This window comes from Acomys minous (assembly GCF_964271855.1).
Source record: "Acomys minous genome assembly, chromosome: 16".
NCBI lineage: Eukaryota > Metazoa > Chordata > Mammalia > Rodentia > Muridae > Acomys > Acomys minous.
The window spans coordinates 7,524,178-7,668,356 of NC_140498.1; the positions used below are offsets into that span (position 1 = coordinate 7,524,178).

Sequence of the window (144,179 nt, forward strand, 5' to 3'; positions counted from 1 at the left end):
ACACACACACACACACACCACATACACATATACACATGAAGCATATTAGGAACCTGAAAGGATTAAAAATTTTAAATTGTTTTATAAAGTCCGGTTAATATCTATCTGTCTATTCATTTCTGCTTTATGGACAGGGTTTCTCAGTGTAGCCTTGGCTGTTCTGGACTTATTTTGTAGACCAGGCAGGCCTCAAACTCACAAAGCTCCACCTGCCTCTGCCTCCTAAGTTCTGGGATTAAAGACATGTACCACCATGTCCAGCCAGTTAACTTTTACTTAGTCAGAAAAAAAAATGTTACTGTTGTGATTCTTGTAGACTAGAAGATTGTTAGTTATAGCTTATTTGCATAAAAGAAAGAGCTGCATTAAATTCAGGGTTTTGATGAGACTTCTTGTGAAAAGCACAAGGCTAATGTTAGCATTGAGGCCCTACTCACACCATCAGTAATGGTGGGCTCTTCAGGCACAATGCTCAAGAAATAAGTATCAGACAATTTATAGTCACCATCCTTGTGAGGTATGAAAGGCCTTTACTGAATGGAATCTAAAACACTAGCAAATTTATTTTTTAAGTTAAAACAACACAGAAAGAGAAATGCCCTCCATAAAATATATTTAAAGACATGTTTCATACCCTTAAACTTTTTGTCATAGAAAAATATTTTTATATAACATAGAAAGATATAACATGGTGTAATGGTATAGTTTGATAACTTCATTTGAAATGGGAGCCTGCCACATAAAGCAAGATTTATTAATTGGGTATTTTCATCCATAACTTCCTTAGTGCTTTTCTTATGGTGAACTCACATTTCATACATTAAGTAGCTTCTGGCTTGAGTCTTTGGGGTGAGCAAAGCTGCAGAATAGGGAGAGCTCTTGAGAGAAACCCTCCATCATAAGACGTTGTCGAGAACCAGCGTGAGACAGAAGTCCCTTCTCCACTAAGGGAGCAGTCAAGGAGTTCTTTGAGGTGGGCAACGTTTGGGAGGCTCAAGACATTCATATCCCTGCAGTGGGTAAAAGCTACTCTTTTGGTGACTCAGTCATGGAAAGGCTTTTTTTAGAAGCCTAGAAAGGGTGTTTGTAAACTATTAATGATTGTCAGACAGGACCAGAGAATTGGAGCTTCAGAGAATCTCCTTTCTGTAGCACACACCAAAAATATTTCTACTTCAGCAAATAGAAAACAAATTGCGCCAAACGAAAAGCCACCACCCCGTGTGGCCTTTTCAGCTCTTTGTCCACTAATATGGGAAGAAAGTTGTAAACTAAACAGCACACTTGGATTGTCTGAGCCACAGTGCTGTCTGTCACAACACTCTGCTCACACGAGTGTCTAGAGTTGCTGTGCACAGAGACTTAAAGTAGAATGGTAGTCACCAGGGGCGAACAGCAGTGAGAGTGGGAAGTTAATGTTTAATGAGTGAGGAGTTTCCGTTCAGACTAGAAATGAATGGAAACAATGGTTCTAAGACAATGTTGTTAATGTAGTTAGCACACTTATTCATACATTAAGAGGTTAGAATGGTGAATTATATATAATTGTAATATAAATTATTTAATATATACAATTAATATATTATATAATCATATATTATAATATAATTAATACATATAAATTACATATACTATTATATATTACATTAAATATGTTATATAATATAAATAATATGTAATATTTTAATATATAAAATATATTTTTAATGAATATATACTCATTAAAATGTTTAAGGAGTCCAAAAGATGAAAGGGAGTTGAGAAAATGCCCCCAGAATTAGAGCGAATTCCCACAAATTCAGGCTGATCCACTTTCTGCTCAGAAAGCAGCCTTTCCTGTTGTCCCCAGCACCTGCCAGAGAACCCTAGACTCAGCAGGTACCTGAGTGGCTGAGCACAGGCATGAAGCAGAACCCCATTCCTAAATGGTTGCGAATGGTGAGTTCTCTGAAGAAAGGCCTGAGAGGGTGGCTCCTCCCTGCCCGTCATATCTGCAAAAGTGGGAAGGGCAGGAGAGGTAGAAGACTTGGAGCATGGGAATGCCAAAGGGAAGCAGCCCGCCTGTCTGCAGCAGAGCAGAGAGGAGAGAGTGGTTAACTCAGGAACGAGGTGGGGGCGGGGCAGTCTGTAAATTAAGGGCGAAATGGATGGATCAGGAAAGCCTCCGTTTAGAAGCTGTTGTTAAGTGCCCTCGCTGAGTCTTTCTTACAGGGCTGTTTCAGAAACAGGGAAAGAAAGGTAGGCCCCCCCCCCCCCCGAACTCAGGGCTGGAGTAATGTTAAGATGTCCAACAAGGGAAGAGACACACAGCCCCACAACCCAAAGGCTATGTGTGATGTATTCTCCTACAATGACAGCGTGATTGTTTGGGAGAAGAAGGAAGGATTTAGTGGCTATGTGGCACAGATGTCTTGGTGGCCTTGGAGGTGAAAGTGTAGGTTTGTTGCCTCTCTTGAGACACGTTCTTCTTCTGTAGCCAAGGCTGGCTTTGAACTTGTGATTGTTCTGCACTAGCCCCCCCCCAAGTTCCAAGATTACAGGTGCTCATCAATATCCATGAATAACAGCAAACTTTGGCCATAGTTCCCAGTGCCTATGAGGACAAAGGTGATGAACTAAAAATGATGTTCATTTTCTAAAAATAGAATAAAAGTAGTCACTGCTGACAGCTCCACTCAAAAATATCCCCAGGAACTGGAGAGATGGCTCAGCTGCTGAAAGCACTGTCTGCTCTTGTGGAGGACCCTGTTTTGATTCCCAGCATCCAAGTGGCAGTTGACAATTATATGTATCTCTAGTTTCAGAAGATCCAATGCCCATTTATGACTTCCTTGTTCTGCACATGATGCACATATATGCTTGTAAGCGAAACACCCACATGTGTAAGACTTGTTGCAAGTCTGGGCTACAGAATGAATCTCTCTCTCTCTCTCTCTCTCTCTCTCTCTCTCTCTCTCTCTCTCTCTCTCTCTCCCTGTCACTTCTATCCCCAGAGAGGTGAAATCAAAATATGATTCTCAGAGAAGCAGCGCTATCTAAGTGAATGAAGGCACAGAGGGCCACGTAAGCCAAGGGTCTAGGTACACTGCTCACGATCATTCTCATCTCTAGACTCAGTAGCACATGCGCATGGGAAGCCATAGCCCTGATGAAGATGATGGGTTAACAGGGACACACAGACCTGAAAAGCAGTTTCAGCTTCCTAGCAAACAGTCCAGAAGCAGCAGGGTGGACAAGGGCTCCACAGTAAGACTGACAAGAATCAGGTGGAGAAAATGGGGACAGAGGCAAGTCATTAAAAGGAACTTCCTAGATACAGTGGGCATGACTAGAGAGGTACCGGACTGCTAAGACACCAAGGCGTAAATACTGAAAACACGGTGAAGGAAACCAACAGTGGGCACTGTGCCTGGGGGGGGGGGGGGGGGAAAGGGGCGGGCGGGAGATTTGCAACTTCAGTCAGGGTGGGGGGAAACCTAGAGGAGGCTTGTGGAAGAGACACACCTCCAATTCTCTGTGCACTCAGTGCATGTAGCTAGGGCTAATCAACGGTCATCCTCTTGATACTGAACTTTTAATCAATGATCTTATCAAGTCACAGGGGCCAAAGGCTCTGAAAGAGACCAGGATTTATGGGTAGGCACAGACGGGCCAGCTCAGCTCTTGGTGAACCCTGTACAGTTGAGGCAAAGGCCACTTGGTATTCCTGTCTTTCACATTAATAGGTGGAAGAAGAAGGCTTCTTCCACAGGGAAATGTCCAGCCAACACAGATGAAGGTGCGGCAGGAAGGGATTTTTTTTTTCTTGTGACAACTTACCCTGGAATGGAAATATATTCTGAGGGAAGTAAGGAATCCCAGAAAGGGCAAGATAAAGGTTGAATAATTTGAATGGGAAATGAAGTTTGATAGTGAAGGAAAGTCGTTACCAGAAGGGGGAAATGGTAATTAGGGGTCTCATTGAAAAGAAACGAGAAATACAGAACACACGCACAAACTTTGACATAACAGTTTTGACACACGTTAATGCAAGAGAAATAGTACGAAATCAAGCTAGAAAGTTGGCTTCTAGTTGTAAGAGCTTCTGTAAATCATTTGTGGGCAGGAGTGGTTCTGTGGGGAAGGGAAGAGAGCTGCGGCGGATCGCATAATTTATTTTAAATCTATAATGAAAGGAAAACACATTCAAGCCTTAGCAGAGTGTGCTGGTGCTGTCTTGTTCTATAGGAGGGAAGGTCTAGCATCACTATTATAAAACATTCTGTTAGTAACAGCACAACTGATGCAGGAGTTAGGGCCAGATCCTGCAGTCAGGGATAAGAATGAGGTTTGCGTCTAGGGGCGTCAGTTGATGTCCTTGATAAAGGACCTTTGTCTCTGTTGAAAAATTACAGTGAAACCACTAGAAAGCCACTGTGCATCCTACTGTTCTCTGCCTGCTTAGCTGTTAGAGGCTTGAAATAAAGAACTTGGAGCTTCAGTGCTTTCTGGGAAAAGAGGTGGGAGAGAGATACCACCACCAGCCCAGCATCAAAGACTCTTTCAGAGGGGAAACGCCAAGTGGTTGGCTGGATCCCTCCTACTGGTGGTGAAAGGTGACCTGAGACACTGGAAGCCCCCTTCTAGTGAGGTGCCCTTCTCCTCCTGAGATGTGACTCACACTCTGACGATGTCTCATCCTCTCCTTCCGGGACATTTTCTCATAGTGCACATTTTCTCACAGGCAACAGACGTGGTATGAAGAAGTTTATTTGTATAGGTGTGGGAGAGCAAGAAAGGGGGAGAGGCACCCCAAGAGGAGAGAGAGAATGAGAGACACAGAGAGAACACGAGGGGAAGAGACAGATAGACAGAGAGACAGACAGGGCAAGAGGGAGGAAGAGACAGACAAACAGAACAAGGAAGGGAGAGGGAGAAGGGGAGGAGAGAGAGAGAGAGAGAGAGAGAGAGAGAGAGAGAGAGAGAGAGAGAGAGGGAGAGAGAGTTTGCTCTTTTTATATCCTGGGCAGGTGCACACCAAGTGGCAGGCAGGTGACATCATAGGTTGCTAGGCAAATTAGGGGCAGGTATGCTAACAGAATGTACTTGGGTGACAGAGGCATCTGCACCTTCCTAGGTGTTGACATTGGGCATACTCATTGCTTCCTGAGAACTGAAGCTGACAGCAGCTGCTCAAGGTAGACTATGAGGCATTCCACAGGAACCTGCAACAGAATAGGACCATCACTGGGTGTGTCCATTTGGAAAGGTCAGTAGAGTCAGGGACCAAAGATCAGTCACACCAGCAACATATGGTTGAGGAATGCGACAGAGATGCAAGCATGGAAGTAGGAGGTATGAGGCAGAAGGACCCATTGGGTCATTCCCAACAAAGACAAGATTCCAGGGGTGATGAACTCCCTTTTATATAAAGTGACATTAAGAGATACCTGGAGGGCATGGACCAGAGTTTGTCAGCATGTTGGGTAGCAGAAGCCGGCGTCAAATGAGAATTATAGTCTACTCATTTTCCATCGATGCGAGCTAACCAAGGGCTGGATCTTACCACACTTGATTCTCAAAGGCACCCAGACTGCCATGGCCAGACATGAGGGAAGGAAAAAGACTCAACAGAATATGTTCCACTCTGACTGTCATTTTTTATTTGACAGTAAATCTAGAGGAGAGTCACTTGTTGAGGATATAGCTATTAAAAGAATACCACCAAGATGGAAAACAAACTGAAAGAATTTGGGTTGTAGCCTAATGTTGCCTAATATCTCACAATGGGTCCGTATATTAGAAGCAGTTTCTACTTTTAGTTTTATTTCCTCCCAGCACAGCTAAACTCCACTGTGTTATCACTACATTCAGGATGTTGCAATGTCTCATAATGCCCACAGACCCATTTTTTTTTGGTCAAATCTTAAAGGGAAGGCCTGCCATCTTATAACTCCATTATCCAATAAACAAACCCTTTAATGTCCCTATTCATGTTCTCCATCCACATGGCTGACACCAAATACAGATGTGTCTGCACGTCAATAATGATGTTTCAAGGGCCAGGGATGCTACAGTAACACTGATGTTTCCCAAAGGGGCTTGAGGCTCAGGATGGTAAAGTCCTTTTCTTCTTTGATGCTGCAGAATTTGAGTGATTTTTTACAGAGAGGTTTACATGGGACCTAGTATTCAGTCACACTTACCCTATGTCATGGACACTTTCCCTTGGTTCTACAATAAGAAGACACAACATTCTGGGTGTCTATGCTTTGAGGTACTAGGACTTTCTCTGCCCATCTTACAACCATTTAGCAGCCTGAGACATTGGTAGCAGTATCACATCATCTGAATTGAGTCATGAAGAAGAAATAGAGGTGTTTATTTATCTCTAGAACTCTGTCTTGTCATTAGACAAGAAATACTACCATGCCATCATGAACCCAAATCGAAAAACTGCAGTATTTGAACTCGAGAGTGCCTGTGTCGTTGGGTCATTTTTCTCCCACCTGAGGTTTGCTGATTCTAGTTCATGGAAATGTGATTATCCATTTGGGAGGAGCTGCCCCAGAAACTGTAATTGGAAAAGTCGAATTCTAGACTCTTCTAGTGCTTCCCTTGGGAAAAGACAGCAAATGTGGATCTCCTCACTACAAGGTCCAACAGAAATGCTGGAATAGTGGTTGATAGAATGTTACCCAAGCATCACTACAAACTGCAGCACTTGGGCCTGCTTCAGAGAGGTGCACTGGCCTCATTTTAAGCTGGAAGCTCAGCATGGTTGGCATCTTAGTTGACGCCATTCTTTGTTGTGGAGGTTCATCTGGGTAGTACAGGATATTTAGTACCGTTTAAGACATCTACCCTTGAGTTATCAGTAGCTCTTCCCTCTGGGAGACAACAAAAATGGCCTCTAGACATTACTATGGGATGGTAAATAATCTTTTAAGGACTGGACTCTTTTTTTTAAATTTATTCACTTTACATAAGGACTGGACTCTTAAATCTTAATATCCTCATTTGTAAAGCAAGGCTAGTAAAAGTGGAACATTGTTATTTACAGTGAAATATGTTACTTAAATTTTAAAAGATTGTTACAAGCATGAGCGCCAGTTTTTCGACATACAGACAGACAGACAGACACACACACACACGCACGCAGATGCACACGCGTGCATGTGCGTGTACACACACACACACACACACACACACACACACACACACACAGTGCTTCCAGAGGCTAATGGAAGGCATTGGGTCACTTGGACTGGACTTGCAGGTGGCTGTGATCCTCCAGTGTGAGTGCTAGGAAGAGAGCTCAGTCCTCTGGAGGAGCAGTCATTGCTCTCGACTGCTGACAGTGGGTGTCTGCTGTGTGACTAAGAGCACATTAGTATTTTCCAGACCCATTAGTGGGTGACAGCTTTCATATGGCTCAATATGACTCATCTGGGATAATAGACAAGGATGTTAGGAGAGACTCTGCCCACTTACAGCAGTAAAACTGGGAGTTGGATATTTACAGGTGCATCTGTGCTTAAATCCTCTATTTGGATACAAGATGGATATTTGAGCCACAATATCATTAAAGTTATTTTAAGGTTGAAGAGCCTATGAAAGAAAGAAAGAAAGAAAGAAAGAAAGAAAGAAAGAAAGAAAAAGAAAATGAGGGTGACATTAATTCTATTTTCTAGACACTTACTAATGCCCAGATGTTAAAATAAAATAGCTGGGCCTCGGGTCCTGAGTGATACTCTCATATGCCATACCCATGATCCAGAAACAAGAAGCTCAGCCTAGAGCTGCTGTCCTGAACAAGGGTTCAGCCCAAAGAAAGGCGCAGGGGTGGTGGGCGTGGCTCTATGGGAGACAGCTTGGAGGAAGGAGGGTCCACTTGTTCCACCTGAGATCAAAGCCAATTGTTTGGTGTAGCTGAAGGGACAGCATAAAGGGGAGGCAGATTCCAGTCACAGCAGGCGGGAGCTCTCCACTCAAGGCAGAAACATTTAGTCCCCTGGTCTCTCGGTGAAACTGAGAGAAGCCCAGTCTTGTTGCACATTTCCTAGATTCAACCCTCTAGACGCCTTTAGGGAATCTTATATGTTTGAAAGTTTGCCTGGAGGACTCTTTTCACTCTTTCCCTAAACAGTGTGGACAAAAGCACTCACAGGCAAGAGATCCTTCGCACTCAGTTCTGTTCTTTTATTGTTTCTTTCCATGGGAAAAGAAAGTTACGGAGTGCAGCTGTTAGATATAATTCTGTTTTTTGTGCAAGCCACTTTTGCATAATGGCAGGCGGAGAGAGGGGGTTACAAGAGGCAGGAGTACAAACAAACAGATTAAAAGATGCGCAGGGCTTGAAATGCATCTCTGGTGGCTGCTGGTGACGGCTCACTCACGTAGACTGAAAACAGACTGTGGCGCTGAGCACTGAGCGCACAGAAGTGTAGGAGACAAGGTGGAAAAAGCAACCTGAGTTTAGGGCTTGATTCCCATAAATGAGATATCAACAAATCAACCTGAAGATGGCAAAATATATAGACACTTAAAATGATGTGTTCACTTCATTTTAACCCCATATTAGTCTTCTCAAGAGACTTGTACATCCCTGATGGAACACCCATGACAAACTACAGCCATCCAGCACAGTGTAAAACAAACTTTAGTTTCTCTCGATTGACAGCAGAGAAAAGGCAGGACATTCTTTTAGTATAGTAGAGAATATTAAATTTCAGTAGATAAAGAAAATATTGATGGAATAGCAAATATGTTCTTCTTGGTCTTCAACCGGTGATAAAATGTCACTGACAGAGTAATTATGAATGTTTTATGTAATCAACGCATATGTGCTCCTCACTAAACCAATTTAATTCCCATTACTGGTAATCTCGTTAATACCCACTCAGAGAGCAAGGAGTACTCTTAATAAACTATTGATTCATTTGAGCCGTTTAGACAGCAGATGGGAGGTGGGAGCAGAGGAGAAGCCACCATCCCATCCACAGGCATTGCTTCTTAGAATATTTTCCAAACACTAGTGAGCATTAGGTTATAATTCATATGAGAAGGAGATAGAGTGAGAGTGGGGTGGATAAAGTGACTGGACGATAGACCTCAGTCTGTGAAAATTGGGGGAGCTGGGAAGGATTTGTTAACTGAAGTCAGGCATGAGATAACAACAGAGAAAGGGAGATTTTGTGTCTAAAAACAAGGAAAATGGAATTCATATTTAGAAATTCTAGTTGAAGTGAGTTTAAAAAAAAAAAAGTCCAGTCAACCACCAATAAGTACTACTCTGGTACACTCTTGGTTGTTACATTTGTCCATCACTCAACAGAATTCCGTCATCTCTCTGGAACTCAAATGGCCACCCATCGGCCAGGATTCCCTGTCTCAGCACGCTTTGATCAGCCAAGAGGCAAGATGGGCTACCCAGAGAGCCTGTGTCCCCATCTCTGAGACGTCCTTGAATACAGCTATGTGGCAAGGCTGAGTGCCATAGGCCAGCCTGGACCTCAGACTGCGGTGAAAAGCCTGCTTGGCCCTTTCCGGGTCATTCCGGGGCTTCTTCTAAAGTTCCAGGTGTCTTATGCCTTCCTGTGGGGGTAGTAGCAGGGGTGGTGGCGGGGGTGAGGGTGGTGAGGCTGGGAATGGGGATGAGGCTGGGGGTAGGGGTGGGGTTGGTCATAAAATAGAGAAAAAGCAACAGAGAGGAGTTTGTCCAGGCTCAACCATGCAGCTTTAAGATTATTCATTCAACGTCCCTGAGACTCAGTTTCCCTTATCTCTAACAGAGAAAATGGCGGTCCCCATGAACGCACAACAGGCTTGCAGCAGTTGTGTAAGGATCACAACTACAAGCGAAAGCTGCCCTGTGCATACCCAGAGTGTCATTACCTGGGAAGTGACTTGTGAGAAAAGTGGCACAGGAGAAAGATAGAAAAATCAAAGGCCGGGTACCAATTCTATCAAGTTTCTGTACTTAACAAAAGAGAGGGTTACCATGGGGATTTTCTTAGAACAGTTTAGTATTGGTGCTTATCCTTTATAAACGAGTGCTCAGAACATAAACAAGCTGAAGATGTGAGTTGCTTGGATACACGAAATCTCCTTTCCTGCGATGCGCATGTTTGGTGCTGGTTATTATCCATCGGAGACAGGAGAAAAAAAAATACTGCAACGTATACGTAACACACAAATATTAAACTGTCTTTTCTCTAGCGACTGGTACAAAAATATATTATATTTTTATATTTTTTCTTTTTAAATTACATCTGCTATCCATCCCAGCCAAAGTCGCGGCCAGTCATCTGGTAAAACTTGCGGTTGAAGGGCCTGTAAAAATCACGCAGCTGCCGAAGCACCTCACGCGCAATGGCGGGGTGCGCGCGCCCCTTGGTCTTGCCCAGGCAGTGCGGCTTGCCACTGCCCTCCGCCTTCTTGAGGCACGGGAAGCCCTTGGTCTGATTGAAGTAGAAGTGCTTGTCAGTGATGATGCGCTTGAGGCCCAGGAAATCCTGCACGCGGCGCAGCTCGCCGGCTGGGTCGCTGACCAGGCGCTCCCCACTCACAAAGAGCATCTGGCTGAGCGGGAAATGGCGCAGCCAGGGCTCCAGGTGCTTGGCATACAGGCCAATCTGGATGGCGCTCCAGGACGTGTCTATGAGGCCCGTGCTGCGGTTGCGGAACGTCAGGCTCTCGAAGCTCGGAATATCCGGCCGCTTGGACAACGTTTGAGTGTAGTCCGAGATGGCCCTGGTCACGGGGTCACGCACCACCACGATGAGCTTGGTGTCCTTGGACATGGCTGAGATGCGTGCGGGTGCCTCCCTGGTCACAAAGTAGCTGGGCGTCTTCTCCATGGTGATCTGTCCCTCCAGGGATCTGGGCATCAGGTCCCTGCAGGAAGCAAGAAGACATGTTAGAATCTAGAGAGTGGGCCGGGTCCTCTTCTGGACTCCAATAGCTGAAGAAGCACCCCATCTGGGTTCAGACTTCCCCTGTGGGTTGTAGTTCCAGCTGCCTGACTTCCTGAATGTTAGATGAAGGTAACTGCTCTACATTCCTTGAGCATGGGCCTCAGAACAATCTTATTGCCTCTGTCATGTAGTTTTTGTGTCAACTAATTAATATACCTCAAGCGCTCAGAAACATTCCCAACATAGAACAAAGGCTCTGTTACTATTACCCATCTACAATACGGGACATCAGTGTGTTCTAAAGGTGAATTACATTGTCACAAACACAATTATTGTGCCATCAAATAGCATTAAAATACCCACTGCCATCCTGTCTGTGTCTGTCCCAAGTCCTAGAGTGGCTTTGCCTTCCATACAAAAGCTAATAATTTCTCTCAAAAAGGATTTCCTCATTAACAAATGAATCCTTTATAAGGATTTGTTTTACTTTGTAATTATGAGTCTCAGTGTGGGTTTGCACACTTGAGTGCAGGTGCTTCTGGTGACCAGAAGAGGACACTGTTTCTCCTGGAGCTAGAGTACAAGACAGCGGTGAGCCTCCTGAGCTGGAAGCTGAACTCTGGTCCTTTGAAAGAGCAGCTAGTGCTCTGAACCACTTAGTCATCTCCTCAGCTCCTCCTTTTAAGCATAATATCAAAATGTACAGTTGTCCTCCCCTATCAATGATTTATTTCTACTTAGTTCCAGATACCTAATTCCAATGACAGTTCAAAACCATTGCAGAGAAATTTGAGGAATAAACAATCCATAACTTTTAAATTGCATGCCATTCCAAGTAGCATCTTAACCACCCCCAAACACACACACACACACACACACACACACACACACACACACACACACACAATACCCCTCTGTCTGTCCAGGACACCCATCATTTCTTTGTCCAGTACATCCATGTTGTATACACTTCTTGTCCATTAGTCATTTAGTGGCTAACTTGGCCATCAAATTAGCCATCACATTATCAAAGTCCCTGTGTAATGGAGGCCCCAAGGGGAAAGGGCAGTGATAGGCACCAAGGCATGGAACATAGGATCACACATTAATACTGCAGCTGTAGGCAAAGGTACAGGGCATGTAGAGAAGGTAGCATATGGGTCTGGAATTAGCCTGGATTTCGGACCCCCCTACTGGGGCTCTTGGGTGGGTGGGTGAGGACAACAAGTCCTCATGAGTACAGAGGAAATGAATTTTATATAACACAAAATACTTATCTGCACAACTCTTGTATGTAATGGTTAGACAAGACCCGATTGTCACGTTCTGAATGCCTTAGTTTCTTTTCTATTCCTCTGGAGTTTGATGGGAGTCACCCCCATCCAGGCTGATCATGTATGTGCTGGGGGCAGAAACAAACAGTTGTGTAATCTCCAAGTGCTTTCCTCTTTCCTGACGGACGCAGCTGGGCTCTAACATTCTGCCTTGTCTTGTGCTGATTTGGGGCAATTGTAATTCTTCCAGACCCCATCCAGTGCATACTCACAGCCTTACGCCCACTCTCCGCCAGTTTGTGCGTTCCGTCTTTCTTTATTCCCTCTTGGTTAGACCCCCTGTTTCTAATCCACTGACTTGCATTTTCATTTTTTTTTAAAATGCCCCCACCCTCTTTAAGCAGTGCATTGTGGGTTCCTTCCAATGGGTTTAGTTGCATGCGTTTTTACTCCCAATCTGTCTTTTCAAGTCATAAAGGCACTTTATTTTCAAGAGCCACTCTTCAAGTGGGGACCTGATCATCCATGGCTGTATTTATTTTTAATTTTAACAGTTGTTTTACTTCCATAATTTTGTAGTATCTATTTTGCATCTGTACGAAAAGGATCCACTTTGTGTTGGGTGCTTCTTTTACTCCCTCCCATTTACAGTTTGCTAAGTATATATTTAGTGGGAAGTGTCAAATGTAAAAGATGAAAACCTGTCACGTAAATCTCAGGCACCTCATATCTCCTCCAATAACGCATGACAATGGCCAATTTCATTTATGAGTCCCCGCCTCTACCCTGTCCCCATCTATTCCCTAACCACGCCAACTGGATTGCTTTAAAGCCAATTGGCAGACATCCTCTCAATTACTTTGCAAGTATTTGTGTCCCCAAGTGGCTTATTTCTGGCACACACTCCTCAGCCTTTGTGGTGGCTAGTGCTAACAATGCCTCAGCATATATGGCGGTGGAGCTTTCCCCCTACTTTGGCACTTCAGATGTTTTCATCAAGTGACTTGACTCTTCTTTGAGGGAAGAATGCTAGCTGTACGTTTGACTTACGGTGCTTGACTCTTATTTTTAAATTTAAAAGAATTTTGCAATTTATTTTTATAAAATGCATATCACATTGTCTCTTAAGTATACTTTAGGATCTGGATGGAGGGGAGGGAGCACAGCTCAGAACGAGTGCAACTTAACTGAGATGCCCACTGTCCTTCCTCACCTGTGCATGCCAGGCTCTCTGAGGAGTCAGCTAGACCAAGCTACTTCCGGAACGTAAGATGCTCTTGTACAAGATAAGCTGAGAAGCCTGGCCAGAGATGCTTGGAATTTCCCAGTAAAAGAAATTTGATCAAACTCATGGAAAAAGTGTTGAGCTTTAAGCAAACACTGAGCCCTCTGAAGAGGTAAGGGGCACGTGCTGACTTGGAAACACGGAAGTGGATTTCTGCCTCCTTGTCTGTGACCTCTGAGTTATAACTACTTTAAATCACATTTCGCCCTGAATCTGAAGAGAGTAGACTGCTCTGAGGAGTTTCTGGCTGGCCTGTCTCTGGGAGCAAAATGATCTCTAGGAAACTTTCTCAGATTTCTACAGATTGTGCTTGGCCAAAACAAATGCTATTAAGCCTCAGAAAAAGAATCCATATTCTAGAAAGCCTATGCCAAATGGGTGCTTGAAAAGAGACAGCCCAAACCAGACTTTCCAAGGAAGTCACCCTCGTCCCCTCCTGTCACTCGTAGGAAGAGGAAATCTGATTGGGTAGAGTGGGAGTGGAGAACTGCCACACGATGGACAGCAATCCAAGATCAAGTGTGCCGGAGGCTGATTGCGCAGCGTGTATGTAATTAATATTCCTGAGCCCAAGGATCCGGAGACAGTAAACTGTATGCTAAGCACGGGGTTCAGCAAGTTTTTTTAAGCACCCAAGAAGGAACAAAGGATGGATCTAGATAGATTATGTCATTCATCTTAAAGAGAAGGAAGTGATGGAGCTAAGTACTCAAAAGGGCTATGGTTTTATTTTCATCTTGCTAGACCATCGGGAATCTGGCCTGTGAAGGACCTGCCAGTGTGACTCTGCTGGGAAGACACACCTACTGTGGTGTTGGGCCTCATGGAATGGAACGTGTAGGAATCAGCAGGACCCCTGGGATTAGGTAGCCAGTGCTTCACCACTGTCTGCATACAGACATCTCTGTTACTAGGAGAATCATCTGGAAAGAGCGGCCCAGGCCACTCAGCAGTGACATTCAGTCTGTATCTAATAGGAACAAAAGAACCTGTGTGCTCAGTCATTCTTGTCAATTTGGGCCCTTATTCCTGGATTCCCACCATCCTCACACTGTCTTCTTGATTCCCCGCCTTACCTGTGTAACTGCTACCAGCCATTCTCTGGAAGTAGTTTCAAATAAATGAATGGATGGATGGATGAGTAAATGAATGAATGGGTGGATGGATGAATGGATAAATATTTCTTTTCTACTTTTTGTTTTGTTTTGGTTTTTTGAGACAAGGTTTCTCTGTGTAGCCTTGGCTGTCTTAGACTCACTTTGTAAACCAGGCTGTCCTCAAACTCACAGCAGTCTGCCTGCCTCTGCCTCCCGAGTGCTGGGATTAAAGGCATGTGCTACAACACCCAGCTCCCTGCTTGTTTTTAATAAATTGTATTTAATTGCTCTTGATTGATCACCTCTTGCTATCCAGAAAAATCAACTCCATATTTCTTATAGATATAAGAGGGTGGAAATTTACAAGAATAACTGAATGATTCTGAATGAGAAAAAGTATTTAGAATGTATTGAAAAATTAAATTAATAAAATGACTAGTTGGAGTAAATGAAAAGTAAATACATTCCTGAAACAATGCCATCAAGTGAGTGAAGAGGCAAAGCCCAGAGTGAGAGAAAATGTTTACAAAATGTCAAAAGCCATGGCTGCAATATATAAAGAACTCCTACAAGTCAATAAGTTAAATAAATAAACAATTGATAAACAGAATGAAAGGGAAATGAGTCAAAAACCTTGACCAACCATGTCATACAAAACAGTATTCAAATGTTCAACTAATTCTTGAGAAGTCCTTAGGAGTAATTGCTCATCAAGGAACCGAGAATTAAAAACCCTGTGTCAATACCATTGCATGACTCATCCACTCATACAAATGGGAAACACGCGTTTGAGGTTTCCCAGTGTGGGCGAGGACGCGCAGCTCCTGGCACCTCGCTGATGGACAGCAAGCTGACACAGTGACTCCAAAGCTGGTTGGCACCATTTACAAGAGCTGAACACAGGTCCCCAGCAGCTAGTGCTATTGCACAGCTGTTCGTCTGCGTTCAGACGACCAAATGATCATCAAAAACCAGTATGTACACCCAACACAGAACAAGCAGAATGGAGATGAAGTCACCTCCGCCAGTCACACCTGCCGGTCAGTGAGTCTCACAAGCAGTGCTAATAACACACCCAGCCCTGGCATCGCGTCTGCTGTAGGACTGCTGTGGTGGGGTAGTTTGAATCAGATGCATCCCACCCCTCCCTCGCCCCAGAGTCTCTGGCATTTAGATTCTTGGTCCTCAAATAGTTGGTGTCCTGGTTGGGGGTGGGGGCAGCTTAGGAGATGTGACCTTGGTGGAGAAGTATGTCTCTGGAGTGGGTTTCGATTTCAAGTTTGCTCCCTCTGCGTCCTCATGGTTTGAGATGTGAGCTCTCTCTGCTGTTCCTGCCGCCGTCCGTGCAGCTCTGCCTCCTCTCTGTGACGGCGATGGGCTCCTATCTATCCCCATGGATCTCTCAGCACAAAACAAACCCTTTCTATAAATTGCCTTAATCGTGGTGTTTTATCGCAGCAACAGAAAAGTAGCTGATACAACGTCCTCCATGAGAAGCTGATGATCAGAGCTTGGAGATGGCTCAGTTGGTAAAGTGCCGTACATAAAAGCACGATGCCCTGAGTACAGGTCCCCAGAAAATACATTAACCGATAGACACAGCACTGGGTGTTGGTAATCTTGGCTCTGGGGAGGCAGAGACATGAGGATCCTCGGGGCTCAGTGGCCAGTGAACTCCAAGTTTGGCCAATCAGTGAGAGCCCCTGTCATGAGGTGGAGACGCAAGCTGGAGAAGACAGATGAGACCTGGCACCAACCTCTGGGCTCTACATGTATGTGTGTGCTCCCCTATGGCTGCATTTGTGCTTACACACACACACACACACACACACACACACACACACACACACACCACAAAACAAAAAAGAAGTCAAATAAACAAGAAACTCCTGTGTCCGAGTAGATGTCAAAACGGTTGTTGCCCACAGGGGAATCAGTGTGGGGAAGGAAGAACAAAAGCTTTTAAAGCGATGGAGTGCACCTGTCTGCTCACCCCTCTCACAGTCTATCCACTTCGTGAAAATCTGCGGCGGGGCCATACGCTCCAGTTTGTGTGGTTTTATGTAGTTAAGTTATAGTTGAATAAATATTTTATAAATGCTTATAAAATATAAATGGCCAGTTTCCCATAAGGCTCCAAGAAAAGCGTGTGCTTTGTAAAGCCCAAACAAAACAAAACTCGCTTTGGCCAAACCGGGCCCATCTCTGACTTGTAGAAATGTAGACGACAGAGGGGAAGGAGTGGGGTTCACCTATGTAGAATGTGGGTATCCGTGAGCACCGGCCTCTCCTCCCACATAAAGAAAGAACAGGAGCTGTGTAAACTCTGCCCTACACGTGGCTGCTTATTCCCACAACGGGAGCACAGCAGTGGCCATCGCCATAGAGAAGATGCTCACGTGTGCGGCCTGCAGGGGGGTATTCCCTGAAGACAGTTTTGCGAGCGGTAATTGCAAAATGTTCTGGAAATAACCTCATTCTCATTTTATCTTTGCAGGTCTGCAAGAGAGGTTAAAATGGGCCTGTGTTCTTTTCATGATATTGTAATGAATTAATACTAATATATTATATATTATATATACTAACATAATAAAAAGGTATGCCGATAATTAATATCAATTAGATGGTAATAGGTGGTCCTTTCTGTGCTTGGCACTTGTTCATCCCTGTTAAATCAGATAAGAAGGCAGCAATGAAACGGGCATCGAAAAGGAATCCACAAACAAGGACTTAAAACAACAGCTTGGCCCACCACTGGAGAAATCACTGAGGGAGCGATCCAGAGCACCATGGAAGACTCAGAAAGGCCTGGCTTCTGGGCTGAAAATGGATGAGACGAAGGACTTGTCTGCCCACACGAATGGGATGGTCATGTACCTCTAGACCAGAGGGTCTCAGTCTGTGGGTTGAGAATAACCTGCATGTGGCGGAGGGGGTCAACTAACCTTTCCACAAGGGTCACCTAAGACCATCAGGAAACAGATATTTAAATTACGATCCATAAGAGGAGCAAAATTACAGTTATGAAGTAGCAACAAAAATAATTGTACGGCTAGGGCGTCAGCACAGCATGATGAACTATATTAAAGGGTCGCAGCAGTTAGAAGGCTGAGAGGCTTTCAAGATGAGGGCACAGTCGGTGACATGGAAGAGATCAGGTTAGAACAGGACATAAAGTGATGGCGGCCGTAGAAAGATCTTCCAGGGTCAACCACGCTTGAGGAACTTAGTGTCGACAGCGGGAAGAACAGAGGAGGGCAAGATTAAGAGCCGTGTTTAAAGCATGGGGGCATGAGGATGCTGTAGGTGATTTACATGGGGGTGACACGGATGTTTCCAAAGAGGATTACAAAGCTTTAAAGGAAGAAAACGACGGAGACTTTACAAACTAGCAAGTTGGTGTGTGTGTGTTTGGGGGGTGTGGGGGGGGGCGGGTAGTGGTGGTAATCCTTTTCCCACCATAAATAGAAACCCATGTTTTCTGTTAGCGAAGTTTGAATTACTTGTAAAAAAAAAAGTGGTTATTTCTTCCCAAGAACCCAGAGGGAGACACAGTATTGGTGCTGTTCTGAAATATGGCTACTTCACAGCTTCATAGGAAACTCAGAGCTGAAGAAAAAAAAAATATATATATATATTTCAGACACTTTCTGCTATTAACAAACTGTGACTTTAGGGCAAATCACTGTAGTCCTTTGGGCCACCATTCCTTCATCACCAAAACATGATTGTCCCACGTATAGTTTGGGACACATATTTGTCTAATGTAGTGAGTGCTCTGAAGAGGGGAAACATCAAGATTGGGAAGGCTAGATGCGAGTGCGCAACTGCGTTTGACCGAGGCAAGTTTGTGACAGAAGAGCCGCGCATCTGTCCCATGCTTCCTCAAAGTAAGATAGCAGAGCTACAAGACAGAGTCCACAGATCAGGCTGTGTTAAAAAGTAACAGGTCCAGGGCAGCCAGGAAGCTCAGGCCTTGGGAGGAACCTGATAAGAGCATGATGGACACTTACGAAGCATTTGCCACAGACCAAGGCAGACGCATCATCCCCCTGGTCGCAACCACCAGGGCAGATAAGGATTTGAATTTTAGCTTCAGAAGGCAAAGAGGTAACACAGTTAGCTCAGCGATAGCTGGTGACTAACAGGGACAGAATAAAATACCAGGTCTTTCTCCTGTTAGCATGTTCTTTCAATCCTTCCAAATTCCCAGGCAGCATCAGGGTGACTCTATAAGCGTCGCAGGCCATCTTGGACACTGTGACTACTAAATGCTTAGTCATTAAATGTATTCTCCCCACCCCCCACATTCATCTTGGCACGTAAATTGCCCATCCCCAAATCTTGCAACAGGAAGTAGATAGTTATCCTGTTTTCCAACAGCTATCTTCTAGGAGGGACGCAGAGCTATAAGGGGAAGTCCAGGGTTGCAAAGCAAGGGCGACTTACCTTGAGGGATCGATAAATCTGGCCGATTTGCATGTGCATGCTGTCAGCCTGTCTCGTGTGTCTGTTTCTGCAAGCCTCCAGCCGCAGAGCATGCCAGGAAGGACTTTTCCTCTGGATGGCCAATGTCTGCAGGTTGTCCCTGGAGATCCCTAACCGTGTGTGTCTGAGAAGGGAGGAAACCACACTGAATCGGGAGCTGTCAGCTTGCTGTCTCTGGGGCCAAGGCTCGCTCATGTTAATATTTCTTTTCCTGCTGTTGTGCTGTGAGAGCCTTCTCAAACCGTGACTTGTAAGCCTGGAGGGGGGAACTCCCTTCTGCTGATGTTTAGGTTGGCTTCTGAGAGAGAAGGAGAGACTGATGCTATAACCCAGCTCCCACACTAAGCATACTTGTATGGGCCATTTTAATAAGCATACCATCAGCGAGAGACATTCGGTGTTAAATTGAGAGTCTGGGATCCTTTCCGGTGCTGTGGACAGTCAATGCCTTCCAGGACTCTAAGTGATCAAAGGACAGAAGGGAATAGAAGCGATTTGGACTATCCCAGGATGCGTGGTTCACCGTGCACCAGTTTATTTTAAGAACAAAACTCCAGGGGAGTCCAGAAAGTCAAAGATTCTGGATTGCTCATTTGGAGAAACTTGGGAAAGGGAGAATGTATATCTGTAGTCATCAAACGCCAAAGAGCCACCTTGAAAGAGGAGAACAAGAGGTATCTCTTAAAGAGCAGCCATGCCTGTGGGCGCTGAGAGTCTCCCTAATACCCTCCTCATCCTACCTCTCACTGACGATCAAAATAGCGGTTCTCAACCTGTGGACCGTGACCCCGACAGGGGCCACATATCCTTCATGTCAGAAATGTACGCTATGATTCATAACAGTAGTAAAAATTATAATTAAGAAGTAGCACCAACATAATTTTATGGTTGGAGGTCACCACAACATGAGGAACTGTATTAAAGGGTCGCAGCCTTAGGAAGGTTGAGAAGCACTGCTTGAAAACTACACCAGATTCACACAAATTTCATGGTCCTTCTCTGAACCTAATTCTCCTTCACTGGGGAGCTGATGTAGCCATAAACTTAAGATGACGTGCCCATCTCTGTGTATGTAGTCCTGGATGCTGCACCGGGGTGGTGTCTGACTCATGGGAACCAAGTGTCCTCTTGTCTGTCTGTAAAACAACCAGAAACTAAGAAACTAAGGGGAAGGGGAGGGATATGTCACCCCCCCTCATGCCGCCACAGAGGGCTGAGGCTATATCTGAGGCTATGTCTGAGGCCAAGAGGTCCCTTACGCGGCTCTACCCCACCTGCACTCGTGCTCCATGTTGCTGCCTCCCACCCTAGCAAGGAACCACATGGACAAACACTAGCAGGTGTGTTAGAATTTAGACATGAAGACTCTCACAGGCATAAACAAACAACACAGGTAACCAATGGGGAAGAGAGTGGAGAATGTTAGGCTTAGACCTCATTTAGTATAAGTGCCCAAAGTGAAAGTTAAAAAGAAAAAAAAAACACTTTACATTCTTCTAAGTTTTATTTCACCTGAAGTACACAATGATGTGACGCTCAGAAGTACAAAGACTCTAGAAAACTCACACCCACCCTCGTCTTTAGAGAGAAACTTGCACGCACATTTTAGCCAAACAACTGAACAAGTAAAGTTAAAAGTTCTTGAGTGAGTCTGTATATTTCTTGAATGAAGTTTGTGTATTAAAAAAAAAAAGATAGGAACATCTAAAATCAGAACAGAATAAATGTCTTACAAAACCTCATTTAATGTAGTCAGAATGGCAATAAGTAGCAGAAATAAAACAGAACCACATTACGTGGTCTCTGGAGCCAAAGCTGGAAATTCACAGCCCAGAGCGGTGTTCATGTTTATGAGCAGTCAACAGACAGACAGACAGACAAGCTAAGAGATTATAGATAGCAGAGATCCAGACACAGAAGAAAAGGAAGCAAATCTTCCAAAAGACAGGAACTCCCCACTGCTGTCCCCTGAGAGGCTCCATATAGTTGTAGAAGGGGCATGGGTGAGAACTCCCCTAAGCCCCCAGAGGCCCCTGTCACGCTCAGATCTACAGTTTCCATGGCGCAAAGCGGGCTGAGCTCCTGTGTCTCTTGACCCTTAGTCCACGACTCTGTCTTACTTCACTTTGCCTTACTTTAAAATACACTGTGGCCAGAGCATGGCCACTCTGATGAGTAAATTTGTCACAGGGTGCCACAGATAAGACACTGTCTAACCATGGAGGCTAAGTCCCTGAACAGCTTGGAGCCAGGAAGATCCTGCTAAACACGGGTCTTCCTCCTCAAAGGTAGCTAGATCCTCCTCTCTTCAGCTTACCTGAAACTTTGAATCAACTGCTTAGAAGAGGGAAGTGGGATTTTTCAAGAAAGCATGGAGACCGTGAGCCGAAGGCAGGGGAGCGCTTGGCTCCTTTGCGGCTGCCTCAGCAAGTCCCCCCATTGCAACTCCTCCTGGCTCTTGACGGGAGTCTACTAAGTGATGGGCTTGAGACCTCTCGTGCCACTGTGTGCTGTGGGCGGGGGTGTCAGCAAGGCGGGCTGGTCAGCCTAGAGTTATCAGGCCTGGGCACGTGTACGGCTGGAGATAAGAGAGACTGAATGTCCCTGGCTCGGCACCAACGCAAACTCTGTAGTGGAGAGAAAGCAGTGAGGACAGGAGCAGGGTAAGTCCGAGACTGCACAGAGTCTCTGTGCTCCATTTCTGCAGTGGTGGGCTTTGGTTTCTTCCTTCCTTCCCTCCCACTCCATCCACTTTCTTATTTTTTTTTAATTCTCCCTGTGACTTAGTTCTAGCCACAGGGTAGGGATGGAATCAAAGGCCCCCTTAAGTCTGAGACAGGAAAGGAGTTCCAGGCTACAATGCTGGCAGCAGCTGGAGGTCCAGGGTTCCCTGGATGTTCTTCTAAAACTTATCTTCAGCATCCTGGGTGGTGTCTCTCAGTTTTCCTCGAATTTTAAGCAACAGAAAATAATAAAAATGTAATAACCGAAACAATACCGAAAACAACGCCAAGCATTTGTCATAGCCTCACTCTACAACATGGTAAAGTTCTAGCATAATGACATCATGGCATGAGGGTGCCACCAAACCTCAGGAATGGAAGAAGTGGCGCCCATCGGCACATCAGAACGGTTGGGTCTCTTGCCGTTGGGAAGGGGTAAAGGCATCTATGGAAAGGGGCAGAGACAGAGGGTTCTGGCATTCACTCCACAGTTCAGAAAGGCTTGTGAATCGCACACTCACACACACACACACACACACACACACACACACACACACACACACAGGCTTACAATAGAAGCCATCACACCATTAAGTGCAGTGCAGCCCAGTCCTAAGCATGCTGTCTTATAACTACCATGATTCCGGCTCTGGGGAATTGCTTCTCCTCTTTCCTTAATTTTTTGAAATAATATTCCTGCATGCTAAGAGCATGCACAGGTTGCACTGCTGCCAACACTGGAGATGAACGAAAGTGCCTCTAAAGGATTTGAGTTTGAGAAGAAGTCACTTAAGAGAAAGGACAAACTAAGCATCAAGCAAAGGCTTCCATGTTAGTTAACAGGAAGTGAGCTCCTCCTGGGAAGTACCACTTCCTGGTACCACCAGATGTGTGTCCATTGCCTCTCCCCACTCGCCAAAGGAGCTTAAACTCCCTGTGAACTCACGAGCAGTCACACATGAAGACAGAAGCACACTTCTCACAGAGCCAGTATGCTGCTCGGAACAGGTTGACCAGGGAAACAAGGCCCTCAGGACATGGACTCTAGCTGGATCTCAGAACGCATTAAACAAAAAATGTTTGATTAAACTACACATTCTCTTTTAAATTAAGGAGCCCATTTTAAATAAGTTGCATTTCAAAGTTTTGCATAGAGTTAATATGCTTTAGACGGTCCTGTATTGTCATCTGACATATGCCCAACTGAGCTCTTTCGGTGGCTTTTATTTTCTGGCAGACAGCTTTTAGAGACACAAGAAAATGACTAGATTTCTTAAAGTCTTACTTACATTCAGTCTTAATTTACATTTTTTATCAGAGCGCATTATAATTTCCTCATTTCAGAAATTCTTTATATCTATGATCGCCAAACTAAATTCCGTACTCCAAACCAACATATTTTCTTTAACTTTCTGATTCTATCTGTGTACAACCCTAATAACAGGCATCTCCTAGTGCCAGGGGCGGAGAGAGGGAGGAGGGAGTGCTGAGTTCCTGCTCAGTGGCTCTGGGGCTTCCTTCTAAGCTCACGAAGATGTCTGGAATCAGGTAGTCAGGTAATGCTGGGAGTAAACCTTTTTTTTTTTTCTTCTTAAATCCACAAACTTTTGTAGAAGCAGCCAAATCTATCTGCTTACATATTGTCTACATAGCTTTTTTAAATGCAAGTAGAAACAGGAGAGGGACAAAAAGCATATGGCATGCAGGTCTAAAACATTTACTATCTGGATCTTTTCAGAAAACATTTCTCAGTCTGTGATTGAGATCATCACTGTCAATAGAATAAAATTAATATGAGAAATATTGATTGCAACATAATTAGTATTTACTGAAGTTAACGGTTGAAAAATAAATCTTACTGTGTGCATGTCATAGGTCACGATTTGTGTATATCTTCATTTTATGGCTCATCCAAACACTGCTGGCCCATCCACAGAAAATCCCAGATGAGCAATAATAATTAAATTGAGTCATCTTTGGTGTTTTGCCAACTTTCAGACATGTGAAAACAATAGGTTTAGGCTTTTTTTTTTTTCTGTTTCATTGTTACCAAGGAATATTTGTCAAAGGAAGGGAAACAGCACATTTCATCTAACAGTGTCCTAGCTTGATTTATAGCTTTTTAAATGTTTAGACATGTGGTATGTGAGCCGTCAGTGGTACCCTGGTCCAGGGACCTGGAGATGTGAAAGGGTGGGCCCAGAAGACCATGCAGGGGACCCCGGGAAGTCATTAGGAAGAAAAATGAGGCAGACAGACAGGACCCTTGGTGCCGAATAAACATTAGGACTGTCAGGAACAGACCCTGCAGACGGAGCCCTTCATGTGTGCGAAGTTCCTCTACCACAGCAGAGGCGTGCCCGACGCTTAGTGTCTGTGTGCAGGGCCCAGGGCCTTCCTTCAGCACAGGGCCAAAGCCTTGTAGGCATTTGGCTGAGGACAAGGGAATGAAATGACTTTTCAAATGGCTTTTTAACTTTTCCCCCTCAATTTTATTGACTTTTAGATAACCGTATACATGCAGACGACGCACTGTGAACATATCCACCTCCCATTTTCCTCTCCCACTTCTGGAGACTCCTGCTTCCTCCCAATTAGATGACCTCCTACTTCCATGTTTTAATTTTTTTCCTTTTTAAAGAATTTTACATGTAAGTTTGCTCCCTCAGCATGTATGTGTGTACTATGTGTCTGCTTGGCTTCTGCAAAGGTCAGAAGAGGGTGCCAGACACGCCTGGGACTGTAGCTACAGATGGTTGTGAGCCACCACACGGAGGCTGGGGATGAAGCATGCATCTTCTGGAAGAGAATCCAGTGGACTGAAAATCTGAGCTATTCTTTAGCCCATCCCACGTGTGTGTGTGTGTGTGTGTGTGTGTGTGTGTGTGTGTGTGTGTGTGTGTAAGCTCATGCAAATAGCCCCAGCTAGTGTGTGTTTTTAATAGACAGGCAATGTCCTGTCTAAAAAACTTTCACAACAGTCCTCCACATCTCTTCCAATCTTTCTGCCTCTCTTTCCGTGACTGAGTGGAGGTTCAAAGTTTTTTTTTAATTGTTTTAATTAATTGTTCAACTGTAATTTTATTCAGTACCAATGTGCCACCAGAGCTGTATACTGAATTTCTCTCTAATTCTTTTGCTTGTCTGGTTTCTTCCATTTTACTTTTACTCTGTTCCCCACACGGTCCTCTCAATTTTTTTGCATTTCCATAGTCTGAAATCTAGCATAGTTTTTCTACCTATTTTGCTCTTGGGTATACTTTATTGAGTGTGGTCTCCCCAACACAGACCGAAGAATTAGGAAAATATTTATCTAAAGTCCCCTTCCCCTCTTCCTGTACACTGAAACTGGGATTTCATGAAATGCAATGTCTGGTTAAGAAAGCAATGTGATTCTCTCCACCCTAAGTCCATCAGCCTGGGGAAATGAATCAGCTTTCATGTATACTGATTTTCTCTTATGTTCCCAAGCCAAGTTTTCTTTTATATTTAAGCTTGTGTATAAGAAAATAGACCAGAGGGCTCAGCTCTCTAGGAGGGATAAGTGACAGGACTTATCCATGATCAGAACATAAAATTGCCCTGTCATTCCACTGTCATGAATTGCTTTGTCGCCTGCTATCCCCTCACCTTGCAACTATCCATGTAGATCTGGTCCCTGTCACTGTAGCGTGTCCTTCTGAGAATGGTATGCAAATGGCACTGTATGGTCTGTGACCTCCTGCAACTGGCTCACTGCACATGGCCTCCATGTGTTAGAGAGCCAGTTCAAGCTGCCGCACACATCAACAGTTCAGTCCTTCTAGAGCAGAGTAGGATTCTACTGTACTGGTGTGCAGCGGTGTGTCTAGTCGCCTGTCAGAAGACATTTAATTTGGTTCCAGTTTTCAACAATTATAAAAAAATGACTGCTGCAAACTCTTGTTTCAGGGTTAATATGAATCCATTTTTTCTCCTATGCTAGATAGCAAGGAGGCAGATTGCTGAAAGAACACTGAATAATTCCATGTTTAAGTTTGTGGAATTGCTGGAGAGTTCTGGAGCATGCTGTACCATCTTGCTTTCCCCAAGGGTAGTGCATGGATGTTCCGTTTGCCCCTCATTTCAGCACTAATCTCTATGAGAGTCTTTTCTGTTTTGTGGCTGGCTAGGGGTTACGGTTCAGGGATCACGCCCAGTGTCATTGGAGTGCTTTATGAACATCTCCAAACCAGGAAGAGTACACCAAAACTCCAAATTTCAAATATGTTTTTGTTTGTTTGTTTGTTTTACTGAAAATAATTTCTTTCAAAACATCATAAAGCCGATAACTCTTAATAAGTAGGGCCATCGTAAGGTGGGGGAACTGTATTGTACTTCATTGCACATGCCTAACAGACCCATACTGAATGACTAAGTTGGTCAATACGTGTTGAATTATTACTGCATGCACAACAACAAGTTTGTTCTCAGCCAAGATTTTGATTTAGCAAACATTCATGGAGGATGTGCTTGGACCAAGCATCCTATTAGAAAAGTGAGCTGCTTGGATTATAATGTTCCTGCCTAGAAAAGCTTGCCACCTTAGAGGGGGTAGGCATTGTGACAAATGCGTGTCAGTAGTGGAACCACCACACTGAGCATGCTTTTGCATTCAGAGGACGTTGATTCTGCCTGAGGGATTTAGAGGAGGCTTACCAGAGCTGTGCGAGTGGTGAGAGTGATGATGACAATGGCACCGCAAGTAGCCTTCATACACTCTGCATGGACAACAAAATGGAGGTGCTGGCTGGTGTGAGCAAGGAGCCCTCTCCAGCTACGTTATGGACAAAGTCATTTTATTATAAGCTTCCATGGTGGTTCATCAGGGTCAACTGAGAAATGGAGTATGAGGAAGAACGTGTTTGAAAACATGGAGGAGGTGGAAGAGACCGCAGCACTCCCTGCTGCGGGATGAAGAACTACAAGTTCCAATGCACACATCCTCATGGAGGAGACCATCCAAAGTGGCATCAGGAATATGGTCCCCAAAGCTGGAAGCATACTAACCACTATTAATTGAGACTTCAGTTAGGAGACTCGTTTGAAAAAAATTAACACATTGTGGTATATATGAGAGCATTTCCAGCCATCAAAAGACTGAGCTGCATCTGTTTGCAATGACTTAGACAGACCTGCAAAATAATACCAGGTTACTTTGGGAGGCTGTTTAATTTGTGTACATCTTTCTACATTCTAGATATTAGCCCCCTGTCTGAACTAGACCGGATAGAGACCTCCCCTCTTTCTGTTTGCTCAGCTGGTTCTTTCTTCTCTGTAGAGAAAGCTTTGTGTTTTGGTGTAGTCCAGTTGGAGCTCTGTTCAGAAAATCCCTGCCTATATTTACATATTAATGTGTGTCCCCTAAGTTTGACTCTAGCTGTTTCAGTGGTTTAGGGTCTACATTAATGTCTTCCATCCTCTTTGAGTTGATTTTTGTGGAGGGTGAGAATAGAGATCTAATTTCATCTTTCTGTGGTTGGTACTTAGGTTTGTTGGGACATGTTTTCCAGTGCATGACACCTTTACCAGTTAGGTGATCATAGCTGTGTGGGTTGGTTTCATTTCTAGGTTTTCTATTCCTTTCTACTGGTCTGCAAGCCAGTTTCTATGCTAGCAGCAGATTTATTTTTGTCACTATAGCTCTGTAGTATAATTTGAGATCAGATATTATGAAATTTCCAAGTACTGTTCTTTATCCTTAGGATTGCTTAGGCTATTAATGGTCATTTGCTTTCTGTTTGCATTCTTGGGATTTCTTTCTAGTTCTGTGAGGAATGTTATATTGGTTTGTCAAACTGCCACTAACTAGAGTCATCTAGAGAGAGGGGCCCTCAATTGAGGAATTGTCTCCAGAAGATAGGTCTGTGGGCATTTTCTTGATTAATGATTAATGTGGGAGTGCTCAGCCCACTATGGAACAGTGCTCCCTCTGGGCAGATGGTCCTGGCTTGTATAAAAAGTCAGCTGAGCAAGTCATTATACAGTTTTCTGTGTATAATCTCTGCTTTAGTTCTTGCCTTGAGCTCCTGCCGTGGCCTCCCCTGAGGACTTACTAACACACACACACACACACACACACACACACACACACACACACACCACATAAACATATAAAACTTATAAACTAAATGAATCTTCTCTTCCACAGGTTACTTTTGGGTCATAGTGTTTATCATAGCAACAGAAAATCAGACTAGTACAAATGTATTTGGAATTTTCCTGGGGACTGTCTTGAATCTGAAGGCTACTTTTGAGAGCAGAGATATTTACACAAGGAACAGAACTGCCCATCAACATGTGGGCTGATAAAATGAAGAACCACAAATGACCAATAAACATTTTCAAAAGAATTCAACATCCCTAATTGTCAGTAAAGTGCAAATTAAAATCAGAAATACACCTTATTCCAGTCATAAGGCTATTTCAAGGAGTCTGACAATAAATGTCAACAAAGATATGAAGATAGAAGAACACTTATTCCCTGTTAGCGGGAGTACAAATTAATACCATCATGGAAATCCTTTTGGCTGTTCCTCAAAAAAAATTAAAAACAGAATTACACTATGACACAGCTATACCACTCAGTAAGGCTCTGTATTCTCCTCTAGAGATAATTGAAGATTCATGTTTATTCCTGTTCTACTTACAATAGTAAGGAAACACAATCAGCCTATTTGCACACAAAGAGAAGAATGTAATGCTTTTCAGCTCCATTCTATTTCCTGAAAATCCCTGTGTTCTGCCCTCACTGTTAGGGCACGCCTACATTAGCTTCTAGAGGATGAAAGATGAAGTGAAGTTGAGTCACTTCTGATGCTAAAGCTTCTTTAGGTCAGTCTTCAGCAGCCGACTACCCCAGACATGTGAGTGCAGCCAAAAACCATCAAGCCATCTGGCCATCTGGTTGACCCATTGGTGACCACATCAGCCAGACTAGCTAAGATTCCAAGGTTACTGTTGCAGATCTGCTTAATAGGTAGCTGTTGCTTGTCTATGGTTTTGGGATATTTTAGGAAGCATTGTTTTAGCCAAACGTAATTGGTATTCTGAGGTTTTATTACTATAACCCTAACAAAAAATATGGGCAGAGGCACACTGCCTTCCTAACAGTGGGTGCCTCTGAAGAACACAACTGCTGGCCAATACTCAACTTCTGAAGAATTAAGCACTGAGAAACAGAATTGCTTCTACCTATAGCTTGATACATCCCTTTCCCTTAACTGTTTTTTTTTAATATTTTTATTTAATTTTTAAATTTATGTGCATTGGTGTGAGGGTGTCAGATCTTGGAGTTACAGACAGTTGTGAGCTGCTATGTGGGTGCTGGGAATTGAACCTGGGACCTTTGGAAGAGCAGACGGTGCTCTTAACCACTGAGCCAACTCTCCAGCCCCCCCTTAACTGTTTTTAAAATGCCAAAAATCTATATGATAAGATAAGAAAATAAGTCCTAATCCTGGTGGCTACCCTGACTTTCAAGCAGTCTGAAGAAACATAGTACTGACATTGTTTGTCAAAAGCTTTAAAGTAGCCAGCTGTTACTCTTGTCTCAACACTGATGGGCTACATGAATGAACTACTTAGTCACTATTTTATCTCAGTTTTCCTTTCTGCAGATACAAATGACTCTGGCTGAGAGTAGGGCCATTTAGGTCATGACTATGCCTATTATAAATTAGAAAAGCCATGGTAAGAAATTATTGCAATACACACCTTCTCCAAACATGAGTTAAAAAGGGTTTCAGATACTAAGACTGATGGTGATTGTGGTTCTGGTAGCGGTGCTGAAGATGAAGGCAGTGAGTTTTAGCCACAGCAACAACAGGTTGTCATATGGTCTATAAATTCCTTCATGCTACTCTTCTGGCTTCTCAGATGACTCAGAGAGCTGAGATGTGCAACAGACAACCAAATACCAATATGTTTAGCTATTTCTTTCACTGGCACCAACTGTCTGAGAGAAGATATGACTATTGTTTAACTCTTGCCAAAAACTGAAGTATAATGAAAATTATTTGTTAACCAGATTTGGTCAACTGACCTACATTAAATTTCAACAAATACTTTTTTTAACCATCTGGAAGGCATTTAAGATGATGGTACACACAGCAAGTATCTGAGGGCCATTTCCTGGTGCACAGAACAGGATGACTTAGGGAGAGTAGGATGGTGACACAGCATGAAAACAGGTCAAGATTGGACAAGCTTCACTGTGGACAGCTCCAGCATTCCCAGACCTCTCGAATGTGTAAATTTTTGTGTGTTGGGTGGGGGGAGGGGGAAACAAATCTAGGAATCTGCCAGTTCTACCACACACTCACATATTAGAAGATTGGAACCAGGTGATGGCAGGCCATTGTGGTGGTGCCATCCCTGGGCTGGTGGCCCTGGGTTCTATGAGACAGTAGGCTGAGCAAGCCATGGAGAGTAAGCCCGTAAGCAGTACACCTCCATGGCCTCTGCATCAGCTCCTACCTCCAGATTCCTGTCCTGCTTGAGTTCCTGTCCTGACTTCCTTCAGTGATGTAGGCACGTAAGCCAAATAAACTCTTTCCTCCCCAACTTGCTTTTGGTTGTGGAGTTTCACTGAAGCACTAGAAATATTAACTAAGACCCCCCACCCACACCCACCCACACCCACACACACACCATTAAGTCAACCAAACAGGATCATAAGCCTGACTCTACTCTCTAGGCTATCACAGCTTTTAGAAAGGTTCCCAACCAGTGCACGTCTGGAGACCCAATCTATAGCGAGTACTGCTACCAACGCAGAAGAAGATACAGATGTATCCACCTGGCTTAAAAAGGACCCTCTTGCTCATGGTAAAAGCTGACTATCATTTCTACACGCCATTGTGATGGTCTCAAACCTTCTGTCCCAAAGCAGATCCATCCATTACAAGCTCTGTACCATTTAGGAGAGTTCTGTCAGGTTTTCTGTGACCCACTCTTGCCCTTTCTTTCCTCATGGCAGCAGCTGCCATGGCACACCCCCAACTCCTGCCTCTCCCTCCACTTTCCTCAGCACCTGCCTCTTGGCTGGGCTGACCTAGAGATGGCATGAGAAGACCCTCCATTTTGTGTTCCGCTTTCAGATTCTTTCTAATGGCCAATTTCTTTTGAGGCATAGAAAAGCGGCCTGCGCTTCTCTGCCCCAGTGAGCAGGATGTCCTGTGCTTTCTGATGCTCCAGCCTTTCCCAATATAGAATTCATCTTGGGAAAAGAAGTAATTAGCCTAATGGGAACTAAACAGCCATTTCAACAGTCTTCTCACTGCTGGGTTCTGCAGCAGCAGAGGCCCAGCCAAGTCCAAAAGAAGTTGAGTGTGCTGGAGGCTCAATGCCCCACTAAGCTCAAATACCAGCTACTGGCACCAGAAGCTCATTAGTTCTGACCAACACAGCTAATCACCCCAGTGATGAATCAGCTTTCATGAGCACTCAGAGAAGCAGTCACTAATGTCTTAACCTCAAAGTACCCTGCATGGCCTGGAAGACCCAAGGCTCGTGCATTGCTAGAAAATTGAAACACAGTACGTCAAGTGTTGTGATATGGAAAACTAGGGTGGCTCAGTAGGGTCCTTATAAGGACTAACACTGCTCTTGGGAAAATCCTTGGCATGCCATTATAGGTATGGTTCTATGCTCCTTGGTAATTGAGAGAAGTCTTTTATGATCCATTTCTCAACTTCAATGCAGCTGGCATTACAGCATGGATGACTTCTTGATGCTGTGCTATCATGTGGAGCTTTTCCAGATCCCTCTGTCTACCCTATGGATGTCAGCAGCATCTTCTCTTCCCTAGTGCCCCTCCAAAGTGTGGCTAGAGCCAGAAATGTCTCCAGACATAGCCAAAAGAGTCAAATTGCCTCTTTGGCTGTTAAAGGCTGCCTTAAAACATTGCAAGCAACATTTCAAACAAAAATACTAGACATGCTGGGCATGGTGGCACAAACATTTAACCCCTGAACTCATGAGGCAGAGGCAGATGGATCTCCGTGAGTAAAACCCTGTCTCAAAAAAAAAAAAAAGAGAAAAAAAAAAAAGAAAGAAAAGAAAAGAAAAAAGAAAGAAAAGAAAAGAAAAAAGAAAGAAAAGAAAAGAAAAAAGAAAGAAAAGGTTGACACTATAAGTATGAAAAAAATATAAAATAGATAAAATGGTCCACTTCTTGGGGACCTGTAGAGGGGGCATCACATCGAGTGGCCCATGCCTGGTAGAAAATCAATCACTTCATCATATCCGGGAAGTGGAAAAGGTGAGAAATAAAAGAAATGACCATAATAAGAACCAGAGCCAGACTCCAGTCAAAAAGGCTCTCACCAAGAAAACTGACAACCCTTGCTCAGTGCTGGTGAGGATGTGGGGAGGGAGCCCTTGCTCAGTGCTGGTGGGGATGTGGGGAGGGAGCCCTTGCTCAGTGCTGGTGAGGATGTGGGGAGGGAGCCCTTGCTCACTGCTGGTGAGGATGTGGGGAGGGAGCCCTTGCTCAGTGCTGGTGAGGATGTGGGGAGGGAGCCCTTGCTCAGTGCTGGTGAGGATGTGGGGAGGGAGCCCTTGCTCAGTGCTGGTGAGGATGTGGGGAGGTAGCCCTTGTTCAGTGCTGGTGAGGATGTGGGGAGGGAGCCCTTGTTCAGTGCTGGTGAGGATGTGGGGAGGGAGCCCTTGTTCAGTGCTGGTGAGGATGTGGGGAGAAAGCCCTTGCTCAGTGCTGGTGAGGATGTGGGGAGGGAGCCCTTGCTCAGTGCTGGTGAGGATGTGGGGAGGGAGCCCTTGCTCAGTGCTGGTGAGGATGTGGGGAGGTAGCCCTTGTTCAGTGCTGGTGAGGATGTGGGGAGAAAGCCCTTGCTCAGTGCTGGTGAGGATGTGGGGAGGGAGCCCTTGCTCAGTGCTGGTGAGGATGTGGGGAGGGAGCCCTTGCTCAGTGCTGGTGAGGATGTGGGGAGGGAGCCCTTGCTCAGTGCTGGTGAGGATGTGAGGAGGGAGCCCTTGCTCAGTGCTGGTGAGGATGTGGGGAGGGAGCCCTTGCTCAGTGCTGGTGAGGATGTGGGGAGGGAGCATTTGCTCAGTGCTGGTGAGGATGTGGGGAGGGAGCCCTTGTTCAGTGCTGGTGAGGATGTGGGGAGGGAGCCCTTGCTCAGTGCTGGTGAGGATGTGGGGAGGGAGCCCTTGTTCAGTGCTGGTGAGGATGTGGGGAGGGAGCCCTTGCTCAGTGCTGGTGAGGATGTGAGGAGGGAGCCCTTGCTCAGTGCTGGTGAGGATGTGGGGAGGGAGCACTTGCTCAGTGCTGGTGAGGATGTGGGGAGGGAGCCCTTGCTCAGTGCTGGTGAGGATGTGGGGAGGGAGCATTTGCTCAGTGCTGGTGAGGATGTGGGGAGGGAGCCCTTGTTCAGTGCTGGTGAGGATGTGGGGAGGGAGCCCTTGTTCAGTGCTGGTGAGGATGTGGGGAGGGAGCCCTTGCTCACTGCTGGTGAGGATGTGGGGAGGGAGCCCTTGCTCAGTGCTGGTGAGGATGTGAGGAGGGAGCATTTGCTCAGTGCTGGTGAGGATGTGGGGAGGGAGCCCTTGCTCAGTGCTGGTGAGGATGTGGGGAGGGAGCACTTGCTCAGTGCTGGTGAGGATGTGGGGAGGGAGCCCTTGCTCAGTGCTGGTGAGGATGTGGGGAGGGAGCATTTGCTCAGTGCTGGTGAGGATGTGGGGAGGGAGCCCTTGTTCAGTGCTGGTGAGGATGTGGGGAGGGAGCCCTTGTTCAGTGCTGGTGAGGATGTGGGGAGGGAGCCCTTGCTCACTGCTGGTGAGGATGTGGGGAGGGAGCCCTTGCTCAGTGCTGGTGAGGATGTGGGGAGGGAGCCCTTGCTCACTGCTGGTGAGGATGTGGGGAGGGAGCCCTTGCTCAGTGCTGGTGAGGATGTGAGGAGGGAGCCCTTGCTCAGTGCTGGTGAGGATGTGGGGAGGGAGCCCTTGCTCAGTGCTGGTGAGGATGTGGGGAGGGAGCCCTTGCTCAGGGCTGGTGAGGATGTGGGGAGGGAGCCCTTGTTCAGTGCTGGTGAGGATGTGGGGAGGGAGCCCTTGCTCAGTGCTGGTGAGGATGTGGGGAGGGAGCCCTTGCTCAGTGCTGGTGAGGATGTGGGGAGGGAGCCCTTGTTCAGTGCTGGTGAGGATGTGAGGAGGGAGCCCTTGCTCAGTGCTGGTGAGGATGTGGGGAGGGAGCCCTTGCTCAGTGCTGGTGAGGATGTGGGGAGGGAGCACTTGCTCAGTGCTGGTGAGGATGTGGGGAGGGAGCCCTTGCTCAGTGCTGGTGAGGATGTGGGGAGGGAGCCCTTGCTCAGTGCTGGTGAGGATGTGGGGAGGGAGCCCTTGCTCAGTGCTGGTGAGGATGTGAGGAGGGAGCCCTTGCTCAGTGCTGGTGAGGATGTGGGGAGGGAGCCCTTGCTCAGTGCTGGTGAGGATGTGGGGAGGGAGCACTTGCTCAGTGCTGGTGAGGATGTGGGGAGGGAGCCCTTGCTCAGTGCTGGTGAGGATGTGGGGAGGGAGCCCTTGCTCAGTGCTGGTGAGGATGTGGGGAGGGAGCCCTTGCTCAGTGCTGGTGAGGATGTGGGGAGGGAGCCCTTGCTCAGTGCTGGTGAGGATGTGAGGAGGGAGCACTTGCTCAGTGCTGGTGAGGATGTGGGGAGGGAGCCCTTGCTCAGTGCTGGTGAGGATGTGGGGAGGGAGCATTTGCTCAGTGCTGGTGAGGATGTGGGGAGGGAGCCCTTGCTCAGTGCTGGTGAGGATGTGGGGAGGGAGCCCTTGTTCAGTGCTGGTGAGGATGTGGGGAGGGAGCATTTGCTCAGTGCTGGTGAGGATGTGGGGAGGGAGCCCTTGCTCAGTGCTGGTGAGGATGTGGGGAGGGAGCCCTTGCTCAGTGCTGGTGAGGATGTGGGGAGGGAGCCCTTGCTCAGTGCTGGTGAGGATGTGGGGAGGGAGCCCTTGCTCAGTGCTGGTGAGGATGTGGGGAGGGAGCCCTTGCTCAGTGCTGGTGAGGATGTGAGGAGGGAGCCCTTGCTCAGTGCTGGTGAGGATGTGGGGAGGGAGCCCTTGCTCAGTGCTGGTGAGGATGTGGGGAGGGAGCCCTTGTTCAGTGCTGGTGAGGATGTGGGGAGGGAGCCCTTGCTCAGTGCTGGTGAGGATGTGGGGAGGGAGCCCTTGCTCAGTGCTGGTGAGGATGTGGGGAGGGAGCATTTGCTCAGTGCTGGTGAGGATGTGGGGAGGGAGCCCTTGCTCAGTGCTGGTGAGGATGTGAGGAGGGAGCCCTTGCTCAGTGCTGGTGAGGATGTGGGGAGGGAGCCCTTGCTCAGTGCTGGTGAGGATGTGGGGAGGGAGCATTTGCTCAGTGCTGGTGAGGATGTGGGGAGGGAGCCCTTGCTCAGTGCTGGTGAGGATGTGGGGAGGGAGCATTTGCTCAGTGCTGGTGAGGATGTGGGGAGGGAGCCCTTGCTCAGTGCTGGTGAGGATGTGGGGAGGGAGCCCTTGCTCAGTGCTGGTGAGGATGTGGGGAGGGAGCCCTTGCTCAGTGCTGGTGAGGATGTGGGGAGGGAGCCCTTGCTCAGTGCTGGTGAGGATGTGAGGAGGGAGCCCTTGCTCAGTGCTGGTGAGGATGTGAGGAGGGAGCCCTTGTTCAGTGCTGGTGAGGATGTGGGGAGGGAGCCCTTGTTCAGTGCTGGTGAGGATGTGGGGAGGGAGCCCTTGTTCAGTGCTGGTGAGGATGTGGGGAGGGAGCCCTTGCTCAGTGCTGGTGAGGATGTGGGGAGGGAGCCCTTGCTCAGTGCTGGTGAGGATGTGGGGAGGGAGCATTTGCTCAGTGCTGGTGAGGATGTGGGGAGGGAGCCCTTGCTCAGTGCTGGTGAGGATGTGAGGAGGGAGCCCTTGCTCAGTGCTGGTGAGGATGTGGGGAGGGAGCATTTGCTCAGTGCTGGTGAGGATGTGGGGAGGGAGCCCTTGCTCACTGCTGGTGAGGATGTGGGGAGGGAGCCCTTGCTCAGTGCTGGTGAGGATGTGAGGAGGGAGCATTTGCTCAGTGCTGGTGAGGATGTGGGGAGGGAGCCCTTGCTCAGTGCTGGTGAGGATGTGGGGAGGGAGCCCTTGCTCAGTGCTGGTGAGGATGTGGGGAGGGAGCCCTTGCTCACTGCTGGTGAGGATGTGGGGAGGGAGCCCTTGCTCAGTGCTGGTGAGGATGTGAGGAGGGAGCATTTGCTCAGTGCTGGTGAGGATGTGGGGAGGGAGCCCTTGCTCAGTGCTGGTGAGGATGTGGGGAGGGAGCCCTTGTTCAGTGCTGGTGAGGATGTGGGGAGGGAGCCCTTGTTCAGTGCTGGTGAGGATGTGGGGAGGGAGCCCTTGCTCAGTGCTGGTGAGGATGTGGGGAGGGAGCATTTGCTCAGTGCTGGTGAGGATGTGGGGAGGGAGCCCTTGCTCAGTGCTGGTGAGGATGTGGGGAGGGAGCCCTTGTTCAGTGCTGGTGAGGATGTGGGGAGGGAGCATTTGCTCAGTGCTGGTGAGGATGTGAGGAGGGAGCCCTTGTTCAGTGCTGGTGAGGATGTGGGGAGGGAGCCCTTGTTCAGTGCTGGTGAGGATGTGGGGAGGTAGCCCTTGCTCAGTGCTGGTGAGGATGTGGGGAGGTAGCCCTTGCTCAGTGCTGGTGAGGATGTGGGGAGGGAGCACTTGCTGACTGCTGGTGAGGATGTGGGGAGGGAGCCCTTGCTCAGTGCTGGTGAGGATGTGAGGAGGGAGCCCTTGCTCAGTGCTGGTGAGGATGTGGGGAGGGAGCCCTTGCTCAGTGCTGGTGAGGATGTGGGGAGGGAGCCCTTGCTCAGTGCTGGTGAGGATGTGAGGAGGGAGCCCTTGTTCAGTGCTGGTGAGGATGTGGGGAGGGAGCCCTTGTTCAGTGCTGGTGAGGATGTGGGGAGGGAGCCCTTGTTCAGTGCTGGTGAGGATGTGGGGAGGGAGCCCTTGTTCAGTGCTGGTGAGGATGTGGGGAGGGAGCACTTGTTCAGTGCTGGTGAGGATGTGGGGAGGGAGCACTTGCTCAGTGCTGGTGAGGATGTGAGGAGGGAGCACTTGCTCAGTGCTGGTGAGGATGTGAGGAGGGAGCCCTTGCTCAGTGCTGGTGAGGATGTGAGGAGGGAGCCCTTGTTCAGTGCTGGTGAGGATGTGGGGAGGGAGCCCTTGCTCAGTGCTGGTGAGGATGTGGGGAGGGAGCATTTGCTCAGTGCTGGTGAGGATGTGGGGAGGGAGCCCTTGCTCAGTGCTGGTGAGGATGTGAGGAGGGAGCCCTTGCTCAGTGCTGGTGAGGATGTGGGGAGGGAGCACTTGCTCAGTGCTGGTGAGGATGTGGGGAGGGAGCCCTTGTTCAGTGCTGGTGAGGATGTGGGGAGGGAGCCCTTGTTCAGTGCTGGTGAGGATGTGGGGAGGGAGCCCTTGCTCAGTGCTGGTGAGGATGTGGGGAGGGAGCCCTTGTTCAGTGCTGGTGAGGATGTGGGGAGGGAGCCCTTGTTCAGTGCTGGTGAGGATGTGGGGAGGGAGCCCTTGCTCAGTGCTGGTGAGGATGTGGGGAGGGAGCCCTTGTTCAGTGCTGGTGAGGATGTGAGGAGGGAGCACTTGCTCAGTGCTGGTGAGGATGTGAGGAGGGAGCACTTGCTCAGTGCTGGTGAGGATGTGAGGAGGGAGCCCTTGTTCAGTGCTGGTGAGGATGTGGAGAGGGAGCCCTTGTTCAGTGCTGGTGAGGATGTGAGGAGGGAGCACTTGCTCAGTGCTGGTGAGGATGTGAGGAGGGAGCCCTTGTTCAGTGCTGGTGAGGATGTGGGGAGGGAGCATTTGCTCAGTGCTTGTGAGGATGTGAGGAGGGAGCACTTGCTCAGTGCTGGTGAGGATGAGGGGAGGGAGCCCTTGCTCAGTGCTGGTGAGGATGTGGGGAGGGAGCCCTTGCTCAGTGCTGGTGAGGATGTGAGGAGGGAGCCCTTGTTCAGTGCTGGTGAGGATGTGGGGAGGGAGCCCTTGCTCAGTGCTGGTGAGGATGTGGGGAGGGAGCCCTTGCTCAGTGCTGGTGAGGATGTGGGGAGGGAGCCCTTGCTCAGTGCTGGTGAGGATGTGGGGAGGGAGCCCTTGCTCAGTGCTGGTGAGGATGTGGGGAGGGAGCCCTTGCTCAGTGCTGGTGAGGATGTGGGGAGGGAGCCCTTGCTCAGTGCTGGTGAGGATGTGGGGAGGGAGCCCTTGCTCACTGCTGGTGAGGATGTGGGGAGGGAGCCCTTGCTCACTGCTGGTGAGGATGTGGGGAGGGAGCCCTTGCTCAGTGCTGGTGAGGATGTGGGGAGGGAGCCCTTGCTCACTGCTGGTGAGGATGTGGGGAGGGAGCCCTTGCTCAGTGCTGGTGAGGATGTGGGGAGGGAGCCCTTGTTCAGTGCTGGTGAGGATGTGGGGAGGGAGCCCTTGCTCAGTGCTGGTGAGGATGTGGGGAGGGAGCCCTTGCTCAGTGCTGGTGAGGATGTGGGGAGGGAGCCCTTGCTCACTGCTGGTGAGGATGTGGGGAGGGAGCCCTTGCTCACTGCTGGTGAGGATGTGGGGAGGGAGCCCTTGCTCAGTGCTGGTGAGGATGTGGGGAGGGAGCCCTTGCTCAGTGCTGGTGAGGATGTGGGGAGGGAGCCCTTGTTCAGTGCTGGTGAGGATGTGGGGAGGGAGCATTTGCTCAGTGCTGGTGAGGATGTGGGGAGGGAGCCCTTGCTCACTGCTGGTGAGGATGTGGGGAGGGAGCCCTTGCTCAGTGCTGGTGAGGATGTGGGGAGGGAGCCCTTGCTGACTGCTGGTGAGGATGTGGGGAGGGAGCCCTTGCTCAGTGCTGGTGAGGATGTGGGGAGGGAGCCCTTGTTCAGTGCTGGTGAGGATGTGGGGAGGGAGCCCTTGCTCAGTGCTGGTGAGGATGTGGGGAGGGAGCCCTTGCTCAGTGCTGGTGAGGATGTGAGGAGGGAGCCCTTGTTCAGTGCTGGTGAGGATGTGGGGAGGAAGCCCTTTTTCAGTGCTGGTGAGGATGTGGGGAGGGAGCCCTTGCTCAGTGCTGGTGAGGATGTGGGGAGGGAGCACTTGTTCAGTGCTGGTGAGGATGTGGGGAGGGAGCCCTTGCTCAGTGCTGGTGAGGATGTGGGGAGGGAGCCCTTGCTCAGTGCTGGTGAGGATGTGGGGAGGGAGCCCTTGTTCAGTGCTGGTGAGGATGTGGGGAGGGAGCCCTTGTTCAGTGCTGGTGAGGATGTGGGGAGGGAGCCCTTGCTCAGTGCTGGTGAGGATGTGGGGAGGGAGCCCTTGCTCAGTGCTGGTGAGGATGTGAGGAGGGAGCACTTGCTCAGTGCTGGTGAGGATGTGGGGAGGGAGCACTTGCTCAGTGCTGGTGAGGATGTGGGGAGGGAGCCCTTGCTCAGTGCTGGTGAGGATGTGGGGAGGGAGCCCTTGCTCAGTGCTGGTGAGGATGTGGGGAGGGAGCCCTTGCTCAGTGCTGGTGAGGATGTGGGGAGGGAGCCCTTGCTCAGTGCTGGTGAGGATGTGGGGAGGGAGCCCTTGCTCAGTGCTGGTGAGGATGTGAGGAGGGAGCACTTGCTCAGTGCTGGTGAGGATGTGGGGAGGGAGCACTTGCTCAGTGCTGGTGAGGATGTGGGGAGGGAGCACTTGCTCAGTGCTGGTGAGGATGTGGGGAGGGAGCCCTTGCTCAGTGCTGGTGAGGATGTGGGGAGGGAGCACTTGCTCAGTGCTGGTGAGGATGTGAGGAGGGAGCACTTGCTCAGTGCTGGTGAGGATGTGAGGAGGGAGCCCTTGCTCAGTGCTGGTGAGGATGTGAGGAGGGAGCCCTTGTTCAGTGCTGGTGAGGATGTGGGGAGGGAGCCCTTGCTCAGTGCTGGTGAGGATGTGGGGAGGGAGCATTTGCTCAGTGCTGGTGAGGATGTGGGGAGGGAGCCCTTGCTCAGTGCTGGTGAGGATGTGGGGAGGGAGCCCTTGTTCAGTGCTGGTGAGGATGTGGGGAGGGAGCATTTGCTCAGTGCTGGTGAGGATGTGAGGAGGGAGCCCTTGTTCAGTGCTGGTGAGGATGTGGGGAGGGAGCCCTTGTTCAGTGCTGGTGAGGATGTGGGGAGGGAGCATTTGCTCAGTGCTGGTGAGGATGTGGGGAGGGAGCCCTTGCTCAGTGCTGGTGAGGATGTGGGGAGGGAGCCCTTGCTCAGTGCTGGTGAGGATGTGGGGAGGGAGCATTTGCTCAGTGCTGGTGAGGATGTGGGGAGGGAGCCCTTGCTCAGTGCTGGTGAGGATGTGGGGAGGGAGTATTTGCTCAGTGCTGGTGAGGATGTGGGGAGGGAGCCCTTGCTCAGTGCTGGTGAGGATGTGGGGAGGTAGCCCTTGCTCAGTGCTGGTGAGGATGTGGGGAGGTAGCCCTTGCTCAGTGCTGGTGAGGATATGGGGAGGGAGCACTTGCTGACTGCTGGTGAGGATGTGGGGAGGGAGCACTTGCTCAGTGCTGGTGAGGATGTGGGGAGGGAGCACTTGCTCAGTGCTGGTGAGGATGTGAGGAGGGAGCACTTGCTCAGTGCTGGTGAGGATGTGAGGAGGGAGCCCTTGCTCAGTGCTGGTGAGGATGTGAGGAGGGAGCCCTTGTTCAGTGCTGGTGAGGATGTGGGTAGGGAGCATTTGCTCAGTGCTGGTGAGGATGTGAGGAGGGAGCACTTGCTCAGTGCTGGTGAGGATGTGAGGAGGGAGCCCTTGCTCAGTGCTGGTGAGGATGTGAGGAGGGAGCCCTTGTTCAGTGCTGGTGAGGATGTGGAGAGGGAGCCCTTGCTCAGTGCTGGTGAGGATGTGGGGAGGGAGCATTTGCTCAGTGCTGGTGAGGATGTGAGGAGGGAGCCCTTGTTCAGTGCTGGTGAGGATGTGGGGAGGGAGCCCTTGCTCAGTGCTGGTGAGGATGTGGGGAGGGAGCATTTGCTCAGTGCTGCTGAGGATGTGGGGAGGGAGCCCTTGCTCAGTGCTGGTGAGGATGTGAGGAGGGAGCACTTGCTCAGTGCTGGTGAGGATGTGAGGAGGGAGCCCTTGTTCAGTGCTGGTGAGGATGAGGGGAGGGAGCCCTTGCTCAGTGCTGGTGAGGATGTGAGGAGGGAGCCCTTGTTCAGTGCTGGTGAGGATGTGAGGAGGGAGCCCTTGCTCAGTGCTGGTGAGGATGTGAGGAGGGAGCCCTTGCTCAGTGCTGGTGAGGATGTGGGGAGGGAGCCCTTGTTCAGTGCTGGTGAGGATGTGGGGAGGGAGCATTTGCTCAGTTCTGGTGAGGATGTGGGGAGGGAGCCCTTGCTCAGTGCTGGTGAGGATGTGGGGAGGGAGCCCTTGCTCAGTGCTGGTAAGGATGTGGGGAGGGAGCATTTGCTCAGTGCTGGTGAGGATGTGGGGAGGGAGCCCTTGCTCAGTGCTGGTGAGGATGTGGGGAGGGAGCCCTTGCTCAGTGCTGGTGAGGATGTGGGGAGGGAGCCCTTGCTCAGTGCTGGTGAGGATGTGGGGAGGTAGCCCTTGCTCAGTGCTGGTGAGGATGTGGGGAGGGAGCACTTGCTGACTGCTGGTGAGGATGTGGGGAGGGAGCCCTTGCTCAGTGCTGGTGAGGATGTGGGGAGGGAGCACTTGCTCAGTGCTGGTGAGGATGTGGGGAGGGAGCCCTTGTTCAGTGCTGGTGAGGATGTGGGGAGGGAGCCCTTGTTCAGTGCTGGTGAGGATGTGGGGAGGGAGCCCTTGCTCAGTGCTGGTGAGGATGTGGGGAGGGAGCCCTTGTTCAGTGCTGGTGAGGATGTGGGGAGGGAGCCCTTGTTCAGTGCTGGTGAGGATGTGGGGAGGGAGCCCTTGCTCAGTGCTGTTGAGGATGTGGGGAGGGAGCCCTTGTTCAGTGCTGGTGAGGATGTGAGGAGGGAGCACTTGCTCAGTGCTGTGAGGATGTGAGGAGGGAGCACTTGCTCAGTGCTGGTGAGGATGTGAGGAGGGAGCCCTTGTTCAGTGCTGGTGAGGATGTGGAGAGGGAGCCCTTGTTCAGTGCTGGTGAGGATGTGAGGAGGGAGCACTTGCTCAGTGCTGGTGAGGATGTGAGGAGGGAGCCCTTGTTCAGTGCTGGTGAGGATGTGGAGAGGGAGCCCTTGTTCAGTGCTGGTGAGGATGTGAGGAGGGAGCACTTGCTCAGTGCTGGTGAGGATGTGAGGAGGGAGCACTTGCTCAGTGCTGGTGAGGATGTGAGGAGGGAGCCCTTGTTCAGTGCTGGTGAGGATGTGGGGAGGGAGCATTTGCTCAGTGCTGGTGAGGATGTGAGGAGGGAGCACTTGCTCAGTGCTGGTGAGGATGAGGGGAGGGAGCCCTTGCTCAGTGCTGGTGAGGATGTGGGGAGGGAGCCCTTGCTCACTGCTGGTGAGGATGTGGGGAGGGAGCCCTTGTTCAGTGCTGGTGAGGATGTGGGGAGGGAGCCCTTGCTCAGTGCTGGTGAGGATGTGAGGAGGGAGCCCTTGCTCAGTGCTGGTGAGGATGTGAGGAGGGAGCACTTGCTCAGTGCTGGTGAGGATGTGAGGAGGGAGCCCTTGTTCAGTGCTGGTGAGGATGTGGGGAGGGAGCATTTGCTCAGTGCTGGTGAGGATGTGAGGAGGGAGCACTTGCTCAGTGCTGGTGAGGATGAGGGGAGGGAGCCCTTGCTCAGTGCTGGTGAGGATGTGGGGAGGGAGCCCTTGCTCACTGCTGGTGAGGATGTGGGGAGGGAGCCCTTGTTCAGTGCTGGTGAGGATGTGGGGAGGGAGCCCTTGCTCAGTGCTGGTGAGGATGTGGGGAGGGAGCCCTTGTTCAGTGCTGGTGAGGATGTGGGGAGGGAGCCCTTGCTCAGTGCTGGTGAGGATGTGGGGAGGGAGCATTTGCTCAGTGCTGGTGAGGATGTGGGGAGGGAGCCCTTGCTCAGTGCTGGTGAGGATGTGGGGAGGGAGCCCTTGCTCAGTGTTGGTGAGGATGTGGGGAGGGAGCCCTTGCTCACTGCTGGTGAGGATGTGAGGAGGGAGCCCTTGCTCAGTGCTGGTGAGGATGTGGGGAGGGAGCCCTTGCTCAGTGCTGGTGAGGATGTGCGGAGGGAGCCCTTGCTCAGTGCTGGTGAGGATGTGGGAGGGAGCCCTTGCTCACTGCTGGTGAGGATGTGAGGAGGGAGCCCTTGCTCAGTGCTGGTGAGGATGTGGGGAGGGAGCCCTTGCTCAGTGCTGGTGAGGATGTGGGGAGGGAGCCCTTGCTCAGTGCTGGTGAGGATGTGGGGAGGGAGCCCTCACTCAGTGCTGGTGAGGATGTGGGGAGGGAGCCCTTGCTCAGTGCTGGTGAGGATGTGGGGAGGGAGCACTTGCTCAGTGCTGGTGAGGATGTGGGGAGGGAGCCCTTGCTCAGTGCTGGTGAGGATGTGGGGAGGGAGCCCTTGCTCAGTGCTGGTGAGGATGTGGGGAGGGAGCCCTTGCTGACTGCTGGTGAGGATGTGGGGAGGGAGCCCTTGCTCAGTGCTGGTGAGGATGTGGGGAGGGAGCCCTTGCTCAGTGCTGGTGAGGATGTGGGGAGGGAGCATTTGCTCAGTGCTGGTGAGGATGTGGGGAGGGAGCCCTTGCTCAGTGCTGGTGAGGATGTGGGGAGGGAGCCCTTGCTCAGTGCTGGTGAGGATGTGGGGAGGGAGCCCTTGCTCAGTGCTGGTGAGGATGTGGGGAGGGAGCATTTGCTCAGTGCTGGTGAGGATGTGGGGAGGGAGCCCTTGTTCACTGCTGGTGAGGATGTGAGGAGGTAGCCCTTGCTCAGTGCTGGTGAGGATGTGGGGAGGGAGCCCTTGCTGACTGCTGGTGAGGATGTGGGGAGGGAGCCCTTGTTCAGTGCTGGTGAGGATGTGGGGAGGGAGCCCTTGTTCAGTGCTGGTGAGGATGTGGGGAGGGAGCATTTGCTCAGTGCTGGTGAGGATGTGGGGAGGGAGCCCTTGCTCAGTGCTGGTGAGGATGTGGGGAGGGAGCCCTTGCTCAGTGCTGGTGAGGATGTGGGGAGGGAGCATTTGCTCAGTGCTGGTGAGGATGTGGGGAGGGAGCCCTTGCTCAGTGCTGGTGAGGATGTGGGGAGGGAGCCCTTGCTCAGTGCTGGTGAGGATGTGGGGAGGTAGCCCTTGTTCACTGCTGGTGAGGATGTGAGGAGGGAGCCCTTGCTCAGTGCTGGTGAGGATGTGGGGAGGGAGCACTTGCTCAGTGCTGGTGAGGATGTGGGGAGGGAGCACTTGCTCAGTGCTGGTGAGGATGTGGTGAGGGAGCCCTTGCTCAGTGCTGGTGAGGATGTGGGGAGGGAGCACTTGCTCAGTGCTGGTGAGGATGTGAGGAGGGAGCACTTGCTCAGTGCTGGTGAGGATGTGAGGAGGGAGCCCTTGCTCAGTGCTGGTGAGGATGTGAGGAGGGAGCCCTTGTTCAGTGCTGGTGAGGATGTGGGGAGGGAGCCCTTGCTCAGTGCTGGTGAGGATGTGGGGAGGGAGCATTTGCTCAGTGCTGGTGAGGATGTGGGGAGGGAGCCCTTGCTCAGTGCTGGTGAGGATGTGGGGAGGGAGCCCTTGTTCAGTGCTGGTGAGGATGTGGGGAGGGAGCATTTGCTCAGTGCTGGTGAGGATGTGAGGAGGGAGCCCTTGTTCAGTGCTGGTGAGGATGTGGGGAGGGAGCCCTTGTTCAGTGCTGGTGAGGATGTGGGGAGGGAGCATTTGCTCAGTGCTGGTGAGGATGTGGGGAGGGATCCCTTGCTCAGTGCTGGTGAGGATGTGGGGAGGGAGCCCTTGCTCAGTGCTCGTGAGGATGTGGGGAGGGAGCATTTGCTCAGTGCTGGTGAGGATGTGGGGAGGGAGCCCTTGCTCAGTGCTGGTGAGGATGTGGGGAGGGAGCATTTGCTCAGTGCTGGTGAGGATGTGGGGAGGGAGCCCTTGCTCAGTGCTGGTGAGGATGTGGGGAGGTAGCCCTTGCTCAGTGCTGGTGAGGATGTGGGGAGGTAGCCCTTGCTCAGTGCTGGTGAGGATGTGGGGAGGGAGCACTTGCTGACTGCTGGTGAGGATGTGGGGAGGGAGCCCTTGCTCAGTGCTGGTGAGGATGTGGGGAGGGAGCACTTGCTCAGTGCTGGTGAGGATGTGAGGAGGGAGCACTTGCTCAGTGCTGGTGAGGATGTGAGGAGGGAGCCCTTGCTCAGTGCTGGTGAGGATGTGAGGAGGGAGCCCTTGTTCAGTGCTGGTGAGGATGTGGGGAGGGAGCCCTTGCTCAGTGCTGGTGAGGATGTGGGGAGGGAGCATTTGCTCAGTGCTGGTGAGGATGTGGGGAGGGAGCCCTTGCTCAGTGCTGGTGAGGATGTGAGGAGGGAGCCCTTGTTCAGTGCTGGTGAGGATGTGGGGAGGGAGCCCTTGTTCAGTGCTGCTGAGGATGTGGGGAGGGAGCCCTTGCTCAGTGCTGGTGAGGATGTGAGGAGGGAGCACTTGCTCAGTGCTGGTGAGGATGTGAGGAGGGAGCCCTTGTTCAGTGCTGGTGAGGATGAGGGGAGGGAGCCCTTGCTCAGTGCTGGTGAGGATGTGAGGAGGGAGCCCTTGTTCAGTGCTGGTGAGGATGTGAGGAGGGAGCCCTTGCTCAGTGCTGGTGAGGATGTGAGGAGGGAGCCCTTGCTCAGTGCTGGTGAGGATGTGGGGAGGGAGCCCTTGTTCAGTGCTGGTGAGGATGTGGGGAGGGAGCATTTGCTCAGTTCTGGTGAGGATGTGGGGAGGGAGCCCTTGCTCAGTGCTGGTGAGGATGTGGGGAGGGAGCCCTTGCTCAGTGCTGGTGAGGATGTGGGGAGGGAGCATTTGCTCAGTGCTGGTGAGGATGTGGGGAGGGAGCCCTTGCTCAGTGCTGGTGAGGATGTGGGGAGGGAGCCCTTGCTCAGTGCTGGTGAGGATGTGGGGAGGTAGCCCTTGCTCAGTGCTGGTGAGGATGTGGGGAGGTAGCCCTTGCTCAGTGCTGGTGAGGATGTGGGGAGGGAGCACTTGCTGACTGCTGGTGAGGATGTGGGGAGGGAGCCCTTGCTCAGTGCTGGTGAGGATGTGGGGAGGGAGCACTTGCTCAGTGCTGGTGAGGATGTGGGGAGGGAGCCCTTGTTCAGTGCTGGTGAGGATGTGGGGAGGGAGCCCTTGTTCAGTGCTGGTGAGGATGTGGGGAGGGAGCCCTTGCTCAGTGCTGGTGAGGATGTGGGGAGGGAGCCCTTGTTCAGTGCTGGTGAGGATGTGGGGAGGGAGCCCTTGTTCAGTGCTGGTGAGGATGTGGGGAGGGAGCCCTTGCTCAGTGCTGGTGAGGATGTGGGGAGGGAGCCCTTGTTCAGTGCTGGTGAGGATGTGAGGAGGGAGCACTTGCTCAGTGCTGTGAGGATGTGAGGAGGGAGCACTTGCTCAGTGCTGGTGAGGATGTGAGGAGGGAGCCCTTGTTCAGTGCTGGTGAGGATGTGGAGAGGGAGCCCTTGTTCAGTGCTGGTGAGGATGTGAGGAGGGAGCACTTGCTCAGTGCTGGTGAGGATGAGGGGAGGGAGCCCTTGCTCAGTGCTGGTGAGGATGTGGGGAGGGAGCCCTTGCTCACTGCTGGTGAGGATGTGGGGAGGGAGCCCTTGTTCAGTGCTGGTGAGGATGTGGGGAGGGAGCCCTTGCTCAGTGCTGGTGAGGATGTGGGGAGGGAGCCCTTGTTCAGTGCTGGTGAGGATGTGGGGAGGGAGCCCTTGCTCAGTGCTGGTGAGGATGTGCGGAGGGAGCCCTTGCTCAGTGCTGGTGAGGATGTGGGGAGGGAGCCCTTGCTCACTGCTGGTGAGGATGTGAGGAGGGAGCCCTTGCTCAGTGCTGGTGAGGATGTGGGGAGGGAGCCCTTGCTCAGTGCTGGTGAGGATGTGGGGAGGGAGCCTTTGCTCAGTGCTGGTGAGGATGTGGGGAGGGAGCCCTCGCTCAGTGCTGGTGAGGATGTGGGGAGGGAGCCCTTGCTCACTGCTGGTGAGGATGTGGGGAGGGAGCCCTTGCTCAGTGCTGGTGAGGATGTGGGGAGGGAGCCCTTGCTCAGTGCTGGTGAGGATGTGGGGAGGGAGCCCTTGCTGACTGCTGGTGAGGATGTGGGGAGGGAGCCCTTGCTCAGTGCTGGTGAGGATGTGGGGAGGGAGCCCTTGCTCAGTGCTGGTGAGGATGTGGGGAGGGAGCATTTGCTCAGTGCTGGTGAGGATGTGGGGAGGGAGCCCTTGCTCAGTGCTGGTGAGGATGTGGGGAGGGAGCCCTTGCTCAGTGCTGGTGAGGATGTGGGGAGGGAGCATTTGCTCAGTGCTGGTGAGGATGTGGGGAGGGAGCCCTTGTTCAGTGCTGGTGAGGATGTGGGGAGGGAGCATTTGCTCAGTGCTGGTGAGGATGTGGGGAGGGAGCCCTTGCTCAGTGCTGGTGAGGATGTGGGGAGGGAGCCCTTGCTCAGTGCTGGTGAGGATGTGGGGAGGGAGCCCTCGCTCAGTGCTGGTGAGGATGTGGGGAGGGAGCCCTTGCTCAGTGCTGGTGAGGATGTGGGGAGGGAGCATTTGCTCAGTGTTGGTGAGGATGTGGGGAGGGAGACCTTGTTCAGTGCTGGTGAGGATGTGGGGAGGGAGCATTTGCTCAGTGCTGGTGAGGATGTGGGGAGGGAGCCCTTGCTCAGTGCTGGTGAGGATGTGGGGAGGGAGCCCTTGCTCAGTGCTGGTGAGGATGTGGGGAGGGAGCCCTCGCTCAGTGCTGGTGAGGATGTGGGGAGGGAGCCCTTGCTCAGTGCTGGTGAGGATGTGGGGAGGGAGCATTTGCTCAGTGTTGGTGAGGATGTGGGGAGGGAGACCTTGCTCAGTGCTGGTGAGGATGTGGGGAGGTAGCCCTTGCTCAGTGCTGGTGAGGATGTGGGGAGGTAGCCCTTGCTCAGTGCTGGTGAGGATGTGGGGAGGGAGCACTTGCTGACTGCTGGTGAGGATGTGGGGAGGGAGCATTTGCTCAGTGCTGGTGAGGATATGGGGAGGGAGCATTTGCTCAGTGCTGCTGAGGATGTGGGGAGGGAGCCCTTGCTCAGTGCTGGTGAGGATGTGGGGAGGGAGCCCTTGCTCAGTGCTGGTGAGGATGTGGGGAGGGAGCCCTTGCTCAGTGCTGGTGAGGATGTGGGGAGGGAGCACTTGCTCAGTGCTGGTGAGGATGTGGGGAGGGAGCCCTTGCTCAGTGCTGGTGAGGATGTGGGGAGGGAGCCCTTGCTCAGTGCTGGTGAGGATGTGGGGAGGGAGCCCTTGCTGACTGCTGGTGAGGATGTGGGGAGGGAGCCCTTGCTCAGTGCTGGTGAGGATGTGGGGAGGGAGCCCTTGCTCAGTGCTGGTGAGGATGTGGGGAGGGAGCATTTGCTCAGTGCTGGTGAGGATGTGGGGATGGAGCCCTTGCTCAGTGCTGGTGAGGATGTGGGGAGGGAGCCCTTGCTCAGTGCTGGTGAGGATGTGGGGAGGGAGCCCTTGCTCAGTGCTGGTGAGGATGTGGGGAGGGAGCATTTGCTCAGTGCTGGTGAGGATGTGGGGAGGGAGCCCTTGTTCACTGCTGGTGAGGATGTGAGGAGGTAGCCCTTGCTCAGTGCTGGTGAGGATGTGGGGAGGGAGCCCTTGCTGACTGCTGGTGAGGATGTGGGGAGGGAGCCCTTGTTCAGTGCTGGTGAGGATGTGGGGAGGGAGCCCTTGTTCAGTGCTGGTGAGGATGTGGGGAGGGAGCATTTGCTCAGTGCTGGTGAGGATGTGGGGAGGGAGCCCTTGCTCAGTGCTGGTGAGGATGTGGGGAGGGAGCCCTTGCTCAGTGCTGGTGAGGATGTGGGGAGGGAGCATTTGCTCAGTGCTGGTGAGGATGTGGGGAGGGAGCCCTTGCTCAGTGCTGGTGAGGATGTGGGGAGGGAGCCCTTGCTCAGTGCTGGTGAGGATGTGGGGAGGTAGCCCTTGTTCACTGCTGGTGAGGATGTGAGGAGGGAGCCCTTGCTCAGTGCTGGTGAGGATGTGGGGAGGGAGCACTTGCTCAGTGCTGGTGAGGATGTGGGGAGGGAGCACTTGCTCAGTGCTGGTGAGGATGTGGTGAGGGAGCCCTTGCTCAGTGCTGGTGAGGATGTGGGGAGGGAGCACTTGCTCAGTGCTGGTGAGGATGTGAGGAGGGAGCACTTGCTCAGTGCTGGTGAGGATGTGAGGAGGGAGCCCTTGCTCAGTGCTGGTGAGGATGTGAGGAGGGAGCCCTTGTTCAGTGCTGGTGAGGATGTGGGGAGGGAGCCCTTGTTCAGTGCTGGTGAGGATGTGGGGAGGGAGCATTTGCTCAGTGCTGGTGAGGATGTGGGGAGGGAGCCCTTGCTCAGTGCTGGTGAGGATGTGGGGAGGGAGCCCTTGTTCAGTGCTGGTGAGGATGTGGGGAGGGAGCATTTGCTCAGTGCTGGTGAGGATGTGGGGAGGGATCCCTTGCTCAGTGCTGGTGAGGATGTGGGGAGGGAGCCCTTGCTCAGTGCTGGTGAGGATGTGGGGAGGGAGCATTTGCTCAGTGCTGGTGAGGATGTGGGGAGGGAGCCCTTGCTCAGTGCTGGTGAGGATGTGGGGAGGGAGCATTTGCTCAGTGCTGGTGAGGATGTGGGGAGGGAGCCCTTGCTCAGTGCTGGTGAGGATGTGGGGAGGTAGCCCTTGCTCAGTGCTGGTGAGGATGTGGGGAGGTAGCCCTTGCTCAGTGCTGGTGAGGATGTGGGGAGGGAGCACTTGCTGACTGCTGGTGAGGATGTGGGGAGGGAGCCCTTGCTCAGTGCTGGTGAGGATGTGGGGAGGGAGCACTTGCTCAGTGCTGGTGAGGATGTGAGGAGGGAGCACTTGCTCAGTGCTGGTGAGGATGTGAGGAGGGAGCCCTTGCTCAGTGCTGGTGAGGATGTGAGGAGGGAGCCCTTGTTCAGTGCTGGTGAGGATGTGGGGAGGGAGCCCTTGCTCAGTGCTGGTGAGGATGTGGGGAGGGAGCATTTGCTCAGTGCTGGTGAGGATGTGGGGAGGGAGCCCTTGCTCAGTGCTGGTGAGGATGTGAGGAGGGAGCCCTTGTTCAGTGCTGGTGAGGATGTGGGGAGGGAGCCCTTGTTCAGTGCTGCTGAGGATGTGGGGAGGGAGCCCTTGCTCAGTGCTGGTGAGGATGTGAGGAGGGAGCACTTGCTCAGTGCTGGTGAGGATGTGAGGAGGGAGCCCTTGTTCAGTGCTGGTGAGGATGAGGGGAGGGAGCCCTTGCTCAGTGCTGGTGAGGATGTGAGGAGGGAGCCCTTGTTCAGTGCTGGTGAGGATGTGAGGAGGGAGCCCTTGCTCAGTGCTGGTGAGGATGTGAGGAGGGAGCCCTTGCTCAGTGCTGGTGAGGATGTGGGGAGGGAGCCCTTGTTCAGTGCTGGTGAGGATGTGGGGAGGGAGCATTTGCTCAGTTCTGGTGAGGATGTGGGGAGGGAGCCCTTGCTCAGTGCTGGTGAGGATGTGGGGAGGGAGCCCTTGCTCAGTGCTGGTGAGGATGTGGGGAGGGAGCCCTTGCTCAGTGCTGGTGAGGATGTGGGGAGGTAGCCCTTGCTCAGTGCTGGTGAGGATGTGGGGAGGGAGCACTTGCTGACTGCTGGTGAGGATGTGGGGAGGGAGCCCTTGCTCAGTGCTGGTGAGGATGTGGGGAGGGAGCACTTGCTCAGTGCTGGTGAGGATGTGGGGAGGGAGCCCTTGTTCAGTGCTGGTGAGGATGTGGGGAGGGAGCCCTTGTTCAGTGCTGGTGAGGATGTGGGGAGGGAGCCCTTGCTCAGTGCTGGTGAGGATGTGGGGAGGGAGCCCTTGTTCAGTGCTGGTGAGGATGTGGGGAGGGAGCCCTTGTTCAGTGCTGGTGAGGATGTGGGGAGGGAGCCCTTGCTCAGTGCTGGTGAGGATGTGGGGAGGGAGCCCTTGTTCAGTGCTGGTGAGGATGTGAGGAGGGAGCACTTGCTCAGTGCTGTGAGGATGTGAGGAGGGAGCACTTGCTCAGTGCTGGTGAGGATGTGAGGAGGGAGCCCTTGTTCAGTGCTGGTGAGGATGTGGAGAGGGAGCCCTTGTTCAGTGCTGGTGAGGATGTGAGGAGGGAGCACTTGCTCAGTGCTGGTGAGGATGTGGGGAGGGAGCCCTTGTTCAGTGCTGGTGAGGATGTGGGGAGGGAGCCCTTGTTCAGTGCTGGTGAGGATGTGGGGAGGGAGCCCTTGCTCAGTGCTGGTGAGGATGTGAGGAGGGAGCCCTTGCTCAGTGCTGGTGAGGATGTGAGGAGGGAGCACTTGCTCAGTGCTGGTGAGGATGTGAGGAGGGAGCCCTTGTTCAGTGCTGGTGAGGATGTGGGGAGGGAGCATTTGCTCAGTGCTGGTGAGGATGTGAGGAGGGAGCACTTGCTCAGTGCTGGTGAGGATGAGGGGAGGGAGCCCTTGCTCAGTGCTGGTGAGGATGTGGGGAGGGAGCCCTTGCTCACTGCTGGTGAGGATGTGGGGAGGGAGCCCTTGTTCAGTGCTGGTGAGGATGTGGGGAGGGAGCCCTTGCTCAGTGCTGGTGAGGATGTGGGGAGGGAGCCCTTGTTCAGTGCTGGTGAGGATGTGGGGAGGGAGCCCTTGCTCAGTGCTGGTGAGGATGTGGGGAGGGAGCATTTGCTCAGTGCTGGTGAGGATGTGGGGAGGGAGCCCTTGCTCAGTGCTGGTGAGGATGTGGGGAGGGAGCCCTTGCTCAGTGCTGGTGAGGATGTGGGGAGGGAGCCCTTGCTCACTGCTGGTGAGGATGTGAGGAGGGAGCCCTTGCTCAGTGCTGGTGAGGATGTGGGGAGGGAGCCCTTGCTCAGTGCTGGTGAGGATGTGCGGAGGGAGCCCTTGCTCAGTGCTGGTGAGGATGTGGGGAGGGAGCCCTTGCTCACTGCTGGTGAGGATGTGAGGAGGGAGCCCTTGCTCAGTGCTGGTGAGGATGTGGGGAGGGAGCCCTTGCTCAGTGCTGGTGAGGATGTGGGGAGGGAGCCTTTGCTCAGTGCTGGTGAGGATGTGGGGAGGGAGCCCTCGCTCAGTGCTGGTGAGGATGTGGGGAGGGAGCCCTTGCTCACTGCTGGTGAGGATGTGGGGAGGGAGCCCTTGCTCAGTGCTGGTGAGGATGTGGGGAGGGAGCCCTTGCTCAGTGCTGGTGAGGATGTGGGGAGGGAGCCCTTGCTGACTGCTGGTGAGGATGTGGGGAGGGAGCCCTTGCTCAGTGCTGGTGAGGATGTGGGGAGGGAGCCCTTGCTCAGTGCTGGTGAGGATGTGGGGAGGGAGCATTTGCTCAGTGCTGGTGAGGATGTGGGGAGGGAGCCCTTGCTCAGTGCTGGTGAGGATGTGGGGAGGGAGCCCTTGCTCAGTGCTGGTGAGGATGTGGGGAGGGAGCATTTGCTCAGTGCTGGTGAGGATGTGGGGAGGGAGCCCTTGTTCAGTGCTGGTGAGGATGTGGGGAGGGAGCATTTGCTCAGTGCTGGTGAGGATGTGGGGAGGGAGCCCTTGCTCAGTGCTGGTGAGGATGTGGGGAGGGAGCCCTTGCTCAGTGCTGGTGAGGATGTGGGGAGGGAGCATTTGCTCAGTGCTGGTGAGGATGTGGGGAGGGAGCCCTTGCTCAGTGCTGGTGAGGATGTGGGGAGGGAGCCCTTGCTCAGTGCTGGTGAGGATGTGGGGAGGTAGCCCTTGTTCACTGCTGGTGAGGATGTGAGGAGGTAGCCCTTGCTCAGTGCTGGTGAGGATGTGGGGAGGGAGCCCTTGCTGACTGCTGGTGAGGATGTGGGGAGGGAGCCCTTGTTCAGTGCTGGTGAGGATGTGGGGAGGGAGCCCTTGTTCAGTGCTGGTGAGGATGTGGGGAGGGAGCCCTTGCTCAGTGCTGGTGAGGATGTGGGGAGGGAGCCCTTGCTCAGTGCTGGTGAGGATGTGGGGAGGGAGCCCTTGCTCAGTGGTGGTGAGGATGTGGGGAGGGAGCCCTTGTTCAGTGCTGGTGAGGATGTGGGGAGGGAGCCCTTGCTCAGTGCTGGTGAGGATGTGGGGAGGGAGCCCTTGCTCAGTGCTGGTGAGGATGTGGGGAGGGAGCCCTTGCTCAGTGCTGGTGAGGATGTGAGGAGGGAGCCCTTGCTCAGTGCTGGTGAGGTTGTGGGGAGGGAGCCCTTGCTCAGTGCTGGTGAGGATGTGGGGAGGGAGCATTTGCTCAGTGCTGGTGAGGATGTGGGGAGGGAGCCCTTGCTCAGTGCTGGTGAGGATGTGGGGAGGGAGCCCTTGCTCAGTGCTGGTGAGGATGTGGGGAGGTAGCCCTTGTTCACTGCTGGTGAGGATGTGAGGAGGTAGCCCTTGCTCAGTGCTGTTGAGGATGTGGGGAGGGAGCCCTTGCTCAGTGCTGGTGAGGATGTGGGGAGGGAGCCCTTGCTCAGTGCTGGTGAGGATGTGGGGAGGGAGCCCTTGCTCACTGCTGGTGAGGATGTGGGGAGGGAGCCCTTGCTCAGTGCTGGTGAGGATGTGAGGAGGGAGCCCTTGCTCAGTGCTGGTGAGGATGTGGGGAGGGAGCATTTGCTCAGTGCTGGTGAGGATGTGGGGAGGGAGCACTTGCTCAGTGCTGGTGAGGATGTGGGGAGGGAGCATTTGCTCAGTGCTGGTGAGGATGTGGGGAGGGAGCATTTGCTCAGTGCTGGTGAGGATGTGGGGAGGGAGCATTTGCTCAGTGCTGGTGAGGATGTGGGGAGGGAGCCCTTGCTCAGTGCTGGTGAGGATGTGGGGAGGGAGCCCTTGCTCAGTGCTGGTGAGGATGTGGGGAGGGAGCCCTTGCTCAGTGCTGGTGAGGATGTGGGGAGGGAGCCCTTGTTCAGTGCTGGTGAGGATGTGGGGAGGGAGCACTTGCTCACTGCTGGTGAGGATGTGAGGAGGGAGCACTTGCTCAGTGCTGGTGAGGATGTGGGGAGGGAGCCCTTGCTCAGTGCTGGTGAGGATGTGGGGAGGGAGCCCTTGCTCAGTGCTGGTGAGGATGTGGGGAGGGAGCCCTTGCTCAGTGCTGGTGAGGATGTGGGGAGGGAGCCCTTGCTCAGTGCTGGTGAGGATGTGGGGAGGGAGCCCTTGCTCAGTGCTGGTGAGGATGTGGGGAGGGAGCCCTTGCTCAGTGCTGGTGAGGATGTGGGGAGGGAGCCCTTGCTCAGTGCTGGTGAGGATGTGAGGAGGGAGCACTTGCTCAGTGCTGGTGAGGTTGTGGGGAGGGAGCCCTTGCTCAGTGCTGGTGAGGATGTGGGGAGGGAGCCCTTGCTCAGTGCTGGTGAGGATGTGGGGAGGGAGCCCTTGCTGACTGCTGGTGAGGATGTGGGGAGGGAGCCCTTGTTCAGTGCTGGTGAGGATGAGGGGAGGGAGCCCTTGCTCAGTGCTGGTGAGGATGTGGGGAGGGAGCCCTTGCTCAGTGCTGGTGAGGATGTGAGGAGGGAGCACTTGCTCAGTGCTGGTGAGGATGTGGGGAGGGAGCCCTTGCTCAGTGCTGGTGAGGATGTGGGGAGGGAGCCCTTGCTCAGTGCTGGTGAGGATGTGGGGAGGGAGCCCTTGCTGACTGCTGGTGAGGATGTGGGGAGGGAGCCCTTGTTCAGTGCTGGTGAGGATGTGGGGAGGGAGCCCTTGCTCAGTGCTGGTGAGGATGTGGGGAGGGAGCCCTTGCTCAGTGCTGGTGAGGATGTGGGGAGGGAGCCCTTGCTGACTGCTGGTGAGGATGTGGGGAGGTAGCCCTTGCTCAGTGCTGGTGAGGATGTGGGGAGGGAGCACTTGCTCAGTGCTGGTGAGGATGTGAGGAGGGAGCACTTGCTCAGTGCTGGTGAGGATGTGGGGAGGGAGCCCTTGCTCAGTGCTGGTGAGGATGTGAGGAGGGAGCCCTTGCTCAGTGCTGGTGAGGATGTGAGGAGGGAGCACTTGCTCAGTGCTGGTGAGGATGTGGGGAGGGAGCCCTTGCTCAGTGCTGGTGAGGATGTGGGGAGGGAGCCCTTGCTCAGTGCTGGTGAGGATGTGGGGAGGGAGCCTTTGCTCAGTGCTGGTGAGGATGTGAGGAGGGAGCCCTTGTTCAGTGCTGGTGAGGATGTGGGGAGGGAGCCCTTGCTCAGTGCTGGTGGCACTGTGAACTAACAGTTACTGCAGAAAATAGACAAGAGAAAAATCTCATTCATAACCACTCATTTATGTTTATTGGTTCATTTTATATTTTCATATAAATAAGATGGATATGGGCATCTAATCTCTAAGAGGCTGATTGTTTGTCTGTACTATTACAAAGATAGTAACTTGTTTCCCACTTAGAAATTCCCCTTTGTCCTCTGTTAGTGTATTGTATACTATTCTGGATTTGTTTTAACTTAATACAGTTTTACTTCAAAATTCTGGGCAAGTGGATTATTCTTTCTTTCTTTCTTTCTTAATTATTTATGTATTTAATATTTTATCTCTTTAAGGCAAGTCTGAAGTTTAGCTTCTACCTTAGACAGTATAAGGTTGTCAAAACAAAATGCCATGAGCCATCCAGGAGACCAAGGAGTCTTCACTCTGAAGGAAAGAATAAAACACAACTCCCTCTCTGGTCTTAGGGCCTAGTTCAAGCAAACTCTACTGAACAAGGTCGTTAAGTTTTACTTTATGGACAGATGACTCAATATGAGTTGGAGGATGCCAGGTGCCCTTGATTAGTTTTTACTGCCAACTTTGCACCGCCTAGAGTCACCTGGGACGGGGCGCCTTGGCAGAACTGTCTTGCTCAGATTAGCCTGTCTCTGTATCTGTGAGGAATGTTCTTGATTCAGTACTAATGTGGGAGGGCACAGCCTGCATTTGCATCAGCCCTAGGCAGGTGGCCCTGGACTGTAAAAAAGCTGGCAGAGGGAGCCAGAGAGGGACCTAATCAGTAGCTTTCCTCCATGGTTTCCACCTCAGTTCTTACTTGAACTCCTCCCCTGACTTCCTTGAGTGATGGACTGTGTGTGTGTGTGTGTGACCCGGAAGTGAAGGCTTATTGACACATTCCTCCCCGAAGTTACTTTAAGTCACAGTGTTTAGCACAGCAACAGAAAAGGAAATGGAACACCCAGACTGATCACAGGAGAAACGGCATCTGGTGGCAGTTGGGAACATGTGACATAAACACATTGAAAACTGGAGCAAGTATGCGATGGTAAAATAAAGTGTGTTAGTGAGCATTCCAGCAATGTGATAAAATGCCCCGGGGCATTTATAAAGCGTTACACCAGGTGACAGGAACATGTACACTGCCCAGCATCATGGCTAACTATGGATATCAATGGCGTGAGGGCGGGTCTAGGCTAGGAGACTGGGGAACAATGGAAGGGAAAGAGAAGTGAAGAGAGAGGTGGGGCTATGAGGAGGGTGGTAGGGTGAAGTAGAAGGGGGGGATGGTCAGGGATATAGGGGGATGAGAGAGAAAAGTCAACAAAAAATAAGCTTTGAGAACCATCTTAATGAAACCTAGTGCTGTGTATACTAACTTAGAAAAACATTTTCTGGGTGGTTTTGTTTGGTTGTGTGGTTGGTTTGTTTTTTCTGAATAGGGTTACTCTGTGTAGACCTGGCTGTCCAAGAATTCAGTCTGGGGACCAGGCTGGCCTCATACTCACAGAGATCCGCCTACCTCCTGCTTGCCCAACATGCACTTCACCCACTGAGTGATCTTCCCAGCACTAGTGATGATGGTTAAAAACCCTTAAGACACAAACATGTCTTCCTTGAGACTATTTTCTGAGGCCGTTGCTTTCTTAAGCCTTATTCAGGTGACGACATGTAATGTCAAATTCCTGTTTTTTCTTTGAGGCAGCCTGTTTGCCCTCTAGATCGCTGTGGGGGTTGGTTTGGGGTTTTTCTTACTTGTTTCCTCTGTGTCTTTTGATTAAATATTTCCTTTTAGAATCAGCAGAGTTTCAGGGCATTTTCATTATTTCTTCCTGATGTCCAGTTAGTCTTTTAAATTGCTAGTTGAACTCTAGAGAAAACAAATTGGATATTTTCTCACTCATTTTATGCTTTAATTGTGCATCACGGAAGGATGGAAGAGGAAGCTATTCTCACTCTGTCTCCTCCAGTTGAGCTTGCCTTTTTAATGACACAGCGTTATGTATGGTCAGGCTTTCCCCCCTGCTGACCTCCAAGGCCAAGAGAGTCGAATCTATATTTGCCTATATTTAGGGCTAAACAGATTATCCTTTGCCCTGCCCCATCCTTGAGTTTTTGTGAAAATCTGGAAGGTTGAAAAGAAGAGAAATACGACTTCCTTTTCTGTGATTTCCTTTGTCAAGTTGAAAGTCAAATAAATATCCTATAGGGAAGAAATAGGGAGTGGGTACAGGAATTAGTGTGCCAAGAAGACAGAACAGAGTGGGCTGTGCTGACCTTGGCTGTCCCCGTTGTGACCTCCAGGACCCTGTGGACCCTGATCTTACCATCTGCAGGCCTGAATGCCACTGACTTACCCTGGTCCTTCTGTCTCGGCAGTGTGATCTCAGGTCTGCCCTGGTCACTGCACTAAAGCCTTATGTCCCTTGCGCCTTGTGCCCTGCTATATGAGCTCCTAGCGGCTTCTCACCTTCCTTCCTAGGAGAGGCGTTCCATTCTTGGCTCCTGGTTTGGTGGTAGTTCCTCAGTACACTCTCTGAATGCTAACTTAGAGAGTTCTTTGGCGTGTGGACAATGGCAGTCTGTGCTTCATCGAAGACAGTATGTTTTCTTTGTTGCTAACCATTGCTTCAGCACGTATTCTAGGATCTTAGAGAAGACCAAACACAGACTATGAAGCCCAAATTGCTACACTGAGCTGGGAGCTACCACCAATTCTCATGTTTTCCATATTTGGGGTTGGATCATGCTATGGATTGGAAGTGTTTATCCCCAACTATTCACTCGCTGGTGGTTTGGTCCCCCAATGTGGTGGCTTCTTTAAGAAGTGGGTCCTAGTAAACGGTTAAGGGGGCTCCAACCTCAGGACTGCATTTGTCTTGATCCAATGGAGTCATACAGGAATGAGAATTCTTCCTAGAAGAGTTGGTGTAAAGACAGGTCACCCATGTGCTTGGCACCTTCTTCACATGACAGTTTCTCTGCCGTGTTGTGAAACAACCCATATAGCTCCAACCAGGCTGCCTGCCTTGCTGATTGTACCTGGAGCCACCAGAACCACTCTCCAAAGCAAACTCTTTGTTCACAAACCCAGTCTCTGGTATTTTGTAATGGCAACAAAAAGCAGCCCAAAGACAGCTTGCAACAAATTTTCATTTCTTTGAGATAGAAATTAAAAAACAAAAAACAAAACAAAACAAAAAACAAACAAACAAACAAAAAACAAAAACTATTCTCTCTAGCACAAGGTTCAGAGGGGCTCACACATTTTGACCTATGGTCTCCCTTCAGGAAGATGTATATTGTATCTGGCAGCATGCAAGGGGCAGAGGCCTCTATGCTAGAGGCCCCTTGACCAACCGCAGGTGCCAGCCCCATGTACACTCCCCATTTTTCCTTCTCTACCCCATGAACCGAGGTTGTTTGTGTGTCAGAACCGTGTGCCAAGGACAGAAAGCAGATGGTCCGAGTCTGTCCCTATCTTCTTCTACCCATCACCTTCAGGCTTGTAAATGGACTCCACCCCCACCTCCCTGTCCCACTGGGGTTTAAAGGCTCAGAACAGAGAGCTGCTATATCCCCAAAATGGTGCTTTAAAGAAAGGCGAGGGAGGGCATGAAACATGATGAAGAAAGAGAGGGGATGCTCCAGGGACATGGAGTTGATTCTGCCTAATTATACTTTTTAAATTGCCCTAATTGTTCTGTTTAATTATTGATGTGGAAAGTGTTTCCTTGTAGAGGGGGAGTTGAGTAATCAAGAGCCCTGAGGACCGGCAGCCAGACATCACCTGCTCTGGGGTTGGTAATTAAGGCATTATCAGTCACCACTCAAGTGGGGCAGGCCCCTGTGGGGCAGCACCCTCCCCCACGAGCAGAAAGATGGCTCCAGCACAGGGCATGCACAGAGACCTTGGAAATGCCCTGAAGTTTCTTCACTGAGAGGAGAGGGGGAGAGAGAGAGAGAGAGACAGAGAGAGAGAGAGGGAGAGAGACAGAGAGAGAGAGAGAGAGACAGAGAGAGAGAGAGGGAGAGAGACAGAGAGAGAGAGACAGAGAGACAGAGAGAGAGAGAGAGAGAGAGAGAGAGAGAGAGAGAGAGAGAGAGAGAGAGAGAGAGACTGACTCTTTGGTTTACTCCTATTCTGCCCACTGACTTTCTTTTGCTAAAACATCTTCCCAGAGCACCACCACCCCACCCTTTCCTGGGCCAGTTTGTGGCTTCCAGTTCCCTTTCATTATCATCTGTAACTGTGTGAGAATTTCAAGTAACAAGAGCCAACTACTTCATGTCAATAAATACTGTTTTTAGCATCTAATAGCACCTCCATGGCCTAGCGCAGGCTTTATTGGGTTTTCTCACTTTCTTACCCAGGATCTATGCCCCTTGGTGGCAGCGGAAGAGGCAGTACCATTAGGGTGGTTAGAAAAGTGGACAGTGAGGTATGCCGTTGCTAACAGAGTACAGATGGGGATGGTTGAACTGGCTGCTAGACTTTGATTTGAGCTCCAGTTCAATGTAGATCAGATCCTACAAAGCAAGGATCTTGTGCTCCAGCATGAAGCCCCTGTTTCCATATCTGCAAAACCAAGGAACCACAGCACAGCAGGGCAGCCAAATGCCTTCATCATCTACCATTCTGAACCTCTGGGCCACAAAATAATTGAGGTAGATCTAGTGAGGGATGTTCATCCCTTGCTATGTTCCTGGATGAAATAGGGTCAACTGACAGGCCCTTGCCAATGGAGCCCTTGGGGGTCATCTCAGCATCTCAGCATACGTTTGACTCCAGGTAATGGTTATCAGTGACAGGACAAGGTAGCAGCATCCAAGACTAGCACTGTGCTAATGTGACAAGGAGGAATCTTTACCTCAGAGCATCACACACAGAGTTTGAAGGAACTCTCTGACTGACCAAGGGCCTGGCCTATCATTCTTCCCTTTCTTCTCTGTTACAGACCCCTCTTTCTGAGTCACATTTCACACTTGCTCTACCACAGGATTTGTTGCTCAGAGAAACCAAATAGTAACAGGCAATGAGTTGAGGGGAAGGGATGAATCCAATAACTGAGAAAGCGGGGATCAAGATCATGGTGGAAGTAGTACTGGAATTTTGCCTTGAATGGAGAATGAGGTTTTGAGAGCAAAACACAAGAGAACAGACATTTCAAGCACAATGGCACACACAAAAGGCTGGCGATGGGAAGAGACAGGAAGTGAGCAGTGATAGAGGGCTGACACTCAACTTCAAAGTGGGGGGTAGCCTGGGGAGGAAATCTAAAAAGGATGGGGTCCAGTGGAAACAGCCACAGCCATTGTAGATGCCCCACCTGTATACTACTATTGGCTTGATCCAACAAAGGAAAATGGTAATCCTGAGAGAATAATGAGCTACCCAGAGCAATAAAGTATATAGAATTCCAGAACACAGACAGCCCCCCTGAAAGATATTTTACTTCTATGTAGGTGGTTTCTTTGAGCGAGTAGCACCTGCTATTTGTTAGGCAGAGAATGAATTGCTTGTCCCTTGGTACGGCGAAATCAATCATATCATAACGTCAATCTATCATGTAAAATTTACTCTCTAGGCTCACATTTTCAAGAGAGAAATTGGCAGCCTACTCATACAGCATAGAAAAGGGCTTGCTCATGGGGTCCTAAAACAATTTTCTTAAGACCAAGTTCTAGCAATAAGACCACCCATCCTAAAAAAGACCTCATTTTATAGACGGTAATTTACATTCATTAAACAAACAACAATAGCAAAAAAAAAAAAAATCCATCTTCACCCAGATTTCAAGCCTATGAACAACGCCCTTTGACTTTTCTTGAGGAATGCTGTCAAGTCACTGCAGTGTGGGAAATGCTATAGGTCACAAAGCCTGCTTGACGCTGCATAAGAATTGCTAGACACCCAACCCTTAAAAAAGACCACTGCAAAATTCTGCTTACTTTAGTTGAATTCGTTTCCCATTTGTATTTGATCACAAAAGCCTCCTGCTTTCCCACTCCTATGAGCGCTGTGGAAAAAAAACACTCCAGGGAATCTATTTAGGAGGTCAGAGGCATTTCACAGCAAACTTTACAGTAGGAAAGGAAACACTGCCTCTGAGTCTCACCTCTTGCTCTTGAACGTGATGTGTCTATCCTCGAGCAGGAGGTTAAAGACGGGGTTTGGTCTCAATCCAGCACATAAACAAACAGTCTTAGCAGATTGGTTATGGAGTAGAGGGGGGAGGGGAAAGCTCACCATTGGAGACACACTTTTGGCCGTATAATAGGAAGTTCAAGGTTTACAGTTGTCCAGATTGCTGAAAAATTGCACAAGAAAGAACAAAGTTGGGGGAAAACTGTATAGCATATTCTTACTGTGTGTGGCCACAAAGCCATATTCTATCCTTACCACATTCAATCTTAATGCAATATTCTCTTGCAAAGCTTTCTGGAGAAGACTAAAATGGTTCGTAAGAAAGCAGTCACTCACACTCATCCAACAGAGCTGGGAAAAAATGCAGTCCCGTGACATCTGCTTTCAAATGAGGCTGAACTAAACTGTAATGGTTGTGTGGAACTACCAGAGAGCCACCCCATGAGGTAAGAGAGTATCAAAGCAGGCAGTCCTACAGCCAACCTCATCTTGTCTACAACAATTGCCCACTATATCAAGATTCAATAGCAGATATGTTTTTGAGATGGCACTGACTGGTACGAGAACACGCCTACCTTCATGTCATGCAAAATGATGGCCCCACCCCCGAAGAATCTCTCATGCTAAGACCTACACAGTTCCAGCTGAAATCTAATTCTGACTTTCACGTTGGAATGAAGTTGAGGAGAAACTGTAGCGATCCTTGTACTTAGACATGTCTGAGTAAAAGATGTCTAAAGATACCAAGTCCCAAGCAGACGGGTTCATGAATTCATAGATCAAAGACAAACATCTCATCAACAACGTCGTAGCTTGCACACACCATCTCTAACAGTGACGAAACCCAACGAAGGCACTGTTAGCTCGACTTTCCAGACAACAAAACAGAGCTCCCTCAACAGTAACAAGAGTGATAGAACTTGAATTCAAGACAGATTTCCAAGACAGCACTGTTTGAAAGTCAGCGGGTGACAGTAGTTTTTACAATCCTATTCAGGCTATCTGCTGTGATATGGATAAAACAGGCTCTTCTCGGGTAGCCTCGGGTTTCTCGTGGTAGCTTCTATTGTAGAAATTACAGGGACTTAACCATCACACAAATTTTAAATTAAATTATAGTCCTGAATCATGGACTTTCTCTGCTTAGTCCCCCTCTCCTGGCCAGAGTCAGTAAAATGTGCAGTCAGACCAAGGGTGAGCCACTCAGTCCTTGCAGTTGCGTGCACAGCTTTCACTTTGAGATAATAAGCCCAAGGCAGGCATTTTCTCTCTACCAGTCAGTGGTTTCACAGCATCAACTCGACTTCCCTTGAGCCCCACCCCTGAGAGCTCATTTGATTGGGCAAGTGAACGTCCTGATTGTTCTATTCTTTCTGGGAAGGAACCCAGTGGGTTTCAGTTCCGATTAATAGAGTCAACACACCGCTGAGTTTCCAACCGGCCAGCCGAGAAGACCAACCTCAAGGTCAGCTCAACATTCAGAATCCAAGAGGATGTGTCTTCTGTGCGAGCCTGACTTATTGATTAATTAATTCAGTCCAGTGCTTGGAGAATTAAAACACACAGTTGAGGTCTGTGTCAACCACCGATTGTGTTTGTCCCAACAGGCAATGATTCATTTGACAAACTTTAGGGTAAAGAACTCACTCTTCCACATCCAGAACTTAGGGTGAGACTGTGAGCATTTTTTTTTCTTGCAGGGCAGTTCCTGCTTGACCATATCCCATTCCCTCTCAGCAGAATGGGGTTCGTAAATGGCTGTTGTATTTGTGGAACATGTGACAGACAGTGGTCTAACTACATCCCAATATCTGGAGAAAAAGACTGAATTGATTTATCCCTGGTAAAAAGTCCTGCAGTCAGGAAAGACCTCCTTGAATGTTAGAAACCTGAATAGAAAAAAAAGTCCAGTCCTCTTCCCCTCCCCCACTCCGTTCCCAGCATCTTTGTTTGAACCGACTCCCTCGAAAAACATGTAAATCTTGGGCCAGACTAAGCAAATCACCTTAAAAAGGAAGGTTAGAGAACTGTTTATTATTTGAAACGTCTCTCCCCAGACCTTGTTTTTGATGAATTGGCTTCAGCTTCATTACTTCATGATATATCTGCCTTGACATTTAATTATACTTACTCCAAACACATTAAGCGAATCAGTCTGAACAGCTTCTTATTAATATGCAAATTTCTCCTTTGAAAACCCATGAATCTGTGAAAAATCTCTTTAGGCTCCCATTAAACCCACTCAGGAAGTTGTATACCTCACACAGACACTTGCCCCATTCACGGACTCCATGATTCAGCGTTTACTAATTGTCCAAGTTAACTATTCTGGCCACATCAAGGGGAGGAGGTAGGGAAGCAAGGGAGGAGGACAGGGAACCAAATGGGATTCAGGAGCTGAACACTTAAAAGATGAATGATCAGAGGACCAGGCTTGAATTAGAGGCTGGTAATTAGAGTCAAAAAATCAAGCCTCATTGGAAGCCCCCTGTCAGCCAGATGAGCTGAGGTGGCCTGCTAGCAGGGTGAGAGCCCTGATGCCTCCCAGCGCTGACTTCCCTGGCAGTTGGTGTTAAAGCTGCAGAGCAGACTGTAAAGCAGGATGCGGGATGCCCACACCCTCTGCCCCACCCAACACAGAGATGGTCTGTGCCCTCCAGAGTGCTGGCTGCACTCAAGCTTATTTCTGGTTGTATTTACAAACGATCTGATTGTTATCTGCAGCACATGGGGATGTAGATAGAGCCGTTCTAGTTAGCACAAGCACGGAGAGATAATGGGGAAAGAGCTTGGAGTTCAGGTTTGTAAAGAGAATCCTGAGGCTGACAAGGGTCAGGGACTTGTCATGAAGAAGAAAGGAGAGTTCCAGAAATTGGGAAATGGAGATCAGAACACGTTCAGATAGGGGCAAGTTCGGTGCTGGGCAACAAGGCCATTAAGGCAATAGAGTGAGAAAACTCATTTTCCAAGAGAATCCGAGACACCAATGTAGATGAGGAATCTAGGCATTTGGAGCTTGGGAGAAAAGCAGTCCTTCGGTTTCTCTGACAGGACACGGAGGATGGAGGTAGGGGACCACCATTTCCTACAGGCCAGCAGAGCGAAGTTTGAAACTGGGGACTTGTGGGCAGTAGGAGAGAGGTGCCTGAGGGCAGCTTACAGCAGCCAGAACACACTGGGGTTCCAGTGTGTCTGTCAGATAGTCCTGGTAAATATATGAAATGGGGTCAGTATGGCACTTTCAAAGTACTTGCAAAGGTATGTAAGCACATGCACTTAGTATAAATGTATATATGCCACTGTGTCCCTGAAGATAATCCAGTATATTCTTCCAACGTTTGTGAGTCAAAGCACACATGCTTGCTTTATATCCAGCACATATAAAACATCATGCTTCATATTATAGCATATATATGTTTTACATGTAGCATGCTACTTTATATTACATCATATCTATATAAACACCACAGAGAGAGAGAGAGAGAGAGAGAGAGAGAGAGAGAGAGATAGTGACAGAGAGACAGAGAGAGAAACACACACACACACACACACACACACACACACACACACACACACACACACACACCCCTAGGATTCAAAAGAATTCATCCAGTGCATGTAATCATCTAATAGACATTTTTGTAGTTCTGAGGCTCAAATTCAGGGCCCCACACATTCCAGGAGAGTCTTCCACTGAGCTTGCTCCTGGCCCTGAAGTGCAGCCCGAGCTGACCTCAAACTCACAATCCTTCTCCTTTGTCTCCTTCGTTTCCTGGATTACTACTTGTGTGCCACCATAGCCTGCTTGGTCTCTCAATTAATTATTGAGGAATTATACCTTCTCTGGACCTCAGTCTCATCATTTCACCTAAAAGGGGTTGAAGAGCATGTGCTTAGTGCTATACAGGAGGACCAAAGCTGACTAAGATAGGTGGAGTTAAGGGAGGGGCTCCACGCATGTGTGCCACCTGAGCAAGCAATCGTGTTCACATGCCAGTCTATGGATGCCCTCAAGCAGCACAGAGAAACTAAGCCCCTAGGTAATGCTCACATTAATGACTTGCTCTAGTCAACGTGTTGCACAAGGTGATTTTCTTGTCCTCACTGCATCCCGAAGGAACAGAGGGATCATTGTCTTAAGTCCTGTCTGGAAAAAAAAGGGTCTGGGACACAGATCCTGCTTTAGAACAATCCCCAGACTTTCAAAGAAAAGACAAGGCCATCAACATGCACAAAGAGTTGTCATAATATGGTTGTGTTTAAATTAGCCTTGTGTGCATCTGTCACTTAAGAGAGGCAGCATCCTTGGCAAAGAGTTCAGATCAGAATAATGAAAACTTAAAGAAATCTAAATGGACCAGTAAAGATGATGTTACTTCCATGGCAATCACTATGGCAACCATCTCCTTGAGCTCTGGGTAGGGTCTGCACGTTGATCAAATAGGGTAACAATGGCCAAAAGGGAAGAAACAAACCAAAACAAAAGTCACATTAACTATAAAGTTCAGGATTGCAATCTCCCTTCCTTTTGAGCTCCACCCTGCCTGTTTCACATCATGTGCTTTGTGATAAATAAAAAAGAAGAAGAAGAAGAAGAAGAAGAAGAAGAAGAAGAAGAAGAAGAAGAAGAAGAAGAGGAGGAGGAGGAGGAGGAGGAGGAGGAGGAGGAGGAGGAGGAGGAGGAGAAGAAGAAGGAGAAGAAGAAGAAGAAGAAGAAGAAGAAGAAGAAGAAGAAGAAGAAGAAGAAGAAGAAGAAGAAGAAGAAAATTTCCCCTTTGTCCACTGTAGGCAGAAGAGCAGGAGAGGACAGTGGTGATGTAGAATCCAAAGTTCAAGTTCCAAATTCTGACTGTACCATTCAGCAGCTGGGCAGACCTGAGTCTTTGCTTCTACAGGTGGATTTATGACAGCATCGTGTTGTTGAGAGATGCAGTAAGAAGGTGCTTGGGACACCTACAAAACAGTTACTGCTGTTAAAAACACTCCCTGAGGACAGGTTGCACTCATCAGAATTTGCCTCTTCACCACAGGTGACTCGCAGAACCACAAAGCACACAGTCAGAACAACAGAGCATACAGTCAGAACTGCAAAGCACACAGTAAGTCAGTACTTCTAATTCCAAAAGGCTCATTCGGTAAAGACTCTAGGAAATGAATGGAGTTATTGACTACTGACTCATTGCTCTCAGGGCAAAGGCAGGGAGTTTCTGGTCTTACTTTTAGGACTATCCAATCCACAGCCTTGTCAATTCATCAACATTGAACAGTGGCATTGTAACATAGGCCTGCAGGACGCTTAGGCCCCATGTGTATCTTCTCCATAAGACACTAGATACCGCATAGCACTTTAGCTGGATGCCATTTCTAACAGCGAGATCACCGAGAAAAGAGTGTGAAAATGTGACAAAGCCATCCCCTGCACAGATAGCCTACAACAATCTGCCACGTGCAATCTGAAGCAGGCCAGTGTTGCTTTGTTCACGCATGCCTGGAATGTCTAGGGACCCAAAGGTTTAGCAGGTGTGTGCATGTACACAGATTGCTAGAACATGGCTCAGCTTTGATCCTGGAGTTGCAGACATGTTTTACTGAGTATGGCAAATCGGTGAGAGAGCAGACCTACTCGTGGGTGGATAGAGTGAAAAGGTGAGATTTAAAACCTGTAAGAACTGGCTAGCTAAACTATGTTGTGTCTGCTCTCCTAGGTGTGTGTGTGTGTGTGTGTGTGTGTGTGTGTGTGTGTGTGTGTGTGTATTTCCCAGTTCCCTGAAGAATGGAGAATTGATGACAAATTGCTTCTACTATGTTGGTCCATAGCTTCTAGAGTTTTCCTGACCAAGAAAAAAGAAAGTCCACAGAATTGTTCTATATTTTCTCATGAGCACCAAAAAGAGACTAGGTGACAGATCAGCAAGTTTTCTGGTGATTTCAGGGTCTTTTCAAAATGGCTCCGAAGCTCCCCAACAAAGGAAGGATGTTTCCCAGCATTCAAAAGTCTAAGTGGTGGGCTTGGATTCAGGGATGTCAGCATCCTTTAAGGATAACTACATCCCATCCCCACTCATTCTCCCTGCTGTTCAGCTTCAGAGCCCAAACTTGAAAGCTGCTTAGGTTTCAAAGCTCTTTTAAAATAAGTGTTAACCACCACACCTACCCAAGACTAACTTTTAATTCACTAAACAGACTAAATTCACTAAAGAGACTTGATGGTCTCTTTCAAATAGGATGGAATATCTTCTCCTTCTTAAAACGGAGCCACCATCTCTCTTCTCCTTACTTCCTGGGTACCAGAGAAGGCATCGTAGCCTTCTCAGAGCTCTGTACACATACATGCCTGGGGTTAGACACATAGAGGGAGTTCTTTGGAATTAAGACTCAGATTCTGTAAACTAAAATCCAACTTTACCAATCACATTGCTTTCTGGACCCACTCACACCCTCAGGGTGACGTCCTATCCAGGGAGCTAACTTTAACACAGGGGGAAGACGTTGCCCTACAGTCAGGAAGTCGGGATGAGGTGTTCGTCCACACAGACGAGGGGCCATGTTGAGAAGGGCTCTGACCTGGCTGAGATGCTCTAGCATTACAGTCTTTAAGTCTCCTAGTCATTCTGAGTGTCCCTCTGCGGGTATGTATGCAGATGTCTGTGTGTGTTTCATGTATGTTCCACGTATGTGCATACATGTGTGCCTATGAAAACCAGGGAGCAACCTTAGGTATCAACCCTCTGACCCCATTCACATTTTTTCCTTTGAGACAGAGCCTCTCCCCAGCTTGGAACTCACCAATAAGGCTAGGCTAGCTGGCCTGCTTTTCCCCAGGAACCATCTGCCTGTCTCCCAGATCTCACTGGTGGGATTTAAAGCATGCAACACCATGTGAGCTCTAGAGATCAAACTCAGTTCTTCCTGTTTGCAAGGCAAGTAGTTTACTGACTGAGCCATCTCCCCAGCCCTCTTCCTAGCCATATCCACCTCCCCAGACTTCCCAATCATTTTAACCAAAACCCTATACTTCTCCTTGTACTCGACTCACAATGGGCCCCCTAATTGTATGAGCATGACTACACAGATTTCTGTCCCGGAGCTTTCCAGCCTGTCCCTCGTTGATTTGGCTGTAGATCTGCAAAGGACAGGAGCTTCTCCGGAACTCTGGTTGCTCACGTACACAGGTCCCTGTGTGGCATGGCCATCCTGCCTCTGCACCTCACTGTTTGCCCAGGTGGGTCATGAGCAGTCTCCCTCTCGTTACCAGAGCCTAGCACACAGGAGTCACAGCTGCAGCTCCATTCTGCACAGGCTCAGTTTACCTTTACAGACAGAATGAGCTAGCTAAAATGCAAGTGATGGATGGAACCCTTTCCTGCATGACGCGGGGCTCTTCACTCACCCTGGCTGCATCATGATGCATTTTTTTAATGCATGTGCATCTTTATATGGCAGCTGGAGACACGGAGCCATCTTATATCATCTGAGGCCAACAGTCTGACTTGGAGTCTGGCTACTTGCCCTGCAATCCATCCTTCCACAGGTCCTTCATCTTCCCGCCTCCCCTCCCACCCCGCCCCCCCACCCCCTTCCCCGTCCTCACTTCTGGGGCAGTCTTCCGCCTGCCCCCATTACATAGCACAAAGGTGAATAAATCAACATGAATCTCTTATTATCTTATTTTCTCTCTGTTCCCTCCTACCTTGTCCTCCCAATCCTGAACGGCTTGAGAGAAATTAATGCCCGTGTCTCCGGCAAATGTATTGCGCCTATAATTCAGTTTTAAAACAAGCCGACTAGCAGTGGCTAAACCTTGGGTAGAAGGTTCATTTTTCACAGGTGTAATTGAATCCTTCCATTACGTTTTTTCTCCCAGGTGTTAAAGACAACTGATGTCTCCCTGAGAACTCTTATAAACTTGTCAGTGGAGGGCAGAGCTGCCTCTGGAAGCCGAAGGAGGCAGGGCAGGATGTGAGAGGGCAGTCCCCATTCGTTGCCTATAGTTCACAGGTCGAAGGTCACGGTGAAGTTCTGGAAGTTGTAAGATTTCTGGATTTCCTCAGTGTCTGCTTGATGCCATCCACATTTGTGTAAAGTTGGAATACCAGCTTAGGTATCATTGTCAAGGAATTTAACGGACTTTTTGAAATAATGCAATAAGCAGTCTAGCAGATTGCTTTGCTCTGCCAAGGTTTTAAAAGGTACTTTCTGCAAACCGAAAGCTCTTGATCTTTACGTTCTAGTCCGCTCTTAGTATTTGAAAAGACGTATCTTTTGCACACTGTGTTTCCACCCATCATAAGTGGGTTTAATCCAATGACTGCCCTGGGATGATGTTTACAGTGGTCCTGGGTAAATAAGATACTTTTGATGTTTACACATAGCTATGTAATTTTCCACATATATGTATTTTGCATTTGACTTATATCATGTTATTCCTAACTGACTTTCAGCCACTTGAACCTGCCACAAGCGATCAGTAAACCATTGACATTGCTTTCTGCTGCTCCCCCCTCTCCTATCCCTCATTGATTTGGCTGTAGATTTGCTTTCTCTCCCAAAGTCCGCTCAGTTTGCCCTGCTTTCTTTATACTTTTTAAAAATCATCTTTTCTTTTTCTTTTTTCTTTTATGGGTTTTTTGAGACAGGGTTTCTCTGTGTAGCCCTGGCTGTTTTTGTAGACAGGGCTGGCCTCGAACTCACGAAGATCCATCTGTCTCTGCCTCCTGAGTGTGCCCTGCTTTCTTTATCATTGTCTCATGCCTGATTTCTGGTCCTCATTTCTACTCCTCCTGTGTTTTGAAATTCTCTTTGTAAACATACGTTTTTATCATATATGGGTGTGCATGTCATAGCACATGGGTGAAGGTCAGAGGACACTTCCAGGCACCAGTTGGGCCATCATTCATCCACAGGGGACCCAAGGTAGAACTCAGGTTGTCAAGATTGGCATCAATTTCCTTTACCCACTGAGCCATCTCCTCAGCGATTGAAATGCTTTAAATAGTAATTCGGTGTCAGCCATTCCCTTATAATGGAAGGTGAAAACCAAGAGCCAGTAAAAACAATGCGGAGTATGAGTCAGGGGTGGTGACGGATGCACTTAATGCCAACACTGCAGAAGCAGAAACAGGTGACTCTCAATGAGTTTGAGGACAACCTGGTCTGTATAGAGAATTCCAGGCCAGCCAGGGCTACATAGCAAGACTCCATCTCAAAGATGTGTTTGCGTGTGTGAGTGTGTGTGTGTGTGTGTGTGTGTGTGTGTGTGTGTGTGTGTTTAGAATATTTGACACTGTGGTCTGCATTGATGACCACTATTATAAAGCCAAGAGCTACATAAAGGGATTCTGGACCATACCTTCCAGCCCGAACATCTGTCTAAGCAGCACAGAAATGCATGCAGGGTCTACCCATTGGAAAGCCCATGGTCTTTTTTCACTAAGTGTCTCTGCAACATCAGGATATGCTAACACAGAAGTGCCTCCATGCAGGAAGGAAAATGGCCCAGGGAGAGTGCACAGAACAAATGTGTAAGGCTTTCCTTGTTAAACACCAGTTATAGCTTTCCATAAAGAAAGTACCACAGAAGGTATGGGTTAAAATAATGCAGAAGCAGTTAGCTACTTGCTTCAGACTCTGAAGTGTTGGGAGGATGCCGGTGAACGTTCACTGTAATTTGGCCGAGAGCTGATCTGGGACTAGCTTGGCTGGCATGGCTTCCCTCCACCCCTGGATCCTCAGCTGTGATGGCTAAAGGGCTCAGGGCAGGTGAGGTCGCTCTCTGTGACAGAACTGTGGTCTCCTTATTTGGTGGTTTGAGGCTCTAAGTGCACCAGATGAAGCTGCCTGGACCCTACACAGTGTTACTTCCACCAAATGCTAATGCAATCATAAGATTAGTTCAATTCAACACAAGCTGAAATAATTAGATTCCAAGTCCTGATGGGAGAACCGGGATGCACACATAGGGTGGGGAGGTGCTGGTGGACCTTGGAGACAGTCAACCCAACTAGCTTTGGGCATCCTTCTACACTCAGATTCTAGCAAGGATACGGACATTAAAGGTCACATGGGTTCTAACGACTTCTGCCCGTTAACATCCCCTCCTCCAAAATGTTTACTTCCCAGGTTGGGGCATTGCAAAGAACATCCTTTACATTTAATGTCACCTAATAGTTTTCCTTCCATCCTTATTCCAAATTCCTTGGAGTTTGAAGCCCACTGGTTGATCTGTCACTGAAAGAGTCAACGTGTATAGGAATTTGATCCCATGCAATTTCTTAAAGTCTACCTCTCAAACTTGAGTAGAGTTTGTGTATGCTGCCTCCTCAAATCAGAGGAGACCTTGGCTTCTAGTGTCACAGGAAAACAAACATGCCAACCATGGTTTCGTTTATAGACAATGGATCATTTCTTATTGAGCTCCTGAGGAATTCTGATGTTGTACAAGCTTTACTGTCCACTTGATTTTAAAGTCACCACCAACTATGAGTAATTAGATTGCCTTGCAGGGTTTCAAGTTTGACATCGTGGGGCTATAATGAGATCATGGCCACTGTTCTCCAGTTGGAACTTGAATCTAAATCTTCTCCACTCAACAGATTTGAGACTTAAAGTACTAACTGTGTCAAGGAAAGTTAGTTACTCAGGATCTACCCTAGATATAAATTAAATATGTCTTTGCATACGAAAATGCAAGGTATTTCTTTTTATTATTAATCAACTTTACTGTCATAACTTATCACAGTGTCCTCGGGTGACAATCCGTAAAGATCTAGTGCTTTGTGTTTCTAAGTCTTAACAATGGGCAGGATAACTTCCCTTTTCTGAGCTCCTATTGGGGATTCAAGGTTGAACAGGAAAGGAGAATTAAATAGAGTCTAGTTGACTTGGGGGGTGGGGGAGGTATCATGGCTAAGAGCCGTTATCCTTGCAAAATGCTTGCCATCAGATAACCCAATCATCTCTTTTGGGTTCAGTTGCCCAAAACTTGCATTTTAAAAACATCATCACATTGTTTTACTGCTCTGAAAAAAGTGCATGTTCAATTGATAAAATATATTTATTTCTTCAGCAACTCTTTCAGCAGTCAGTTTCAAATTTTCCTGCAGTGGGCGAAACCCACCTCCTTCCATCTCTGTCTTTATTCTGGAAGACCATGTATCATTTTCAAAATATTTTTCAAGGAGAGACATGACTTCCTGCTTAAGGGACCATTTTATTCATGCATTTCTGTGGCTCACCAGCAGAATTTGACTGTAGAAGGCCACACTCCTACAGACAAAGCCTCCAGTATATCCTCTAGGACCGTTTTGATGCTCATCCCCCAAGGACTACTCAGAAGAGAGAAATGGGAAGTGAGGGGTCCCAGGCCCCACATTCTTATTTAAACAGAGAAACCCACTTTTATCAGTTTTGTTCATTTTCCCTTCAGTATAAAATTCCATTTGAACTAAGAGTTCTCAGGTCATGAACCATATGAAAGCAACCGAGCAAGGTAACACATGTGGGTTTGCAAATCCTGCAAAATCCATTTATACATTGTGATATAATTCTCCCTACTGCTGCTATGAAAGACTTTTTTTAAAAACTGAGAGCTATGATGTAAGCGCTTCAGACTGACCTCTCTATCCCCAAAGGCCTCCTTGGAGGTTCTACTATGTGGTTTGAATGAGTTTTGAGTGGATGCCAAAGATTTTCAGTCTCCTCAGCTCAAGGGGCTAAAAAGCCAGGCCAGGGGGGAAATCCCAGCTGTAAAGTTTGAAAAAAAAACCCTCTGATGTTAATTCTGACCCATGTGCCAGTTTGCTTCCCTGGCAGGTGACGCCAAGTAATCTCACCCTAGACTTCTTAATCCGTGTTCTACTAATGGATTTTTATCCATAGCTCCAAAGGTTACAAATTAAAGACCCCATTCCATCTCTTTTCATTAAATTATTCTAACCTCATCCTGGGTAATTCATCACTGTCTCTCTGGCTCTTGGTAGAACATGTTGGGAGTGGAAGAACCAGTTTACATGGTCATCATCTCGACCTTCCACACCCATCCTAAGAACAAAGTCTTTGAGTCCACCTCTTAGAGGCGAACGGGATTCCTGTGGTGTTACATCCTGGGCTTCAGCAGTCAGGCCCAAGAGTCCTGTGAACTGTGACAATACGCTTTTTAATGGCATCATATCCCTGTTTTTTCCCTCAAGTTTTCCATGTCATTTGAGGTTGTGCCTTTGAACATCTTGGCCAGAGGATCATCTGTTGGCTGTGCACACAAATCCTGACTAGCCACTCAGAGAAAGGAAATGGGGGTCAGAAAGTTCACATGGCCCTGCACTTTCCGCACCTGTGAATGGTGTTGACATCTCTGATTTCTGTGCGTTTAATAAAGTCTGCTTATGAAATGGGGGACTTGGCTTCACTGCTACTTGCCATAGATTCAGTTGTGTCCCTAAAAATATGAAAGCATTTAAACGCTAACTCCCAGAATGACTGTACACGATAGCCAAACAAACAAAAACGTAAGAATGAGGCCCAGGTTGAGCAGAATCCATCTCTTTATACAAAAAAGGGACACCAGGAGCATGCTCACACAGGATAAAGGAATAAGAAGCCATGTGTACATACTAAGTGGAGGACTCAGGAGAGATTGGCCCTGCCCATACCTTGATCTAGACTTCCTGCCTTCAGAATTGATTCAGAATACATTTCTATTATGTAGATTCAATAGTGTAGGGCTCAAGAGTAAACATATTTGTTACTCAATCTCAATGACGTAAGTTTCTTTGACTCCTATTACCTCTGGTAAAAGGAGAAAACTGAGTCCCGAAATTTGTCCTCTGACCTCCATATGCACACTGTGACCACACACACACACACACACACACACCAGTAACAGTGCTAATAACAACAATAATACTAGCCACCCAGCCTACAACACTTTGTTTTTAAAGACATATTTTACCTTCCTCTTAAAATACTCACAAGATGACTGATGGCTGGTGCTTCAAGAGGATAGCAATTGGCTACCAGGGTAATCAATCATGTGATCCTAGCATTAGCATTCTTATCCTCTTCCCTGAATGGGACCCATGAAGGAAATGAGGTGGGACAAAGATCCAATGGATGACTAGTGGGCAAAAATGGAGTCAATCACACCTATACGTAAAGTAGCTTCTATAAACCTCCAAAGGGATCACTTCAGAGGGTTCCCAGAGAGCTGCACACACAGATGCCCAGGAGTGCAGCTGGAGACAGTATCTTCCCAATTGTCCTGACACTGTGCTTTTTGACCTGCCTCTTTTCTTACATTTTTTGTAACAGTCTTCCCAGAAATGAGTAAATATAAGCAAAGATTTGCCTATGTTTCATAAGCAAATACTTGAATCCCAAAGGGGCTAATGAGAAACTAGCTATTGGACAAGAGTGTAGGTGGCAGCCTACCACTTAAATCTAACATCTGAGGAAAGTAGCCACCTAGTGGGACTGAGCCTGTAACCAGTGGGATCTCCTGCTATGTCTAGGTCCACAGTGTGGGAATTGATGTTCACATTCAACTGACATCTGTTGGAGAACCCACTGTCAGGAGTACTGTGCTAAGTGCTACATGAAAAGGGAGAGGGGGGAGGGGTAGGGGGAGAGTGAGAGAGGTCACCTGAGATTAGCCTGGATAAATGCCTTCCTAGGACATGGCTATCCTCATTTGAAGATAAGGTTTCAGCATAGAAAATCACCAAGAAATCTTGGAATATTTGGAAATTATAATAACAAAAGCTTGAGGCTGGAGAGATGACTCAGTCATTAAGAATAGGTAATTCTCTTGTGGAAGACCTGCATTTTGCTCCTAGCACCTACATTAGCTTATAATTGCTTGTAACTCCAGCTCCAGGGAATCTGATGCACTTTTCTGGACTGAGTAGGCATTTGCACTCACATGTAGAAATTCACAAACATACATACACACATACACATAATTAAAATAAAATAAATGATTATAATTAATATCACCAGTATCATCACCATCAACACTATCATCACCTTCACCAGCAGCAACATCACCAACATCAACACCAGTAACATCACCAGTATCACCATCAACATCAACATCCCTTTCATCACCTTCATCATCACCACCAGCAGCAGCATCAACACCATCATCGTGGCCATTTCACCAACCGACAATACTTTAAAGGGAAAATATATGTGCTTATTCAATATACGTAACGAAAAATACACAAATGGCATTTTCTTCATTTGAATTTGCTTTAAAAACCTAAGTGTAAATGTGTGTCTACTGAAAAGACATCTAAATTGATCCATTTACAAATATCAATGCTAGAAACATATGTTATGCACACACACAATAACAACAACAACAACACAAGATTAAAGTGAAGATGGACAGAAGGTTTTCCATTCCAAAACAGATGAGATACATCAGGACAAGGTATAGGAATAGAGAATCACAAACTAAACTCCTCTTCAATTGTAAGAGTCTGAGATGACCCTCCTAATTAAAACAAAACTGCCTTTTCTGTGAGTCACCAGTTGAAGGTCCTCTATTTGGAGCAATGACCGAAGCCCCATATTTCTTTGGACCAGCCCAGCCTCTGTGTACGCTCAGTTGACTCACATTGCAATGAGGATGTGCTATCAGGAGGCTGTGACTCAGGTGAGCAATAAGGACCAGATGGTAACAACACAAATACAACAACTCTCGCACCCTGACCCTTGCAACAAACGTAATTATTATAAATGGGATGATGATAGCAAGAGCAGGCATCCAAGGTTTCCTGGGGGACCTGGACAGCAGCATCCTCTACACAGGGATGCAGTGGCGCCTCAGATAACACAAAGGCACCCAGATTGGTTATTGTTTATGAACGCGACACTCACTCGATGGGTCATTGTCCCAATCTGATTAATGAAATGATGATGCTAACAGGGGTGTTCAGCTTGCTGCATCCTGTTGCTGACTCACATAGTGCAACGTACCCCCAGACCATCAATTCTCAGTGCCCTTGTCAGATAATTGATTCTGAAAAGACAAATGCACGTGGCAATCTTGGGTGAAGGGGGCTGATGTATGTGTTGTTAAGGATTGAAATAATCAGCCCGGCAATAAATGGCCTGTGTGTTTGTCAAATGACAAGCTGGAAGCATTAGCATTCCTCAGGCACTGGGCCTTCCTCTCCAAGCTGGTGTCTGATGACTACCAAAGATCATCTGTGAATGAGTGCCAAGCCTTACCCAGACACAATTACTCCACCCATGCAGACATACCCCCCAAACAAAATTGATATCTTAATGATATGGGCTGTGTAGAGTAATGAAAGCCTGGTGAGAAAGAGCTGGAGAGGGAATGAAGCCATCAGCATCACTCTGCAAGCAGGTGTTTCCCGACAACGTGTAACATTTGCTTATGACCATAGGATAGCTTGGATTTCCAGCCTTTTCTCTTTCGATGGGTTCCTCTTGTCACCTTGAAACCCCACCCCTTCTTTAGTTTTGACTGGCAGCTAAACATCTTCATGCATATGCATGAAAAGGGCTTGCATTTGTTATGTTTTCTCACACTCTACAAACTTGGTGTGCTTATGTGACCTCTGACTTAGGGCAGCTAAGACCGGGTCTGGATGGTGGTACGCCATGGAACTAAGATGGGACCATCTCTTCCAAAGAAGCCGTGGGAGAAACTTCTGTTGCTAATGCCCATATCACACAGAGCATCCAGCACAACGCTCAAAAACTCACACATGAATCTTTACCTCCAGCCACTTGCTGGCTGCAGGTGTTGCTTGAATATGGGAACACGTGCACACCTCTCTCTGCTTAGTTTCCAGAAAACACCCTGCTGCCACATCATAAAAGTCTAGGCAGCCTCTCTGCTCCCCACTAGGATATGTGCACATTCAACCTGTCCTTTACAGACCAGCCTCCAGGGGAAAAAAAAGTATGGCCTCACCAACTCCATTACTATCGGCTTCAGCTTGCGCCTCTGGTCTCCTCATCCTCCAGAGGCTGTAAGCCCTGACCGCCCAATGGAACTCACACCCCCTTTTTGAGTCTCCTTTCCACCGCCTTCCTTTACTGCAGCTCGGTGATTCATAACCTTAATCTCCTCACCTAGAAAGGGAAGAGGGTGACATCACTTTCAAAACGTGTCCTCCAACACGCCAACCTTTCCTCCTACAGCTCTCTCTATATATGAAGTGTCTAATAAATATTGGTCGAACAAGTGAAATATGTGGAGCATGAAAGATGGATTCCGAAGACAGATAAGTTTCGGGAGAGTTGAGATGAAGTGTGTTTAGTCTTTACTCTAAGATCTCTCAGATCTCTTAATGTGCTAAGAAGCTGGGTGAAGCTCCGGGATCATATGGAATGTGACACTGAGCAGACTTATTTCCCATGGACCTCGTGTTTTTCAGGTTGCCTAGAAACCTCTTGCAGAATTACATTAGACTTAACGATTGCCAAATTTCCTTCTGGTTACTCAGTTCTATGCCAAGTCTCTCTCACAGAGACGTGCCTCTTACTCCCATCCATCTCAGGGGAAAAGGGGAGTCTTCAACTTTATCTCCTGCCCAAATATTCAACACTATGTCTTACCTTTAAAGCTCTGATCACACAGAGACAAACACAGACACAGAGGGAGAGACGGGAGAGAGGGTCCGGGGAGAGAGAGGGAGAGAGGAGAGAGACAGATTAAGAATTAGTCTTTGTCTCTCTGCAATACCTTTGGAATCCTTAGAGAGATAGATTAGTGTCCTTTGCAGGATAATAAAGTGACCAGTGTCTGGGGACCCTGCAGCTTCAGAATAGAAACTCCTGCCAGAAAGTCCAAGACAGGCTTTGAGGGCTAAGACCTGCACTTCCAATCTATCAACTTCTGAGGAAGGCAAATTGGCTAGAGATTAAGTTAAACACCAAGGACCAATGGTTTATTGAATCGCACTTGTACAATAAGTGTCCATAGAAAACTCAAGCCAGAGTCAGCGAGACTCTGGGCTGTGAGCACGGTAAGGCACTAGGAGTGCGATGTAGCCCGAGGAAGGAAAGATGCTCCTATGGCCATCTGCCAGGCTCACCCTACACACCTCTCTCATCTCACCCAGTCCTGGGAAGTAAAGTGTTTGCCAGAGTGTTGTTCTTGCCTATTATTTAATCTGAGAAGGGGTTCCCAGGAGTCCTGATTTACATTCCAGGAGAAGAGGAGGCTGGAGCACTTGGGATGGGGAAGTGTCTGAAATAGGGACATTCTCATAAGACTGGGCTCTTAACCCAACACTAACTTTGGGCAAACCATCAGAGCTTTAGACGGTTAGTTTGGTAAGAAAATAATGAACATGTTTGTGGGGTGTGATGTTAGTAGGTGTAAATGCTTAAGTATCCATATTAAAACAAAATAACAAAACAAACCAGAGTCCAAATCCACACTGTCCTAACTCCATGCATTACAATAACCACAACACTACTTCACTGGCTTTGTAGCAGCATGACTTTTCTATATTGTAGCATTGTATAGTATTTGAGTTTAGATTGGTGAAGCAAAATATCACAGATGGTGTGATTTAAACAACATTGTGTTCTTCATAGTTGTAGGGTCTAGAAGGTGCTAGGCCAAGATGTGGCTAATGTGTTGTCACATTTGCAAACGTCCATGTGCTTGCAGTATTCTAACATGGCAGACGTAGCAAAGACTCTGGTCCCCTTCTGGGTTCATAAAAACACTAATCTTACAATGAGACCTCCAGCCTGATGCCCTCAGCTAACCCTGACGTCTTCCCAAAGGCCTCTGTGCATGATCGCAATGGAAACTAGGGTGCCAACATAGAACGTTTGGAAAAACAGATTTATTCCATAATACACATGCACGTGTTTATTTATTTATTCTCTCTCCTCCTCCCTTCCTTCCTTTTCTTCCTCCTGCTATTCCTCCTCCTTCTACGCTACCCCCTCCCCCATCTAAAACCAGGGTTCATGGAGCCTAGGCTGGCCCTGAATTTGCTAATGAAGCCAAGGATGACTTTGGATTCCTGATCTTCCTGTCTTTCAACTCCTGGGATTACAGTTGTGCAAGCCCATGCTGAGCTCCACTATATTTTTCTTTAATTTTTTGGATAACATTCAGATTAGCAAACCACTTTTCATTTGATGCCACGTCTATCATATTCCTGGATTTCCTTGACAGTCTGCAGGACTGTTAGTTCCTTCAAGTCTTATTTCTGATGCCCATGACACCTCTTGCTCCTCTGGACCCATTGCTCCCCCATCACAGGCCCACGGGACACAGATGGATGATCTAGAGAAAGAAAACCCATGATAATAAGACTAGACTCAAGTGAACACGTTGTCTGCTCTCAGAGCTCTAGCTCGCTGGCACGTGTTTTGAAGCTGCTCGAGAGGTAGGACATGTAGAACATTTGCAACTTGGTTTTATTTCATAACTGGCCTATATATTTAGATAATATGAACCAAACCTTAAAAACATCAATTAAAGTCTTATCTTCGGGATTTTTGACTAAATGATCTTAGCTTCCATACTCCCCTGATGCCCCCATGTGCTAACTTCTGTTTCTTTGGGGTTGTTTTTGTTTGTTTGTTTGTTTGCTTGCTTGCTCGCTTATTTTTTTGTTTTCTGAAGAAAGCATCTACATATCATTTGCCAACCTTCTTCCCAGTGTGGCTGAGCCACAACAAGTAAAATGAGAGTAAGAAAGATGTGCACCGCCTCCCAGTCTGGGCCCTAGAAATGGCCCTTCCATGATTCCCCTTTGGCTGCTGGCACACACAGGATCCCAGAGCAACCTTGTCACACTCACTTTAGTGACATTCATAGCCCAGGGCCCAAAGTACCACCTGAATCTTTGAGACTAAGGATGGAGCTGGCACAGTTCTTCCTGTCAACTCTGAGCAGTGTGTGTGTGGTAAGCTCACACAGGGGAAGCCGCACTGACACCTGGGACAGATGCTGCCATGGAGAGAGCCCAGGAGATCACACTGACAGGCTTCCAGGAGGGCTTCTTGCAAGAAGGGCAGATCTCAGCAACACATTATGGCCCCCATGCCCAATGGCATGGCTGCTCCCACCAGCAGCTCCTAAGAAAGCTAGACGATGCCTTTGATGACGACAGCATCTATTACCTCCTACTTGGAAGAAAGCAAGCAGAAACAACTAAGAGGTTTTCTACCTCGGCATCCTCTGTGAAGAATTTTCCAATCTGAAACATACATCCTAAAATATTTCTGGGTTTTACAATTTTGTTTCTCATTTTATTTTTTGTGTATGGCTGTTTTGACTGCATGTATGTGTGTGCAACACACGCCTGCAGTACCAGCAGACGCCAGAGAGAACATCAGATCCCATGAAACCTAGAGTTATACATGGTTGTGAGCTGGCAGGTGGATGTTGAGGTTGGCTGAGCCATCTCTCCAGCCTCCCACCCTTCCAGGATTCCTTACCAACTGCCTGTGCACATCGCGCCTTGCTTGAAAAGCTGTTTCCCCGAGATGCTCCTGGGCCCCAGGGCTGACTCCATCCTTGCTGTTCCTGGAATTTCTTCCACATGCATGGAACAATGTTAATTATTTATTATTCCTATAACTGTTTTCCAGCTCTTCTTTTTCTTCTGCTAGACCCTCCCCATATCTGCTTGCTTCTGTCTACCTATCTATTTTTCACTTGCTACACAAGCATGGATCTCCATGGATCTTCAATCTTAACCTATTCTCCACACCTGCTCCCCTCTCTGGGGTTGCCATTTAAAACCAAAAGTGAGCTCTTGACATAAACATGCATGCTTTCTCCAAACTTTCCCAAAGTTCCCAGAAGGAATTCTATTCCTTTGACACCCCTCAAGGCCGGAGCTTCAGAGCAGTGGATGATTTTATATATATATAATATATATATTATATATATACACACACATATATATAATCAACACCTAAGGAGGAATCTGGAAAGTACACAAGGTGCTACGCTAAGTGAACAGAGCTACTGATACCATCCCCAGGGTGTGCAAAAAGCCAGTGTTATACCATAGGGTCAAAGGAACGAAGAAACCCTGGGGCTTCCTGGTTCATCTGCACATCCCCATGGCCATCTGACTACAGGATTTTCTTCCCCTAAAGCTGAGTGACTAGGCTGTAATGCTGAAAGTAGAGAGTCTCTGTCATCCTACCAAGCCTATGGCAAAGGTCAAGGTCAGCATCTAGTTGCATGAGCAGTTCCGAGCCTTCCACACATTGCAGAGCAGCAGCAGGGAAATTCGCAGCACCTGGCAGGTAATTACTAAGTTACTGCTCTACTGGTCCCACTTTTAGTAGCTAATGAGCAAGGTATAATGGATCAAGCTTATTAAAACTGAAAACCAGAAGAGACCACAAGGGGAATGAAAAGGTCACAGAGTTTACCAAGATATAGTCATCACCAGAACTGAGATCTCAAGACCTGGGGTCACAGATTAAAAGCATCCACCAAGCACGATTACTGAGAAGGGACAAACACACAACTGCTCAACATTTGCTATTTTATGAAGAAAGATTCCTTCAACAGTGATGTGCACAGGCAGTTGGGAAGGCGTCACCCTCCACCTGCCAGCTCACAACCATGTGTAACCCTAGTTCCATGGGATCTGACGCCCTCTCTGGCGTCTGCTGGTACTGCAGGCGTGTGTCGCACACACACAAATGACTTAGGTCTTCATATCACACCGTGAAATACCTTCAGTGAAGGTGTGAGGGGAAACCCAGCTCATGAATGGTATGTTTTATGGAGATTTTATCTGTAAAATAAAAAAAAAGAAAAACAATTGGACATTCAAATAATCTTACTCAAATGCTAAAAATATGCCTGTTTAAACTGCAAGGAATACAAAAAGAAATAAAAAGTAAAAACCAAAAGCCAATAGTTAATAAAACTCAATTATGAAAATGCATGACTAACAGTTCAAAGCAGAGTCAGGTCAGGGGTGGCAACAGCAAAGTGCTGCCCTGTGACATGGCCAGTTTATTGCATTAGAAACATTGTCTGCAGCTCTCTGAAGACAAAAACATTCCACCTCAAGCAGCAAGAAGTCATCTAAAAGGTTTGTATACTTCATACATTGTTGTTATTTTTTAAGAACTGAAGAGTGTAAAGATCTGAGAATGAAAGTTTTATCCATTCAAAACCTAAATATATGTCGAAATAATTGACATAAAATGTTTAGAAAACGTCATTGTCAAAAATAGCTCTTGGGAAAAAAAAACATGTATTGTTGAAAAGTTAATGATAAAGTGCCCATTGGTGTAATATGATGGTCTAAGGCTGGAGCTTAGTGTGATGGTTTGAGTGAAAATGATCCCCTTAGGCTGATTGGGCACAGCACTGTGAGGAGGCGTGGCCACTATGAGGAGGCGTGGCCTTGTTGGCGGAAGTGTGACACTGGAGGTGGGGCTTTGAGGCCTCACATACTCAAGCCAGGCCCAATGTCTCTCTCTCTCTCTTTCCCTGATGCTTGCTGATCCAGAAGTAGAACTTTAGGCATCTTCTCCAGCACCATGTATGCCTGTGTGCATCCATACTCCCCACTGTAATGATAATGGACTAAACCTCTGAACCTGTAAGCCAGCTTCAGTGTTTTCCCTTATAAGAGTTGCTGCGGTCTTCACAACAGTAGAACCCCTAAGTAAGACATCTGGTAACAATGCTGGGCTATGCCCAGATTCCACCTGTAGCTCTGAGGGGCCATTTGACCATAGCACTGTTACGATGCCTCTTGGACTCACATTATTCTTTCTGCACAAGAGCTTATAATGGCACTTATCTTGTGGAGTAAGGATAACAAATACATAAATCAATGAATAAAAATCAGTCCAGAGCCTGGCACACAGATGTATCTAATTAATATTAACTATGGATGATAATTTTGCAACAAATATATGAGATTGGATGGACTAAGTGTCCAGAACATCAAAGATGAGCACCTGATTTATTTTACAGTGGGTGAATAGATCATTTTTCTCCATACAATAAACATGAAAGGATTATATTTTAAAATTTAAAAATGAAAGATAAAATTAGAAGAATTAAGATTACAAAAAAAACATTATTCAGAATTAATGAAAATCATAGTCCATGTAGAAAAGAAAAGTGTTAACAGAAAATAATAACAGCAACAGAATCAGGAAATGTTGTTTGGGTAACCATGCTTCTTGACAACAGGGCACAGATGAAAGAAGGTGGCAAGAGCCCTACAGATCACATGTGCATTTCAAGCAATCAAGTAGGGCTATATTGAAGAGACAGGCTGGAGCAGGGTTTGGCTTTTTAAGGTGAAATGGCAGCAAAGATGACATCAAAAGCTAACAAAGCAGAACTCAAGAGTGACACCAACCAAAGCCAACCAAGCAAATTTCGACCAAAGGAGCATCAACACCTCTGGGTCCTGCTGAGACTGCGGCTTCCCTTGCAGAGTAACTACTCAAATGCAGAAGGGTTCCATCCTCGGCATCAGATGCCCGGCCTGCTTTAGTTCCTGTGTCCTTGGTTGAACGCAGCCACTCAGGGAATCTGAGCTAGAGCACTTCATATCACAGGACGATATTTCCCCTAAGTCACTGAGAAAGTTACACATGTAACTGTCCAAATATCACATTGTATATGCATACGAATTATATGTGTGTGTTTGTTAACTATAAGTGACATTCAAAAAATTTACATTGAGTTTATTGCACATTTATGCACTTGTATATTATATATAAAATTTATAATATATGATTTTATAAGTTATAAACATATAACTGTTTTTTTTTTACTGTATATTTAGTATTTTCAGATCTTCAGCAACACTGTCATCTTTAAACTGCTCTTCACCTTGTAAAATTCAAGCAATGAATTCTCCTCTTCTTTTTTTGGTGGAAGGATATATTAGGTTTAAGTAACTGAAGAGGCTGAACGGCAATGTACAAATATAAACTTCCATGAGTCTTTTTTTTTTTTAATTTTGGCTGCACAATTACTAATAATAGCTTTATTTTTCAAAGAATTCATTTAATTTAGGGTGCTTTGCTTATTTGTTTTTACAAGATTTATTTTCATTTGTAAAATAAACACGTGTTTGCCTGTCTGCTGGGATGTGTGTGTGTGTGTGTGTGTGTGTGTGAGTGTGCTGCCTCAAGAGTCCAAAAGAGGGCACTGGCTCCCCTGGAGGAGCTACAGGAAGTCAGGAGCTGTCTGACTGGATGCTGGGAAGAGGACCCAGATTATCTGGAACTCTTAACTGGGGTGTTGACCGCTGAGCTGTTTCTCCAGTCTTCTTGTACAGTTTGCATATGTTGGCCACCAACATTTTTATTCATGCTTCTTTGCACTCATATTTTTTTCTTTTTGAAAATTTCCAAGCTGTAGGAAAGCCATGCTGGTAGAAGCCTACTATTCAACCAGCCACATCATCACCTGGGTGTGAGGGTGAACACGGCCTCTTGCTCACCCACAGTAGAGGAGCGCGTTGAGGTCTCATCACTGAATATCTCCATGTGCGTTTCTAAGAACAATAGCAATGTCATGATGCTATCCCCTCTCTTGATGAAGTCAACATGGACGCCAAACGCTCCTGTCAGAACATGTGTCTAGGCTTAGGGCTGCAACGCAGGGTTCCCCTTCATCCGGATGGCTCACTGGCTGTGTCCTGATGACACGAGCTGATTTCCTTCCAGGTGGAACAATATTAGGAAACATTTTACATATGAGCCATCCATACGCTACACATTACAATGTTATTTCACTTGACATGTAGGTGCAATGGGTGCCTAACACAAAATCTGGCTTTACACTAAAGAGCACTTTACCCTTCAGGAAAACCTTTTAAAATATTCGCTGTTAAGGAGAAACCAAAACATGGGAGTCTGACCTAAAAAATAAAATCCTCAAGTTTATACACACGAAGACTGGCGAAATTCAGCCTTCAGGTGGTACACATCAGTAATTGAGCAGGGGCAGAAGGTGACAACAGGGTCTCATCTTAAGTTTGAGGTCACCTAGAGCTACACAGAGAGACCCTGTCTTTAAAAAAACATCTAAAATAATATAAAATAAAATAAATAATTCAAACTTCAGTTCCAGTACAGTGAAGAGCATACAAAACTTTAAAGTGGCTGCCGTGGGACTGCGAGCATGAAAACAAAATGTTCCACCTCCCTCTCTGCTCCCCACGTACTGCAGGCAGGCAAAGGGCCCCACTCTTCCAAACTCCACAGATTCACTTCCAGTGCCTTTAAATCTGCACTAAGGCCCACCTCAGACCAATGCGATACAAGTATCGGGGTGAAACTAAGCCCACGGTGTTTCGAAGCTTCCAGGTGGTTCCAGTAGCTTCCAGGTGAGCCCAATAAACAACCAGCCCTAGCACCTACTGTTCCAGCACAAGGGATGCTCATGGTAGCTGTGCCTGGGCACTTCTGCCCTTCAGTGCTGGCTCTCTCATCTGGGGAGGGAACCCCGAGACAGCATTTTCCCACCCATTGTTACGGATTTCCTTATAATCCTTCCCTCTGAGATATGGTCCAAGGTCTGGACCATTGCTAACCACTTTGGCTACTTAGCATCAGACAACCTACAAGGCTGGAACCACAGAGGAACTCCAGTGGGAGATTAAAACAAAGCGTAACAAGACAAAACAACACCCTAAGTGTAGACAGTTCACTGCCATAGCAGCAAAAAGCGAGGACTGTGCATTTTGCCACTGCCAGCATCCCAGACACTGGGGTTTGGAAAGGATGTGTGCACAGCAATATGAGGTTATGGTTTGTCTGGCCTGGGTGGCACTGAAGGCAGATGTGCCTGGTGGCCAAGGAGCTTAGCCCCTGGCTGGGAACCCAGTCATACTGCAAATGTCTTTTTCAGCCAGCAAAGCCTCAAGCAAGGAACCATATTCAGACCCTTTCAAATCCCTAAGCTGAACAAATAACAGATTGGATTCCACCGTGTCTCTTTCCCATCCCATCACGACTACCACCCTGTGTTTGGAGGAATGTTTGGGCAGTAACTTCAGCTCTGTCTCTAGTCAAAAGCAGCTTGGGCAGTCTAGGAGAGTTTCTTGAGCTATTAAGTCATGGCAGGAGATGAGTCAGACACAACCATGGCCAGGACAAGCCAAGAGGGGCAGGGACAAACGTGTCTCCTGCAGACAGACACCCCAGTCCACTCTGTGAACATTTCACATCCTGTCACCAACATGGCTGCCAGAGCACACAGAAGGGACAGAGAGCAGAGGGGATGTAACACTATCCAATTCCTGACACTGCGGCCCCCTCCCTCCTGGCTCTGATCACCATTACATCCTGGGATTGAATGGCCCTATAAAAATGTCCAGAGTGAAAGACGGATTCAGAAACTGAGGAAACATTATCCTGATGCAGTCCTTTAACATCCTCCACGCTCTGCCTTAGGCCCTTCCCCCAGGCCCTACCACCCCCACCCCATCCCCATGTCTGGCCAGGCAGAGAATTTATGGCCTGTAAGTTCTGTTTTTCTACATTGATGGAAATCACTGGCAAGAGTTTCCACCGGGCCAAACCCCATCCAAAGAGTCAACTATGGAGACACCCAGCTGAGCTCCAGAGGTCTGCATTTATGAAGCTGATCGATGTGCCCTGTGGCCATAAACCATCCTCTATTTACCTATGACAGTGCAGTATTTGAGTTCATAAAAGGATGCTTTTTTCCCCCTAACTTCCTACTCCTGGAAGGCCCCAGCTTCAGTTTTACTAGGGACTCGTGTGTCAGGTGCTCACAGTGCTTAAACAACCAAAGCCAGTTGCCAGCTTCTCTCATTCTTGGGATCAAGGAATTGAGGGGGACCTAACGGGACCCTGGCTAAGATTCCACAGATTCCCAGGGGTGTCATGCATAGTGGAAAAATCTATACTTATTGTCCTGTGTAACACAGACGAGCAGAGAAAAGGTACCTAAAGCTCCCATGCAGGCTCTTCATGGATTCACAGATACCCCTTCCCCCAGGAAGAAGTAAGCTTTCTCAACATCACTAAAACCCCAGAAAGGATGGACACTGAGGTTTGAGTGCAAGGGAAGTGGAAGGACTAGAAAGGGAAGGCAGGACTTTGCTCTTGCAGGAAGGGTCGCTGTGTGGGTTGGTACCAACTCTATCTCACGGGAGGCAGCACACATCCAGATCCTCACTAGCTAGGATTAGTGAAAGCAGAGTTGGGTCTCTGTAGATAAACTGGGAGCGGGAATACAGGAAACTGAGGAAATACCGGCAGCATCCAGACAGTGCATTGCCGGGCAGCGCCGACCCGGGCATGCACCAGGAGGTTGGCATCTAGTTGCTTTCTCCTCCACAGCAGTCCAGTGGGTTGGGAATCTGGCAGGTTCTTTTATTCTGACACTCACCGACTCTAGGAATCACTAAATGAGTGGAATAAAGAAGAGAGAAAAGGCCAGCAAAGCACTAAAGCCTGCCCTAGGGTCGCAGAGGCCCAGGACTGGACTGAAGGCGGCACTCTCTTCCTTCCTGCTAGTGGATATGCGTCCTAAAGAGTGTGGCTGTTTTTTCTCTTACTCCTCCTGTTCTCTCTCTGCCTCTCTCTGCGTCTCTGTGTCTCTCTGTGTCTCTGTCTCTATCTCTGTCTCTGTCTCTGTCTCTCTCTCTCCCTATCTATCTATCTATCTATCTATCTATCTATCAATCTATCTCTCCCTCCAACTAACCCCCCAAAGAGGTCCCACTGTGTTACTGTGGTGGCCTCCTGAGACCCTCCCAGCACAGCCTCCTGCACTCTATATTTTAAAGAGATTATCAAGCAGCAATACGAGTGCATCTTGACTATCACAGAACCGCGCCTGTGAGTATTGATACCAGATCCATTGTTTCCATTATTCACTATGGTTCAATGCATGGACCAATCCACTATTACTCAATAAAACAGGCGGATCCGAGCCCTGCACCCACATTCTGAAGAGCTTTCCTAGAGAAAAGCCAACATTACTTCTAGCACATTTCCGTTCCCACATTCCACTCATCCTCCGCCAGCAGTGGCTTGTGCTGTGAGTGAACGGCATCTTGATATATGGCTTCTTTCTACACTTTCACAGTAACATACACACTCACTGGTACCTTACACTGGGGGCCGCAGCCCCATATGGGATCCCATACGTGAGTAAGGGGGGAGGAGGTCACAAAACATTCATAACCATAAAGGTGTGTGAACACGTAAGAGTCAGACATTAATTCACAGGCAATGTATCCCAGCTGTTTCAGGCAGCACTGGCTGAAACTTTACTGGGGCAGCCTTGCTTTAAAGCACACAACACACTCACACACTGCACATGCCCCACACCACGCTACACCAGCTACCGCCTCCTAAAACACCATAGCTTAGGTTCAAGAACAACTGAATTGTGGTGTTCTTACTGCACCAGAAACAAACCACCACCACCACCACCACCACCACCACCAACAACAACAACAACAACAACAGAATTTTAATAGTTTCCTACCATTTTGTCTCAGCGTGTAGGTATCAAATTAGTATACCTCTGGGATGTACCATGTCAGAGTGTTTGGTTTCTGAAAACTGCAGTCTGGCTTGCTGACTTGCACGTCACATAAAATGATTAAATGAGTTTTGGCTTGGGATTAGAATAGAATTTCCTAAACGGCAGTAAGTGTGCTTCTGGTACTTTTTTGTTTGTTTGTTTACTATGCATTTACATGAAGCAGCTTTCTCGGCACTGGCTGTCACAATGTAAGGATGCCCATGTGGATCGACTACAGGAAGCGTTGAGATGCTGTACATCTTGCAGTATCAAGCATTTGGTTTAGGTGCAAATCTCCCTGTGAAACAAGCACACGCATCCACCTCATTAGTAGGCAACTATGCTTTCATCTCTAACAAACGGTAAAAGTATGTGTTTATCAAAGGATTGTTTAAGACACAGCTCTCTATGACTTATTATCAGTAACTATTTTGTCTGTATGTCCATTTAATGGACGATGGGTCTCTGGCCATTCCTGCCTCCGCCCACCTTCCTGCTCCCAGGAGCTGTGTCCTAGCTGTGTAGGCTGGGAGCTCTATTCTGAGAGATACTCTTAATCCCTCCTGGAGATCAGCACGCACAGAAGAGGGGAGTTATCAGGTCAGGAAACAGTCATTCTAGCCTCCTGAGACCCCCTGTGGCTTTAGGGTGATGACAGCATCTTCAAGAACAACTGACATTCAAATGTCCTCACTACCCTTGAGAAAATCCAGCCATAGCCAAGGATGCAGAGTAGTGGAACCGGCGTGGGATCTAGGGGGAATACAGCCAGCAGTGCTCCGTTATTGCATGTCTCCCCACGGTGGTATTTCGGTGTCTCTCCTGAGCAGCTGGCTGTGTCCTGCTCAAGCCAATAACTTCAAAACTCAGCTCTTGCTTTTAGTGCTCAGGTAGGAGAACACCAGGCCACTGCTTCTGACACGTCTGTGATGCTGAAGATGTTTCCTTTGGAAACAGGATCTTATGGCCTTTCCCTGAACATAACTGATGATGATACCACGTGTTTTTCACATACTTACAGTCTTTGGGTTTCTGAACACCTTGTTTTTGGTTTTTTGTTTTGTTTTGTTTGAAATCACAATTCTAATTAAAGTAAACACTTAGTCATACTTTGCAGAGGAAACAGAGGCACAGATGTGAGACAGTGAGTCACTGTGCACAGCAGAGGCAGGAGGTGCGTGCGGCACGCGCGCGCGCACACACACACACACACACATTCTCAGCTGCACGAGCCCAGGGAATCCACATTTTACCACAGTCCACACACGCTCATCTGTATAACAATTTGAGCCACAGAAAGAATTAAAGGCAGAAAAGTGGGCAGAAGATGGCCATAAGGACCAGGGACTGTGGGGCCATCAGGGTGTGGCCTATTCAGAAGCAATGAGGCTCATTCTCTGGTGAGAGGAACTGCAGAAGAAAACTACCCACCAAATACTCCAGGACAGCAGGAGAGGAAAGAGTATAGTCCCTGCTGGAGACCATGGACCAGCTTCAGGACGACGACAATTTCTTTTTCTCTTTAGCTCCTACCTGTTTAACTTTTTGCTTGTGCATCACTAGCTGCCAAATCTCTTGGCAAAGGCTGGGGTCTTGAGCCTGCGGGGAGAACTTACTCAGAGCTCACCCGAGGTCCAGTGAGCTACCACTTTGCTACTTCTGCTATATTTTCACAGCTAGCTCAACTCCACCTAACTTTTTTTGGATACCTGTGGTGTCTGAGGGGAACAGCAGTGCCCAGATTGGGAGGAAAACAGAGACTCTGCTCCAGGTGAGCTGGAAAGGCCTGTGGCACAAGGACTAGGGTAAATGCTATCAACGGAATCCAGGCAAGAGGTAGATGGGTCTTCACACAGAATTATTTAAGCTTTGCTGTATAGTGAAGTTTTTCATAATAAAATTATGTTTTTTTAAAAAAGCAAACAGGGAGCTATTATAGGAAAATTCTTTTCTGAATGACAAAATTCTTCTAGATGTTTTTCTCCCATCACCTATATTACACATCTTAGCCTCTGTATCACTTAAAGACATTTCTCTAAAGATGACTAAGTATTGCCAGAGAGTTTAAAGTCAAATCCCTTTTTGAGAGGTCAAAACAAAAGTCCAATCAAGTCACCAAATGGAAGGTTGGAAGCAGATGTCATGAATCTGATCTCAGAGTCAGTCAGTCAGTTTTTTTTTCTCTCTCCCTCCCTTCCTTGCTTCCTCCATCCCATCCCTCCCTCCCTCTCTTTTCCTCTCTCTGTCTCATTTTTTTCTCCCTTCTCCCTCTCTCTCCCTCTTCCTCCCATTCTTCCATTTCCTCTCCTGTTCTCTCTTCCTCTTTCCCTCTCTCCACTCCCCTCTCCCTCTCTCCCTCTTTTTCTGTCTCCTTTTTCTTCCTCCCCTCCCCTTCTCCTCCTCCCCCTCTCTGTGTAGAAGATTGAAAAACATAGGATGCCAACAACACCTCACGTCCCCTGGTAGTTAGCAGAGGGCTATGAGAAATACTACCAGGGTTCACACCTGAGGTTGAAGTAGAGCTCATGATAGTATTGACTATTGTTAAACATTCTGGCTTCTGATCATAGAAATGGGTTACCTGAAGGAAGGATCCTGGGTGTGTTCAATTCGCTAATATTCCTTTATCTGCCCAATCTTCAGACCCAAGGCCTTACTGTACAGTAAGTATTAAAGAGATGAAGATTCAACAACTAACTTCTGGGTTTCTCCTGTGTAAGTGTGCTGTGCCAAAACCACATAAAAAAAAAGTTTAAAAATGAGCAAACACAGACTCAAGGGATTAAGCATCCTGTTAGGGCTATGGGGAGTGTGAAAAAGAGTAAGTTAACAGTTGCCTATGTTGAAGAAAACAAACAGATCTTTGTGCATCATGTGATCGTGTGCTTAACAGCCTAACCCAAAAGGGCAGAAAGGAATTTTTCTCTTATAAGCAACCTTGGAGTTCAAGAGGATGTGGAAAAATATTACAGTCAAATCCAGTAAAGTTTAACTCCCAAATATTGACCATCCATGAGATTTGTCACCCTGCCATCCCAGCTGCCAAACCCATTTAATCTTTAGTGTTCTTGGTTCTGGCCAGGCTCCTTCTTGGCCACAGCCTTATCTCATGGTATCATTGTGGCCCAATGTCTCATTCAATTTTACAGTACCTTTCCATAGCCCAACATCAGCACTGACATCTGTCCCGAGGTCTCTTGCTCCGCCTCTCTTGAAACTTGTTCCGGCCAACCATGGTTTCTCTTCTTTCTAAGCAGAACACTCCGAGACCACAGTTTTAGTCTTACGTCTGCATCTGATGCAAGGCTCCAAGAAGTGTCCACCTTCTCCATCCTCATCCCCTCTGCCTACCCATAACCATTACTTGTTTCCCCTTACTTTCACCATTTCCACCTAACACTGAGATCTGGCCATCCTCCCAAATCAGGCAGATGCCAGACTAGAATGCCTCTTCCCCTTCATTCTCACCTTGGCCTTCATTGCCTGTAGCAGAAAGAGTTGCAGCCCTCTGCTTAGAGCAATGTCCACCTCTCGTACTTCCATCCAACATGGAACCAACCAGTAAGGCTTTAACGTTTTAATTCCTCTAAGATTCCTGAGTGAAAAGCCTGATCTCAACGGTGATGGGGTTGGCCTTCTGGGGAGGGGATAGGCTGTAGATGGGGCACAATGGAGTCAACACCCTCGAAAGAATATGAGCACTTGCCTCATTTTCTCTGTCCTTTCTACCATGGGAAAAGTCATCAAGAACATAGCAGCGTACAAACAAGGAGGGCATCCCTTTTAGATACTGTATCTAGTGGAGTATTGACCTGGGGCTTCCCAGCATGGACAACAGGAGGCAGCAACTCTTTGTTCTTTAAGTCACTCAGTTTATAGTGATTTTATTATAGCAACTTCTTCTTGGCGTTTGACTCCCACTTTCTCCATTCACATGCAGTATCTCCTCCACCGATTTAGCCTTCACCTACCTAATGTCTACCCCCCTAACTATTTAACTGCCTGTGCCATGACCCTGCTTTTAAAAAACTGCTGCCATTATTATAAGAAAAAAAATTGCATGCACTTTAAAAATGAGGTTCTATTGTTTCCTTCCGGTTTTAATGTGAAATGCTCCTCATAGACAAAATATCCACCCAAGTCACATCAGTGCTCTCTGTCTCCTGCCCCATTTGCAGTTATCTCGACTGGAGGTTCTTTGCAATGTCTCGCTGCTGATGTCATTTTTACAAGCAGTGACTCATCCTGGAGGCTTTCCCCCAACCCTCCTGTACTCAGGAGGCTTTCCACCCATGCTGTCTCTCACTCATTCAAGGAGTTCCTCTCTCATTCTGAAATTCACTGATACAGATCTATACAGTTTGCTTAGCATTGTACACACTAGTACTTAGGGTCTTTATGGACCTTCTGTAAACTGCACTCCACACTAAGGAAGAATAAAGCTTGCCTTTAAAAAGCCTTTTAAAAAGTTTCATAATGATGTTTGAAGTAAAGAAGAAAAAAAAAGCAATGATTTTCCAAGCTCTATTTTGATGTCATGATTTTCCAAATTGAGAGGTCTTTTGTCAGTGAGATGTGCCAGAAAGATAAGAGCAGGCTTGTTTTCTGGGGAAGGGTCCCTGGGCTCTGACTCTGCATCATTTTCATGGTTTCATTTCTCATCCCAACTAAGAAAATCTTGCTTTTCCCAGCTCCTCCAATTGTGACTTGTGTCCAGGAGGAATAAAAAGATAAAAGAGAAATTAACAGAAAAAATTAAAAATATCCTAGAACAACCACTTCGATGTATAGCTCTTACATGGTACAGCACTCTAAAAGTCTAGTTCTTGGACAGTCTCAGAGATTCCCAAACAGCATGAGACCTAACAATATATTGGCAATATATATATAGTAAGAGGAGAGGGAAAGGTACCAGGAAGGAGCGAGCAGGAAGCAGGTGAGACTGGAACAGAGCGCATGAGCCCAGCAGGTACCATGGCCTGGGAGGTCATGTTCCCGGTCTGTATCACACCTCATTCCCTACAATGAAAGGAGAAAACAGTGGGGTGGGAAAGTCCTCCTTCCGCTGTGGGTGGCAAGGTCCAGTCATAGATAAGGGTTTAGCACACATAAGATGGTCCCCAACTACAGCGTCAGCACCACTTGAGATCATGCTAGGGATGTCAATTCTCAGGCTTTTCCTTAAGCCTCCTGAGTCATCAGAGTCATCCCCAGGCCTCAGATACAAAACCTCGTGTTCTAAGGGGCTCCTGAGAACATCCCTGGGTTGAGCCACTCTGCCTCAGCAGATGGTGGTGTTGGATAGATTGACTCTGAATATTAATTCACTTAAACGTCACACGCATTGATTATTTCTCTCATGTGGAGAGTTCAGAGCCCTGGAGCAGTGTGAATGGATGGTTCTAGCCTGGCATAGCTCTTGAGAGTCCAGCCAATCACAGCCACACAGGGGCTTGGATTGACCAACAGACCCATTGCTAGCCCATACGCATGGTTGTTGGGAGGAGGCTGCTTACAGAACCAGGTGGCTGGTATCCACTGTTTCTATCAGCTAAGACCATGCGAGACCCACAGCCCAGTCTTTGAAAGCCAGCCCTGGGAGGGAGCATGCCATCACCATGCTTGAGTATTCTGTTTGTTGTCGGTAAGGCAGTGCGTACAGTCCACAGTTAAGAAAAAGATGCTACCTCAGCTTCTGAAGGAAGGAGTATCAAAGATCTATAAAACCTCCACAGCAGTGCTGGAAGTGAAACCCCCCCCCCAAAATAATTTTTTTAATCACATGAAATCTAGTTTATACCCTTCCCACAGATGATCAAGAGATATCTTGAGATTTAGTTCATTGTTCCAAAAGAAAATAACCTTCTCCTGTAAGTTTTTGTTTTATTTTATTTTGGTTTGTTTTGTCAGTAAATGGTATAATTAGTCACAAGTTTTCCATTTGGTGCTGATGGTGAAGCAAGTGTTTATTTGGTAAGATGGCCTACCTAACATGTTATTGATAGGTGAAGCCAAAGTTTCCATCAGTTCTGATTCTGAATGTCCTGGGCTACATTCCCAGTTCTCTAAAGAGCTGTCAACTCCCTGTGACCAGTACACCCATGAGCTCCTTACTAGCTGTCTCACTTGAGGTTTACTTTTTCAGTCACTTCTGTGCTACATAGATTTTAGGTCTAGAGAAAAAAAAAAGCCAGCAAAGCTAAAGACCCTGGTAAGAGTGTTTTTCTGTCACTATGATAAAACACTGACCAAAACCCAACTTGAGTAGAAAAGGGTTGACTCTTTACAGGTCAAAGGCAATTACTAGGAAAAAGCAAGACAGGAATGCGAGGCAAGAACTGAACCAGAGGCCCTGAAGCTGTGCTGCTTCCTGGCTTGCTCCCATTGCTTGCTCTGCCTGCTGTATTACATGACACAGGACCATCTCCCAGAGCTGGCACCACCCATATTGGGCTGTGTCCTCACACATCAATCATTGGTTAATAAAATGCACTACAGGCTTGCCGATGGCCAATATGATGGAGGCATTTTCTCCACTGAGATGACTCTGGCTTGTTTTAAATTGACCACATTTAGCCAGGGCAGCCCTCTGGGAAGAGAAGGGTGGGAGGCCTAGTTTACTCAGAACTATAGTGACACCACACACTTTCTGTGCCATTTTCATTCAGCACAGAACACACACACAGAATGAGATAACTTCAGGCGTGGATGAATGGCTAGGAATTACTGGATTGGACATTCTTAGGAAAGATTTCAAAGAATGCCTCATGTAACCTCACTAATTTATCACAACCCCAGGCCTAGATCTTCCTACACAGTTCTTTACTACCACAGTGGATTGACCAGCACCCACACAGTGCTCAAGGATGCACCTTTTATGTGTCAGACTAGCCTGAGAAAGCCAGGAACTGAAAATAGATTTCATCATATAAGAAAGAAAGCGTGAGAGAGAGAGAGAGAGAGAGAGAGAGAGAGAGAGAGAGAGAAAGAGAAAGAAAGAACACATACATGCATATACATCCTGACTGGCCAATCATGAATTTAAGATATAAACCCAAAACAGTTTTAATGCACCTGGCCAGTGCCCCAGGCATTCCCAACTTGGCCTAAACTACCCTCAAAACAAGATGCTCACACCAGCTTTGGCTTAGTCAATCATCTCACACTAAGCTTGTTTTTGTAATAAGAGTGTTAATTGCTAACAGGCACACTGATGGGCACTTGGTCCTCAGGACAAGTTATAAAAATGCCAAACAAACACCCAAACTACTACAGGGTGTTGGTTGCTGCTCCTCCTGATCGAAGGGAATGGGGAAGTGTGGCTTGTTGCCAACAATGGTAAAAAGCATTGTTCTGAGGTTCGCCAATCTGCAAACAAATGTGAACGCGCAATTCAAAATGCTATTTCTCCTGAGTGGGCATTGCTTTTGTACTACTACACAGTCAGATCGGACGGCTTGGATTGTCTGGATGCACAGGCATTTTGAGAAACCATACTCCATGCAGATACATGAAAAAAAGACATCTCAGAAGGTGGCCATCTAGAGCCCTGTTGTTATGCATTCTCTCACAAGACCAGTACAAATCTGATACAACTTTTCCTAAAGATAATTTTGCAGTATCTGTCAAAAGACTTAAGAAAACAAAACTTCTGCAGTTTCATTCCACTGCTGATTTTGTTGTTGTTGTTTTCTTTTGTCTTGTTTTTGATTTTGTTTCTGAGATGTTACCCTAGGAAAGCAGCCATGGGTGAGCAGTGATGATTTGGTTCCAGAGAGTTGATCCCCTACAGCTCAGTTTGTGGAAGTGAAATACTTGGATCACATTAAACACTGAGCAACAGGGTGGGGTCTGGATCAGATGACTTACAGTAACCCAGAATCTATGAAACTTTTAATTTCATTTTAATAAGTCTTTAAAGTCCATTTACAGACGGGCCTTCCACAGTAGACTTGGGGCTTTTGTTTTGTTTAATTTTCCTTCAAGCTTTTCTGAAGCCCAGGCCCCTCAGCCTCTGCTCCCATCTGTACTCGGAGCAGAAAAGGGATTTAGTCACAGCTGTGAGAGAAACTGAAAGAATGTCATTCACCCTCTAGTGTGGCTCTGGATGGGCCTTCTTTTTTAATATTTACTTTTATTTCTTGTGTGTAGGTAAGTGTTTTGCCCACATGTACATCCGTGTACCACATGTGTGTAGTGTTAGAGGGAATCAGAATTCCCTGGAACTGGAGTTAACAGACAGCAGTGAGCTGCTATGGGGGGGGGGGAGGGAATCAAACCAGGGTCCTCTGGAAGAGCAGCCAATGCTCTGAAGTGCTGAGCCATCTCTCCAGCCCAGAGTGAGCCCTTTTACCTGAATAAGAGCAAGGTCAAAGCCATGTCAATAGAAACAATTATCTGCAAGAGCAGCAGTTGCTTGAATTGGTTTTTTTTTTTTATGAATCAAAAATAAATGTTGACTGTCATGTATCAATGATACTCATGTAACCTGTAATAATTCACCATCTAAACCCCAAGAAAAACATCACACTGTCAGACAAGCTGGGTACTTTTGACTCTATCACACAGTTACACACTTCCAACTATCCAAACGTCTAGCACTGTATCTTTTTTTTTGTAACGAAATCAAATATTCATGCAACTGGACACCTTTTTTCCATTAACATGTCTGTCAGATATGCTGGGCCAGAAGGCTGAAGATGATCTCTAATGCTGTAGAGAGTTTTGGGTGACTGTTCAGGTAGCAAACTGTCTCTGTCATTTTTTTTCCCACTTTGGGAGCTGCTAACCTGTACTTCCTGTTTACTCAGATAATTAATTTTACTCCTTCTCAAGTCTCTGATGGAGTTGAAGACCAGATAGTTTAGTTTTACAATTAAGCTTAGTTGTTTAGGGGTTAAGGTGTTTTTAGGTCTAGATAGATGTTTTAAGTTGATAAAGATGAGATATGATAGATATTGACTTACATTCAGAATGTTAGGCTCACCAAGATAGGAAAGATGTTTTCTTCAAGGCTGCCAAATACAAATAGCCAAAACACTATGATTGTAACATTAATATAACTTCTGATTTTTGCTTTTTTTCTTGCTGTGTGAAGTTTGTTTTATATATGTGTAATAATATAAATGTGTGTATATATATATATATATAAATTTTCTAATATTTTAAAAAATAAAAAAGAAGTTTGTATCTTTCTTGCTCTGCATCATAAAGGCATGAGAACTTACCTCTATTTCCCCCCTGTAAGCGCCTGCTCAGAGTAGGAATTCATGCAGCCACTTAGAAATCAATTTATCCCTATATTTCAAACATGCTTATCCTTTGACCTCACAACTTGTTCTGGAAATAGAACTGCTATTGGACAATAGAAACAGCGCAATGAATGAAGATCCCACCAAGTGGCCTACTACAAGAGCCTCAGGGTTGAGAGCTCCCTCTTCTGGCTTCTGTGGGCAGTGCACACTTGTGGCATACAGACAGACATGCAGACAAAACACTCACACACATAAAATAAGTAAATAAAAATTTAAAGTATGTTGTCTACTGACTGTATTAGCTCCAGAAATGTTTTTCAAACATTGATGAGATAAGAACTGTGCTAAATGACCCTGAGGTCATTTATAATTCCAATAATGTGTTTTAATGATAGTGTGCTTTTTTTTTTCTTAATAAGAAGGCATCTTTATGAATTAATAAGCTCCATGCCCAGTGGACTGAGATGTAGTGCAAACACCATCATTTTCCAATGGGAATCAAGTCTCTACAAATACGTTCAGTTAGACATTCTGAGTGGATGTGTTTCTAATTTATAGTAAAATTTTAATGCACTTTACATTTCGCTGTAGTTATATCTCAAAAATCTGAAAGGACATGAAACATATCTCCCCTTTCTATCTTTTTTTTTCCTTTTTTTTTGTGAGCATATACCATTAAATAGTTTAAATTCCTTGCTTCTAGTTAGGGAAAACACCTATTTTCCTGAACCACTGTCTGGGCATTTCTCTGTCAATAAAACACAGACCACAGACTAATGCGTTTTCTCGGAGTGTTACCTGGGAACCGCTTGAAACCTTCCTCTCATCTGAAAACTACCTTGACTTAAACAAACAAATCTAAAAGGGCTTCCCGGGGAAAGAGTTTGTCCTGCTAACCACTTCCTTCTCTCTCCGACGGAGATTAGAGAAGAGAAGTCACCCTGGAAAAGTGTGGGACATCATCACTCAAATCCGAGTTCAACAGTTCAGGCTTCTGTGGCCTTGGGGAGAGAAAATGGGCATCCTGTATGCCGAGAAAATGCCTTTACCTGAGCATCCATAATGGAGTCAGTCTGTCCGTCCCCTGGAATTCTGATTGTTCTATATACAAGTCAGATGTTCACCTCAGTACACTGAAATTGCTTAAATATCCAGCTGTCAGTTTGTGGTTTGAATTTCCTACTTTGATGGGCGATGGATGATTTGTCCAAAGCTTTGAAACCTGGTTTGTGTACCATGGTAGTGAGTGTAGAGCAGTCAGCTTCTAAGTCAGCCAGCAAACTTGCAAAGGTGCTTCGGTGAACTCGTGTTTCTTTGCTGTTTAAACATTTTTAAATTAGTGTTTGTGTGTGTGTGTGTGTGTGTGTGTGTGTGAGAGAGAGAGAGAGAGAGAGAGAGAGAGAGAGAGAGAGAGAGACAGACAGACAGACAGACAGACAGACAGACAGACAGAGAGACAGAGACAGAGACAGAGACAGAGACAGAGACAGAGACAGAGACAGAGAGAGGAGGCATATATGCATGCATGCTCTCACATTATGGATGCTCATGTGTGCTAGGGTGTGCATGTGTGTGTGCGCATGTTGGTCTACGATTGACATCGGTGGTCTTCCTTGATTGTTTTCTACCTCAGTCATCGAGGCAGAGTCTCTCAGTTCAGTGCTGAGCTCACAATACAGCTAGCTGCTTTACCTAGCCAGTGTGCTCTGGAGATCCTTTGTCTCTGCCTTCAAAGGCTGCAATTGGAAGTGAACCGCCATGCTCCTTTGATATTTATGTAGGTTCTGGGGACCCAAACTCCAGTCCTCATATTTTGTGCTCCCACAATAAGTACCGTAAAGGCTGATCTGTCTCTCCGGCCCCAGACACTGCTTTTAAACCACATTACTTTCCTTCCTGCCAGCCATTTGTTGCCCTGCCAGAGCAAAGGCAGTACTGGGCCTGCATGCACCTCCCCTGAGGTGTCCGCTCCCCTCTGCTGTCTGCCTTTTCCTCTGCCACAGTTCCATGGAGTCTGTGCTCACACAGTGAGACAGTTACAGTGTCCTAACTGCTCGGCAGGGTGACACAGAGGCTGATGTTACTTCTGTAGGGGTGTTGGAGCAGCAAAGGCTCAGGGACCCCTTTCAGTTTAAGCCAAGAGGACTCTGATTCTTCCTTTGGCTTCCTAGATCTTCCACCCTTGTTCCTTAGCCCAACTCCATCAGTCCCTCTAAAAAGCCCCCTTCATGAGTTACTTGCTACACTGATGCCCATGGGTCTGTAGGTAGACCAGAAGGACATTGGAGGTAAAAATAAATTATTTGCAATCTTCTAATGCTAACCTTAAATAGACATCACAGGAACAGTTGCTAAACTGCCCACAAGGCTGCTTGCTCTAAATCAGGCTCACCTGGAACTACCCTCCAGGCTCCTCCTCTGTGAAAGTCTGAGTTGGAGAAATAAAATCACTACCAAGTAAATGAGCAATCAAACACTATTAGTGTATTTTGGGGGCCACGGGTAGGAAATTTGTGATTCAGATGACCAGGAATGAACTGGCTTGATTTAGTCATGTTTGAACACTTCCTTTTTAGTGTTTTCTCATCAACACCAAATGTCCAGAGAAGAGAATAGAGTACCAGGATTATGTCTGATAGTGTAAATGCTGCCTGTGGTTTGATGTTTACAGTACAGAACTGAGAAACTATAAGAGTACATGAAAGTGATGGATGAAACATTTAGAAAGTCCAATACTGGGGTGGGGAGGGGAGTAAGGTTAAATTCCTTCATTGGTTCATGGGATTTTTTCAGGCAAGTGTTCAAAGTCAGCTTTGCTTTTCACACGTGTGAAATTTAGAACAGGCTGATGCATTGCCACCACCCTGTGACCAAAATGTTCAAGAAAACAGAGTGAACATATTGGATGCCATGCATGCTCTACAATTAACACTGAAAGCCATTTGCATCCATGCAACACACACACACACACACACACACACACACACACACACACCAACTGAGGGCTCAGCAGTTAAAAGTCTTTGCTGCTCATCTAGAACACCCAAGTCCAGTACTCATGGTAGGTGGCTTATAACTACCTGTAAATCTAGCTCTAGGGGATCCAACACCCTCTTCAGGCACACACACACACACACACACACACACACACACACACACACACACTCACCACTTTTAAAAAGCCAAACTTAGTGGGAATCCCCTGGCAAAGAAGCTATTAATGAAATCGCCATGGTGAGTAACCACATCAATAATCAAACCAGGATTAAAAGGGGGGGCGGGGGGAGACGGAAACAAAACAGAAACAGCAAAAACAATTAAACAAGGACAATCAAAACACCACAACTGAATCTCTCTTCATCTCAGGAGGATGTGTTTCTGTGGATGGCTAGCCAGAGCAGCCACAGCGTGAAGACTCACTGGTCAGTTAGGTCCAGGACGGAAGGGGAGGTGCAGAAGAGACCAGATGCACATGTGCTGTGGTCCCTGAAACCTTACATCCTTGGATGAATATTCCCACTCACCTATCAACCTGTTGCTGTCTTCCACTTTCTGCATACCACAGAGCCGACAGGGTCTCAAACTCACGGAAGGCTTCTGAATTGACAAGGCAAACGTTCTCAGCCTTCTGGATAAACTTTCCACAGCATTGAACTTGAGACCATCCCTTACTCCACATCAGCATTCTAGGAAAATTCTAAATGCAGCAGTTTCAGTGGGGATCCAGTTCTAAATATTCTCTGATATTTTATTAACACGGATTTAACTATTCTTCTTCTATCCAATGTTTAAGGGACTCCACCTATCAGCTCCACCTTTTAAATGTCATTCAAAATTAAACCGTAACCACCTGCACAGCTGCTCCTCAGTACGTCTGGATGCTCAGCGTGTACTAAGAATCTATTCATTGCCATGAGGCTGGGAACTCCCTGCATCTGCTGCTGGGTTCTGTTCCACACACACTCCGTGGGCTCATGAGAGGCATGACCTACTAAAGCCGTGGTTCTCAGCCCCTCCGTGGTCACATGACACTTTTACAGGGGTCTCATATCAGACATCCTCCATATCAGATATTTACACCATGACTTCTTAACAGTAGCAAAATTACAGTTATGAGGTAGGAATAAAAATAATTTTATGGTTGGGGTTCACAACATGAGGAACTGTAGTGAAGAGTGTCAGCATTAGGAAGGTTGAGGAAGGGCCCCTGCACTAAGGCCGTGCCTGATGTATGCTTGCCTGCTCTGCCATACTCAAGAACTCTGGCAGGCAGCAGCACCTTCAGTTCCCACGTCTAAACACAGGTCGCTCTTTGGGATACGTGTTCATCCTGCGTTCATTCAGTGCCACCATTGTCATTGCTGATAACCACCATGTACTCAAGAAAAACAGGCTCAAATAGTCTCCAGTTTCCGCCCATTCCTTATCACTGTTAGTGTTCCTCACAGGCTCATAATCCATACAGACAAATCATCCAGCAAACCCCTCCCCACTAGCCTTGCCCACTGCATTACGTTCGCCCGCCATCAGTCCTTCGCCTCTCTCTGGATCCCTCAGCAGCCACCCAAGTGACTATGAAGCCACATGCCACGTATGAAGACTGGGTTTCCAAAGTCAAACCCGAGGCAGTGTGCACAGCCAGACTTCCACCAGCCCATCAGTTCCTTTTCACAGGATCCTACCCCACAGGCTGCATGGAGCCATGATGGCAGCCAAGGAGAACTGAGATGCGTGTCGGGCTAGCTTATTAGTCAGTTTTATTGTGATCGCATACTGTGTTATATTGTACATGTATTGTTTTTAATTATAATATTGTTAAAATTCTTTTCACCTCCTTATCCATGCCATTTAAATGTGTGTAATAGATGGAATGTTTAACTTGCAGAGATAGTTTCCATTACATTGCTTTTAAAAAATTGCTTTAATGATGTAGCGATTGTGCCTATTTATAAAATATAATGTGATAATCCAACACATTATACAAGTTATGCTAACCAAACAGTATAATTAGCATTTCCATCTCCCTAAGGGTCCCCATTCCTTTGTGTTAAGGATATTTGGATTACATCTCTACTTTCCTGTTAGATTGTGCTGGCCTTAAATAAAGCCCTAACTCTTTAAATATTCCACCTACTGAACCTCAAAAAATTTTTTTTTCTCAGCCTTCATTTCCAACTTGGCACCGCTTCACCCACACAGACAGAATGGCAAACTCATCCACACTGGGAGATTGCTGTTCCAGTCATAGGTCTGGTGGTAGTGAGGCAGACTTCCTTCATTGTGTCCCCACTCACTGATGCCCAAATATCCGAAAGAGCAAAAGGTGGAAGGGGGGAAGGGTGAGCAGAGAAAAGGAGGGGAGGAAAGGGGGGAGGGTGAGCAGAGAAAAGCTGTAAACCAAACACACTCAAGTTCAAAGTCCAGGAAACATCAAGATGGATGATCAGACTTTAAAAATAAAGGAACGAGCGATGGCCACTTCGGTGTTTGTGTGTCCCTTCCAAGACAAAATGTTTGTAGCTGGGCCAATAATTGCATTTCTACAAAATGGCCTCATCTGGAGCCATTCTGCATGTTTCAAGTTCCCCTGGGCTACTGCCATGCTGTTCCAAGGCACAGGACGCTAAACCAACTGCCACCGCAACAGGCATGCTGTGGCTTCTGACTGGCTTTGGGATTTGGCTTAATGGCCCGTACTGTACCATCCAGTCACATGTCCCCCAAATGTGCCTGGCCGGTGCTCAGCTGAGAGCAACAAGAGGTAAAGGAAAAGGAAATGTAAAGAATATAAATATAAAGGAAAAAGGAATATACGGCTGTATAAAGGCTTTACCTTAACTCTGAAGTCTGCAAGCCACAAGCAGTGTCAGCTTGTCTGTGGATGCCGAAGTGCTAACAGTAGAGGGAGGCATCCAGAAGCCATATTGAAAGGCCCATAAGGTCCCAGCTTTAAGAAAAACACTTCTTAGTCTTGACCTGGTGGGGCACGTATCACCATCATCATCATCTTCATCTTCATCATCATCATCATCATCATCACCATCATCAACAAATAGTGCACATATTTCCAGCCCTGGGCACTCTTACCTGTCTCTCTTCAACCACGCTTCCCTTTACAAGCAAAGCTTTTGCAGTCACTGACTTAGGTAGCAAAGGACAAAAACACGAAGTTTGTCTGAGTGACACTGCTCTTCCTGGCGTGTGGGATCCAGTCTCACTTACTCTCCCACATTACATTAAAGGTATATAGTATCATCTCCATTTGTTTAAGGGTTGGTTTTATTGCACACTCGTGTCCTAAGAGATGCAAGCCATGACACCCACCACCTTTTCTTTAGCTACCTCTGGTCCTCAGCATAGATCAGTCTGGGAGGCAGGATCAGGCTCCTCCGAGTGGGTCCTGTGCACATGATGATTGGTTTCAGCTTCCCTATGGGTTCCCGACAGATACAATCCCTCCCACCACTCTCAGGCATGTTCCCCTATGTTCCTCTTACATGTCGAGGGACACGGAAGTAAAAAGCCTGCTTTTCTACAGGCCAACGTCAGCAGAAATGGAGAAATAATCTCTGCCACACTTGCTTTCTTACTGCCACTCTTTGCCATGGGGCAAACACACCTGAAAATCCCAAGAATTTTCATCGCAAGCATTAGGTCCCTATGACCTCTCCCCATACAAATATAAAACAGATCGGATTTGTTTTCTTTCCATCATTAAACCCTGGCAGGGTATACTGGGGGACCCTCTGGCTTCAGGAAAAGCCTTTTAAACAGATACTGTTGCAATCCCAAGGCCTCCTACACCAAGAAGAAAGAGCAAGGGCCCATTAGAAAGAAAAACAAACCAACTTTATTTCTTAAAGAAGAAGAAAAAATACCCAAACCCACATTTGATGACGAAAGAAGCTACAAGAATAATTAGAGTCCATCAGGAAATTTTTTTGAAAAGAAAGAAAAAATAAGCAGGAGTTTGTGTTTGCTTAAAAATCATTGTATATGATATAAAAATCATTGCATTTTGGGACCTTACCGAGAACCTAAAGGGATTTATGACAATAGCAAATACATCATTTTTGGACATTGTCATTCAACCCACCCCGGCAACGTTGATATTTCCTAGTGAGAAAAGAAATCTAATCCAAGTAAGAACGCTGAAAATGGCAAAGGAATTTTATTCCCATCATTTGATTGATTGTTTCCTATTCTGAACACTCAAGAGGAGGGAAAAAGCCTTTCCGGTCTGGACTCCGGTTTCTCCCGCTAATCTTTTACAAGCAGGCAACACCATAAAACACAAATTAGTTACAAGGACCTAAGGGCCATGCAAGCTAGAGGGGTCCCCACAGCAACATGCATCAGAATGTTGAGGAAGGAGCTACGAGCAGACAGATGAAGAGAGACTAGACTCAACTGGAGACAAGGCTTTAATTAACCAGTTCTAGGTCATGCTGCAACTGGACCCCGCCCAGACAAGTTTCTGTCACCCCCATCATCTCACCTAAACCCAAACTAAATGTAGGTAACTTAAGGGGCGCAGCTGTCAATGGCTAAGGCATATGTGGCTGTGCCCTGGGCACTTGTAGACAGCCTCTGTGTTCATAATGGCCAGGAGACAAGACTGCAATAATAATGATGGGATAGTGCTGGGTTTACAGTGAGCTGTGTTCTGACTCGGGGTACAAACACACCCTAAGAATAAAAAAGAAAAAGGCTAACCCAAAGGGGAGTGAGACAGACACTTTGGTAGAGACTCACAGCATACAGGGAGAAGGCTTGGTGGGACTCCTTACACTGCAAAGGAGACCTCAGGGCCACCCAGTGACTCCAGATGCTGGGCACAGCTATCATCCTGCCTTGGCCCTACTGTCCCATCATGTTCCTGACAATGCACTGGCTTCTGTGTGCAGCGGCTCAGAAGCTCCTCGCTTGGCTCACTCAACAGGTTGTTTACTGATTGTTTCTATTTTTAGTGGATATGGAAAGAGTCCGTTGGCTGGTTCAGTATTATTAATATACTCGATAAGATCAGTGCAATGCCAGGCCAGAGATAACTTTAGTTATTTCAATAAGCTAACAACTATATCGAGTCAAACTTGCTTTGACAGCTGGAGTCTGATGTGTTGCCCAGTTTTATAATTAATGGTTCTTGATCAGATTCAAATAGTTCTGAATGACTACTCCATGGGCTGCTTTTGGTACCCATCATCTTTGGGACCCTTATGGATGGCCAGTTGAACAGGAGCTACATATGGACATTTCTGTCAGAGTCCATCCCAGAATGCCCAGGAAAAGCAGCACACTGCGGGGCTAGATGTGGGCCAACCTGAGTCACACCATTCTGTCATTTTGGGGCAAATGATGTTCCTTTTCTAAGCCTGTGTTTTCTCTTATGCAGAATGCAGGAAATAGTGAGACCTATTTAAAATACTGACCTAAGACCATTCAAGGTGCCAATCTTTCACCTCACTTAGCACACAGTGAGGCCTCAGCACAATTAGCTTCAGCCACTTTACACCTCAAGCAATGGGTTTTGTCAAATACATGTTACAAGGTTCACATATTTTGTTTGCTTGTTTGACAAAAAAAAAAAGTGTTAAAAGGTTAAAAGGCACATTTTCCCCATTAAGAAGGAAAAGAATGCCAAAGGTAGAAAATGGTAATAAATCAAAAAATTAATATTATTTGCACAAGTATCTATACCCATCCCTTGCACAAGAGATGCTTAAAACAGATTCACTAAGGGCAAGCCAACCAACCACTGAAAGGGAACGCTGCTGGCTTCCTGAGGGCTCTTGAAAGAGCTGGTGTTGTTTTGCCTTAAGCCAAAAACTGTAATGTGGAGAAAGCCATTTTTACATTTGTTATAAATATCAGAGGGGAAATGTTTGCAGGGAGGGTTTTTTTTTATCACTCCATTAAATGAAAAGTCCAGATATGCAACTGCCTGGCTAAAAACAGAAACACAAAAATGACAGCATGCCACCTAGACAGGGGCATCACGTCTGATTCTGCTGGCAGTGAAGACAGGGGCTCCAACAAGACAAGCCACTCGCCTGTAGGATGCTCTGCCCTCAGCTCTCCTGCACTCTGAAATGGGACTTTCTCTCCACCTTTTCTAACCTGGAAACATAGCAGTGGCTTCGGGTTGCTCTGGGGGTGTCTACACCATAACAGAGACAGGAACTCACTTAGTGGGTGGTCTATGTAGGCTGGCCTGGACAGTCTAAGCCATGTTGTCACCACAGCCAGTGTCTATACCTTATAACCAGCTTCCCCAACCCTGAAACCTACTCCCCCACTTTGTAGTTAAAAATGAAAAACTTGAGAATCTGGAGAAACGGATCAGCAGTTTAAGTGTACTTGTTGCTCTTGTAGAAAAACTGGGTTGGTTCCCAGCACCCACATGGTGGTTCACAACCATCGCTAACTCTAGTTCCAATGGGTCCAGCATCCTTTTCTGACTTCTGGAGGCACCAGCTGTTACCATGGTGCACAGACATACATGCAGATAAAATACCTATATACATACAATCTAAATAAATAAATTTATTTTTTTAAATGTGTTTTGAAAGCCACGTGTCTCATTCATCTGACTCCTGTTTTGGCTCCTTCTGTTCGTCAAGTCCTGTCATTTGTACCAAGGCTCCCTGTCCCCAGAGGGATTTTCAAGGATGGGGACTCTTCTTCCCTTCCTCACTCTGCACTTGCAGGCCATCTAGAAGGGAAAGAAGAGATAGGATAGTCTCTGTGAGTAAGTCTCAAGGCCTTGACTGAAACAAGCTGAGGGGAGGCTCATCTTCCTGGAAGCAACAGGTGGGGCAAAGGTGGGTAAAGCAGCCAATCCAAGTGAGTTACACAGGATGTGTAGAGCTCTGAAGCCCAAGCTGCCCTTCCCTGTCCCTTAAACTCTTCTGGATTTCATTGTTGTCTTCATTTGGGGTTTTAGAATAATTTCAGCTATTTAAATTATACAAAACAGTCCAAGGAAATTCTTACTATATAAACTTTACCCCGCTCCGGTGAGGGGTATTATTATACAGACACAGTTACAGTATAGCACACTGATGAAAACCAAGACATCTGTCTCAGTCAACAAGACCCGATGTGGTGGCACATGCCTATAATCCCAGCACTTGGGAGGCTGAGCCAGCCAGCCTGGGTTCCATGCAGAAATTCCATCTCCAAACAAGAAACAAAACATACAAACATTAGACGGTTCCTCTCTCTCTGTTCTCCCTGGAGTTCTTCCAAGAGACCTCTCGAGTGCCTGACACAGCATAGCACTAAAGGCAAAGCATTTATATGTCCTCTTGCCCAAATGTGATGGCTTTTTACCTCTCCAGTAAGCACATCTGGGCTACGGCCAGAGCGTCTGCATTTGGGGGGCAGGCCAGAAAAACCTGTGCAAGGATTCTCCTTCCTTCAAAGTTCAGCAGACAGAGGACTCATTTCCATCACAGATCTCAGGAATTCAGCATTCAGTACAAACATCTTTCTTTACTTAGGTCTGGACTTTTCACTTAAGGTAAGAACTTTGTGCCTCTCCGTGTCCACGCTGCCAGCACACCAACCCCTGTGCTTTGTCTCATTACTAAGTAGAAGAAGGATTCGTTGCATAGGAGCACAGGGGCCACTGGGAGAGCGGAGATGAGAAGGGAGAAGGCTGCTAAGTGGGGAGCAGTTGGTGTTTTATGCTGTGCGGATACACTGGGCACAGGAGTGATGCCCACCAGTGAGTGAAACTGCATGAGGTGAGACCTCAGATACAAGGAGACGACCACGTGATGCCATTGACTGAACCATTCACACTGTCCCCGTTTGCCTAATTTGTCCCCAAAACACTTATTTTTCTGTCCTAGGCTCCAATCAAGAGAACACACACACACACACACACACACACACACACACACACACACACACACACACCTCTAAATTTCTTCGCTTATTAGTGGCCACACATTGTTGTCTCCTCCCATGGGGAGGAGTTTGTGAGTCTTCCTAGGTTTTAGGGCTTCTTGATGTTTTTGAAGAGTACTGCACTAGTGTGTCATAAAGTGCCACTCAGTTTGGGTTATTTGTAGGGCTGTCATATTTACACAGGTTCTGGACTCTGGAGGTAAATACCACACAGTTGAAATAAAGTTATGTCCAAAGAATAATATGACAGCTGAGCAGATCTTAGCAAAAGGGGGTGCTGACCTCAGCCACCGGGTTACTTGATGTTTTCTTAGGCACAGAAATATACCTCTGATAGATGTCTTCACGGTCCCCTGAGTTGTCCTGCACTGGGTGGGCACAGCGTGGGAGCTCTAAGGGTTAAGTTGGCTTCCCTATGCCTGCACTTCTGTTAACCACGGGGCCCTCCTCCAGAGCCTGTGCCCCATAGGGGGAGGACTAAGCCTAAAATAAAGTCATCTGGAAGCATTTTCATCTGAAGCCAGCTCTCAGAAACAGAGGCAAAACGCACTAACAGAAGTAATCTGGGGCATATGGCATTCCTTCCCCGTGCACATTTCTAATATAAATCCTCTAATCATTTGTATCATGCTTTTCAGGTTTATTGTCAAGTCAAGTCTCTTTTATTTCTCTCCAAAGAGTAAACTGCCTGCCTGAAAGAAGAGAATTGATCCTACCTAACAGAGGCAAAGTGCAGCAGCTACACTTGGTGGAAAGAACCTATTTTATAAGTGTTACATGGTTCATTGCTGTTTTTTTGTTTTTTGTTTTTTGTGTTTTGCTTTTTGTTTTTTGTTTTTTTTCCCCCTCTTTTCTTTTCTCTTCTGTTTAAGAAGACTACAAACACATCTTGATCATGAGTCTCAACAGTTCTGGCAGGGAGGTTTACAGAGTGTTTATTTTACCACTAGGTGGCGCTAGGCGACACATTCAAAGTAGGCGGCTCTCAAGTGAGAAGGAATTTTGTTTATATCCTTTCAAAGACTCTCTCGCATTCCTAATGGCAAGTACTTAACTGCATTATTAATAAACACTCCCCCTTTCCTGCCACACATCTACCATCGTCTGACAACTCCTGAGACTGGCTAAAACTGCACTCAGCAGTACCGAACTCAAATGACCTGAGGGCAATCCGTGGTGTTCAGGTGCCTGAGAAAAGGCAACCATTTAATGATACAAGGCTGTATCGTTGGAAGTAGGAATTATAAGAGAACTGAGCACTGGCTTCGCATACCTTTGCTTTCTAGTTGTGTTCACATGCCCCACAGATCAAAAGAACACACACTCTGAAGTGTTAAGCATCTGAACAAGGTGAAGGCCAGAGGGCAGAAGTGTTGCTTTCTGTCTTTTGTGCATATTTAAAAAGCACATATCTAGTAAGAAACTTTATTTGCACAATTTTAACTCATTGCTTAAGGACAACAAAATTCCCAGATGCTCAGGGTTGAATATTGTTGGGAAACACAGACCAAGAAACTACATTGGATTGCTTTGTTTTGTATTTTGTTTTGTTGGTGGTAATATTTTGGGGGGTTTTTTTGTTTGTTTGTTTTTTGTTTTGGTTTGGTTTATTTGTATGCAGTGCCTCACTAGAGAGCCAAGCTAACTTCAACCTTGAGGTCTTCCTCATTCAGCCTCGATAGTTCTGGGTTACAAGGTGAGTCACTGTGCCTAGTAAAACCAGTTCTCTTTGTGGGCCATATCTCTATTAGATGGGGGGGTGGATGGTCTTCCCTCCCCCAGGAAAAAAGCTAAGTATACAGGGTTCCTGCCTGGACCCAGCAATGGGACTGATAGTGACTATAGTTTATAGTTGTTCAAACGTGTCCCACAGAGAGATGACTGCTTCTTATGGTTGTTTATATCAAGGACGCTTGTTTGCTTTGTGACCAACACTCTTCATGATGTGAACATCTGGTCTATGTAAGGGTAGCCCCTGTTGTCATTAATTGCACAGGCTTACTTTATTCCCATGACCCCTCTAATATACGGACTTGGCCCTATTCTTCCCTGGCCAATCAACCAGTTTATTTATATGAGACAAATACTGGGGCCAGAGCATTTTCTCTTAAGGGGAGGTGGGGCAGGAGGTCACAATGCTATGGGGGGGGGGACTTCCACCCAGAGATTGTCTTTGCATTCTCATGTAGAGTGTATCAGCATCCTATACCCCTCAGATCATAAGGGAACGCGTACATAAACAAGTGCAGACTGGAGGTATCAGATCCAGGGTACTCAGCGCCTCTTGCATACCAAGCATGTCTTAGACACTCCCCAAACATTTAATGAAGTTTCTTATACAAGTATCAACCCTTCCCTGAGTATTGCATATCTATTTCTACACACATATGCATGTACATGGTGCACAAACACACATGTGACAGTGACATCTACAGGGGGAAAGCCCAGAATTCAGACAATGGCGGCAGGTAGGAAGTGTCCTGTCACTCAGAGCTCCGGAGAAATATATTCATGGAAAACATGCTTTCCCTTCTCGCCATAGGCATGGAGTCCTCCCCAGCCCTGTTCTTTGCTCACTCAAGGACACCGTCTTTGCACTTCCATTCTTGTGACCTTGCGTGGGTGGCCAGAATCTGCACCTCCTTTGGCTTAAATTTCAAACTCTTCGTGAAAGAAAGGGAATGGCGGGCCAGACAGTGGGAATGGTTCCTGGTGGAACTCTGCAGCTGCTTCCAGCTGCTGCAACATGCAGAGCTCTCCCAGAAACGGGAAGTGCCTCTGGTCAAGCCCACTCTCCAGCGGCCCTGAAAAACAAGGCCCTGATCATGATCTTTTCTGTATGCTATAATGTGGGATTCTCTGCTAAAATGGCCCAGAGCTGCCAATGAAGGCAATTAAAATGTGGGACATGGCAGTACCAAAGACAGCATAGGGAATGCTTTCTATCACGGGCCAAATAAAGATAGAGTATTACGGGAGCCACTTATGAGCATGTGTGCTCATGTGGACGTGTGGATGGATAGAGGTCAGACAGATGCATGGCAGGCCCCTCTGTGTCTGCAGGTTGTACGCCCAGAGACTCAGCCAACTGTATGAAAACACCCAGAAAAGAACTACATCTGTGCTGAACATGTCCTGAATTTTTTTTTCTGTTATTATTCCCTGGACAATACTATAGGAGCTCTTTACATAACAGTTACATTGTATCGTGCATTATAAATAATGTAAATGTGATGCAAAGTGCAGAGAAGGGTGCTTTAAGTAATGGGAAAACGCTATTTTTATAGGAGGGACAAGAACATCTGCGAAGTCTGATGCACGCAGGAGGATGGGACAAATGCCCACAGATACCAAAAGGAATGCAGATATATGTGGACTTGCGCATGTGCAGCTTATTTAAATACTTTACACGTAAGCGCCCCGCTGTCTCCGCATAGGAAATGGAATTACCTTGTAGTTGGTATGGGTGTACTTAACAAGCAGGGTGAGGGCACATCTCCTTCGGTTCAAAGCCCACCTGCCCTTGAACTTCAGTAGAGGCAGCCGGTCTTGACTTCCGGGAAGGCGCCCCGCATATTGAAAGGAGTGAACGACTTACACTTCTTCTTCACGATCATGCCACCCCCACAGCGGAAAGGGATACTATCCACTCTGAATAATCGCTACCCCACGACACGCGGGCCCCAGACATTTGTCATCCTGATATCATGTCTGCTGCGTGAAGTCACGAGGGAAGTTTCTCAAATCCAACAGGGCGGGGTTCATACCCAGAAACCTCCACTGGAGTGTCCTGCGTTATTACGTCCATATCCCCACACAGAAACATGGCCAGGAGGTTTGCTAGGGCATCAAGGTGCTTTAAATCAGTAAGAACAGCGCCCTGTCTAAAGAGTTAGAGTAGCAAATTCATTTTCGTTTTCCTATATGTTTTTTCAGAGATGGATTTATTTTCTACTCTGGAAACACGGCTTATAGTCTCATTGTCTCCTCAATGGTGGAAATATACAGGAATATTTCAACAACAGAAGTGTCTAACTCCTAAACTTCTCCAAGAGATTTCTTCAAATTCTCTAAAAACAAGTTTTCTCCTTTTGTGAGGGCAGTAGGGGGCGCTACCATAGCAAACTGCTAGGACAAATACAGAGAGAGAGAGAGAGAGAGAGAGAGAGAGAGAGAGAGAGAGAGAGAGAGAGAGAGAGAGACTAGACATATTTTGATTTATTTATGTCTTGACTAATTTTCCTCAGGATTCAAATAAAATATTTTGGGTTTTTTGTCCCCCCCATCTCTCTCTCTCTCTCTCTCTCTCTCTCTCTCTCTCTCTCTCTCTCTCTGTGTGTGTGTGTGTGTATGTGTGTGTGTGTGTGTATGTGTGGTCTTGAGTGTGTCTAGAAACTCTAAATTGCAAATTTGGGGACAATTTAGGAAACTCTAACCAGATTCTTAATCTGATTATTAGGTAAAATAAGTGACCAAAATGCACAGTAGCTTCAAGGCAATCTGTGTGGGGTTTTCTTACTCAGAGAGTTAAATCTTCAGTCTTTCTCACAAACATCAACCTCCAAGTTCAGAGTCAAGATGAGAAAGGACTGTGGGGAAATTTTCATTAAATAATCCCATAATCCAGGCTGCACAGGTCAGTTCTTTTAAGTAAGAGCTTTTCATATTATTCAGAGAGCTTAAATTTATGCATTCAATAAAAAAAAACACTCACTGCGAATGTTAAAACAAAGACATTGTTCCGACACTTGGAAAATTAAATTCACCAAACCATGAAGTGTACTGTGCAGTTATTTTTGTAACCACCGTAAATTGCTTTATAGAACTTCTCTACTGGGTAAACAACCCAAGGAGATTTCCTTCATAGCAAAGGACAGGGCGGCCTCAGAGTTTACGACTTTTTCTCCAACAACCCCCTCCTCCTCCTCCTCCTCCTCCTCCTTCTTCTTTTTTTTAAGTAGTTGTGTTTCTAGTTACCTTGAAAACCTTCCTGCTTTTACATGATTTCAGAAAGTTCCACGGAAAATCAGCTACAGGTCTGTAGATATACTATGTCCCCAAGTGTACGTTACTGAAATAAGAAGAAACAATCCTACCCTGTGGAAATACAGTTTGTAGGGCAAAACGAAAATTGAGGGGCAGGGGAGGGGGGCTACTACTAAACATTTCACTATGCTTAATAGTACCTCTGAGCCCAGGGCTGGTCTAGATGTTTCAGACTGATGGCTTGAAATGTGTCCCTCCCAGCCCTGTATGAGGCCAGATTCAACTGGTGCAGCTCCAGATAAGGGTTTAGGAGTCTTTAATCACTGCTTTCTTGTGTCTTTGAGGAATAGCACAGAACCGTCTTTGTGTTCGGAAGAAGGGACCTGCTGTCCAGATTCAACAGGTCATTTCACAAGAGCTGCCCAGAGGATACAACATAAATGACAAAAACACAGGGGAGGGAGTTATTTAAGTGGCTGACGATTTTAAATGATATATACTCCGTATGAGGGGACGGCTGATTGTTTTTCTTTCCAACGAATGGAAACTTACTGTTTTAAGAAGTGTTTAATGTTTGAATTTGATTTTTTTAGGACTAAACTATAAATCCAGCTCCTGATATCAATCTGAACATGCTCTTGACCCCACAAGTGAATAAACTCGTCACCTCATGTCTGCCTCTACTTTATGAATGGTTCCTTTGGTGTATCTCAACTGTGTCATAACTTTTCTAATATTGCTTCAGTTATAATGAGAATGAATATTTTATGAACAGGCTTGAACTTTATAAAATGGGAAAATTCTAACCATATGATTTTTTTCCCCTTGAACTTGGAGAAGGGGGGGGGGGGAGTCAGTATTTTTACCACAAACCAAATCCAGGACACAATAGAATTTATTAGAGTTTGGTTAACTCTGATATAGGTGATCTAAATTTGACATTGCAAATAAGCTTACCTCATAAATGAGATTTACTTCCTAAATTGTATCCACCGCATTTCCCCACGATTCTTACTCCTCCCCCTTTCCCTTCCCTCCCCCCTTTAAAATTAACTATCTTGTTTGGAAAGATAATTGTTCAGAGGTGTTTAGAAAAATTTCTGTCAGGCCAATGATTTTTACCAAGGAAGTCTTCTATAAAGCCCAGCGAGTGGTTGCTGGCACTCGCTGGGACATAGATTACCCAAACTTACATGGACTCTCTGAGCACTTGACACTTTTACTGAGTGACTTACCACCTTGAACAGCTATCTGGCAAAGGGTCAAGGCAAATAAATGCCGGAGCAAAGACCGTGTTAACCACAGGGAATTACCCCAAAGATAAAAGAATAGAAACAAGCTTCCTTTAGTGAGATAACCCAGTAATGGCGAACAGGTTTCTAACTTAAAAGGAAATGCTCTCTTTTTCCTTTTCTTTCTCTAAATACAAGAGAGATCTTTAGGAGTAGACGGTTTCCGGGGGGCACGGGGGCGAGAAGGGAGTCCTGGGGACTAAAATCAACTCAAGCCCCCTTTCCTTTCTCAATCTGCCCCTCCCCAAGGGAGAAGGAAGAAATGAAAGCCTGTTGGGGACAGATACTGCTTTCACTCTGCTATCTGTCCCAAGATCTCCCTCTCTGCGCAGCCAGAGTTCAGAAGTACCCCTGGGGGTCCCCGCGCTCACCGGTACCAGGCGAGGCCCTTGTGGTAGCTGCGGTCGAAGAAGTGGGGCTCCGCACCCACGGCGCGCACGTCGGGGTGCACGCGCAGGAACTCCAGCAGTGCCCGTGTGCCGCCCTTTTTCACGCCAATGATGATGGCCTGCGGCAGCTGCTTACTACCCTCATCCAGCAGTAAGGTCAGGGTCCCTGACTGGGCCTCCGCCACGCTGCTTCCTGCCCCGGAGCCGCCTAGAGCCGCGGCCAGCCCGGGGCTCTGCTCGTCCTGGTCGCCGCTGTCGTCTGGCCCGGGCCGCCCGCGCCTCCGCCGCTGCCGCAGCTGCAGGAGGCGCTTCCTTTGCGCCCCCGCGGGCCACGCGGCTAGTTCCCTGGGTCCTGCAGGGACGCCGCGCCCCGGGACCCCCGCGACAGGGCCTGACCCAGGCTGGCAGCGCTCGGCCAGGCAGTAGAAGACGTAGAGGGAAGTGAGTAGTGAGCAGAGCATCAGCAAGAACTTCCTGAAGATGCTACGGGACAGTGGCTCCACCGGGCTCGACGGGGCGCCGGCGGGGCCCGAGGGGGCCATCCTAGCCAGAGGCGACGTCGGAGGGCGCCCAGGCCATGCTAGGCCGGGACTGAGCCGGGAGCCCTGTCATCCCCTCAGCCCGCCCGCGCACAGCCCTGCGGCCACATCGCCGGAGCGCCCCTTCTTGCGGCGGCCGGAGCTGGCGCTGGGACCCAGCGCTCCGCTCCGAGTCCTTCTCGGGGTCCCAGGTACCAGACGACGGGGCGGGAAGGGGTGCGGGGCTGTGCTTAAGAAACCATGGTCTCGGGTGTGGAACGCGTCCTGAGCCTAGCTGGGCAGAGCTTAGCACCCTGGGTCGCCGCCGTACAAGGGAGTCTCTGTGGCGGCGGTGAAGAAGGTGCTCGGTTCAGCACGGTCCTGAGCGGCTACTCTGTGCGGAACTCGGCTCAGCTACCTTGCATCCTTTGCTCCATTCCCGTGGAGGGTATGCGGGGCTCCAAGGCCAAAGAGCTCTGTACGCTCCGGACAAGGCGAGTGACCATTTTCCCAGCCGCTGGATGCTCTGCTTTCCTGGCCCGCCCCGGAGCGCGCCCTGAGTCCTGGCTCAGAAAGTCTCAGCACCGTACAAGGTCTCCCTTACTCCCTCTGTCCGAGTGGGACTCGAGCCTTCTGGTCTCTTGGACTCTCCGGAAGTCTACCTACTCCTCTGGGAGCCCGGCTAGGAGCCGCCTGGAGTGGCCCCGCTGTGCGGGACCTGTCAGCACCGCTGCCACTGTCTTCCTAGGCGCTCCCCCGCAGCCTCCTTGGCCGCTACCGACACACGTGGGACGCGAAGGACAGCAAACTTGGTGGTGACGTCAACGGCCCAGGCCAGACCAACTCAGGGATCCGCGCCGGGGTGCCGAGTAGAGGCTCAGGGGCCTGCTAGAGAGGCCGAAGAAGTGGGACCAGGGCGGGGGAGAGGTGATGAGGCACCGCCCAATACCCTGGAGAGGGCGGAGGCGACAGAGGCGACGCCCCTTCCCCACAGTCCCTCTCTTTCCTGCTTACCCCTAAGTCTCTGGGCTGCTGTCAAGCTGACTGCTAGGTCCTGTGCGATTGCCTGGGTCTGATGCCCATTTCCTCAGTCCCTACCCGGATTAGGGGTTCCCAGGCCTCCCTAGCTCAGTTTAGCCCCTGGCACCCTTGACAACCCACCCACCCCAGATACCCACTCCCTGCTTTCCTCTTGTCCCAGCTTCTGCATCCCTGCCTTTCTCCAGCCCATCCATCCCACCCCTCTCTTGCCACAAACTTCTGAAGTTTGTTTTCATGAGTTCCTGGACTCAGTGGCAGGCCAAGCCCCCATTTGTACAGTCAAAGAGAGTTCTTCAGGGCGGACTTGTAGGAGTACTTCACTGTCCAGAGAGGGCCCTTGACAACCCATATTTTGGGTTTTCCCTTGGGTTTATTTAAAGGATTAAGAGTAAAACAGGACCTAGAGAGAAACCCTTTAGGAAGTAGATCAATAAGTACACCCAAAGCAGAAATCAAGATTTCAAAAAATTGGGTTCAATTCCAAATTGATAAATCCAGTTGTTGCTAAAGTTTAATACTGTGTGTGTGTGTGTGTGTGTGTGTGTGTGTGTGTGTGTGTGTGTACCATATGGTATGTGTGAATGTGTTCTTACTCTTTGAGGGTTAAGAGTCCTTCTATAAACAACGGGTGACCCTTCCTATGGCCCACAGAGCAGGTCACTAAGGATTAAAAATCTACCCCTTACTGGCTCGTGGGGAGGTAGCCAGTAGAATGTGCAGGAAATGTTGGAGGTCTGATTGCTTTCTTTGGGGGTTACTTTGTGGAAAGTTTGTTTTCAATTTTATTCATTTGTTTTTTATTTTTATATGCCCGTCGCTGTTTTGCCCGCAGGTATGCCTGTGCATCCCAGGGTGCCTGGTGCCCGCTGGAAGGTGCTGGGTCTCTTTAAAATGATTATTAACAGTTGTGAGTCTAGATGTGAGCGCTGGGAAAGTGCCAGCCTTGACACTTAAGATTTTTCTCTCCTCTTCTTGCTTATACCCCAATTTGACCAAGGGAGTAGAAGTTAGAGGGTTGCCTTTCAGCCTCCACCAGGGCACTACTAGTTCTGAGTTTCCTTGGATAGAACTGGGTCGTCTGCGGCCTGCTGGGTAAAAACTCACTGGGCAAGGAGCTGTCACAGCTGATTCTACAAGCAGTGAAGATCTGGCTTGTTAGGGAAATTCTGGTTTCTCAGTTATGTTATGTAAATATGTTTTTGTTTTAATCCCAGGTGTGGGGCACTGGGGTTGCTGCTCCACTTTGCCCACAGCTGATAACACCCTTGTGAGAGGGCATGTGATCTTTGTCAGCTGGAAACGGCCTCTTAAGGGGAATAGACCTTGCCAGATGGAAGAAATACTAAAGCTCAGAGAAAGAGAGAGGAGGGGTGGGGGCTCAGAGAACGAAGAACGCTGTTGCTCTCCCACCCCACTCCAGGTTTCTGTTGATGCAGTGTGACAGGTCCTGAAATGAATATTGGAGTTGCCCCCAAGGAAGGACATCCCTAAACAGCAGGAAGTAACCAAAGAGAACTACACCCTTTCTCCCCACTAACATTCTTTCTCTCCTACCTGGTGTTGGGGTGTTGGAAGAGATTGGGGTGGAGACGGAAGAAAGAGATATAAGAAAGTAAATTAAAATAGACAATTAAAAAAAAATAGCACCTACACTGGTTAGACTCTGAGGCCAGACAGCGCTAGGCTTGGCACAGGATGAGCGGCATGCCCTGCCAACTTTCCATGTCCTATTATGTCTGAAAATTGGATATTGACAAATCGCTTTGAAGTTTAATACCGTCTTAAGGTTTAATGTATTTTGAAACTTTCCTCTGTGTGTTTTGGTCTGGTTTGTAGAAGGAAAGCAGCAAAAACAGAGGCCACTTAGAAGTCATTCTGAAAGCATGTAGCCACGCAGATGGTGACCAGAGTATCTGCTTTCTCATCTGGATGGAAAGCACTGAGCTTCACGTTCTCCTGTTCACTAGGTAATGTTCCACCTCTGTGTATCCCTCTGCAAGCATTAATGATGTGGCCCCAAACCTCCCAGATTTCCTAATACCCAGAAACATAAGCTGAATAAATGTCTACTGTATATATTGACCCAATATGTGGTTCTCTGTTTGAACAACAGAAAACAGGCTAGACACCCTCTTTCTTTTTCTTCCTTCCTTCCTTCCTTCCTTTCTTTCATTCATCCTATCTTTCTTCCTTTCTTTCCTTTTCCATCCAAGTCTTTGGATACCAGTGTGTATTTTCCTTTTCTTGCACATTGAAGCCACATTTCTGATGCTCAGTACCCACATGTAGCTCGTGACTACTGAAGTGGCAGCTTAGATGACAAAGCTGTTTCAGAGGAGGAGGGCCCCTGTAGCGTCTCAAGAGGTGTCATACACCCACATTCAAATAAGCATAATTCAGGGACATGTTATCAACATTCTTTTTTTAGGAGACAGTGCCCAAGTACATCGCAGGACTCCTGGGCTGGTTGCATTCCGTCTAAAGAAGAGGGGATGGATCATAGCAGAGAGAGGTCACAGCTACAAAAAAACGGTTGCACAGAAAAGCTCCATACCTTGGTGTTTGGACAAAGCTGACCCAAGTTGACCTCCTAGGAAAGGAATCAAAGAGGTGTGTGTGTGTGTGTGTGTGTGTGTGTGTGTGTGTGTGTGTGTGTTGTGTAGAAATAAACAGATGATAGATAATACAGATCGCATCACTGCAGACATACTTTTTACTTCCATGTCTTAGGTTTCATTGCTGTGAAGATACATCAAGACCACAGCAACACTTATAAAGGAAAATATTTAATTGTAGTTGCATATAGTTTCAAAGGTTTACTCCATTATCATCGTGTTGAGGAGCATGGCAGCCTGAGGGCAGGCATGATGCTGAGAGTTCTACATCTTGATTTAAAGGCAGTCAGGGGGGGAACTATATGACTGGGCATAGCTGAGAATATATGTATATATATGCATGTATACATGTATATATATATGTGTGTGTGCATGTATGTATACATGTATACATATATACATATATACACATATGTGTGTGCATGTATGTATATATGTATCTGTATATATGATGAGCATATATATATATATATATATATGCTAAAAGCCCACCTCTACAGTAACACACTTCCTCCAACAAGGCCACACCCTCTAATAGTGCCATAGGCCAAGCATTCAAACACAAGTCTATGGAGGCCAAACCTATTCAAACCACCACATTCCCCTTTCCCAGGGAAGCAAGCATATGTAAGAAACAGTTCTAATGGCCCTTCACTGCCTCTTGTTTGTCCCCATCTGTATCTCTGCCTTCAACTAGAGCATCTGGATTCAGCACACCCTACTAGACTAACTGACATAGAAGTCAGAGAGCTCAGGAACTGGCTGGTATGGAGAGGTCAGCCCCTGCATCAGGAATGGGGGGCAATGCAAGGACTGTGTCCTCCCTGTGGAGAAACATGGGCTTTATGAGTTTGATGAGCTCATCAGACTATAACATCTATTTGGCAAACTACCAGATTATATGCTCTTCTCTCTTTTCTCTCAAGGCACAATGTGTTCACTTCTAATCTATCCTGCAGATGCTAACTCAAAATTCATCTTCAAGAACACCTTCTTTGTCCATTTCCTCTGTTTGGTTTGATGCTAGCTCCTGGTTCAGAACCTCAGAAGGAACCATAGTTACATAGAGGTCTGGCCACCTATGCCTCCCCCTTAAGGCTATAGTGGCTCTAGGGAGTCACAATCGAGGCTCAGTGGTACACCCAGAAGAGCAAACATTACCTACCTCATGCAGGGATGTGTCCTAGAGAGATGTGATGAATGAGACAATGAATCAAGAGCAGAGTTTCAAGATGGGGGGGCAGGGGGGAGTTTCAAGGAGAGAAAGAAAGGCCAAGAGACAGGAAGGGCAGTGCTGTGTTGTAAACAGTGCGTGCTTCTGTAGGAATGTACTATGTGATTGATCTGGGGAAGATGTTAGTGAGAGCTAGAGACTGCAGGAAAGGAAGGGAGAATAAGAAGAGAAGCCAGTTCTGGAATAACTTGTATGATTTTTATGAGCATCTCCATTGTGTTAGGATGGCTATAAATGTAGACATGGCTGCCTTTGCTTTTGCATTTTCTTCTTCTTTTTCTTTTTCTTTTTTTTTTTTTTTTTTTTTTTTTTTTTTTTTTTTTTTTTTTTGCCTAAGCTTTTTCTTTTACCAAGGCAGGGTGCAGGAGTATGCCAATGGAGTGAGCATCCCTGTTCCAGACAGCAACAAGGACATTCAGTTATTTCCTAGAAATAGAGGGTGGGTGGAAGTGGTCACAGATTTCAAAACAAGTGTTGGAAGAATCAGGGTGTGGGCAGTGTATTTTGAGTAATAGCAGTAGACATAGTGACCCTAAGAGGCAGTCAATAAATATCTGTAAATATCAGTATCCTTTAAATGGCTACCCATAAGCAGAATATTGTTTATTGTTTGTTTGTTTGTTGTTTTATGGAGTTTTTTGTTGTTGTTTCTTGTTCCTGTTGTTTGTATTTTGTTGTTGTTTTGTTTTGTTTTTTGGTGTTTATTTGTTTGTTTTGCTTTAGGAAAGTGCTTCTACTGCCTATTAACTTCAGGAGTTTTCCAGAAGCAGAAATTCTACTTTGTCAGCCGCCTACGTTGCCCTATACTGTTTTCTCTCTCTCTAGTTTACACCTCACTCCTAAGCATATGGCAATAAAGCCACATTCTTTTTTTTTTTTTTCTGTTTATTGTCACCCAATACTTCTGCCTCTGTCAGTTCTGCCTTTAAAGACTAGCTTTAGAACTTTATTTCCAGAAGCCATCTTCTAGAACAAACAGGAAGACTATGGCCAAGAAATTACCTAGGACCTTACAGAATGTCTCTACTCACCTGTGTTATGAGAAGCAGAGAAAAACCAAACATTAGGCACTGTTGGCTTGTGTGAGTGGTGAACACGTTTACATTCATTCATTCATGCGCATGGTCTGTTTTCTGCTGCTATAACTGAAAGCTAAGCCTGGGTAATTTGCAAGGAAAGATTTCTCCCCTCCCAAAGTCCCAAAGGCTGGGAGGTCAAGGGAGGACCCCTCTGATGAAAGGCTTATTTCCTGGTGAAGACTCTGCCCAATCCCAAGGCTGGGCTGGACAGGAATCATTTGATAAGAGAGTCATGAGAAATTGCCAAACTGTCTTTTCTAACGTGCCCACTCTTGTGATCATCAACCCATCCCCTTGATAACCGTTCATTCAGCCAGTGACCTTATGACTGCCTCACCTACCAAAGGGTCTACCTTAAAGGGTCATTAGTACATGACATTTGGGCACCCATGAGTTCTGGGGTTGAAACAAACTTGAAATCCTAGCAGAGCTCCCTGAAGATTTTTTAATTGTGCTGAAAGTTTTCTTTCCGAGGGAGTAGCATCCTTTGAGCAGCAGACCATTAGCTAGCTTGTGCAGTAACATCAAGCCAGTTCACTCGGCATCCTGTACTTTCCCGGACCAGTTTTGCTTTGACGCATGTGAGTCCCACAGGACAGCGTTTTCCACTCTTTGCAAGGAGCGGCAACTATGAGGCTTCCAATGAGCATCTGCCTTCTCTTCCTCTGATATTAGCAGCACCCAGACTTTCTCCTGGGCAAACAGTGCTTACAAACACCAGCTAAAGCCAGCCATCCTCCTTGGCTGTAGGCATCCTCGTCCATTCTCCTGTCCAAGAGGGTCATTAAATGATACGAGTGTGCCAAGTGTCATTTCCCAAGTTTTTCCAGATTACGAGAATAGCCTGAGCTGCTGAGGCCCAACTTTTCTTCATGATAAAAGCAGAAATGAGCAAGATCCCAGAGAACTTGGTTAGGGTGCTGCCTTCCTCTTTGCCCGGGAGCAGGTAAGTGCACATGCTGATGCACTCTGCCGCTGATGGTGGTGGTGAACACTGAGAAGATTCCCTGGGCTGTTAGAGCAGCATGGCTCCCTTAATTGCCCCAGATACCCCTGTGGCGGTCCGGATCGATTATCCCAGCTGAAGGTGTTTCTGTTCACCACCTGAGACCAGCAAGGACACACCTACTCTCACCTGTCTGCCTCTCCTGCTCCTAGGCTGGTGGCCTAACTTGAAAAAATGGCCATGCCCCATCTAACTCTAGAAAGCCTTAACCAAACAGAAGGAGCAAGTTCATTAAGTTGCCAGATTGTCGACTATGTGAAGGGTTTAATACACTAAGTTTTGTTGTTGTTGTTGTTGTTGTTTTTATACTTTTTTTCCTGCTTTCAGACAGACCCTTTGCTTTTGAAATCAGTTGATTATTCTCATGCAATCAGTCCACTTGCTTTTTGGCTTTTATATGCACATCTAGTGCAGGTTCTGAAAGGTGTATTATTAGTGAATGGAAACTATTTCACGCCGAACTTAATTTAGCACCAACATTATTAGGAGATTAGAAGTCTGACCCAGCCCTTCTTGTGACCTAAGGCTACTTCATCTCAAAACTTCAGATGTATTTATAGTTAAAATATACAGAAACGAGGAGACAAAAAGCTCAGGGCCAAGGTCTTCAGACCTCAAACTCATGTGTCTGGTTTCTTGTTTTCAGACTCAGGGCTAACAAAGAAAAATTGTAAAAAGCAATTGTTCTGAGAGACGGATGCTGGATAAATTGGAAAAGCTGAAAGTCAGCTGCACACTTTGAAGCCAGGCATGAAGTCATGTAATGGAAGCATTAGCAAAGGGTAAAACAGAAGGATAAAAGTCCAAAGTAGTTTACAAAGAAGAATAAATAAGTAACACGTTGTGATAGAGGAGACACACACAGCAGGTGGAGAAAGACAGAAGTCCAAAGCTCCCCCACGCTCCGCAACTGAATCCAGCCTTTCAGTAAGCCCAGTACGTTTGAAAATCTGTTTTAGCATGTCCCCTAACTTGCAGACATACTAAGACAACAGGCAGGTGGAATAATTGGGCAGCAGAAAATGGCCAGGAAAACGTCAGCATCAAGACACTATCAGACTTGAGTCCACAACCAGGGCAGAGGAATGTGAAATGCAGCTTCACTATTCTAGCAGTGTCTAAACCACACACAGTTCTTCCTAATCTTGTGTTATAGACAAGATCGTCTTCAAGCTCAAGATGAGCTGATGACTAAAAATAGATTGGATGTTAAGCTATGAGTTCTGGTGGGTGGGACCAGTGAAATGTGGGTCACTGGGAATTTGGGAAGGACCTTGTAGATGTAAGACACTTTCAATGGAGGTGAGCAGGTAGTTGCTCCAGATTGAAAATCAAAACAAATAAAAAGCGACTTAGAGCATAATTATCAGAAGTGTTCTTAGTAGCACGAGTGAGCAAAATGTACTTGGAGCAGGAAGGAAGGGGAGTGTGGGGACAGAGGGCTGGCCGTCAGGGAGGCTTGGCCATCATGGTGGGCACCAGAGCTTGCTCCTAGCGACTCTTTCTTTTGGAGTCTTAGCTCTTGTTGTTTGCAATATTAAAAGAGACCAGTGTGTCCCCAGATGTGACCACCCCGATCCTGGGAAACCTTCCATAAAACAATCAATCAATCCTTGATGGAAATCCATCTGGGAAATGGTATCCTTTCTGGAATATGTGCGATGCGCATTAGCATATCATCGCCTCTGAGATGACTTTGCAGAAATGAACTCACTAAATGCTGTTTGATGCCACTGGATTCTGAGCCTTTGGACCACAGACTCTCTTTACTTACTCCTTAACCCAGTATTATTATCCACTGTTCTGAAGAACATCCATCAAGGGATCTAAGCCTGCGTTTTGCGGGGCCTGCTGCCACTGGGAACCTAAAAGGAAGGATGCTTTCTGAACATACCCAGGGCCTCAGCTGCATGGAGTGGGGGGCTTGGTTTAGCTTGAGACCAGGTGGAAGACATTTCACCAAGTATCTGGGGTTTTCTTTGTTCTATCATTTCTCTTGGGGACCACATTCGTCAAGGGACAGGTTTTAACTAAGGTCTTGACAAATGGTAATTTTCATGAATTATTGATTTGGCCAAAAATAATTGGAAAGGTTGATAATTACATAGAGAGCGTGCACTCCTTGCTTTTGTCCCTAGTCTATTCTTTCTCGTTTTGTGACACATAAAAGAAATCGTTGCAGGTTTTTGAAAGATGCCATATCAAGCATGCACTAGACTGCAATGGTGTCAGAGAAAATTTTTTTTAGTAGCTATTTCCAGGTTTTCAGAACTGGCTGAAATAAAAATTAAGCATCAAAAGAAACAGAGCTCTCGGTCGGGAAAGAGACATTTAATCCTGTCATATAGTGCTGAAAAGTGGTTTGGTGATGTGGTTATTTTACGTGTTCTCAGTTTGCTTTCTGAAAACAAAATACACAGTCAGTGGTTACCTTTATTTTAGTATTAATACTTATGCTTTTATTTTAAGGACGTCATATGCTTTCATAGTAAAATCGATTTTAAACTAAAAATTTTAAGAATAAATTAAAATTAAAAATTTTTTATTTAAAAAGGTAAACTAGCCTTCTCGATGGCTGTGTAAAGGATAGGGGGCCATAAATCGCAGAGTTGTGCAGTAGGAGAGTCTGTGGGCAAGCGCTATGAATCCTAGCTTCTGCAGGAGGGCTTCAGACAAAGCCCTGTGCAGCTGGCAAGGAAGGCTAGTGAGGAGGAAAGGGCAGTTCTGCAGAGATGGGGCAGGTACCATTCAAGTCGCAAGTCTAGCAGGAGCTGGAGAGGAGACAAGGGAATCTGATGGCAATGGAGGCTAGGCCTTGACCTCCAGGTAGGGCCCAGAGGGGAAGCATCAAAGAGGCCCCACCACAGAGCTCCAGGATAGTGATGCTCTCCATCCGGAGGCTGCTCCTTAAAGCCCTCCTCAAAGACATGAGAGAGGGACTCAGACAAGACTGAGAGGTTTAGGGGCTCTGGAGAAGACAGAAGGTCTACAGAAAATATTACAGGAGAGATGTGGACTAGTGAGTGACCAAGTACCTCAGCCTAGCTCCTGATGAGTGACACAGGGGAAGCATCAGTCCCTCCTCCCACTCCTTCCACCCAGAGACTCTTAGTGCTCTCTAAAGCCACTCAGGAGATCTGGAGGAAGCATTATGACAGTGGGTGCAGGGTTACAAACCAAGATAGAGTGGTTTGACTCTAGTCCTCACCAAAACTCATACTGAAACTACATTCCCTAGGATAAGAACATGGAGGTGATGGGTCTTTAACATGGGTGGGGGGCGGCGATGACTGGGCTTTTAAGAGGTATTTCAACTTTCCTCACTGTGACTGGATTAGGATTGGGAGACACTGGTCTCAAGGCGAATGTGTCGTCCTGGCTGATGCTCTACATCTATCTATATTTATCTCTCTGCCTCTATCATGGTGTGTGATGTCTGCAGTACTTCCTGGTCACCCCAAGACTGAGCCAACACAACCATCACTTAATCCTTGGACACAATCTGAGCTTTAAAAAAAAATCCCTTTTCATTATAAATAATCCAGTCTTTGGTTTTTGTGTTCTGAGGAACAGAAGATGGGTTAGCACGGCCCTCAAAATAAAACAAGATAGTACACTTGTCAAAGTACACAGGGAAGAAGGCCTTCACACACTGCCTGCAGGCTGAGATTTTTGTGTCTGCAGCACTCACTGAAGCAGGTTAGTGTCTCTGTGTGTTTGATAAAGGGAATGAATGCCAGGCAAGACCTAAACCACCTACCTACCCACTTCACTTCTTAATACATTCTTTAAAAGGATTTCTTTTGAGTTTTAAATACTTTTCTGCACAACGACCTAGGTTTTTTTTTTCCAGTCATAATAGAAAACACTAAAAGTAAAGGACTCCTGGTAGCTAAATTTTTACACACACTTACTTGGATACAAGTAAGTACAGTTTTAAAGTTTGCATGGTTCAATCTCCTTCCATCTAAATTTCTCTTATTTGATCACAGTACTAGATGTCCATGGGTTTTTAAGAATTGAGATACTGGGGCTGGAGAGGTCAAGAGCAAGTGTGGATCCAGTAGAGGGCTCAAGGCTGGTCTCAAGAACCCACCCAGCTCCAGGGCTCTCAGTCACCTCCTTTGGTCTCTGTGGCCACCAAAACTCATATGAAAAGACACATACACAGAGATATACATGATTTTTAAAAGTAGAAATTTTTAAAAAAAATCTGAGATATTTGAAATGGGATATTGCCTCTACTTCTTTGGCCAAAAACATCTTTGTTTTGTTTTGTTTTTGTTTGTTTGTTTGTTTATTCTCTTGAGGAAGAAGGGAAGGGCATCCTGCTAAGACATAGATAAACAAATTGTTTCATATTTGCTATGAGACATTTCCATTGATTGTCCTCTTAGGATTCATCTTATTTCTGCTTCTTGAGATTGATTTAAAACTAATGGATGTAGCTGAGCATGAATATTAGCTAGAAATAGAATATCTGTTGCCTCTCAGTTTTTCAGTGATCTTAGTTAAGTGTACTTACCTTCTGTTAGTCAACTTTCCATTACTGTGACAAAATACCTGAAACAGATTAACTTAAAAGTAGAAAAGATTTATTTTGGTCTATGGCTTGGTCCATAGCCAATCAGCCTTATCGCTTTGGGCCTGTAGTAGCACATTATACTTTTGCAAGGACATACAGTGGAAGAGCTGTTAACCTCATGATGTAAGGATGCAGGCGGAGGGGGAGGGGAGCTGGGGCACAGTGTCATTTTCAAGGACATGCCCCTAATGACTGAACCTTCTCCCTCTAGGTTGCACTTCTTAGAGATTCTCTTGCCTCCCAACAGTGACTAACGTCTGCTGACCAAGCCTTGAAAACATGAGCCTGTTCAGAACACGCACAATGCAAACTGTGTAACCTATAATGTGCACAAACAGATGTGAATACAGGTATAATCTAAAATTTCAAAAGGGGACCAAGAAAAAACAGCATCAAGTAATGAGGAAGGATGATATGTAGGCAACAGGGTATATAAGTCATGAAAGGAGACAGGAAGCTAATGTTTTTCTAATAAAAAAAAAAAGGAAAATGACATTGTGCTATTTTATGTATGTACTGAATGTTGGTACATTCCTTGGAGAAAGGTGTATTCAAATCCACTTTGACTTGGGTGTCTGTTACTATTTAGCTCTGTATTCTTTATGAATTCTGAATGTTAATCTCCTTCCAGACGTCTAATTTACAAGGATTTCCTCCTGCTCCATGAGCTGCCTTCTCTCTGTAGGTCATGTAATTCATTGCAGTACCATTGCAGATACTTCTGTGGGAAGGGGCATTGTTTTGGGGGCTCCTCAGCCCTACGTGAAGTATTCCTACATCACAAGACATGATGTTTTGTGATTATCATTTAAAATAAAATGCAATTGACTTTTAAAATATTTAAACTATAACACTCCTTCAGCAAGTTCTCAAAGCATGTCCAACTAATGAAAATGATAGCAATTTTCACAGAGCCTGTGGCATCGTTAAAACCCTTGCTGAGCAGTCAGGCAGCTGAACAGGAAGCAAGTGCTGGCCAGAGAAGGTGGCTCTTGCCCTCTCCCCTGTGGGATAGCTGCTGTAGCCAATGTTATACACCACACTCTGTTCTCCTTTTTTGCCATCCACTGTATGTTAGCTAGCAGTGCTGAGGGTCCCATGCCATCTTCTCCAGATAACTGGCATCTATCTTTTCCCTTGTCAGTTTCTGGTAAGTTATACTGGACCTTGTGGGATAAATGTTTATATCAATTTATTTAGTAAAAAAAAAATAAAGACATCACATGTAATAGTAAAGTAAATACACATGTTTAGCCACATTATTGATTCCTACACAACAATATAGCTTTGCAGGCATATTATGAACAAATTAAAGTACACGTTGTGTTCTTCCCCCCAGGACTGCTGAAATGGACTACCACAAGTTAGGTGAGTTAAAACAGATTTTATTTATATTCTCATGGTTCTCAAGGCTTAAAGTCTAAATGTAAGAGGCCAGAGAGGCCAGCCCTTCTGGAAGACGCTGCAAAGGACATTTCTCTGTCTTTCCCTAGCTCCTAATGGTGACTGACATTCCTTGATACCCCTCTATGGCCACAAGGCCATCTTCCCTCTGTGTGTCCTTTCTTGTAAGGGTACAAGAATTGAACTTAGCCTTTATTCTACCCAATAGGACCTCATTTTCACTTACACCTTGATTTGCAAAGCCTTCATAGCAGTGTGGTCTGAATCTAGGATGTACCACGCAGCCTCAGGTTTCGAGTGCATGGTCCCCAGTGTGACACTGTTCTGAAAGCTATGGAGACTTCAGGAGGGAATGTTTGTCTGACATGAGTGGGTTGGTCATTCATCCTGTATTTCCCAAAAGCCCAGCCTCTGAATCTGGCTTTTCTTTGTTGCCTGGTTTGTCACCATGGGCTCATGGGCTCAGGAACTCTGCTCTGCCTTCCCAGTCATGAGATGGGGTTCCTCTGAGGCTGTGAGTGAAAATACATCTTCCACAGCAAAAAACCAGAAATAACTAAGATACAGTGGTCCTAAGGAGGATTGCATGTGTGGGCCCTAAGGGCTAACACTGGAACATGCCCCTAGAGAGGATGTAATGGCTAGTGTGTATCTTAGCGTTTACTGTATGGAGACACTACGACAAGTGCCTGGCATCCTTTGTGTCTGTTCTCCTCTGGCCCATGGAGAGTGCACAGCACTTGACAGATGGAGAGACTGGGATTCAAACAAGAAGAGTCCACACAGGCCAGGGCTGACTAGCTGTAAATGGCAGGGCCAGGCTTGTAGGCACATCTTTCTGATTTCTAAGGAGATGAACTGCACCATGAGGCTGGGTATCTCCCTAGCTAAACAGCTACCTCTTTAAAGAGCTTACTGCGTGGTGGCACTCAGAGGAAGGACAGCAGGTTACCAAGAAGAGACTTGATACCCTATGAGCATATACAGGGGGAGGTAATCCCCCTCAGGAACAGTCATAGGGGAGGGGAATAAGGGGAAAATGGGAGGGAGGGAAGAATAGGAGGATACAAGGGATGGGATAACCATTGAGATGTAACAAGAATAAATTAATAAGGGAGAAAAAAGAAAAAAAATAAAATAAAGAGCTTACTGCAGTAAACTCAAGCTAGCCCAGCCTTCTGCTCCTGATCTGGTTCACATTTTCAGGGATAAAGAGAATCACCCAGTTGTAAAGCCCTGGTGCTTTTCTGTCTGAAGGGTTCTATCATTTGCAGTTTTGTCATTTCTTAGGAAAGACCCTGAGATGAATTTTTAAAAACAAATTCTTCCTTATTTCCCATAGTTCAAAAGGAGGAGGGGAGAGAAAGGGGATGGGAGAGCAGAAAGGGAAGAGGAGGGGAAGGGAGGGAGAGAGGGAGAGGGAGAGAGACCTGGTTAGAGTTCACTGAAGGTGTGCTGAATTTCCAGCTTTAAAACAGGATCTCTTCACACTTTAACCATCTAACTGACCCGGCCGCCACCGTTCCGTAGCCTCTGACTCTTTAACTGCTAGAATAATATTAGCTGAGCCTGCAAAGATAATACTTAACTTTGCTAATTAAACGCTAGAGGTTCAAGTTCGCCTTTGAGCTTTTTATAGGGTGACCTCTAACACAGAGATCATTCTTTTTAAGGACTGAGAATAACTCAAACTTTCAACCATGTCAACCATGTGAGTTTGTGGCTTTTTAAGACCCAGGCCACTGAACACAGAAGACTGTTAGAGCAAGACTGCGTGGTGATTATTTAAATCCTTACATTGGTTGCATATGATTGGCTCTTTTTACTCGAGTAGAGGAAAACAGAAGCTTCTACAATGAGTATCCCCCCCCCCCAAAAAAAGAACAGAAAATGGGCATACAATACTGGAAAATAGATTCCAGGTGGGACTATTCCTGTGTCTTATAGTCTGATTTTGGTTGCTATAGCAAAACACCAGAGGCTGGATAATTTATAAAGGAAAGTGGTTTCTTTTGGCTCAAAACCTAAGGACACAGTACCACACCATTCAGCTTCTGGCAAGGGCTTCATGTTGTACCAGTTCATGGCAGAACACAGAAGGACAAGGGGACAAAATCAGTGAACAGGATGGGAGCACACATGGGACATGACAGGTCCCATTGAGGACCACTCTTGTAGGAGCTACATTAACCCCTCATGAAGACAAGTGCTCAGAAATACCACACCTCTCAATGGCCCCAACCAATCTCAAAACCATTCCATTACAAGTAAATCTCACTGTGAATCTTGATGGGACAAACGATATCCAGACAATTACCTCATCGGCTTCTCTGTCATAAGGAAGCAATTTAACGTCCTCTCTTGACCCCAGTGATGAGCTAGCATCCCAATACCTCTTACCTCTAAACTGTACATCTGTCTTGTATCTAATATGATAACATAGATTCTGTCCAGAGGCACCTTATGTTGTTGTTGGTCAGAACCACACATTATTATCAGAAAATTATGAATTCATCTTATTACCTCAAAACTAACTACTGTAGATGGAATGTTAGTGTCTCCCTTGGAGTCTGTATTGAAGATGCAATCCTCAGTATGTGGAGGTAGGCTCTTTGGCAATCATGAGAGAACATACCCCGTGTCTTTGTCCAAAAACAAGTCAGGGCAAGTACTCTACAGCACGAGAGTACAGCAAGAAGGTTCTTGAGGGAAAGGGAGAATGAGTGTCCTCATCAGTCTCCCTCCCCCTTCCAGGCTAGAGCTGGCTGTAGACTCCAGGTTCTAGAAGCATCAGGGATAAATATTCCCTGCTGAAGCCCACACTAAGACACCGTCATTATGAGGTGAATTGGCCAATTCTATGCATTTATTTTCTCCAAAAATATTTGCTATTTCTTTTCATTTACTGGTGGCTGAGGGCATAATCTATATGTTTATAATGCAACTTTGCCTAAGAATGCGTTATGGAATCATCTCCTTCAATAAACTCATTTTATCATACAGGAAACATCTTTGTCTTTATTTTTTTTTAAAAAAAAATCCCTGAATTGCTTATTATAGATATGCCTGAATGGTGTAGATGTTTGTGTAGTGAATGAACCTCCACCCCACACTGTATTTCACCAGTGTCCCCTGCTGTATGTGTGATGTACTAACCTTTGCCTAAGTGTCTTCAGTAGGTGCCATCTGAGCAGGGCACCTCTATTAGCTACATTGCTTTTCAGTAAATAGTCTCCTGGCCTGCAGATAGATGGAAAATCCTCTTTCCAGCACGCCATTGTCCATTGCTTCGCTGTGTTGGATAGAAGAGTGAGGCTGATGCAGGGCCCGGGACGGCAGTGCCCTGGGTGTGCTGTTACCACTCCTGATGAGGCTGCTTCTGTAGCGCCATCTCTCAGCACGCTGCTCTCTCCTCCGGTGGGCAGCAGACGTTATTAAGGAGCCATCTACAGGCCTTCTAGTGCTCAAAATACACATTGTAAGCGGCAGTGGCTCAAATAGGGAAACACTTCCTTTCTGTTTCCCTCCTCTGTGAGTCAGTGACATTTCATGTCACATCAGTTTGTCTGAATTTTTAAGCATACTCACGCATCTGTCTGGTGCCATTGTTATTTATTTTGTTGTTGTTGTTGTTTTTTTTTTTTTAATGAGTCTTACTACGATTCCATCTAGGAGTTCATCACTGTGGCTGTGGTAAGGGCCAGACTGTCTCTATTTCCTGGCTCTAAGTATTCATTAAGCGACTCACAAGAAATACTAACAATGCGGTAAAGTGACTATTATATTCACACAGATTCTTACCCACTCAAAATGAACTGGTGAAATTATGGATGGAGAGCAAAAATAGGATCACGTAAACCAGGCATGCTGCATGCTGCATGCTGCATGCTGCATGGATACATAATGGGGTGGTGGGTCGGGAGATGGAGTCAGCCTAGAGTTGACAGACATCCTAATTCCTTCAGTTTCGCTGCCTTGGAGTGTTGCCCAGGAAGGCTGTCTGTTTCACTACTTAACACTTCTCTGCTGATGGATATTTAGGACGGCACTAGTTTTGCTATTGCGGGGACATGGAAATCAGATGTAGCTGAGCATATGGCTTTGGCATGAGTGCAAGTTTTCCTTCAGCCTTGAGTACATTAGAGAAAAGCATTTGGGAGACGATAGTGACCCTGGGTGGTTTTAAGGCCAGAGGCAGCAGGTGGGCTGTGGTGAAAGGACAGAACAGGAAGTGCTGTGGGGCCCCTTCTTCCCCTGCACCTCAGTGCTTGCTTCATGGCACAGTGGTGGAAGTGCTCAGAGGTCATTGTCCACAGGGCTCTGACAGACACCGTTCCTGCCTTTGCCCCACAGCAGCCAAATCCCATGGAAAAGGCAAGGCAGGAATATAAGGGTGCTTGACAGATTGGCCAGCTATTAGGCAAATTCTAATATGAAACTTCTGTTTTTGTCATTTGCAAAACAAAAATCAGTTGTGACATTGGGTTACATCCGGTTTGAAGCACTAGGAGAGGACAGAACTTAAGTGGATTAAGAACAGCAAGAACACTGGGAAATAGAATGGCTGTCACACAGACAACAGCAGAGATGTTCCCATAAGCAAACTTAGGAGCAGTGAGTATCAAGGAATTTTGTTTTCATAAAAAAAAAAAAAAAAAAAAAGTCAAGCTGATGGGTTGCTTCAGCAAACAAAGATGCTTCCTCCACGTAGCCTGAAGCTACAAGGTAAGCCCCAGGACCCACAGTTCAGAAAGTGAGAACTGACTGCTGTAAGTTGTCCTCTGGCCTTCAATATGTGAACACACACATGTGCACACACACACACACACACACACACACACACGTGCATGCGCATACACACAATAAATCAAATATAAAGATTTAGTTTAAGTAGACTTCTGTCATCTGACTGAAATTTCTTCATAGAAAATGTCTTTTCCAGTATGACAAGATGGGAAAAATTCTAAAACAACTTATTTCATTCCCATTGTGAAATCTATCAGCTTATTACAATAAATAAAAGAGAATTTAATTAAGCCAGAGTGGAGTAGAAGAATAAGGCTTAATTCTGTGTCAACACCTTCATTTGCTCACCAAAAGCTATTCTGGGAATTTGTAAGAATTGTCCTAATGTCTGTGGGTCAAAAAACAAAAAACAAAACAAAACTGAGAAAGTATCTTTTTTTTTTCTCTTATGGCCAACGAGTAATAGAATGTCCTGCTGGGGAACCCCAAAATATGTGATTGAATTCCCAGGTGGGCCCCCACACTGCAGACTGCAGACACTGGAGACAGAAAATGTTTCCAAGGATAAAGAGAAAATGGGAAATCTAAGAGTTACAGGAGAAGTCTTGACTTGTAGAAAGGCAACTTCCCTCCCTCAGTCGCTAGAGAAATGGCAGCCTCTCTGGGGATTTATGCTGAAGAAATGCTCGCACATGTGTCTGAGATCATGCCTACTGACATGCTGGATTGGTGACACCTGTACAAAAAGTAGCTACATAGTTAAAGGACCATCTTCCTGAGGAACACATTGCAGCTGTAAAATTGAAGGCGCTAGACACCTGCGCCACTACCGGGCTATCGTCAACTCCTTTGCTGCATGATAAAGCAAGTCCCACAGCAACATGACCATGATGTATTATAAGTCCCCAGGTGGTGAGAACACGTAGATATTGTACACCTGTAAATGCGCTGGCAGGAAAGAAAAGGACACCCCTTGCCTTTCTTTGTAGTGTCTGGAATGGAACCCAGGGCTTTGTACTTACAGGCTAAGATTTTATCATTGACTTACGCCCCGCCCCCACCACCTGAATACCCGCCTCTTGTCAAGCACAAGGGAGGGATTGCAGAAGGAAACTGCCCGTGTACTTTTAGTTCTTTGGCATCCTTCCATGGAGACACACTTACTAAGTGTGGTAACCGCTCAGCATGATAGGCTGGTGAAAACCATCGTGTCCATCAAGTCGTGTATGCAAAGCTTGTCAGAGTTGTGCTGTTACTACTTTTTAAGCCCCCTGAGCTATAATTAACAGTTGTATTTTCCAACTTCATCAGTGTTTTTTTCCCACTTAACATTATTTCCTCTCGTCTTTCTTTAGTTGTATTTGTTGAAGAACTCCAGAATCTTGAACAAGAACAGATAATGGTTTTTTTTTTTTTTACACCAGTTAAAGTGTTTAAGATGTGAGGTTTCATCTGGGTAGAACTTGACTCATCTCCAAACACTCAGTTTCATGCTGTTTGTGTTTGTACCCAGTTACCATCATCGGACCACTTGTTTGTTCCAGGACTGAGCTGCGCACAGTGCGCGTATGAACCTTCATAACAACCCTGGGTGCTACTGGTCTGTTGAGAGATGCCCGGATGTTTAGTCCTTGGATGCTCTGAGTTCAAACTAACCAGAGGAGTGAGTAAAGAGATGGGCCGGTCTCAGCTGTGCCTCAGCCGCAGCGCTTAGTATAAGACCTAGCAAGTGACCCACACTCAGCTGACATGTGCTAAGAATGAAGAAAACCACAAGGATACTTACTAGGGGTTATGGGTAAAATGAGACAAAACCTACAGATGCCATCAGAGCACCCAAAGCTATACACAAAAGCAAAAACTTTCTAGCTTCATAAGCTGTTTTTAGTTTAGGCAACTCGAAATGTTTTTCTATCCCTTGAGACCCAAGCAGTACTTAGAGAGATAAACTCTCAAGATCTCTTAACTTTTTATTGGTGGGTCCAAAATGTGTTCACAGGAAACCAGTACCAACATTTGCAGCCATTAGGAATTGCTGGTTCAGTCATTCATTATCCATTTACTCTTTCACTGAACACACATGATGCTGCAGACACAGGCTAGATCGTTTACGAGAAGAGTACAAAGATCTTTTCGTTGTGTTGATAAAACCTGGAGGTATTTTGAACAAGAGCAACAGGGTGTGATTTACTGTTTAAAGTCTTACCCTAGTGCTGTGTGCAGAATAAACTTAGTGGAGGCAGCAGAGGGACAGCGACTCCAGCGAAGACACTGGGGCCACACTCCATAGGAGACATCTCGCTATCTTCAACTCTGTTTTGGGTGAAGGTTCCAGTGAGAGGAGACACGTGGCTAGTGGATTGGTATGGTGAATGAATGAGGAAGGTAGGGGAGGGTGAGAAATGGGGGGTGGGGTGGGGAAGGGTGAGAAATGAAGTAGAGGTTAGGTAAAGATGAAAATGGGGGTGTGGGCAAAGATGAGCAATAAATGGGGGGTCATAGGAAAGGGTAAGAAATAGGGGTAAGCAACGGTGAGAAATGAAGGGCAGGTGGTAGTTGAAGGTGGTTTCCACAGTTTTGATCTAAGGTATTCAGAGAACGATTGTATAATTACACGAATATTTAGAGAAGCAGATGGCTCAGCGTGGCAAATGAATGAATGAATGAATGAATGAATGAATGAACGAATGAATAGAGTACCAGGGGGTCGGGGAGGAAGTGTACTCATGCTGACTTGGAGCCGACCTCCATATGGAGATGTCAGATAGATAGATATGTCTGGTGATCAGAGGACCAGTGTAGCTACAAGTGTGGGAAAAGATCAAGCTTTGAGACAGTCTTATGTCACGATTAGAAATACAGGGAAAGCCACCATCTGCTTTGGCTTCATGACAGAATGAATATTGGGGGTCTAGATAATTTATAAAGAGCAGAAATGTATCTTTTCTCAGTTTCTGAAGGGGCTCAGTGAAACCGCCGAGCTGGACCACTCCATGGGTGGGAAGAAAGGTTGGTGTGAGGAAACAAAGGCAAAGCTGCCTTGGCTGTCTCTCCTCCGGGGCCTGAGAGAAGAGCAGAGTGCAGGTGGGGAGTCGTGCCAGTTTTTTCCCCAAAAGACAAGTGTTGCGGCAAGAAGAAACACGGAAGTAAGGAAGCCTGGAAGTTAGAGCAGAGGTGAGGGAGGGTTGCAAACCAGCAGAGCCTGGAGGCCAGCGTGGTGGACTGTGAAGTGTGTTACAGGTTATAGGTTTCCGTTAGTAGAGAACTGGATGCGCCATTTGCCAGAGATAGTTGGCTATAGAGACAGACAGGGAGGAAGTAGTCAGCTATAGGGGCAGAGAGGGGAGGGGGTAGTCAGTCAGCTATAGGGGCAGAAAGGGGAGGGAGTGACTTTTCCTGACAGATGGAAACCTGCTCCACATGAGTCTGGGGAATGCTGATTTTAAGCTTTTACTTGCGTGCTGGCCATCCTTCTGTTTACCTGGTCTTAGTCCAGCCTGAACTGAACCCAAACTGTAATTTACGACATTATCAATGGCATTGCCATTTTGGGAGGCTCCCTTTGGACATAACAGAAAATCCAAGGTGAAAGCAGGGGTCCCAAGTCCAGGATGCTGTCTTGCATGCTGTATGCTTTAGTGGGTAAAAGTGCCGTATCCTCATCTGATAGAAGCGGGAAGGGGGTGAAAGTCCCTCTTCTAAATACTTTAATCCCATTCCTGAGGACACTGGCAGCCCCAAGGCTTTGGAGTGAGACACAGTGGAAAGGGACAGGAAAAGAAAAAAAAAAAAACCAGAAGCAACAGTAGGCTTTTTTTTAGACAGAAAATGAGCTGAGGACAATGAGGTGAAAGAAGAGCTTGTTTCCAAAAAGAATCATCCACGTTCCCCAAATAGAATGGGGAGTGGGGCCTCATCGGGGGATGGAAGCATCGTCTATAGCTGAGCTCAGCGTCGATGGTTTAATCAACCTCCTAAGGCCTGGGAATGAGTGCATCGTCTTCAGGTGGGAAATGCTGTCCATCTGAGTATGTTTGTTTTTAATGAAAATAACCCAACACAGGAGGTAATTACAGGTAGCTGCAGAGAACTGGGCTGGGACCTGGAGAGGAAGGTGGGAAACAGTGAAAGGGCAGGTGCATTATATAGGATGCTGATGGGAAGGACTTGGTCCAGAGAGGACAGAGGAAACTATAGGAACTGAGTCCTTGGGTGAATGAAGCCGGGAGAGGCAGTGGTACCCAGGTGTAAGAAAGAGCCAGCAGCAGACTCTCAGCATAAGCACCTGGGTGCAGCCTTTGGAGCAAGAGGATGAGGAACTGGCCAGTTTTCCCCAAGTATCTCACACACTGACCGCCCATCAGGCAATCCTGTCTCCTCCCGATGCCTCTTCCAGGACCCCAGTAAACTTTTCATTTACCTATCTTTCCAACTAATCATTTCTGCTTTCTCAAGCCAGAGAGAAGGCAATGATGATGGAGTCTTGAGATAGGAAGCAAAGGTGAGAAGTTCTGTAATAGTGGGAGGGTGGATTTGTCAGGGGGTAGAGTGTAGAGAGCTCACTCGGCTTTAAAAGCTTTAAATCAGCAGACAGGCATGTCCTTGTGTCCTGCCTAGCCGTCCAAACTGACTTAGGTCAGTGTGTGTGTGTGTGGGGGGGGATTCTTTTAAAATGCTGGAAAGAAGGAATAAAGGAGAATTTTAGAGAGTGCAATGGAGAGTGTGTGAAAGCTCATTCATGGACTCTGAGCAGGAAGAAGAAAGCAAAGCTGTCAGTGAGACTGTAAAAAAAAAAATCAATGTGTATGAGATAGTGACCAGATATGACAATTAAAGGACTCTGGAAATGGCATAGTTATAGCCGTAAGAAAATCTAAGGTGACGTCCTTAAGACTGGCTGATCATAGCCTACAGTTAAGAGCAGATTGGAGTCCAGTATACAAACCAGCATACAGAGTTGACAGACTTCACAACCATCTTATAATGTTGATCCTCATGACTGAAAAGCACTAAGATGATACCAGAAATACTCTGGTCCTTTCTGGCTCGTTCTCTCACAAATCGTGGACTGGGATCTACCCTTTTCAACTCACAACATATTAATGAATGAATTGCTGTGTAGCTTTGGTTTGAATATGACTGTGGAAATGGGTGGCAGAGAAGAAATGAAGGGGAAAGCTGAAAATGAGGATGAGGATGGTAAACAACGTGGAGAGCAAAATTCAGAACGCATCTTCAACATGGATGCTGAAGTCACCACAATGCCTCCTAGCGAATCAGCCAGGTGTTTTGTTTGTTTGTTTGGTTGGTTGGTTGGTTTTATTGTTGTAGCCACAGACTGTAGCCACATCTCTGTAAGCTAAATGAAAACTTTTAAAAATTACTGTTTTCATTTTTTATTTATGCATACTTGGGTGCTCACTCACCTACACATTTGTGGGTGCCCCAAGAGGCCAGAAGAGAGCATCAGATCACCTGGAGCTGAGGCTACAGGCAGTTCTGAGACACCCCAACATGGAAGCTGGAAACCAGACCAAGGTCCTTTGCAAGATAAGTAACTGCTCTTAACTGCTGAGCTGCATTGATCTGTAATTGGCATACACATATTTTAAATGTACCTGCTTATAGTTTTGACACATAAATATGCCCATCATCGTAACTGAGATAAGAAATCTATCTGTGGCCCCTTCCTGTGTCTTCCTGTTCCATCTCTACACTAGCCCACTTCCTGCCTCTATTTGTCTTTACATTATCTGGAATTCCATGTAAATAGGAAAATGCCTTACTTGTCCCTTGCAGCCTGACTTGTTTAACTATGTTTACTTGACAGTTGATCTGCGTTGTTTTGACTATCAGCCATTGATTACCTCCAATCATCCAGTAGTGTCCTGTTGTATGCCTGTATTGCAGTTTGCTTATCCACTTACATGCAATGACATATGGGTTTTTTTTTCCCCCAGTTTGAAACTGTTCATGTAAGTTGTTATGCACATTCGTGCCTAAGACATGTGCTTGCATGTCCCTTGGGTAAATATCTAAGTGCGTTTGCTATAAATATTGCCCAACTCATATTGTTTTTAATTTGAACAGAAATCGGCATGCCCCGCTCTTCAAGGACAAATCAATAAACAGATAAGCCTAGCCTTTCTAATCACTCCTTTGGTGGCATCTAACCATAAATGAAACTTTGCAGTGTTCTACTTTCCAGTGGCATTAATAACTATTTGCCAAAGATCTACAATTTAAATCCAGGCCGTTCTCATTCCAATGTCACTACAGGAATTCTACTTAAAGCCCTAACTGCCCCCCCCCCAGGAAGGTGGTTACTACTCTATTCTGGGTTGCTCTAACTCTTAGCATGACAAAGAGATCAGTTCAGTGATGGATAAGGCTGATGGGTGCATAGGCATTTATCTAATAGATCATTAGAAAAAGTACATTTTAGTGAACCCACCTACAGCAGAGGATTATATAGCAGCAGGTCTCAAGTGTCACTATCCTAGTTTGCTGCCTATTGCTGTGATAAACACCATGGCCAAAAGCAACCTGGAGAGGAAAGGGTTTATTTTGCTTACAGGCATAGTCTTTCAGGAAGGAAAGTCAAGACAGGAACCTGGAAGCAGGAACCTGGAGGCAGGAACCTGGAGGCAGGAACTAAAGCCGAGGTCATGGAGAAACACTGCTTACTGGTTTGCTCCCCCATAGCTTTCTCAGTCTGCTTACAGGCCAAGACCACATGTCCAGGGGTGGTAGCACTACCCAAGCAGACCAGGCCCTCCTTCCTGAAAAATGTCCCACAGACTTGCTTATAGGCCAAAGTGGTGAAGGCATTTTTCTCAGTTGAGATTCTTTTTCCCAGATGGACCTAGCTTGTGTCATGTTGACAAAAGCCTACTGGGCACAGGCGGTAACTCTGCCTTTGAAGCTCATGATCTATGGGCCGCTGACCCTACCCACTGGATCTCTAACTGACCGAGACTATCGTGTAGCAGTTTGCATGTCTAACTGGAGTTTACTAGCATTGTTGCCTGAGGGCCAGTCTGAGGATCCCCTGTGAGAGTAGCTATGCCCATAGGCTCACCTGAAGTAAAATCACAGCCTAATAATCCACAGCTGTGGGACCCTGACCACACCACTCCAATCCTTATCTTAATTTTTTAATTTATTTTTTGTTATGTGTTTTGCTTTCATTTGTCTGTGCACCATGTGCAGGTCTGGTGCCCATGGAGGCTGGAGAGGGCATTGAATCCTTTGGGGCTGTAGTTACAGACCGTTGTGAGCCACCATGTGGGTATTATCAATGGAACCCAGGTCTTCTATAAGAGCAAACGGTGTCATTGGTATTGTTTATATGATGGATGCTTTCTTTATACTATTCCTAAATCTTATAGCATTCAAATGGGATGCTGGAATGGTGGACCACGTATAGAACGTTTAAGATGTGAACATGTGAACATGGACTTACCTGCCTGGGCTTTTCCCTCTCTTCTGTGCTTGAGGTTTCTTGATGGCTGAAAGTACACCTAAGAAGACTTTAGAGTATGGAGACATGCGCCTGTTACTCTAGCTCCCATAGGTTGGGGCAGCAGTAAGGAGAGTCTGAGGCCAGTCTGACCACATAGTGAGACCTTGTCTGAAAAAATACAACAACAATAACAACAAAATAAGCAAACCAAAAAGAGTGTAGTGAATTGTTTTTGATAATTTCTCCAATATGAATGACTTCAGAGGGAAAAAAGTATTTGTCCATAGCCCATGGTTTCTACTGAATAACTAGCTTTGCCAGGTGTCCCATCAGCATGCTTTAGGCCAATATCAATCAGAGCTGCAGTACAATACCATTTTGAATTGATGAAGTTTAATGGTATTAAATTTATTTATTTATCACCAACCTGACATAATGAGGGATTACCAGCAGAAGAGAAATAGGCAAAATTATAATTTCATGTGTGATTGAATCATGATTGAATCATAATCTTATATTTAATCACTTAGTGATGACTCTCCCAATTCAATAAAGTCATTACTTAATACTTGTTTGGAAACTTAGGCACAGGTGACATTCTAACCAGAAATTTGGCTGTACAGAGTCTCCTTGTGTGATCAGAGCCACATTCTCAGAAGCCCATTATAAACAGAATGTATTTTGAGTTGACTTTCCACTGGGCACCTAAGCTCAACAACACAGTGCACCTCAGATGGGCTGTTCTCTGATGACTGTGTGGCTATTGGGAATTTCCACTGCTGCTGATGCCCTGAACTGTCAGTTTCCAAGCCATGTTACCTGTCTGAGCAAAGATCAAAATTCATATTTATGAGTACAGTGTATCACCTGTGCACTAACAAAAAAAATCTTAAGGACTCAGAGAGTCTGGTATAACATGACATCTAACATGTGATATCATTTTATGAACGAGGACCTGGGGACTGAGACAAAGTGACACTTACATACTTGTTTCTTGAAACATTTTTCACATATTTTTACCTCCATTAACAACCCTACAAACTAATTCTCATTTAAAATTGGGAAACTGAGGCAGAGAAGATGCAATGCAGTGAGCAGATTTGAACTGAAGAGAAAGGTTCACATTCTGACCCCTACAGAACTCAGAAATGCCAAGTGTAAGCCCATGACTAGGATTAAACATTAATACCAGAGTCGCCGGCCTTGGTGAACCTTTTCCTCTTTTGCCTCCATTTCACCACATCTGCCTCTGATGTTCACTCTAGACTTCCTTCCACATTCCTCTCTTCAAACAAGGAACAGAGAAAAGTAGAAAGAAATTATAACGTTGCTGAGGTAGAAAGGTACTTTCTAAAAATGCCTTTGAGGGCTGTTGAGGTGAAGTGTGCTCGCTGCCAAGCTTAAGGCTGTGAGTTCGATCCTTGGGACCCACATGGAGGAAGAAAAAACACCTACTTAAGCAAGTTGTTCTATGCTACCCACATGAGTACTACAGAGTGTGTATGCACACACTCCCATGCACATACATACTCATAAATAAATAAATATGAGAAAAGCTTTCTAATATAAGATAAAACTGCACTTGAAATGTTTGCATCTTTCTGCCTTCTACAATCAATTCTTCTAGATTTGGTGGAAGGAAATGTTACTTCCAAATCAATAAGATAGGAGCAGATTTTTATGATGAGAAAAAAAAAAAAGGAACTTATCTGACATGCTTCTGAAAGCTGTAAAATTCTAAGCCCTCAAATCTGTGTTAAAGATTAATTTATAGCTTATTCCCAGTAAGTGATATTTAAAACAAGTCCTTCAAAGGAGACATTAGAACAATATACTGTAATATAAATTATACGAAATATGATCGCTTTTTCTTGACGTCTTATATATTGAGTTCTGCCTTCTTGGGATGCTGTGAGATGAGCATCCCGGGGCAGCTCTTTGGAGTGCTCAAATTGCTACAACCACTTCTCTAATGCTTGAAGTTTGTAGTGGCTTGAATGAAAAATATCCCTTACAGGCTTATGTACTTTAACACCTGTTCCCCAGGTTGTGGGTGACACTGTTGGCAAAGGAGGTTATGAGACCTTCAGGAAGTGCAGCCTTGCTGGAGGAAGTACACCATGGGGGGTGGGCTTTAAGGATTTATAGCCTCACCCCATTTCCTGTTTTCTTGTTCTGCTTCCTGTGTATGGATTAAGATGTGATCATCTGCTTCCTCCACCTGCCACCTTGCTACATGTTATCCCTCTGAAAAGGTAAGCCAAAATAAGCCCTTTCTTCTTTTGGGAAGTTAATAACAAAAAACTGCAAATGTAAGGCCATTATTGATGAAAATAAAGACTACTAAATGGCTCCTAAGTGACTCCTAATGGAAGGATAGCAGAGAGAGAGAGAGAGAGAGAGAGAGAGAGAGAGAGAGAGAGAGAGAGAGAGAGAGAGAACACTGGACAAAGTGCGAGTTGTATCCTGGATGAGATTTAAGCATGCCATTCTGAATGTCTCCTACTTAAGACTTACGAGTTTTTTTCTAGAATTTTCCATTTATCATGTGTAGATTATGGTTGATTATTGGTAATGAAACCTTGGAAAAGAAACTCTGGTTGAAGGTGACTTTTACAGTCATTTCTAAATGAGATGGTCTCTACGAGGGGAGGGCAATCATCCAAGTCCTGGTTGCAGAGAGGCCATCAGGGCATCCGGTGACATGGACTTATGAAGACAGAGTGGGGAGGTCTTCTCATTTCTTCAAGTGAATGGAACATGTTCACATCCTATTTGTGATCCTAACATTGGCTGAATCAACAAAATGCCTGCCTTCTCCAGAAGTTTCCAGAAGCATGCCATTAAGGAAATTAGGAAGTAATTTAAAGAGAGTCAGTGAGAGTTCATTGTTTTGAGATGAAAATTACAAACAAAGGACTCACCTACTCTGTTTGCAACTTTACAGGGATGTGGTAAGATTTGGGGTTCCAACATGAACATTTGTTTTAATATCCAACATCTCAATAT

General features: G+C 46.9%; 1 protein-coding gene across 5 annotated transcripts; it reads right to left on the minus strand.

Moving 5' to 3' along the window:
* Positions 1-8,157: 8,157 nt before the first annotated feature.
* Positions 8,158-117,472, minus strand: LOC311587389 (heparan sulfate glucosamine 3-O-sulfotransferase 3A1). Of its 5 annotated transcripts, none has more exons than XM_084764116.1 (3): positions 21,360-21,479; positions 19,004-19,166; positions 8,158-10,878 (listed from the first exon to the last, which is right to left on the minus strand). In XM_084764116.1, the coding sequence occupies exons 2-3, from the start codon at positions 19,093-19,095 to the stop codon at positions 10,257-10,259; spliced, it is 714 nt and encodes a 237-aa protein (XP_084620242.1). In that variant the 5' UTR covers positions 19,096-19,166; positions 21,360-21,479; the 3' UTR covers positions 8,158-10,256. The 5 variants fall into 5 exon arrangements, with proteins under 5 accessions (XP_084620242.1, XP_084620243.1, XP_084620241.1 ...); XM_084764117.1 differs by lacking the exon at positions 21,360-21,479 and adding an exon at positions 19,421-19,555; XM_084764115.1 differs by lacking the exons at positions 19,004-19,166; positions 21,360-21,479 and adding an exon at positions 115,460-117,472.
* Between the last annotated feature and the right edge of the window lie 26,707 nt (positions 117,473-144,179).

Excerpts from the sequence above, each read along its gene's own strand:
- LOC311587389 (XM_084764115.1), bottom strand. The coding sequence starts at position 116,019 with ATGGCCCCCTCGGGCCCCGCCGGCGCCCCGTCGAGCCCGGTGGAGCCA. Across the intron at positions 10,879-115,459 it reads AAGGGCCTCGCCTGGTACCG|GGACCTGATGCCCAGATCCC; the intron begins GTGAGCGCGGGG and ends TGCTTCCTGCAG.